Genomic DNA, 126,330 nt, shown 5'->3' with positions numbered 1-126,330 from the left:
CAGGAAACACTTGTGAGACTCCTCCTGCTCATCTAGCCCTGTGCTGCTTTAATATATCCAATTATAGCCACCGCTTTTGTCATTCATTCATTTAATAAAAGTATATTGAGCCCTGGCTGGCGTAGCTCAGTGGATTGAGCGCGGGCTGCAAACCAAAGTGTCGCAGGTTCGATTCCCAGTCAGGGTACATGCCTGGGTTGCAGGCCATGACCCCCAGCAACTGCACATTGATGTTTCTCTCTCTCTCTTTCTCCCTCCCTTCCCTCTCTAAAAATAAATAAATAAAATCTTTAAAAAAAGTATATTGAGGTTCAATATCCATTAATGTGTTAGAAATCTAGCTTATTGTTATCCAGATACACAGTAGCAAAATAGCAACATATTTCACTCCTGAAAATTACCATGAAAGCAAACTCAGGTGGAACTTAGGGCAAAAGAGCTAGGGGTGATTGCTGGGTTTCAAATAAACTAATGTCCCCAATCCATCTCCCAATTCTGTCTCACATATTTCTTCTTTCCTTGGGATAACTTCCCTTTAAGGACAACAAACTCTATAACTCAGTTCTTACAGCTTCACTCTCAACTTATGAGGTTATTTTTTGAAAATACTATTTCTTCCCCACAGTATTTCCTTTCCTACTCAAGACTGGCCTTGGTCCCATTCTCTGCTAATGGAAAGGACATAAAAAGACATGTAGTGCAGATGAAAGACATGGAAGGATGCTTTGTTAATACAAACAGGACATTCCCACCCTCTCAGAGTTAAAAGGAAGCTTTAACAGCAATGTGTGGCTCTGGCCAGATGGCTCAGTTGGTTGGAGTGTGGACCGTACACCAAAAAGACTGAAGGTTTGATTCCCGGTCAGGGCACACAGCTGGGATGCAGCTTTGATCCCTGGTCAGGGTGCAAGTAGGAGGGAACTGATCGATAATTCTTTCTCTCTCTCCCTTCCTCTCTCTCTCCATTCCTCTCTCTAAAATCAATAAACATATCCTCCAGTGAGGATTGAAAAAAATAATAATAAAAAAAAAAGCAATAAATGTGGACCCGTTCCTCACTTGCTCCCTGGGATCACCAAGACAGTTAATGGGATCCAAAACCCTATAGTCCTATTTCTTGGCTAGAGACCCGAGGAAACAACAATACGGAAGAAAGCAGGTCTTGGGAGGAGGACAGCAACTCCTGTGAGGACAAGAGTGGAAAAGAAGCTGTCAGAGAAAGCCTCCACCTGACAAGCCATGTGGCGAGGAATGAGAAAGCCTCCATAGCATGCTGCCCAGGATGACCACCAAGGACAGGACAGAAACATAAAACTTTCAGGGGATTCTCACGAGGACAGGTGATAGAGAAATCAGATGAGGCCCTCCCAGTGCCATGGGCTATTAAGCTCAGGCAGAAGTCTAAGGGTAAAAGATGAGAATCCTGAATTGGTTGCAATTAAATTTCTCCCACCTGTGTGGATGGGGACCCAAAACCGTAGGTGTGGTTACATAAAAATAAAGATATCATCATGCACATCTGTTTTAGTGAGCTGAGATGTGTAACAGAGACACCTGGCTATATTCTGTGCCTTGGGACAGGCAGCTCACGCTCAGTTAGGAAACAGGAGGCAACAGTTCCTAGGACTGCTGGAATCTGTTCTCAACCCTGATTACAGCCCACAGACCCAACCTCACCAGGAATCTCACCAGCAGTCATTGAGGCGTGGCTGAAATCCAACTCCAAAACTGTGTTTTCACTACAATTAGTGGATATCTTTTACATTTCCTTCTTTCCAGGGTTGTCAGTGAAGCTCCTTAATGCAGAAGTTGCACTTGGCTGGTCTAACATACCCTCAGCTCCCCTCACTGGCATTCTGCCCCCAGGGAACCTTTCCAAGCCTCATCAGGACCCGTGGAGTCTGATTTCAGGAAACCGCCTCTGCCTCCAGTTGCTGGTCCTCCTCTGGTCTTCATTTCTCCCAGGTAATATCAGGAAGAGGAAACCCGTGCTTGAGATTCTAGAACTTTTGGATTGTTCTGAGAGGCCCTGAAACCATCAGGAAAGCATATTTCTTTTGATTCTCAAAATCCCTATGGGACATGAGTACATTCTAGACCTGAGGGTAGTAGATCGTGGGTGTGAAATACTTTTTAATGGTAAATAGTACAGAGATTGCAACAAAAGTTCCAAAAGACTCCATCTGATTCTCCCCGCAAAAAGTCTTAGTTAGTTCACGAGTTTCCTGATACTAGTTTTTTAGGAAATTTTACAAACACTTATATTGGGGAGGTACATATATTTGAATTTAAATTAAATTAGATGGATCTAGAAAAAATGGGAAAAATGGAGTGTGGGGACTAAAGAAACCTGCAGGGAGCTGTAAGAACACAACGCCGATAGGGGCCCAGACAATTCAAGAACAGAGAAGCTTATAAGGCGTCTGCATCCCCTGGGATTAAGCAGGCTAAATCACATTCTTCACACAGATGTTCTAAGCTCTCCCTGGAATTACCATCTCTTACCCCATTTTTCAAAATTTTAGTATCTTACTTTATTGTCAGTGTTATCCAGAAAAGCAGAACCAATGAGACGTGTGTGCACATAGATGAATTTATTTTCAAGAATTGGCGTATGCAACTTTGGAAGCTGGCAAGTCCAAAGGTGGGCAGGCAGGCTGAAGACCCAGAGGAAAGCTGATGTTGCAGCATGGGTCCCAAGGTGGTCCTCTTCTAGGGATCTCTGTCTTTTGTCTCCTAAGTCCTTCAACTGATTAGATGAGACCCACCCACATTCCAGAGGATAATCTGCTTTACTCAAAATCTACTGATTTAAATATGAATGTCATCTAAAAAGAAACCTTTATGGTGAAATTTAGACTTGCATTTAACCAAATATCTGGATGCCATGACCTGACGAAGTTGACACATAAAATAACCCAAACAGTTACATTTTTGCTTCCCTTTTTTTAAAGACTCTTCAAGTTCATCAATTTATGGGATAGCTACTGGTCACACTGGAGGTGGCTATTGTTGCCACTTAATTCAATTGGCTTGACTGTCAGCCACACTCCCGGCTTAAAGAAAAGATGCTATATATTATATAGTTCGTGATGCACATGAATGACAAAATACAAAAGGGTGAGGAGTAACCCTTCAAATTTCAAGAAGCTAGTTGGCTGAGGCAATGAGGAACAATTCTATTCCTCCACAGGATAATCCTACTCCAAATTCCTGGACTGGTTTTATACAAGGAGCTGTTATTCTGAGAGCTAGCCCACAAAGGAACGGGGGAAATTGCTGCAGCGCGATGAGACAGAGCGCTTCCTCCCACCACCACAGAAGGGCCAGCAGGTGGCTTGTTTGACACCCCTAGTCTAGCTCGGCTGGCTTGGTGCCATTAAGAATTCACTCCAGGCTAGAACAGGTCTAGAGGTGACAGCCATTGATTCTGAGGTGGAAATAGTAACATCTGAGGTTGCTCTTAAGCTGATACCTGTATATTTACTTCATGGGATTGTTCAAGAGTTTTAACTCCCTCAAACTCAAGTCCAGCTTACTGCCCCCGTAGCTCGGGCCTGCAAACACCTGGAAGAAGGGATTAATCAGGCCTTCTGTGCTTCGGTTGCACTCATGTGCACCTCCCACTACCTAGGATTATAGTCACAGGCATACCTGGGAGACACCGCAGGTTTGGTTGCAGACCACCACAGTAAACACGTCGTTATCCTTTGGCTCGTGGAGGGTCTTGCCTTAAATTTGTAGAAATATACATCTGTGAAACACACTACAGTGAAGCACAAGAAAATGAGGTATGTCTGCATTTTATAAATCTGCCTCTCCCAAGTAAAGAACTAGAAACCTGTCTCTGCAACATGTAGCTCTAGCAGTTGGCACTTTTTAGGTATTTGGTAAATGTTTGTTGAAAGAAATGGGAGTGAACTATTGAAAATCATCCTCTACTTATGAATTGCTTTCATAGCCTATTTCATCTCTGCTAGGCACACAAAAAAATTTTTATTGGCACAGAGGCCAATGAAATCACATGTTTTTGTCCTAGATTTGTTTGGAGAGTGCAAATTTATTTTTCATTTTATTTTTCAATTACAGTTTACATTCAATACTATTTTGTATTAGTTTCAGTTGTACAGCATGGTGGTTAGACAATTGCAACTTTTACAAAGTGAGCACTCCAATATTTCAAGTGTCCACCAAGTACCACACATAGTTCATCCAATATTGTTGACTATGTTCCTGTCTTACATCGTTTTTTTCTGCAAGGTCTAATACTTCCCACTGTGAAGTAATGTATGGCTTTGTTGTGATACATTAGTACACACATATCACTGCTTCACGATTGGTTGGACAAATCAGACTTACACGCAAAGTACTTCTGGAGTGGGGGCTTATATATGCCCCACACTAACATGGTTTAAAAGCCTTTACCAATATAAATGTATTCAGTGTAGTCTTGCTCCATTCATTTTCAAGAAAATTTCTGCCAAATGCCTACTGACTATGGTTTGTCTGTCAGTTGTTCTTTAAATAGGTATGGTGTTCCATGGGGGAAAAAAAAAAGCAGCCACACACAGTTAGTTCAGCTCACATCTTAAGCAATCTAAAAGTGCTTTTCCGAGTATCAGTGGACATTTGAGTCAGCTGAGGTGACGCCCCTTGTACAGCAGTCCCCCCTCACTCACTTCCAGGTTTCAGTTACTTGCAGTCAACCACAGTCCAAAAATGTGAAATGGAAAATTCCAAAAATAAGCAATTCCTAAGTTTCTAATTGTGTGCCATTCTAGAGGCGTGATGAAACCGCGCACCCTCCCACTCCATCCCATGTAGACGGAATCATCCCTTTGTCCAGAGTACCTACCTGTGTAACCTAGCTACCTGTACATCACGCGTTAGCTGTCTTGCTATCAGCTGTAGTGGTATCGCACTGCTTGTTCCAGTCTTATTTTACTTAATAATAGCCCCAAATTCAAGAGTGGTAATGCTGGTGATTCAGATATGCCAAAGAGAAGGGGTTAAGCACTCCCTTTAAGTGAAAATATATGTATACATAAGGAAAGTAACACAGTATACATTGGGTTTGGTACCATCCACAAGTTCAGGCATCCACTGAGTCTTGGAACATATCTGTTGTGGATAAGAGGGGGCAGGGGAGAGATCACCGAAGTTAATTAATCTGGTTTAACAACTAGCAAGCGGTACCTTCTATGTGTCCAATACTATGGCATCTAGCTTGTTTTCCATTGCACTGGCTTTTTGCTTTCTGTTTCTGACAGTGTGTCTTCTGAGGAAAGTCACCCAGATGTGTGCTAAAATGACAGATACTTTCCAAACAACATGTAAATGACACTACCTGCAGTGCAACCGAAGCAAGAGAGCAGAAGGAAAACAGGGTCGCACACACAGCACAAGACCGGGCTGGTGCCTTGCGGGTGAACTCAGCTCTGTTGCACTATATTCCTAAAGTGCATGAAGGTCAGCGGCATTATTTAAGCGTTTGCTGTGTCTAGCGGGAGAAGTTTTGCTAGACAGCAGCAAAGGAAATTTGAGAGAGAGTCTCCTTTCTTCTTTCCGTTTTCTGGGCTCCCGCTTTTAATTCACAATAACGTTCAGCCTGGGTCACTTTAACCACAAAAATTGTTGAGGAAGAAAAGGTAGACTGTATGATTCATTTCACTGTTGTCTGCTGCAAACTGGAAAAATCTCCTAAGCACTCTGCCGGACGAGTCCGGTTTCTGCTCCTTCCTGTCACATGCGCACGTCTCCACAGCAGCCCCAAATATTTTTGTCTTGAGACCGTTTCATTCTGAAAAATCATTGAAGATGCCGGAGAAATTTTATTATTTTGAGTTTTCTATCAATGTTCACCTGACTAGAAATTGGAACTGAGAACAATTTTTGTTTATTAACTCATTATAAAATACCAATTTGAGCCCTGGCCAGTGACCCAGTTGGTTGGAGCATCGTCCTGTACTCCAGAAAGGTTGTGGGGCTGTGGGTTCAGTTCCCAGTCTGGGCACATACCTAGGTTGCAGATTCAATCCCTGGTCAGCATACCTACAGAAGGCAACCGATGGATGCTTCTCTCTCTCTTTCTCTCTCTCTCTCTCCCTCCCTTCCCCTCCCTCCCTCCCTGCCTCTCCCTCTTCCTGCCCTGCTCTCTCTCCCTTCCTCTCTCTCTAAAAATCAATAAATATATTCCCAAGTGAGGATTTTTAAAATACCAATTTGAAAACAATGATATGTTAACATAAATAATATATTAATAAAAATAAGTACGTATTCAAAAGCAAATACAGTGAGAAGAGTGGCATCGTTTCACATCTTGGAAAATCTCTTGCTGTCTGGTTTCACAGAAGAGAGCTGGGTTCTCAGGTCTGCTTCTGCATTCAGCCCGATGCAGTGTGTTGTCACAATTGACATAAATGAAGACAATTCAGTCTCAAACAAAAATGTAATTGAAAAGAAATGGGGATGTAATAGCCATTTTAGACCACTGTAGCTGTTCTTCTTAAATACTATACCCTAACTCAACAAGCTGTAGTTTCTTCAACCACATCGTGGACTCATCTTGTCTGTTACATTAAAATCCATTGGTCAATCTTGCATTTTGAATACATCCTTTATTTATGCATGATTTTAACATCATTCATTTGCATTTTAGGAAATTTAGATCCTTTAATATAGCTTCTTAGAGAAGTCCCTTTGTTAGTATCATCAACAATCACATGAGAAAAGTTTACAAGTATTTGGGAAACTGTTAAATTCACTGTGACAGACACAAGTTTTCCAAAATTCTAACTTTCTCTTGAAAGCTCAGTTTTTATCATTGGCAATAAATAGTGTCAGTTGGTTTTGGCTTTCTGTTTCTTTGGGGTTTTTTTTTTTCCATTTTAGGCTCACTCCATTAATTTTCAAGAAGATTTCTGCCAAATACTGAAATATCCACAGTTTGTTCTTTAACAGTTGTTCTTTAAGTGAATATGAAAGGGACTCAAAACAGGAAATTTATTTGTAAAAAAAAAGTGTGTATTTATTCTTACATGTTTAATCTTCAGTCACCTTCAAAGTACTCTCTATCTGCTGCAATACACTTTTTGAGACGTTTTTTCCACTGCTCAAAACAGTTTTTGAACCTGTCGATTTTGATGCGTTTTACTGCTTCTGCCAGTTTTTTGTTTAATCTCTTCAACATTGGAAATATTTCCCGTTGAGGACTTTTTTCATCCAGAAAAACAAAAAAGAAGTTGCTTGGGGTGAGATTGAGTGAATAGTGAGGGTGGGGCACAGGGGTCATGCCTTTTCTTGTTCAAAAACTGCTGACCACTCAGCGAGGTGTGGACAGGTGTGCTTGTAAATCACCCATCAAGAAATGGGCAAACACGTGCCAAACGTCTTCAAAAAAAATCGTTGAAGCCAAACACAGCCTCTCACAACAGTGCCAGCTAGGACACCAATACAGATGGGTTTTTAGAACACATACCTAGTGGGGGGAAGCCTGTACTACGAGGGGCCCACCCTCCAGAAGATGACTCTGGGGTTTGGAGGGGGCTTCCCCTCGTATAGTCTTCCATAAGAAAAGGAGCTCACATCAACTATCACACAGCTGATTTCCTCAAGACGAAGTTATTTTGGCACTCAGCAGAAGTGCTTAATGGGTACTTCCCATTTTATCACACAGAATGTTAAAATGATGGACACTTGAGGGTCCAAATTTAATAAAAATTGACTTTTATAGCTTCACCAAACATTTTAAAGTGAGACTGTCATGCTATTGTTTTTTGCAAGTACATGGCGATGAGGTATGCTATGGCCACAGCTTCTGCATCGAGGTGCATTGTCAACACAATTTTGTAAAAAGCCAAAATTTCAGTATTATTATGAAAATAGTTTTGACCTGTAGACTCGAAAGGGTCTCCAAGACACTCAGGGACCTACGGTCCACACTTTGGGAACTGTTGCCTTACAGTGAGGGGAAAGGTAGAAGTAGCCTCAAAAAGACTGGGGTATGAACACTTAGCTAAGAAGTCCAGCCATTTATTAGCTAACTGGGCGTAGGAAAGTTACACATTCTGAGCCTCAATTTCCTTTTTTTTATCTTTTTTTTGTTATTTTTTAGCTTAAGCATCCTCCAATTCTTTTTTTTTAAGATTTTATTTATTTATTTTTAGAGAGGGAAGGGAGGGGGGAAAGGGGAAGAGAGAGAGAGAGAGAAACATCAATGTGTGGTTGCTGGGGGCGTGGCCTGCAACCCAGGTATGTGCCCTGACTGGGAATCAAACCTGCGATGCCTGGTTTGCAGCCCGCATTCAATCCACTGAGCTACGCCAGCCAGGTGAGCCTCAACTTTCTTACATATGAAAGAGAAATAAATTAAATGGACATGATTAGCATATTAAAAATTATATATACTCATACATATACTTAGTGCCTATAATATAGACCCAACTAGAGCATGGATCAGAGATGTATACATAAGAGAGTTCATGAACAAAAGAAGTAGTTGAAGAGAGCTAGAATATTCTTTAATTAATACATTTATGCATTTATTCCAAAATATTTATAGGGAGTCATGGCCATGATGGAGATACAGAAACAAATTGCATGATCTCTGCCTTTAAGTAGCTTACAGGGACATTTAAATCAATTATAAGAGCTCAGTCTGATCAGTGTTATAAAAAATAAGGCACATGCCAAGTGCCAAGGTCAAGCAGTGATATGCTTGCTTATAGTCTACATCTGGATTTGGGAAGCCAATTAAAAAGAGTAGATGGACTCTTGGGCCAGTCCTAGTGGAAAAGTCTACAGAGAGCCTGGTTTTGACAAGGCTCAGTGGTCACCAAAGGGCCTGAGGAGCTAAGAGGGAAGGAGGAAGGCCTATCATTCCAAACTACAACCTACGCCCTTGGATGGAAAAGAGAGTCACGGCGAGAGTGTCAAGCACATCAGATTTTCAGGGCCCCACTGTGGTCCTAGAAAAAGCAGCAGGCTATTCCTCACATGTACACACAGCGTGAGAACCCCTGGACTTCTGCTTTGACAGGTGCTGCTGTGAGTTCCGGGTCCTGCAGGTACTGACTTTGCCCTGAGTGACCAAAAGAGCAAGGTGTGCGTGGAGTAGGTGTGATGGGATTCATTGCCGGGGGGGAGGGGGGGGGCGGGGAGATAAAAGGGAATTATTGCTCCAAGTGGCATAATTCAAGTGTCATATGAGAGAGGAGAAAGGGAAAAAAGAGATAATGACCAATCGTGGAGACGAGTGTCATCTGACATGTGCACTGGGGAGTTTGAGTTCCAGGCATTAGACACTTCAGCTCTGAGGCCAGGAGCTAAGAATAGCCTGCCTGTCTCACAAACCGGCCCTCAAATCAGTCCTGCGTAATGAAACGACATGATTTGCTTTAATTATTCTAGAAACATCTGAGGATAGCTCTATCATAGATGATCCTTTGCGCTAACATCAATATTTTCCAGTATGAGGTTATGAACAAGGGAGATAAGTTACACATTCATACCTTTACAGCATAGTATCATTATGAAATGTATGGTTAAGTGTTTGGATGGATGGATGGATGGACGGACAGATGGATGGATAAGAAGATGAGCTATGGTGGTTTGGGGTGAATGTGAACTGTAGAGCTAAAGATAAAATAAATTTCAGGAAAAAAATTAAAAGCTTTTAAGATAGGGTACTTCAAGAGACCTGTCTGGAGGTCATTTGCCCAGAGAATTGAGAGTACAGTGTAAAGTTGTAGCTCTGGCATTGGACTGGAGATTGGGAACATCTCAAATATTCAAGGGCACTTACTTTCTAACTGATACTACATCAGGAGAAGAGGGGGCAGTGGTCTGGGGCTCAGAGGGCCAGAGTCTCAGCCTCAGAATCTCTCAGGCTGAGCATCATTCGGTGCCTGTAACCCTCCCACATAATTCATGATGGTAGGACACCTTTGCCGTCCATTGACCTTAACCTGAGGTCCACAGGCATGGATAGAATTCAGGGGTTCTGTGAACTCAGTGGTGAAAATAACCATATCTTAATTTCATTAACCTATAATTAAAATGTAGCATTTCTCTCCATTGCAAAAATAGGCAACAAACCCTAATAGTAGTATCAGTACCTCTGACCGTCACTGATAGCAATAACAAACACTTTCATATCAGATCACAGTAAGTGTTGATCTCTCAAAATATAGTTTATACTCACTGCGGCTTTGAGTTATGGTAGTTATTTGACTTGTAGCTAGATCTTGTCATTTAATGCATTAATAAACATGTATTACTATTCACAATTTTATTCTTTTTGCTAACCGTATTTCAACATAATTGGCTTCCTTTGTAAACCTGCAGGCCATGTTTTGGGCATTTAAAACTCCAGTCTGAGAAAGGATCCATGAGCTTCACTGAACTAACAAAGGGGCCTATGGCCCAAAAATGATAAGGGTGAGAGCTGTCTCTTTCCATTGTACCTCATCTTCCCTGGATGGACCTCCCACTGAATTCTGAAGGAATAGGCAGGTTTTTAGGACAGTTCCAGGAAGCAGCTCAAACCTTCAGACCAGAGGACTGTGAGCTGTTTTATCCATTAGACACCATAGAAACAGGGCCTAGGGCCAGTGAGCCTGAACGATGCTGTCTGCACAAATGCTAGAGACAGACCTAGCAGCAGGAAAGAGGGGGGAGGTGGGCTCTAAACTAAAAATAAAGCTACAGATGGACAAGTAATAAACGTCTAATTAAATCTTGTACCAAAGCATACATGTCCAAGTCATCTATCATTACATTGTATATTCATCAATATGTTTGCATCTGAAAAATATTTACAGATCAGGACCTGGCTGGTAGGGCTCAGTGGACTGAGTGCCAACCTGCAAACCAAATGGTCGATGATTTGGTTCCCAGTCAGGGCACATGCCTGGGTTGCAGGCTGAGTCCCCAGTGAGGGGCACGGGAGAGGCAACCACACTGTGATGTTTCTCTCCCTCTCTTTCACCCTCCCCTCCCCTCTCTCTAAAAATAAATAAATAAAATACTAAAAAATATTTACAGATCAGATGTTCTCACTTTGAAAGAAATCTCAAGTAAACATGATTATGAAAAAAGGCAATAAAAAATTAAAAGTAAGAGTGAAGTATTTTCAAAAGCAGAATTATAGAAATACATTGAATACTTGGTGTGTTTGAAAGGATATGGGGCCAGAGTTGCAAATAAGAAGGCGAACCCAGACCTTCAAAAGCCTCAAAACCACGCTAGCCCGAAGTTATAATTTGTCCTCTCAACTTCCACAAAGAACACAGCTTCAGAGTTCAGTTCCTGAGATTTCCCAACCAGGGCATCTCTTCCCTCCACGCGCATGAGCTTCTCCATCCTCCCACCAGCCCCCTGCAGCCCTCACTCCCTGCCAGGGCATTTTGCCTTCTGAGAAAGGTAAGAGTCCCAGTCTTAAAGTTCCTACAGGCTTTTGGACTTGGCCATTTCAGGCTTCTGGGAGGTTAGCAGGGGTTTCCTCCCCCAGACCTCTGAGCCTCTGATGGAGGGCCCTTGGTCCTGTGCCAAGTCGAGATTCTCCCAGGCTCTTCCTCCCTCCACCAGAAATGCCGCTGTGTGTCCACTTTCCTGGAAGAGTGTCAGAGAAGCCCACCTTTGTCCACTTGAGTAGTGACAAGTTGCACCAAGGGGAGAAATTGTCCTGCCTGTTCTCCCATCTGGATCTCAGGGAGCATTTTTAAGTATACTTTATTGATTATGCTACTACAACTGTCCCAATTTTTTCTCCCATTTATCTCCCCTTCACCCTGTACCCCCACCCTCAAGCACCCCCCGCAACTTTAGTTTAGTTCATGTCCATGGGTTGTACATATAAGTTCTGTGGCTTCTCTATTTCCTATACCATTCTTAACCTACCCCTGTCTATTTTATGCTTACCAATTATGCTTCTTATTCCCTGTACCTCCCCTATTCTTCCCCTTCCCCTCCCCATTGATAACCCTCTGTGTGATCTTCATTTCTGTGATTCTGTTCCTGTTCTTGTTGTTTGTTTAGTTTTTTATTTTGTTTTTTAGGTTCAGTTGTTGATAGTTATGAGTTTGCTTTCATATTACTCTATCCAGCAAGGCTATCATTTAGACTAGAAGGGCAGATAAAGTGCTTTCCAAATAAAGTCAAGTTAAAGGAGTTCATCATCACCAAGCCCTTATTATATGAAATGTTAAATGACTTAGAAATAGAGATAAAAAATTATAAACAATAAAATGACAACAAACGCATAACTATCAACAACTGGATCTCTGTGAGCATTTACCTGGCTGTTGTAGGAGGGGGCAATCCACAGAGTTGAAAAGAAGAAAGATATAGGTTTCAGACAGGTCTACTTTCGGGCTCCCAGCACAAGCAAAAAATGCACATGAAACTGTCAGTAAGAGTCAAGTCAAGTCTGAGGAAGGAACCAAAGCGCAGAAGCAAGAAAGCTCATTTTGGTTTGTTTAATTGCGGAACTTTTAGATAGTTGGAGTAAGTATTTGCTTGGGGACCTAAAAGACAAGAACAGATATTTGAAAAGCGTTTGAAATGTGATATATTTATTTGAAAGCACCAAAGCAGTCAAGGAAAAACAGAACTTTTATGTACTTTCTTGTGCTTACACTAAATTGTAAGATCAGTGTAAACAAAAATGGTCCTGAACCTGAACTTGGAAAGAACAGCCTCCTGAGAAGAAATCGGCATGCCTGATAAAATGCATAAGCCATTTGCTGATGTGGTTTAATGGGACTAAGATTTGTTCGAGGAATCTAGTTTTACACCAGCCCTCTGGAGCATCAGCTGTCTTTTCACCAAACTTACTCTACGTATGTATTTGATCTCACAGTGATTATGAAAATGTTCTTTTTCTATAAAATATAAATCTTTGAATTAGCCTCCTAAAGGCCCTTTCTTTGCATGAGAGACAGTCACAAAACTTTCTTTAACATTAATAGTTTTTATATAAAGGAAGGGACTGAACATCACAGTATTTCTAGGGTTTAAAGTCGACTTCTGCACAGTTGAGTTACTTTATAAGCATATTACTTGTCTAGATTAATTCCATTAAAGATTATAGGCAAATGAATTCTGCTTTAACCATGTTTCACTCATAGTCTGTTAAGGCACAATTAAAATGATGGCTGTCATACACCTACAAATGTATACATGTTAAAGATTTTATGTAATTAATCTATAAAGAACCAGTAAGATGTAAGAACCATTTCAAGAAGAATTTGAAGAACAGTCATACACAGACACACATACAAATAGCAGACAGAAATGCTGAACCAAGCTCAGGGATACAAAGAGAAATAAGCAAAAGAAATGAAGAAGGAGTGACCAGAGAGGCAAGAGAAGAACCAAGAAAGTGTGTTAGATCCAAAGTGAGCAGAGGAAAGAAAGAGGGGTGATCAACTGAGTCAGAAGCCAGACGGGTCAGACAAAATGAGAACTGAAAGCTGACTGTTATGTTGAGAAAAATGCAGGTCTTCAGCCACCTGGTCAGGAAAAATCTTGGCAGACTGGAAGCGATAAAAACCATCCTGGAGTGAGTCGAACAAGAATGGAATGGGGAATTGGAGACAGTGAGTACAGACAACTCTTTGGGACACGAGCTAGAAGGAAAAATGGGGTCAAGAGAGTTTTGGTTTGGATTTAGTTGGAACCAGGAAAGATCAGACTATAGGCTGATGAGAATGATCCAGTAGGGAGGAAATTTTTTATGATGGACAGAGAAAGGACGACTGCTGAAGCAATGGCCTTTAGTAGGTGATCAAAGCTGAGATCTAGTACACGAGTGCTGAGATTGCACTTCCAAAAAAACGTAACGTGCATTCACAGTAGACCAAGTACATGAGACGGGTAGGTAGATGGAGTTTAGGAGATTGTGGAATTTCTCTTATTTCTAATGTCATTTCTATACAAAGGAGTTAAAAGTATTAACTGAATGGATTCTGGGGGAGGATTACCTACATTAATACATATAAACACGAAGGAGGTATGTAATAAAAGTTAATACCTACTAAATATTATAATATTATACAGTATTATATTGTGTCTAATCTCTTCTCATGGTTTCAATGACACCCTACCCTTAAGCTTCAGACTCAAAATCCAACTCCTGCTAAACATCTCTCAAAATCAATGGACACAATCTAGAACAACTCAATTTTTTCCTCTTAGATGCTAGACAGCTTCTATCTCCTGCAAGCTTATTACAATTAACATCTCCTCCTTCTACTTGGGAATAAAACTAGAATACCAGTTTTCTGCATCTCCTCAACTCCCTCATACTCACATCTGAGCCATATCAAGTTTGGCTCACCCTTCCTCCTCAAAATTTTGGGAGCCCCTTCTCTCCTCCCCACCCATGATCCTACCACTTTCAGCTTTCAGAGTCTCTCTCAAGCATCTCCTTCTCCTGGACTTTGGTCTACTAATTGGCACCTTCTGTCAACATGGTCCCGTTGGAGGACTTCCAGCAAGATGGAGGCATAGGTGGACGCACCGTACCTCCATACACAACCAAGATTAGAACAACAACAATTTAGAGGCAGAATAACACCCAGAACTGATAGAGAATTTATCTGAATGGAAGTCGGACAGCCAAGAAGTTGAAGTAGACCCGTTCATCCAGACCAGTAGGAAGGGCAGAGAGGAGGAGCTGGGCGCGGGGCGCGGCGCGAGTGGAGAGCAGGGAGAACGGGGCACCTAAGGCAACTGGGAGAGTGTTAGCCATCCGGGGCACGCAAGATCGCAGCGGGTGGACCCTGAGTAGGCAAGCGGCGGCTGGCAGACCCAGTGAGGCAGTGATTGTGGACCAGGGCAGAGCTCACAACCCAGGATCCTAGGAGGGGTACTGAGGTGCCAGGAGAGCGGAGATACTGCCATTGTTCCCTCCCGCCCCCACATACAACGTCACAATCTAGTGACTGGGGTGCCCAGCCCCGGTGAACACCTAAGGTTCCGACCCTCACTGTGACAGGAGCGACCAGACCAAAAAAAAAAAAAAAAAAGAGAGACAGAGAGAGACATGTCTCAAATAGAAAAACAGAGTGATGCCCCAGGGCTCATTCTTTTGAGCGACCAAGAGATAGCCAATCTATCAGATGCACAGTTCAAAACACTGGCAATCAGGAAGCTCACAGAATTGGCTGATTTTGGGTGCAAATTAGATGAAAAAATTCAGGTTACCATAAAAGAGATGAAGATATATGAAGAACCAATAGTGATGGGAAGGAAACTGGGACTCAAAACAATAGAGTGGATCAAAAGGAAGAAAAAAACAACCAAACAGAAAAGAATGGAGAAATAAGAATTCAAAAAAAAGAGGAGAAGCTTAGGAACCTCCAGGACATCTTTAAACGTTCCAACATCCAAGTTATAGGGGTACCAGAGGGAGAAGAAGAAGAGCAACAAGTGGGAAAGTTATTTGAACAAATAATAAAGGAGAACTTCCCCAATCTGGCAAAGGAAATAGACTTCCAGGAAATCCAGGAAGCTCGGAGAGCCCCAAAGAAGTTGGACCCAAGAAGAAACACACCAAGGCACATCATAATTACATTAGCCAAGGTAAAAATGAAGGAGAGGATCCTAGAAGCAGCAAGAGATGAGGGGACAGTAACCTACAAAGGAGTTCCCATCAGACTGTCAACTGATTTCTCAAAAGAGACTTTACAGGCAAGAAGGGGCTGGAAAGAAATATTCCAAGTCATGAAAGACAAGGACCTAGATCCCAGATTACTCTATCCAGCAAAGCTATCATTTAGAATGGAAGGGCAGATAAAGTGCTTCTCAGATAAGGTCAAGTTCAAGGAGTTCATCATCACCAAGCCCTTATTTTATGAAATGTTAAAGGGACTTATCTAAGGAAAGAAGATAAAGAAAAAACATGTATAGTAAAAGGACAGCAAACTCACAATTATTAACAACCATACCTAAAGCAAAACCAAAAGAAACTAAGCAAACAACTGGAACAGGAACAGAACCACAGAAATGGAGATCACATGGAGGGTTAGCAACAGGGGAGTGGGAGGAGGAGAGAGGGGGAAAAGGTACAGAGAATAAGTAGCGTAGATTGTAGGTTGAAAATAGATAGGGGAGGGTAAGAAAAGTACGGGAAATGTAGAAGCTAAAGAACTTATAAGTATGACACATGGACATGACTAAAGGGGGGGATATGGGTGGGAGAGGGTGTACAGGGTGGAGGGGAGTGAAAGGGGGAAAACGGGACAACTGTAATAGCATACTCAATAAAATATATTAAAAAAAAAAAACATGGTCCCTTTGAATTTCTCTTCCCCCTGTACAGAGAGATCTGTCCAAAACACAAGCAGTACGTCACCTTCTTGGGTAAATCACTCAGTGGTACCCTAGAAGCTACAACATAAAGCCCAGTCTATGCAGTGTGGTACTCAAGGCCTTCCATGCTATGTTTACATCTTTAGCCAGATCTCTTACTCTTCCCCAGTCTGGTACTTTTTACACCAATTATACCAAGCACGATGGCTTCCTTGCACAACCTTCCCCAAAACTAAGTCATGTGCACTGTTGAATACCTCATGCTAAATACCTGGTTACCATTCACTTTGACTTAGCACCTTCTCCTCCTCAGAACTCTCTCTAATCCAGCTTGAGCCAACTGCCGTTCCTCGGGGCTCTGACAACATCATATCCAAATACCAGTCACGTGATAAGTGCTCAACAAATTCATTGACATCATATTAGATGAACCACATCTAATTGACTAAACTGCATTAGATAACATCTTGAAGTCCTTTCGAGTACTATGCTGCTGCAGCATGTAGTTTTCTTTTGGTAACAGTCTTATTGAAATAGAATTCACATGCCATACAACACACCCTTTTGAAGTGTGGAATTCAGTGACTGTCAGGACATTCAGAGTGGTGTGACCACACCACGATCAACTTTAGAATACTTGATCACTCCCCGCCAAACCCTGTACCTTTTAGTTGTCACTCTCCATTTCTTCACAATGTCCCCAACCCTTGGCAGCCTTATTTTCCTTCTGTCTCTAAGGATTTGACTAGTCTGGACTTTTCATATAAATGGAATCATACAATATGTGATCTTTTGCATCTGGCTTCTTTCAATTACCATGACATTTTCAAAGTTTACCCATTCTGTAACATGTATCATGACTTCATTTCTTTTTATTGGCAAATAATATTTTATTATATGAATGTGCTGCATTTTATTTATGCACATTCATCAGTTAATGGATATGTGGTAAATCTATTGGCTATAATATGTTTGAACATTTATATATGTATCGTAACTACAGATTGTATTTTATGATTTTTTTGTTTTAAAAATAAAACACGATTTAATGCTCTCATCATACCCAAGTCAACACACACTTTGAAATATTAGAAGTATATATTGTGAAAGTGCATGATCTTTCAAAAGTTCAGCCTCCACCAGGCCACTACCCTCTTCAATGATCTTCAGTGTCTCTGAGGGAAAGAACAGGCCTTTGAACTTAGCTCCCTGGAGCCCTTGGGCTCTGCTACCTCTGAGTGTCAGCCGTGTGTCCTGCCACGCCCTCCTGAACGTCTGTTCTGTCCACACTGCTCCCTCACGTTCCGCTGAGTCAGTTTCCTGGCCAGCGCCTCTGAGAATATTTCCCCTCCTAGAGTTATCTGGAGATGACTCACCTTCCAAAGTTCAAGTCAAAGTCTGCCTTCTCTGCAGAAGTCTCCTAGACGCCACCAGTGACCTCTCCCTCCTCTGAGATTCTCCAGAGTCCATGTTTGCTATACATTGTTGAATATGTCTTTATGGACATGTGATATTTTGTTCCTCAGTTTAAGGGAGCTCAGTTTAAGTCCCTTGAAGGCAGGATGTCACAATAGCTGTTGCCCTATATCCAGAGCTTTTTCAGCTTCATGTGTCTCTGAGGAAAGGTGATTTTGCTAAAATGTAATTTTGATTTGTTGGATACTTAACAAAAGCTCAGTTTTATGTGGTACATAACTGGTTTACCATAAATAACATTTCCTTTTAATTACTTCAGTAATTCCCTACATTCACATGGTTCTGTGATCACCTTTTGGACTTCTTTTTTGGCAGGCTGGATTTGTAATCAGTCTGTACAAAGTGCCTGCTCTGTACACGGTGCTGGAACCGTGAGAGCTCTACCAGCATGTTTGTCTCAGTAATTTTGCCTTCTAATAGCAGTCACTTTCACGACACCCTTCTTCCCCCGATGTTTCACCGTCATGAGTGAAGACCTGGAGAGGGACACGTGGAGGTGGTAACAGTTTGGGTCGTAACTGGGAAGGGGACCCTGAGCTTCACAGACCTTTGGACACAGCAGTTTTGCTCGGAGAAGAGGAAGAGAAATGGACATTCTCTCTCTCCGGTGTTGCGTTTTGCTCCCTGCACTTTGGTGAGTAGCGTTTGACCCTCCACACTGTGCTGAATTTCTGTTCTGCTAATAAATCTGTCCCTTCCTTTCCTTTATCTGTTTCCAAACATACATGGAGCACCCACTATATTCAAGGCATGATGGAAAGCACTGGTTCCCTGACTTATCAGTCCGTGTTATATGGCCTTACACATGTTATAAATAACATATATAAATTTATATATTATATTTTTATGAGCAGAGTCAAGTTGCATTTATCAATAGTAAGAGGGTTATGTTCAAAAGTAAATACATCAAATGAAAACCAAATAAAAGTGAAATTACCCTCAGGAAGTGCTTAAATAGTCTCTCAAGACACACCGTGAGAGCTACAAAGGAAATGAGGCCCACCTGAGGTACCTGCCAACTCATGCTTGAAACATCTCATTCTCACCTTGGGGGTCCCTGGGAGTGACGCAAGTTAAGCTGCATTTCATGAAGCTTTGCTTGTATGAGTGTGTATGCGTGTGTCTTCCCTTTTTTCTACAGGAATCAAAATTATAAAGATGTGGGCAGCAGGTACTACAAACCACGGTCTTCTTCCCCTCCCTGTTGGAATTGCCACGTTGTTACCTGTTCTCCACTCTGGCCAGGCAGTTTGGTCTTGGGATGGTGTTCTAGCTCTAATGTCATAGTTCTACACTGCCACCTTGTGGTTGTTATATGTATGTGTTTTAAGTAGCCCTTTTTTTTCTTTCCTTGGTTTTTTTTTTTTGTTCAGTTACAGTTGTCCACATTTCCCCCCATTACTCTTCCTTGCTCTACCCACCTCCCACCTCCCATGTTCAATCCTCCCCCTCCATTGTCCTCGTCCATGGGTCCTTTATATATGTTCCTTGATTGACCCTTCCCCTTCTTTTCCCCCATTATCCTTCTCCCCCTCCTCTCTGGTCACTGTCAGATTGTTCTTTATTTCAATGTCTCTGTTTATATTTTGCTTGATCATTTGTTTTGTTGATTAGGTTCCCCTTGTAGGTGAGATCATATGGTGTTTGTCTTTCACCATCTGGCTTATTCCATTTAGCATAATGTTCTCCAGTTCCATCCACGCTGTCACAAAGGGTAGGAGCTTCTTTCTCTCTGCTGTGTAGTATTCCATTATGTAAATGTACCATAGTTTTTGATCCACTCACTTACTTATGGGTACTTAGGCTGTTTCCAGCTCTTGCTCACCAGCCTTTTTAATGCATTGCCTGCCTAGCTACATTCATAATTTGATGCCATTCCTCATTCCTTCTACATGTTCATCAGTACCACTAACTCATCCTGGCATTTAGGAATAACATGTTGCTTATGTGACTTATAAACCATAGAAGCATATGCTTCCCTCTCCCACAGCTGCCAATTTTCCTGTCATAGACTCATGAAAATGGACTACAATACAACAAGTGTCTCCCTCCAGCTTAAAATTGTGGCAGGGTTGACATAGATACAGTTTTTTCCCAAACTGCTGAGTAATCTTTATTTTAAAACCTCAGTGTTTCATAAGCAATAACATATTCCTTTCACAGCATTTACTGAGTACCTTTTAGCCACTGCCTCTCGAGGAGACACGTGGGACCACAGGATGACTGCTGCCACGCAATCTGCTTACCTTGGGGATCTTCCTACATACTCTGGGCGCCTGGGAAGGAGCACTCCAGTATCTCTGAAGGGGCCAGTGATGTCTTCACAGAAGAGTCTAGGCGGACATTTAAGCCAAAAGATCAAGGGACTGAGGCTAGGAGGAGATGAGACAGCCCAGGAACAGGAAGAGCGGCACTGTTTTTGTGGGGAAGCGCACACTCCACTAGTCTGGGACTTTATTTCCCAGAGGATCTTGCTTTTAACAGACTTATTTAAACTTTCTTAAGAGAACCTTTTTTTTTTTTCAAACAAAATCTTACACTGAACCATAGGGTATCCCTGAGATATAGTCTGACCAACCACTGCATTAGCCAGTGTTTCTTCTCCCCTTAATATAATTCTCCACTTCAAGGTTACTTACTCTGAAGCAACACTACATTTTTTCACGGCCCATCCATCCCTTGAAACTGGACTGGAAACTGACTGAGACTGATCTCTCCAAGAAATCGCTGCAAAAATACACTTTTGGTGCCTAGTAGGGGAGAGAAAAACGGAGGAGAGGGAAAGTCCTTCTTTCTCTTCTCCCAACAGTAGACAGCCACAAATTAACTCAGAGCTGGCACCAAACCCTAAGGAGGCTGAGACAGTATAAGGAGTTGTCTGTATCATCAATAAACAATATCCCATGAAAATAAGATATATGGTTCAATTGTATACAATTGTCAAGTGAATAGTAAATTATAAATACATTTAGAGTGGTTAATGAATTAATAGCACTGTATATTTTCTCAATGGTAAAACCCAGTGACTCTTCCTGTGGGGAGGTCTGAGAAACTGCCTGAACTTCAAAGGAGTTTGCAGTGCTGGGAAAAACTGGAAGAACTGGTTTACTTCTTTCCCCTCTTTTTGTCTAGTTAATGCCTGCTTTTCCTTCAGATCAGGTTTCAGCTGAGATCATCTCTGTGGCCTCTCTGACAGAATCAAATCCTGCTATTTCATACTCTCATAGCATCATGTTCCTCTCCTGTGTACAACTTATCACAGCTGCAATTTTAGATTTGTGTGTGCATGCATGCACGCACGTCCACGCATGTATGAATATTTAATGTTTGTCTCTAGCCCACTACTGTCAAACAGCACATGGGTGGGAACGGTGTCTTCCTGCTCAATAATGTCTGTCCCGAGTGCAGTACAGTTCCTGGCATCACTAACCACTCATTAAATATAAATCATTCATTAAGTAAGTTTAATAAGCTAAATTCTCTGAGTCTCAGTCCTGTGAGATAAATACGGGGAGGACATGTCAGAGGCACCACCTAGGGCCTGGGTGGCTAATAGATAAGTCCACAGACCTGGATCGAGAAGGAGGCCTCCTAGGAGGCAAGACACAGACACAGAGAGAAGGGGAATATGGAGTTCATGCATGTCTCTGCCTGACAGCCAAACTCACAGGCAATTATACCTTTTATGGACAGTCAGTGTGTTGGAAAGGGTATTGGATTAAAAATTAGGGACTAAGTTCCAATCCCAGTTCTAGCTGCTATTAAGCTGGTCTGTAACCTTGGGCCAGTCACCCAACCTTATATACTTCAGCTCAGACTCCTCACCTGTAAAATGGGAATGATATTTGTCCTTTCTACATCATCATTGTGAGAATCAATCAAAACAATGAGCCCAAAGTATGTTAAAATTATATTTAATAAATAGAAGGGTGGTATTTTTTAACTACCTGAAAAGATGCTCACCATCACTAATTGTCAGAGAAATGCAAATTAAAACCACAATGAGATATCACCTCACACCCAGCAAAATGACTATCATCAATAAATCCACAAATGACAAATGTTGGCAAGGTTATGGAGAAAAGGGAACCCTCATGCATGTTGGTGGGAATCAGACTGGTGCAGCCACGATGGGAAACAATATGGAGTGTCCTCAAAAAGTAAAACTGGAACTGCCTTATGACCTAGCAATTTCACTTCTGGGAATATATCTGAAGAAACTCAAAATACTAATTCAAAAGAATACGGGCACCCCTGTGTTCATTACAGCATTATTTACAATAGCCAAGATATGGAAGCAACACTAATGCTCACTGATAGACAAGTGGATAAAAAAAAACTATAGTATATTTATACAATGGAATATTACTTGGGCATAAAAAATGAAATCTTACCATTTATGACAAAGTAGATGAATCTAGAGGGTATTATGCTTAGTGAAATAAGTCAGAGAAAGACAAATACCATATGATATTTCACTTATATGTGGAATCTGAAAAACAAAATAAACAAACAAACAAAATTAAAACAGACTTATAGACATAGTGAGTGAACTGGTGGTTGCCAGAGGGGAGGGGTTGAGGGGGACTGGGAAAAAGAGATGAAGGGATTAAGAAGCACAAATTGGTAGTTGCAAAATAGACACAGGTATATGAAGTACAGCACTGGGAATATAATCAATAATACTATAATAACTATGTTTGGTGCCAGTTGGGGTACTAGAAATATCAAGGGGAGCACTATGTAAACTATATGATTGTCTAACCACTAAGGTGAAACCAATGCAAAATCAAATTCAAAGAACAGGAAACAAGCTACTAGCTTACAGATTGTAGGGTGAAAACTAATGGAAAAACTGCATTGATTTCCATGCTAAAGAATTTGTTCACTAGTGTGCAAAAACTGGTAATTATAAAAAAACAATACATTACACAATTTGTAGTTTTCAAAAACAGCATTCAAGTTCTAAGGTTATCAAATATTTCTCTTTATGGATCTGCATTTCCACAGTGGACGAAAGCTGCTGCTGCTGCTCTTCGGGTCAAAACTCCACCAAAAGTTTGACCAAAAACGTTCAACTGGCCGGAGCCTGGCTTTCGTTACAGCAGCACAAGATACAGAGACTCAGGGGTTCGATATTGGAAGGTGGTGATAATATATAACATTGTTGGGAGTAAGTATCTCCTAAAATAAAGCAGATTATCAAATTATTAAGGTACAACTGACAATAGTTGTTGAAGGTCTTAGTGGATTAGAAAAAAAATTCTTTATAAAGAAGTTTCTCTTTGGAGGAAGCCTCAAGAATTAGTGGAGAGAAAGCACATTTCAACAAGTTCAGAAGCGTCTCTGGGTCAGACACTTTAAAAATGTTACTGGAAAGGATATTCTAACCATATTATCATAACTGATCCCAGTGGGGAAAAAAAGGGAGGAAAATGTTTAATGAAATCAAAGTAACTGCATGTTCAAATGACATCATATTTTTAAAAATGGGATTGATTATTCTTGTAAATGGGACATATACACACACAGGGATAAACAGCAGTGATGGCCTAAAACTCTGAAGAATACTTTCAAGAAATGTAGTGCCCAGAATATATAAGACTCTTGAAAAATTCTAAAGATTTTATTTTTTAACTTTTGGGGTTTTTAAAAATTTTTTATTAGTTTATTTTTAGAGAGAGGGCAAGGGAGAGAGAAAGAGAGGGAGAGAAACATCAGTGTGTGGTTGCCTCTCACGCACCCCCACCAGGGACCTGGCCTGCAACCCAGGCATGTGTCCTGACTGGGAATCAAACTGGTGACCCTTTGGTTCACAAGCCAGCACTCAATCCACTGAGCAACAGCAGCCAGGGCTATTTTTACTTTTTTAGAGATATATTTGAACAAGAGGAATAAAACAGAGATAGGCTTTCTGTTTGGGAAGAAGGGATGATTTACTCCAGTGGTTCTTAAACTTTGATATACACAAGAATCAGCCTGAGGCCTTGTGAAAACACTAATTGCTGATCCCACCCGCACAGGTTTCTGTATCAGAGGTCTGGAGCAGGGCTTCAGAATCTTCTTGTCTAACAGATTTCCCAGTAATGCTGATTTTGCTAGTCTGAGCACCACACTGTGAGACACACTCTGAGATTTGCTGTATGTCTTGGTTCGGGTTCCACAGGAAGGAGAGCCTGAGACAAGGATTCAGGTGTAAGTAGTTTATACAGGAGGCACAGAAAACACCAGCAGAGGACGCAGGCCGGGGTGCTCTGGAAGCACACAGCAAGGCCTCAGCAGTACAAGGTCAGCAGGGCTGCCTTGAGCAAACCAGGTGAGAAATGAGCTTTCAGGTGAGTAGATCGTACATAACAAGATGGGGACGAGCATGCGAGTGGGGGTATCCTATGCTGACGACACAGCATGTGTGATGAGACTCTCTGTGTATGGCAATTTTGAAGAGATGGAATCTGTGGCTATAATGCCCAGTCGCTAGTAAGGACAGTGGTGATAGATGAGGCTGGGAAGGTTAAATTAAGCAAGAAGCAAACCATGTAGGTTTATAGGCCAACTTAAGAGCTTTTGTTTCTTTTTCCTCAAGAGAACAAAAACAGTGATTGAATGATTTTAATCAGAAAATGATGAGAAATTTGAAGATACCTACCAAGGGGAGCAAAAGCAGGTTCAGGAAGACTAGTAACAGCCCGCAAACAGGGATGGTATCTTTAGGTAGTAGGATGAATGAATAGGAACAAAAGCAAAAAGTTTTAAGAGATACTTAAGAGATAAAATAAACAGAATTTGATCATGAATTGGATATGTGGAGTAAGGAAAAGAGAAGCACCAAGGATGACTTCCAGGCTTTTTTGGCTTAAGCAAGTGCTGAAAGGTACTTTGATTCAGAGTTTTGGAACATGGAAAACTAGGTGTGAGAATAAGATAAATTTGGTCTAAACTCTGGTGAGTTTGAGATGCCTGCAAGACAATAAGATGCTGAGCAACTATTTGGATATACAGGTCTAGTGCTCAGAGGAGAGGTGCAGATGAAATTTGAAAATGGTTGACATAATGATGGTACAAAACCTGAATGAGTGTGATCACTGACATACCATGAAGGATGAGAATCCTTGATGGGGAGAAAGTGTGCCGTGAGCAAAGAGGAGGGGTAGGACTGAGCCCTGGAGAACTCCAGTATTTGAATGCCTGTTTGAAGAAAGTGAACCAGCAAAGAAAGAGCGGAGAGAAGTCTAAGGAGAACCATAAAAAATGGAGTACCAGATATGCCAAAAGAAAACGTATTTCAACACAATAAAATAAAACAAGTACTAAGTAGCTGTGAGACCTCCATCTAGGAAATAAGGAACATTTTAGCATCCATGTTCTCGGGATACAAACTATAACTTCCATTTTTTTCTACTCAGGAAAATAATACCTCACTAGAAGGAGTGGCATAAACATAGTTAATACAGAATTGAAGCTCAAGATACATGAATAAAAGTTAATAACTGCTTCAGATGAATTCATATCTCTAGGTTCAGATAAGGATGAGTGACAACCCCATGATGACAATGAAGCTGTTTGCCGAGAGCCTCACGTTCAATCTACAGGCAGCCTGGAAAGAATGAAAGGGAGGGGTTCCAAGGACCTACTGCTGCTGAGTTTTGCCTGCACCCACACCACAGCGTACTCTCCTCCGACGCTGTGTCTATTTGTGTTGGCCAGCATCTCCATCCCCCAGCCAGTCCACTGCAGTTTATCTCTTCCCTCGGGTCTCAGAGCTTTTGAACTGGTCACACATTAACTGGACTCTGGCTTCTTAAAGTTAAAAACTTTAGGTCTATAAAAAACGCTAAGAAGGAAAGAAAAGCTACAGACTGGGAGAAAATATCTGCAAACCATATATTTGACAAAAGATTTGGATCCAGACAAAGAATTCTCTAAACTCAACAGTAGAGGAAGAATAATTCAATTAGAAAATTGTCAAAATATGTGAACAGATATTTCACTAAAGAGGCTATAAAGATGGCAGATAAGCACATCAAAAGAGAAGAAAAATAAAATAAATAAATAAAAATTAAAAGATGTTCAACAATATTAGCTATTAGGGAAATACAAATTAAAACCACAATGAGATATCATTAGACACCTATTTGAATGGCTAAAATAGATATATTCAAAATTCCAAATGCTGTTAAAGAGAGAAACTGGATTCTTTATACATTGTTGGTAAAGTGGCATAAATGGTTTGGCAACTTCTTAAAAAATTATACATATATACCCATGATACAACTACCAAATTCAGAAAATTTTACAATGTTGTGTGTAATACTATTATCTAATATACAGGCAGTATTCAAATTTCACCAGTTGTCCCAATTAGTGTCCGTTTTAATGTAATTCTCCCCACTGTGGATCCACATGTTCTTAACCACTTAGAAACAAGTGTTTCTTATCAGTACTCAAGGTACATCTTAAGCTGTGTTTCGTTTTGTTTTTAGATATATTTATAACAATAGCACAAAAATAAATAATAGATAAGGTATTTACAAAAGCTGAGTAGTGAAACTAGCCTTTTTTTTCAGGGGAAAACGGTAAAAGTAGATTTTTAAAATGGCTGAAATGGAGTGCTACTTATTGGGTATTGTCTTAATCATTGTAATGATTCTATGAGGTAGGGCACTGCTACCTTCATGTATAGATAAGGAAATAGATTATATTATACAGATTAAATAATCTACCCAAATTGACAGTTAATAAATGACTAGACCTGATGTCAAAACCAAGGTTGACTGACTTAGAGCTTAAGATCCATCACTCTGCCATCAAAAATTCCATGAGCTTAAATTTATACTACTTTTGGAGAAGTCCACATCCCTTCAGTCAGAGCTTACTTATTATTTACACAATTCTACCAAGTTTGGTTGTTTGGTTTCCAGGTAGAAAAGGGGAAGATTAAATATAATATCATCACAGACATATGAAGATCTGTCCAGAAAAAGTCCAGCCATTGTTAATATAACAAGAACAGTTTACACACCAATTTAACCTGGCAGCCAAGGAGAGTGGACTGGAAAATGCTGGTGTGAACAGTGACAACTCACTGTACTAGTCATTGAGGGTGGTAAGATGCTGTTGAGTGAGCATGTGTACTGTGTGGCCATTGCACTCAAAATGACTGAGTGAATAGAGCAATGAATCTGTGTCAAATTTTGTGTTAAGATTGGATATTCCTCCAAGGAAACTATTCAGATGATTCAGAAGGCTTTTGGGGTATGATGCAATGAGTGCAGCACGAATAAAAGTGTGGCACAAACACTTCAAAGATGGTTGAGAATCTGTTGAGTGATCCACATTCTGGAAGGCCTGAAACAAGCAGAACACCTGAGAATGCTGAACATGTACAGGCTGCAATCAACAACGATCAGCAACTGACCAGAAAATGTGAGAACTAGAAGCTGATTCAGGGATTCCAAAAACTACTGTGTCTGAGATCTTAATGCAGGATCTTGGCATGAAATGTGTTGTGGCAATATTCATTCCAGTGGCTTCTGTTACCAGAGCAGAAGGAACATCGTGCTTACAGTTGCTACTGACTTGATTCAAACCACTACCAATGAACCAGATTTCCTCAAGAAGTCCATAATTTTGAAGGGGGCTGAGGCATCATTATCCTATGTACAATGTTTCTTGAATCTTGTATCTTCTTTAATAAATGTCTCTATTTTTCATATTATGTGGCTGGATACTTTATGGACAAAAAATAGAAGAAATCTGAATGTGCAAAATTGGAGGCTAATTGTACATCTTTACATTAGAATGTATGAAACTATTAAAATATAGAATCTTTGACACTGAAAAATGTCTGACAATTAAACAAAAACTCGGACTTTAAAATATACCCATCTTGATAAAAATTACATAGTTTTATACATATAAAGCATTCCATCATACACCAAAATTTTAATAGTAATTACATTAGGTGGCTGGTTTATACGTGCATTCCATTTTAGATGCTTTTCACTGTTTTTCAGATTTCTTCAATGGGCAGTTATAACTTCTATATCTGAGAACACCCCCTTCTTTTCAAACCTCTTAAAAACAATTTTATGAATACCAGTATTCTATGTATGCCTGGAATTTTGTATACCTCAAATTCAGACAGCACATGAAGAGGCAATTAGCAAAAGAATATAGAGAGTTAGTAGATTTTGAAAGGAAATTCATAGTTTTACAATTGAACAACATAGAATTGTCATAGGATCAGAAGTAAATTACTGTGTTTTCTGCTTCTGCTACTCACTGGCTACTGTGACCAAGAGCAATTCATCCAAATTCTGTTTGAGCCTCTCAAAAAACAAAAAACAAAAACAAAAAAAACGCCTATGAATTACATTGGTCAATGACTATTACACCACCTTTAAATGTCTTCTCAATTTGACAAAATTCTTTTCTGGGCACACAGGTGCTCTCAGGAGGACATTAGAAATATATAATTCAATCTCTATCAAAAAAGTTTAGGCTTTTGGGTCATTTCATTCACTATTGGGCTAGCTTTCCCCATTTGAAAGCACTAAGGGGATCATGAGAAAGATTTTCTAAAGTACACCTCATGTTCTAAAGGTAAATCCTTTAGAGGAAAATGGTAGATCCCTGTGAAGTTCATTGGGTTATAAGCCAAGGCAAGGTCATTCATTGAGGAGAAAACAAAGCTAGAAGAGATAAAATAAGTTGATATTAAGTTTTCCTTTAAACTAAGTTGTTATTAATTTCTTTAATATTTGGGAGAAGCAAGGGGTGAATATCTTGTCCTTTAGAGGGAATACTAAAAAAGTTAAATGAATGAGTAAATAATTAGCCTAAAGTTGATCTAAATGGACTAGATCTATAAGATACATCCATCCTTTAAAAATAAGTACAAATGAATCAATTATAGGAAATAAGAAAATTGAAACTGATGCTAATATTAAAAATAAAGTTTACACATACTGAAAATAAAATTTTAAAAAATGAAGAATGAGGTAAGAAAACAGAATTGATTAAAAATGCAATATTCAAAACTTTAAGGGTGTATATCATACCACAAGATTGGTGGGAGGGCAGGTTTATTAAGATGCCCATGTAAACAAGCGAATACCTTCATTCAAACAGTAAAATCTGTTTTAAAACTTAACCTGTAAGCACAAGTCTTTTTAATATCCTATGTAATGAAATAGCAAATATACACAAAGGACTTTCTTGCACTGATTGTCTCAAAGAAATATACTTGTTGTGCAGGTATTTGGAGTTTGGAGGTTTTCCATGGCACCACTATTCTTGCTGGATAGAGCAACTGACAAACATGTTTATTCAGACTTAGATATTTGTAGGAAAAGAGCCTATCACTTCTAGGAAACAAACCCCTTGTTGCAATGATACATTTTAAGGTTTTAAGCAAAAATTAGATTTTTTGTTTTCTAAAACATTTTTATTGATTTTTTTACTTTTTAATATATTTTACTGATTATATTATTACAGTTGACCCATTCCCCCTCCCCACTGTATTCCCCTCCGCCCTGCACTCCACTTCCCTCCAGCACTCTCCCACCGTAGTTCATGTTCATGGGTCGTACATATAAATCTTTGGTTTTTCCACTTCCCACACTATTCTTAACTTCCCCGTATTTTGTACCTACCAATTATGCTTCTTATTCCCTGTACCTTTTCCCCATTCTCCCACCAACCCATCCCTGCTGGTAACCCTCCATGTGATCTCCATTTCTGTGATTCTGTTTCTGTTTCAGTTGTTCGCTTAGTTTGTTTTTGTTTTTTAGGTTCAGTTGTTGAGAGTTGTGAGTTTGTTGTCATTTTATTGTTCATAGTTTTGATCATCTTTTTCTTAGGTAAGTCCCTTTAACATTTCATATAATAAGGGCCTGGTAATAATGAACTCCCTTTTTACCTTATCTGGGAAGCACTTTATCTGCCCTTCCATTCAAAATGACAACTTTGCTGAATAGAGTAATCTTGGATATAGGTCCTTGCCTTTCATGACTTCAAATACTTCTTTCCAGCCCCTTCTTGCCTGTAAGGTTTCTTTTGAGAAATCAGCTGACAGTCTTATGGGAACTCCTTTGTAGGCAACTGTCTCCTTTTCTCTTGCTGCATTTAAGATTCTCTCCTTATCTTTAATCTTGGGTAATGTAATTATGATGTGCCTTGGTGTGTACCTCCTTGGGTCCAACTTCTTTGGGACTCACTGAGTTTCCTGGACTTCCTGGAAGATGATTTCCTTTGCCAGATTGGGGAAGTTCTCCTTCATTATATTTTCAAGTCAGTTTTCAATTTCTTGCTCTTCCTCTTCTCCTTCTGGCACCCCTATTATTTCGGATGTTGGAATGTTTAAAGTTGTTCCAGAGGTTCCTAAGCCTCTTCATTCTGTTCTGGTTGAGTTTCCTTCTTCCTTCTGCTCCAAATCATTTTGAGTCCCAGTTTCTTCCTGTCAGTTTGTTCTCTGTATATTTTCTTTTATTTCATCTTTCATGGGCTTCACTTTTTCCTCTATTTTGCAACCATACTCAACCATTTCTGTGAGCGTCATGATTACCAGTGTTTTGAACTCTACATCTGATAGGTTGGCTATCTCTTTGTCACTTAGTTCTATTTTTGGAGCTTTGATTTGTTCTTTCATTTGGGCCATATTTGTCTTGGCACACCAGTTACATAGCTAAGCGGCAGAGGCAATCCACGTTGCTCGGTTGTGACGTTGTATGTGGGGAAGGGGTCATAGAGTGAACAGTGGCGCTTGCTCCGCTGTCAGCTTTCAGTCACTTCTCCTACTGCCCACAATCAAATCTGGCCCTTCTGGTGCTGATATCCAGGTGGGTGGGTTTGTGTACATTCTAGGACCCTGTGACTCTCTCCAACAAACACTCCTGTGAGGCTGGAGTATTCGACCACTGCCAACTCCCACAGATTTTTTTGTCACAGGTTTTGGGGATTTATTTCCCTGTGCTGGGACCCTGGGTTGTGCAGTCTATCTTGCTCCCCAGTTGTTTCTCCCAGTTTAGCCACACGCAAACGTGGGAACACCAGTCCACCAGCCGCCACTCTACCTTGCAGTCTCTCCATCCCGGCTGCCCATCTCCACCTCTCCTACCAGTCTGGATCAGTGTTTCTCCTTTAACTCCTTGGTTGTCAGCTTTCTATACCATTTGACTTAGGGCAGTTCTGGTTGTTTTCTTTTTAAATTTGTTGTCCTTCTTTTGGTTGTGTGCAGAGGCAAAGTATATCTACCCACACCTCCATCTTGACTGTAAGTCCATTTTCTATTGATTTTAGATTGAGCAAAGGGGGTAGGGGAGAGATAGAGACAGACAGACATCATTTTGTTGTTCCACTTATTTGTGCATTCATTGGTTGCTTCTTGTATGTGCCCTGACTGCAGATGTAACCCTCAACCTTGGTGTATCGGGGCAATGCTCTAACCAACTGAGTACCCAGCCAGAGCTAAAAATTAGAATTTTGATCAAGATCTTCTCAGCTTCCCATTTTTAAAACAGTGGTAATAATAATAAATATGATTTGGTATAAATATTTTTAAGTGTCAACAATGTAATATCTACATATCTCATACTACCATCTTCCAATTGACCATTACAAAATATTACAAAATCATGCATGGGTACAAGATCCAGTCAAAGTGGAAGGCAGGCTGTTGGGTTTTACTATTACCAGTGTACAAAAAGTTTGCCATCGTTTCAATTAGCAACTTTTAAGAAATGATCATTTTTTGAGTTTTAGCATTTTATCAAAGAACATCGTTATCTAAAAAGGTTATTAAAACATTCGTTTTTCCAACTATATTATCTGTGAGACTACACTGCCTTCATATCCTTTAACCAGAACCTACACAACAGACTCATGAAGATGTAGACATAAGAATCCAGCTGTCTTTCATTAAGCCACTTATTAGATCTATAAAAATGCCAAACAATGCCACTATTCTCCTTACATTTTTGAAGCTATTTCCCATTTAAACTATTGTTAATGTAATGAGTTTACTGTACCTAGAAATAGAAAAATAAAGTTTGTGTAAAGTAATATACTCAACACCCGTGAACCTTTCAAAATGGTCATAACTATTTTAACTCTAAAAGTTCTTAAACAGATGACTGATCTAATCATATATAAGCTATTCAGATCATTTGCTAATATTGAAAATATGGTGAGTTTTCTTTTAAACAGTATTTTCTTCATGTTACTTATTAGCTAGGAAATAAGCATTTAAAATAAAAGTACATGTTGACTATCATTCACACCATTGTATGGTATATTTCAGTCGTTAAGAGAATAGATCCTAACAGTTCTCATCAAAGGGAAAGTTTTTCCTTTGCTTTTTTTTTTTTTTTGCATCAATGAGACAATGGATGCTAACTAAACTTACTGTGGCAATCATCTCACAATCTGTGTAAGTCAAATCATTATGCTATACACTTGAACCATCTAGTGCCGTATGTCCATTATATATCAATGAAACTAAAAATAAAAGTGGATGTTAACTTCTCACTATAAATCCTGCCATACTAACAAGTATGGTAACCAGCTGATTGCACTTTATATGGATTTTTCTAAAAGATATATATTTTTTATTTAGAATTTCTCATTGTCTGGAGCATTCATTTCTCTTGGAGAAAAAGACAATGTCTCAGATCTTCCTACAAAAGTTGAGGCTAGCAAAGACTAATAATCCTTTAGGTTCTATATTCCAAAAGGGAAAAAGATCCAAATTATTTCAGACTTCCTGGCAGGATTTATGAAGAGACTAGAGATCTACCAGATACAAACATAATTGGTAGATTTGTGCTATATACACAGTAATGGTAAAGATAACAAGCATTTCCTGTATTCATTCAATTCTCATAATCCATAGATGAGAAGCTACATAATTTGTCTAGAACTCAGTATCAATCTACAGAATCATCAAAAACAGGTCATTTGGCCAAAGAAATTAGGCTTAGTTGTTTCAAATGCTTTCTGTATCTCAGCAAAGGAAACCTCTTCTTATCTACTGCAGCCAGCCCCTTTATTTCTATCGGGAGCATCAGACTCTATTCCCAGAAAATATAGCCCTTACCTATTAAAATCCTGTGCCGACAAAATGCCCCCAAAAGAGGAGCTTATGAGTTCAGGTGAGAGCAGTGGAAGGCCATTGGGGTATACTCTTCACTTGTCTTCTCTTAGTTGTTATGAGCAGAATGCCAGCTATTTTTCCATTTTTACTGAGATTTGGCATCCACACCCCCACCAGGTGTCAACATACACAACCACCTGAAATACATCCAACATAACTTCCAAAAATATTAAAAAGTAGCTTTAGAAGCTACTTTCTAGCTTTTCTGTAGGACAAGTTTCTGTAGGTAAACTATTGACTAAATTAAAAACTGACAAAAATTTCAAAACAACATTGAGCAAAAGTAGCCAGAAGTAACTTTTATTGGGTGCTTTCATTTGTATAAAGTATAAAAGCAGGCAAACAATCTGTGGTATCAGAGGTTAGTAATGGTGGTTATGACTAAAAGTAGGAACAAGGGGACTCAAGGGATTCTAGTAATGGATTTCCCTGATCTGAGCTCAGAGTAAAAAGCTATTACTATTGTTCACTTGGTGCACTCTCAGTATCATGTACCATTATTTTGTCCATCCAAATGTGAAATCTCCTCCCTCACATCTTGAGTATTTTCTTCTTCATAACCTCCGTAGAATGGTTCTAATTCTTCTGATTTCTCTTCTGGAGAAATTTGCCCCCTCCCCTGATCATCTTGGATTCTGCAACAGTATCTTTCATCATTATACGCTTCTAAAAATTCCTATTGTTATACATATGAAATTGCATGATATAGTTTAATCCAAGTTTTTCAATCAAGTACACAATGGGATACACATTAATCTTCCTCATTCAGGAAAGCAGTGCAGCAACTGTCATCTTTCTTGGCCCCAGGATTGGACAATTGCATTTGGGGGGAGGGGGGTTTCATGCTGTAACATCCATTTTCTTGAGGTTCTTGTACTTTTAACCTCTTAATGACATTCACTCCCATTCTTCATCCTTTTTCAAATTGTATTGCACAATAAGAAAATTACATTGCACTCTAAATTGTATCACGGAATGAGCATTTCATACTCTTGAGTTTTATACTACACGTATTTACATGTTTTCTGGGTCACAACTGCTCTACAAAGGCTAAAATGTCACCACCTCCACAAAGGGTATTTCCTTTGAGTACCAGCCCTAAAGGGTTTCTATAAAAGTGATGATTCACCAAGATCATACCTATTGAGTAGCCCAACAGGTATGAGACACTGTATTTGGCAATATATTCCTTCAGTCCTAATATCTTACTTAAAGGTAAATTCTCCATAAAAAGTATTTATTAACCAGTTAACTTATCTCTCTGTCTGGTTGATTGTTATCAACTACATAGGGCTTATCTGGGCTTAAAAATCTTGCTGCATGAATACTTGATAAAACAACTTTATACGTTGATTAATATTTGAAATAAAGATAAAATAGGTTTATAAAGTTAAGTCCAACATACAGCATCAGCATGTGGTGGCTTTCTTTTGTGCAAAATAATAGGTTATCTCATACATATCTTCCAGAGTAAGTTATGGAAATTAAATGTTATCATGTTTGCCTATAGGCAAAATTTTAGACACACAAGTAGAGAAAAACATTTTTAACTGAAAAAATAAAACATCTCAAATAAGACTGTTTAATAACAAACTGTAGTCTGTTGAGGAAAATCGTTTTTCCTAAGTGGTATTGTGAAATTTAAAAGAGTATCAATAGTTTCCCTCTTTTATCCTGACTCAGCTGTAAGAACTTTTTCATGAATTTAAACTATAAATCTGTAAATTCCTATTTCTAAGCCACTGGCCAAGAGGAGGGGAGACTTTAAACAAACATTTCCATACTGAGGAGGTCCCAGATAACAGCAAATAAAAGCCAATATTTTCTTTATGAAAAAGTTTATATGAAAGACACACAACTATTAATGATATTGAACTAATCCACAAAATTTCAAAACACAATTTCATCAAGATGATTTCTATTACAATTTTCCTTTGAAGAAGTTCTCACATCCCAAAATGGTTTTACTTGACATACTGGAAAGTATTAAACTTTGAAAGAAAGTACTAAAGTTATTGCTTTAAACTGGAAAAACCTATGGTCAAAGTCTCTTTTTAAAAAGTTAAACAGCTATTCTTACAATTACACTCATGTAACTGCAGAGGAAATGTTCAAGCACATAGTAAACATCACTCTTTCGAATGACAGAACAAAGGCATTAGTTCATTAAGATGTATGGCTTTTTGGTGACTGTTATTTCTACCCATAAAGTCATTACTGTTTGACTGAAAAAGGTTTTTACAAAACTCCACTTGCAAAATTAACATTTTTATTAAACCAAGTTAAAAAAAGGTTCACTGTAGAAAAGTCAACAAGGGTTTTAACAAAACCAAAATATACCTTTTTATACAATATACGTATATATTAGCAGCAAACTACTTCTGAGATTTTATGTTCTTTTAGTTATTTATTTTAAAGAAAGCATAAACAATTTATATTAGTATGGAATGTGCACTAGTTCACTCTTCATCTTTTATTCTGTGATTTGGATCCTCTAATACAAGTTATGATTCTCATTAAGGAATACTAAGAACAAACCCAGTCTGACTAAGAAGCAGTGAAACAGAGTGGCTGGTAAAATGTGTCTCACTACTTCAAAGTCATGCATTATCTTTTGAGAACAAATGAGCACCATAAAAACAGGTGTGTGTGTGTGTGTGTGTGTGTGTGTGTGTGTGAACTCAATTTCAAGGTATGATGGCAGCCAACTAGACCATTTAGCATTTGACTGTTACTTTTCAAAAATTTGGTGATATACAAAATGTTAATCAAATCAGATGAACACTTCAATCCCATATTGCTATTTTTAAATCTTAATTCTGTATATGACCTGATAAACTGCATGCATGTGTGTCTATATTATACATACACATCTTTAGATTTGCTTGAATTTCTCAAATGAGGTGAAACCAAACTCTTCACTTAAATATATATGTAGAACATACAACTGAATCACCAACTGAAAGTTTCCAATTAAAGGTTCAGCTTAGCTCATCAGAAATACTGGCTATTGAAAATTCTGGAGCCAAAAAGGTGTAATTCAGTCAATATACTTTAAGTTTATAAATTAGTCAGCCAAACAAACAGGATCTGAAATTACTAATTGCTTGCCAAATAAATTTTCTCTTGATATTTCCTTCTAATAGCAACAAAAATGAAATATCTTTACAATGAGCTTTCACTTTTTGAACAGTTAAAATTATTAAAGAAATCTCACTAGTCTTCAAAAATACTACGTTATATAAATACTGCCTTCTTATAGTTGAATTCTTCAGCTAGAATCTGTATTAAAAATTTTTTTCCTTTGGATTGTTTAACTTAGCACTTCAAGTCTCCATTCTGCAACTCAGATAACTGGCTCAGATTTGTTAGGTTCCTATCAATCACATCTTTCAGCATTTGCTACTGCGTTTTACCTGTGTACAATAACATCAATGTGAGAAACTGCACCGAATTTCAAAAGCCACATAAGGAAAAATTCAAGAATATCTAATATAAAAAAGATAAAGTACAACAAAGATTCCCTTTTCACCATTACATTAATGAAATATAATCATTTTAACGCTTTTAAAGATAATGTCCTAATGTTCATTTTTTAACTTATCAAAAGAATAAAATTTTTAGATGGCCCATGTTTAGTTTTCAATTAAAAACTAAAACAATAGACTGAATTACTTTTATTAATATACACATCAAGTTATTGAAATGGTGACTTCATGTAGCTTTCTCCTTAAAGATGGCACTTGCAGGTACAAAGATGCACAGATGTCTACAGCCTTCAGATGTTTACTTGAAAAGATTCTTCAACAGCAGTTTGATACTGGGTTTCCTCATCTAGCTGAAGATTCTAAAAACAATAATGTTAATATGTCAATAGGAAAAACACAGTATACTATTCAATACTTTGCCCCTATATATTACACATCTTGACATATATACTACACATCTTGACATATACACTACACACTTGAAACAGTTTATGTTACAACATATATCCTTTAGTTATTTATTTTTTAGCCTTACCCAAGGACCTTTTTTCACTGCTTTTAGACAGACGGAGAGAGAAATATTGATTGGTTGCCTTCTCATGCACCCCAAGAGGGGATCAAACTGGCAACCTGGGCATGTGCCCCAACAGGGAATCAAACTCAACACCCTTCAGCCTACAGGACAAGGCTCCAGACAACTAAGCTACACCACCCAAGGCCAACATATATCCTTTAAAATATAGGATTTATATACATAAAATTCAATAAAAATTAAATTTAATTGTAATAACTTAGGAATAATTGATAAACAACAGAGAGGAGCAGCAGAGAATGAAAATTGAAAGTAAAAAATATCTTATGGTAAGTCATTAATTCAAAGTATAGTTAAAGGTAACCCACAATCATAAACTTTGTGTGATCTCTAAAAAAGAATGACAATGTGTGAAGGTAAATTCATTTTAAAGAAAATAAGTGTTTATTGAATCAAGAGTTGAATAATAGCTTCTTAACCATGAAGCTAAAAACTATAGCTCATTCAATCTGAGTTATACTACTACTCCTAAGTTAAATTACATTTGCTATCAATTACATCCTATGGGTTTGCTTTAGAATAGGCTCCCACTTGACAATCTTGAATAATTAAAATTACATATTTTTCTGAGGCAAAGTAAAACAATCTGCCAAATATACCAAAAGGGGCTCAACAAATATGTTTTTGCTTTTCCAAATACAGTCCTCCATACACAGTAACTTTCTTACTTATAATGAGAGTTTTAGAATAATCTACAATTCATAAAAATATTAATATTATAGGAGTACACCTGAATTTTACATATATTTGAATTGTTACTTTTAAATAGTATGATTAGCCCTGGCTGGTATGGTTCAGTAGATTGAGTGCCAGGTCTGCAAATCAAAGGTTCTCCCTTTCCATTTCCCAGTCATGGCACATGCCTGGGTTTCGGGCCGGGTCCCCAGTGGGGAAGCGCATGAGAGGCAACCACACATTGATGTTTCTCAAGTCCCTCTTCTTATCCCTCTCTTCCCCTCTGTCTAAAAATAAATAAATAAAATCTTTAAAAAATAGTATGATTAAAGATGCAAATTCCACAAAATATTTATCAAGAATGATGTAATTTCAACACTGGAAGGTAGAGAAAAATGTAAATTCTATCCATGCCATTGTCAGAGTTGCATATACCTGTACTTACTACCTAAACTTGAAAACAAGTATCAACTATTCTTTGTCAAAATTAATTTTAAATTAGGTAAAGTTTAAATTCACTAAAGTAAATGAAATGTAATTTCACAATAAGTAAAACAAAAGCCACATGTATTTTTTTTTTATTATAACACATTTGGAAGGCAGAAATTAACTGCATGTTTTCTTTGGGGATCCATTTTTTGCATTGTGTAACTTTCCTCACTGTGAAAACAGTCAACTAAGGCCAAAATCTACCATTCAACCCAGCTTTACTTGATAATTAAGCTCCCTCATTTTTTAAAATGTGTCTCACATGCTACATATATGTATTATAATAGGTTTAGAAAGCAACTTCACGAAAAATACATCCTCCTTAACCCGTTGTACCAATTTTACTTCTCTAGCAATTAGTTTTCCCTTTTACAGTTTTCATATAAATCATTTTGTTAATCTGAGGGTTTGTTTTTCCCCTTATTATTTATCTCTCTGCTACAGGTAGATATTATATTGAACTTCTTAACTCTTTCACAAACCAAAATTCACCTATATTATTATAGAAACAATAGAATTTGCTCTGTAACCATTCAATATGATACAACAGCTTGCCTCAAAACTCACGTCTAGATTGAAAAAGTTAATATAACTTGAATACTTAAACAGTATTTTCTTAATCTTGAAGAATTCACTTACCACAAATTCTCCATAATCAAACTGATGTCTTTGATTCAGATGGCTAACAAAATTTCTAGTAATCTGGCTAGGATCTCCCCAAGGAAGAGACACACAAATAGGACACGTCTATAAGAAACAATGTTTTATATTAAAAAAATGAAAATAAAATGTTATAATTACTGAAAGTATTAAACACAGACTTATAAAACTGAAAACACCTACATGAAAAGCATTCTACAACCAAATTCCATGACTATATCATTTGTCAACCAAATTACCCTAGATAAATTATGCCATTCTAATACAGCACAATAAAAAGGAAATCTTATACATTCTATTACTTAAACCTCCAACTACACAACAATTTCGACAGAAACAACACATCCAGCCTTTAACGCTATTTGTAATGGTAGTTATCATTAACCAGTATGTAATCTCATTCGAGCCACATAATAACTGTAATTATTATAAGCTTTATTTCATTTATAAGTAAAATTAAAGTGTAGTAAACAAATTGTATTCTTAAGGTTGTAAATGAAGTACATCTTTAAAAATGAATGAATGACATTCTGAAATGAAGAACTTTAGTTACTGGACTCTAGCCAAAAGTCTACGCTTGATTGAACAAAACATAGAAACAAAAATTTGCTAAAAGTGCAATATAAAACAAATAAAATCTCTTAAATATTGTGTTTTTTTTTCCTAGAGATATCTTTGGCACTGTATTTGTTTATTTAACAGTAACTGATCCTTTCCTAAGGAGCAAAGTCTGTGGTATGTCTCCCTTAGTGCTAGAAGACAAGTTTAAGGGTATCCTCAATAATTACTGAGGCATATTCTTTCAGAATTTTTCTCTAGTATATCCACTAAAACTGCTTAGAAATATCTACAATCCTTATTTTATTTGTAATATTTCCTTCTATTCTTATTTCTGAAGAAAATGTTTATGTATCAAAATGTACAGCTGAAAGGGCAGTATCTCTCCTAGCTCAGTTTGTCCTGTTTCACCCACAATTGAAATCACTTACCTGTGAAACTCATGTTCCAAATGAGGAGTTGTAGGATCATTAACACAATGTTGGAATCCTGCACTCTGCACTATCTCCTTCATTCATCAAAAAGGTCTCACCACTTTCTTACACACTCTCAAAATGGTATCAAAAAGATATATATGCATCAAAAAGTAAGTATGATTTCTTTCCTTCCTTGCTGTATGAATTCATATACTAGATTCTGCAAGGATACAAATTAAAAATACCTAGTGACTTTATTTTTACTTATAGTTTTCACCTACAACAGATCACCTGACCAGATCAAGCTGACTACATCCTATAAACCAAGTAACTGAGCAATGCCAGAGCTAGGTAATGAATCCCCAGTTCACCTTTCACTACTTCACTCTTCTCTAGATTATTCTTCTACATTACTGTCACAATAAGAATCTCCCTTTCATAAGTAAATTACTGAAATCTCATAATACTTCAAATCTTTCATCTTTTGCTGACAGAAATCTACCTTACTGATAATGCCCCTTCCAAATTTAAATCAACTACCTTCCCTGCTATACGCATGATGTGAAATAAATGGAACAGCATACTTAAGCTGAAGACTATTAGAAACATATGTACTTACCACAGGAACTATCTGAAAGAGGTGATTACTGTTACAGTGATCCAATAAACGCTGTCTAGTAAAATTTGATTCTTGACACAAGGGACACTTAAACGTGGGATGCCCAGAAGAACTATAAAACAATTTAAAATGAAGTATACTTAATTTGAAATTACATATCACAACAAAGAAGTCATGCTCTCCTATTTTTTAACCAGTTACTACAAGGTTCCTTTTTTAAGTTACAATTATTAGACTACTCAAAGATTCTCTAATTTTGAAGGAGAAAAAAAACCCTATGTTTTCAATAAATAATCTACAATCAATGTTTCCAGTCTCATTTTAATGTCTCAGTAAACTTTTTCATGATGCCTCTAGACTAGACCAAAACAAAACCAAACCTTACTGTTCCATGTGTTAAGTAGTTAGATCCAAACAATTTAATGTGGTCATCCATGTGAGGACAACAGATGCCACTGCATGCACCTTGAAATTTTTAAATGTCCTGTGACGTCCCTGTTTGGAAACCCTCTATCCCCCTATCTAGGAACTTAATTTTGAAAAGACTTCCAATATCTTTCACCTATCCCAGTCTCTGGAACTCTAATATACAAAATCCCTAGGAAAAAGTGAAAAATAAAAAAGCACTGATAATCAAACTGATCAGTGTTTCAAAACATTTTGAGGATCATGCATCACTGGGTTTCAATACCTCTGAATTTCAGCAAGGGACAGTTCAATATTGACAACTCTACCTAAATTATGCATGAAAGAAACCTAACCATAGTGAAAGAGGATAGCTAAAAACTCTTCCAATTTAATGTGATCCATAAAAGGAGCAACTGTAGCATTTGTTTCTAAACTACCAAGTTCTAGCATTGCATCTGGTAATTTAATTGAATAAAAAGTTTTTAACTCAAAAGTCTATTACTATAAAATAATAAATTGGTATTATTTACTAAAGTAGCAGGATTTTCAAAAGCTTACCTTGTATTCTCTTGGTAAGTTTCTACGTTATCAGATGTGGATGTTTCACTCCTATTACTTAAGAAGCATACGGGGGATAAAAGTTAATACCTCAAGTAATAAAGCACATTATAGATTCATCAACTTGAACTGCTGATGAAGAAGACTAGTCCAAATTTGTTTTAAAAGCCCAAACTTCAAATTGTTCTGAACAACGAAACACATGGCATTAATTACTTTTCAAATAAATTCTGATTAAGACTGTTTACTACGTCCTTATCATGTCCTTCAAAATTAATAGATGCCGTTACAAAAGTATAAGAATGTAGAATTTTGCAGAATTACCTTAAATCTACAGCATGATAACATTTCTCCAGGTCCTTCAGACCTTAAAATTAAGAATACCTCTACCTCTATCCAAGCTAGTATGTATCTGAATGCTGGGGTAGGCTCAAGAATGCATGAACTTTTTGGTTTGCAAGTAGGATATGTTTTAAGGTTGTGGTCTTCAAAGTAGAATAGGTTTAAGAAAATATTTGATAGTTCATTTTCCAAAAAGAAACTAAGCTCTCCAACATTTAATATATATAGAACAACTTGACATCCTCATTCAGACCCCATGCCTGAATCATGAGTCATATGCATTATTAGAGGAATCCTGAGGGAAGAGTGAGTATTCCATACAGGGACATTACAGAATTTCATCAATGTGGTCAATTATATAAAAACACCTTTCAATAGCAGAAATGTTAAAAACAGAAATGAGATAGCTAGTGAACAAAAAATATAAAAGGTATATATACCAAATAGATTTAAAAGGGTTGTTAAACTTAAAACTTGGTTATTCATTTTTCTTTTACAAAAAGACGAGCAGCATAGCTGGTACTCCACATCCAAGGATTTTGCATCTGCAGAATCAACCAACTGTGGACTGAAAACACACAGGAAAAAAAAAATCTCAAGAAGTTCCAAAAAGCAAACCTTGAATTTGCCACACACGGAACACTATGCTAAATCCATGTGAATGACATGATGCATAGGCAAAGCCTGCTGTAGCCTATTTGCAAATATTGGTTATAGGCAAACGCTATGCTTTTTTATATAAGGGATCTGAGCATCCTCAGACTGTGGTATCTGAGAAGGGTCCTGGGACCAATCTCCCTAACATGCTCTTTCCTTTTTAAATTTTCTTTTCTCGGTTTATTTTTTCATAATAAGCTACATATAACAAGGTGTATTTGGTGCAAAGATACCCTTCCAATAACAGTTCCCTTCTGTGAAGATAACAATGTGATCTCTCCACACATATTCTATGCTAGGCAAAAGAAGCAAACTCCCATTTAATACTCAAATAAGAGACTATTAAACCACAATTTTGCGCCTTTCTGGCAGATTAATATCTGCTAGGTATAGGTAAAGATGGCATTTTAATAATATGGAGACTAACAACTGCTTTTTAAAACAAACTCAACCTGTTAAAAAGATGTTATAATTTTGTTACCCAAACAGTATGTCACCTATTTCTTAAAGTCTCACATCTATATATTTAAGCTTGGTGACAGATTTTTCTATTCAGTTTTTAAATTATCTATAATCATTGAGTTTTAACATGTCCTTTAAAAATATAACAACTTCTGATTGGTTTGTAGAAACACCTGTAACATTAGCAGGAAAGATGAGATTGAAAATCTTATTAATCTCAACCTATGACATAATTCTTCCATTTGGATCAACATTTTACTGTGTGGTAGCTGTCTTGTTTTCAGGTATCACAGTCATCAAAACCAGCGTCAAAGTAAAGTGAACTTAGATCCAAATCTCTAATTACTATATCACAGTGTTACACTAAGATTTTTAAAAATTTAAGAAAGCATAGTCAGCAATATTATTTTCAGTGAAGTATTAAAAAAACTTTCAAAATAAAAAAATTTATGCCATTAAATAAAGCATAATTTATTCTTAAAATAACTTTTTCATCTTTACTTCAATTTTACATTTTATAATGTACATAAAATACCAGTACCATAAAATACATACATAGTTTTTATATAAACACATATTCTAGGCATACTTGCTCATATTTTTCATTAATGAGGTATGCAATCACAAAATCCTGATTTAAAAAATTTTAATATCAAAATTAACATCCTTTTAAAATACTTTTGTCCATCTCCTATTATAATTCCCTATTTTTCATTATTACTATCATTGTATCAACCTAGTCTTTCCTAATCATCCTATATCATGCCTTGGCTATTACTGGTAGCCTACTCATTTATTTTAGAAATGCATGAATGGGTTCAACAACAACAAAAAATCTATTACTGACACCATATTTTCAACTAAAAATAAACATGTGAGACTACCTCAAACTAAAAAGCTACTATACAGCAAAGAAAACAATTTAAAAAAACAAAAAGGCAAAAATACAGAATAGGAGAAACTATTTGCAAACCATGTATCTAATGTAGGATTAATTACAAAATACATAAGGAACTCCTACAACTCAATAGCAAAAAGCTAATTGCAAAAAGTGCTAAAAACTTGAATAGACATTTCTCCAACGATGAAATACAAATAGCCAAGTGGTATATGAAAAGATTCTCAATGTCACTAATCATCAGAGGACTGTAAACCAAAACCACAATAAGATGGTATCTCACATCTGTTATGACAGCTATTATTTTTTTAAAAAGTGTTTGTGAGGATGTGAAGAAATTGGCACCCCTGTATACTGTTGGTAGGAATGCAAAATAGTGCAGCTGCTATAGAAAATAGAACTACCATATGATCTAGCAATCCCCCTTATGGGTATTCATCCAGAAGGACTGAAATCAAGACTGAAGAATTGCAGATCTATTCACAATAGCCAAGACATGGAAAGAACTTTGTGAACAGATAAAGAAAATATGGTATATAAATACAATGAAATATTATTCATCCTTAAAAAGAAAAAAAAGAAAGAAAGAAACCCTGCAAATGTGACAGCATGAATGAACCTTGGGGACATTATACTAAGTTAAAGATAGTCACAAGGCAAATACTGCATGATTCTACTTATATGAGGTATCTAAAATAGTCAAACTCTTAGAAGCAAAGAATAGAATGATGGTTGCCAAGGGCTAGGGGAAAGAGGAAGAGGAAATGAGTTGGTAATCAACACATATAAAATTTCAGTTATGCAAAATAGGGTCTAGAGAGCTGTTGTACAACATGGTGCCTACAGATAATATTGTACACTTAAAAATCTGTTAAGTATTCTTACTACAATAAAAAATAAAACTATGTATGACTGTCGCTTTATGCTAAATTGTGATATTCCCTAAGTTTTCAAAATACTAAAGTATTTTATTTCTAGTCTTTTTAGAATATAAAGAAAAATCTCAAGTTCTATATTTACATTTTACAAAACAGCAAAAAAATTTCAATTTTGAGTACAAAAATATACTTGCAATACATGTAATAAAGGATTATTATCTAGAATACATAAAGAATGCCTATAAAATAGAAAAGGGCATTTTATTTAATGCTTGTAACAGATTGTATTTAGCCACTTAAAATGTTCAATACTTTTGGCCCTGGCTGGTGTTGCTCAGAGGATTGAGCACCAGCCTGGGAAATGAAAGGTCACTGGGTCAATTCCCAGTCAGGGCCCATGCCTGGGTTGCCTATGAGGCAACTGACTGATGTACCTCTCACATACTGATGTTTCTCTCCCTCTCTTTCTCCCTCCCTTCCCCTCTCTCTGAAAGTAAGTAAATAAAATCTTTTTTTAAAAAAGATACAAATTTAAAACATAAAGTTCAACACCTTGGAGAGAAATCTATTAAGAACAATGGAAGAACTGTATTTGGACTAAACGGTCTGAGCTTACTGATACTGAGTTTACAAAGAGTCAAGATTAGTAGGAAAAGCCTGCAAACAGACCAAAATAATTTCCAAAGAAGATAAATAGAATGTGTTTCGGTTTATCTTAATGATTACATGTATTCTCCTTTTCTCCTCCTCCTCACTTCTAGGGGCTAATGAAAACAGAAAGATACAGTCTTATATGTTAAAAGCAGAATTTTATTGTTATGAGTTAGAAATGGCCATAGTAAAACAAATAGCACTGTTATATAATTATTATCAGAAACTCCCCATGCCAATGTAATAATTTGTTAAACATCCTCCAAGTTTTACTAGTTTATAGTTCTACCCTGAATGATCTGACTGATATCAGTGCTAGCTGATTCTGAATCACTCAACTGAAAGTTATACTACTCATATATATGGAAAAGAGGATTATGTCTATGTAACCCATCCTTGTATAATCAATAACATGTAGAATGTCCCCAGTAGTTCAGAAAGTACAATAAATATATGTTGAATAATGAAATGTTCCCTGGGCAGATAGCTCAGTTAGTTAGAGCATCATCCCAGTATGCTAAGTTGCAGGTTTGATCCCTGGTCAGGGCACATATAAGAAGCAACCAATGAATGCATAAATAAATGGAACAATAAGCTAATGATTCTCCCTCTCTTTCTCTAAAATCAATAAGTAAAAATCTTAAAAAACAGAATAGTGAAATGATCTGTGGATTTTCAAAAAATTTTGACTTTAAAGACCACTTTAAAAATTTCTATAACCAGAGTCCAGAGTCTTAATCACCCATCTGTACTTATGAGAAAATATTGGAAACTGTATTCTAAGAAAGCACCGGCTCTATTCTGAGGTGGTCCCTTGGATTTTCTACAGAAAGGTTTTGGGTTTTGTTAATTTTTTTAAGATTTTATTTATTTATTTGTAGAGAGGGAAGGGAGGGAGAAAGTGAGACAGAGAGAAACATCAATGTGCAGTTGCTGGGGGTCATGGCCTGCAACCCAGGCATGTACCCTGACTGGGAATCAAACCTGCGACACTTTGGTTCGCAGCCTGTGCTCAATCCACTGAGCTACGCCAGCCAGGGCGGTTTTGTTTATTTTTTAATCCTCATCCAAGGATATGTTTATTGATTTCAAAGAGACAGAGGAAGGGAGAGACAAACATCAATGTAAGAGAAACATCAATCAGTTGCCTCCCATACCACCCCAACTAGGGATGGAATCTGCAACCTAGGTATAAACCCTGACCAGGGATCGAACCCACAACCTTTTTGTGTACAGGATGATACTCCAACCAACTGAGCCACCCAGCCAGGGCCAGAGAGGTCCTTATTAAAATAATGAATCTTCGTAAGATGTCACCAAACCCTGCTAAACTAATAACTACAGCATGGACCTGTTCTAAATCAACAATATAAAATATATCTGCTCTCCAATTACTTGACAAAGAGTAGAAACTTTAAATTCTCCAAAATAAAGTTTATAAAAAGCATGGCTGCTAGCCCTGGCCAGGTGGCTGTGTTGGCTCCATACACAAAAAGGTTGTGAGTTCAATCCTTGGTCAGGGCACATACCTAGGTTGCAGGTTCAATCCCAGGTCAGGGTGCATACAGTAGGCAACTAATCAATGATTCTCTCACATTGATGCTTTTCTCTTTCCCTTCCTCTCTCTCTAAAATCAATAAAAACATATCCTCGGGTAAGGATTTTTAAAAAGTGTAGCTGCTAGAAATAATCTCCATGGAGAACTATCTGAATGTATGTATCTTGTCCATTCTATCACCAAACCTAGCCAGAATATCACAGAAAAGCCCCTAAAAGAAAAGCTTTAATAAATTGCAATAGTGCATGTGACAGCCTGCACTGAAGGTCTTTAAAATACAGCCCTAAGTCATTACCCAGACTCCTCTCCAGCAAAATTGCCTTGACTGACTACATTCCTCTCCAACTGCCCTCTCTACACAGCTTCCTTTCTCCAAGTTCTAGTATCAGCTTTCTCCCCTTCCGTTTTCATTACACCCAGCATCACTATTCTTGATGATTTTCTATAACCTTCTCACATACTGTACCTGATACCCTACTCTTACTACCTAATTTGAACATATTATCTGGTTCTTCCCAAGATCTTCACTATATTCTGGCTTTATATCTTTTATTTCCTAACACCTATTTTTTTTTAAACTTTTCCTTTCTTCACCAATTTCCTTACAAAAAATTGAAATACAAACTCAATTTTTCTATTGCAATTAGAATTTTGCATAAAATATAAATATGAATGTGGTATTCTGGATAAAAGGATATACATAAATCTATAAAATAAATTTAAGTATAAATAAATATAAAGTATTACACCATCTAGTTCTAAGTCTTCAGAGAAAAGAAAAAGTCCACCAGCTGGCAAAGTGTAGGTTGAGGTGGTGAGGAAAGGGGGCACTTCTGGTAAAAGTATGGAGGTAAGAGAGGGATTACAATGATAATGACAAGGATTAAAAACTAACATTTACCAAAGAAAGTACTATTCAGTATGCTTTACCTGTATTAATCTATTTATTGACTCCTAATCCACTGAGGTGCTAACAGTATCTTCACAATCAACTTTTTTAAACAGATGAGAAAACTGAGGTACAATTTCTTACCAAAATCATACAATCAGCAAGTCACAGAGTCTGGGACCTAGACAGTCTGGTTTGAAGCCTTCATTTTTAACTTCTATGTTATATTGCTTCTCAAGGACAACAAGGGTATAACACAAATAATTCAACATAACTAAAGCATATGATAAAATGATAGGAAGTCAAACATAAAGGTTAAAAAGAAAGGCAAGTGCCAGATCAAAAAGGGCTTTAGAATAAGAAATTTTGTCTTGTAAGCCATTTGTTGGATTTTAGATCAAGAAACCCCTTAAGAATCTTCATCTCTCCAGAAAAAAAAATGTACATAAACAAAAATTTAGCAGTTTAGGTGGTTTAGAGCCCTTAGTGACCCATGGAACCTTGGATGAGAAACACTGTTATGGGGCTATGAGACGTCATTAACAAGGTATAGGGAGAAAGGTACAAGGACAGGGAGAAAGAGATCAGAATTGCACTTCTGAAATATCACTTTAGCTAGAGTATATAGGACAGATTAAAGAAAAACCACTACCTAAAGTCCTACTGCAATAAACAGTTCAAGTGAGAGATGGTGAGGGCTTGAGCTAGGGAAGTGACAACAGAGACAGAAAAGAAGAGCACAAATGAGGGATACTATTAGAAATCACGACTAAAGAAAACATCAGTGAAAAGGGAACCAACTGTATGGGAAAATATATTTGCCAACAATACCTTTTACAAGGGTTTGAGCTCCAAAATATATAAAGAACTCACATGACTCCACTCCAGGAAGACAAACAATCGAATTAAAAAATGAGCACAGGCCCCTGGCTAGTGTAGCTCCGTCTGGCTGAGTGCCAGACTGCGAACCAAAGGGTTGCTAGTTCAATTCCTGGTCAAGGTGCACGCCTGGGTTGTGGGCCAAGTGCCCAGCGGCAAGGGGAGGGGGGGGTCGCGGTGTGTGTAAGGGGCATGTGCAAGAGAAGCAACCACACACTGATGTTTCTCTCCATCTATTTCTACCCCCTTCCCTTCCCTCTAAAAATTAAATAAATAAATAAGTAAGCAAGTAAGTAAATAAATAAATATTTTTTAAAAAGGGGCAAAGGACCTGAACAGACACTTCTTCAAGGAGCATATTCAGAGGGCCCAGAGACATGAAAGGATGCTCAGCATCACTGGCCATCAGACAGATGCAAATTAAAACCACAATGAGATACCACTTCACACCAGTCAGAATGGCCATCATTAACAAATCAACAAACAACAAGTGCTGGCAAGGGACAGGACTTGTAGAGACAAGGGAACCCTAGCACACTATCGGTGGGAATGCAGACTGGTGCAGCCAGTGTGAAAAACAGTACGGAATTTCCTCAGAAAACTAAAAATGGAACTGCCTTTGGATCTGGGATTATACCCTAAGAATCCTGAAACACCAATTCAAAAGAACCTATGCACCCCAATGTTCACAGCAGCACAATTTACTATAGCCAAGGGTTGGAAGCAACCCAAGTGGACATCAGTATATGAACAGATCAAAATGGGATACTACACAGCAGGAAGAAAGAAGGAACTACTACCCTTCGTGACAGCATGGATGGAACTGGAAAGCATGAATGCTAAATGAAATAAGCCAGGCAGACAAAGACAAAGGCAGTCATATGATCTCACCTGTAAGTGGAACCTAATCAACAAAACAAACGAGCAAACAAAATATAACCAGAGGCATTGAAATAAAAAACAAACTGACAATGACTAGGGGGGAGGGGGATTGAGGGGGAATATAGGGGAAGGGTTATCAAGGAACATATAATAAAGGACCCATGGACAAAGCCAACGGGGGGCGGGGGGGATTGAGTGTGGGAGGTGGGGGTGGGAAGAATGGTGGAGGGTGGTGGGGGAAACTGGGGACAACTGTAGTTGAACAACAATAAAAATAAATAAAATTTTAAAAAATAAAATAAAATAAAAAAGAAATCCATAGTATCTATAACCAATTAGATCTGAGGAGGAAGAAGGCATATTTCCTAAGAAAATTTAGTCATTTCACACTCAGTGATTGCACAAATCATACATATTAGGAACTTTCTTAAGAGCTGAAGATACAATGTTCAACAAGACAAATACCATCCCTGCCCCTAAGAATAATCTATTGAGTTATTAACAAATTGTTGAATAATTTCAATACAGAAGTACAATAATAAAGAAATAATAGATGAAGGAACCAAAGGGAATTTTAAAAAATTGTCATCCAATGACATTAAGTAAAATGAGAACATGAAAGCATTCTGCAGAATAGGCAATCAAGAAATTACTAAAGACAGAACAGTTTTAACTGAGAAGTACGTAAAAAGCATACCAAAGTATGAGTGATTACATTACCAAAAATTAGCAACATGCGAAATGAATTGCTACCAAAATAAAATCACAAGAGTCTCTGCTTAACATACTTTCTCATGGGCCTTTCTATAATACTGCCAATACTGCCTTTTTTTTTTTAGACAATTGTGTGTGTGTGCTTGCTATTCAGTTTTTAAAAGTTAAACACTTCATTGTTAGAATACATGCAGGGGTGATAATACTATTTAAAAAAAAAAAGGGAATGACCCAAAAAAGAGGATAGTGGTTACCTCTGGGCATATGGAGTTCAGATGATCATGGGCTCAAAAGGAGATTCTAAGGTCCTAGAAAGTGTTCTATTTCTTGACCTGGGTTAGCAGATAATTAGGTATTTATCACTATTTTTAAATAGTGATTTACTAAAAACATGTATTTTTAAATATGCATTTTGGCCTCTCTTCTACATGAAATACATTTAATAAAGTGTCTAATATACAGAAATCTGAGACACTAAGATATAAATTAAGCCAAAATCTAGTTTAAAAAAAAAAATGAGACTAACCTAGAACTAAGAATTTAACAGTACAAGGTCTCACTTTTAAATGATATCTCATTATCAGAGTAAAAATCTCAAACAACTCTATTTCTTAGGTAGTAAAATTTTTTTCTACTTTTTAAATAATCTCACAAAAGAAAACAGCCTTCAACTCTCAAGTCTATTTTTTATTCAAAAAACTGTAGATTTTCCTAAAATGATTTTATTTTAAAGATTTTATTTATTTCTTTTAAGAGAGAGAGGAAGGAAGGGAGGAAGAGAGAGAGAGAAACATTGATGTGCAAGAAGGTACATCAGTCAGTTGCTTCTTGCATGCCTCTTACTGGGAACCTGGCCCACAATCCAGGCATGTGCCCTGACTGGGAATCAAAACAGCAACCTTTTGGTTCACAGACCGGCACTCAATCTGCTAAGCCATACCAGCCAGTGCTCCTAAAATGATTTTTAAATCACATGAACTTAAAGTTAATCTCGTACATGTAATCTTACATATATCAAACTTCTGAATACACAAATAATATAGTTCTCATATCATGTCACTTTACAAACCCAAACACATAAAACAAAACACACTTATCATATAGTTCCCAAAACAATTTCCATTTCAACTATAAAAATTATCTTTTTAAGAATAAATATTGCTTACCTGCTCCCTACTGAATCTTGAGAGATCTGAAAGTTTGGAATGATAGCAGAAACACCATATTCATCTTGATACTTCTTACAAGACTTGTAATGATGTCTCATGCGATAGAATTTAATCTGTAAATTATTAAAATGTAACATGACTTTTTTTAAAAAAACAATTTTATTTATATAGCTAAAGGAATAAAAAAGGCACAGAGAACACTCTGGATGGTGCTGTTTTAAATCACTAGGCACAGAAAGATCTATCCACACCTTCAGGACTGAGGGCAGCCCTCCAGTAGCCCAAAACATACACACAGTAAGTGAAAAAAGCACTGAACAGTCCAACTGTCGACAGCAAGAACAGTACCAGGTATTAGGCCAATGCAGTCAGACCAGACCTTTATTCAGCAACCTCAGTACTTGAATTCTAGCTAAGAAAGAATTCAGAGTCAAGACTCGAACTATAAAAGAAAGTTTATTTAGAAAGTCACAGAGGTAGAATATGTGAACTGTAAAAGAAATGGGCTTAGGGAACAAGTTACAGAGGCAAAAGAAGGGCTCTTGGAGCTTAGGAGAGAGAGGCAAGAAAAACGTGGCTAAGAGGAACAGGGTAGGGAAAGGAGCAGGTGTGCTCCCTAGAGAGAGCCACTGTATTGTGACTTTTATTTTTATATAAAATTCACAAAATTTGACATACTGCCAAAATGGGGGGGGGGGGATAAAAAAATTGATAAACTAAATATTCCATTGAAACGAGATTTTTTTAAATAAGTGATTTAATTCTTAATGTGTCTCTGTACATTAGGTGAACTGACAATGGAAAAGAGTCCATCTGTCTGTAAACTCACTGCAAAAAATATTAACAAATAATTTAACACTTGAAACAATACTAACAATATACAAAAAATGAAAGTACTACAAAGATGCCTCATGGTATTGGGTATTTATTCTTTAACTACTGCAACTTGGCAGAATTAGAAAGCACTTTAAAAAACTACATTCCTTGGTTAACACTTGGAACATTTTTCAGTTTCTCACTGAAGAATAGAGCCAAAAATCTCTCAAGTGTAGCTTCCAGCTTCACTTCATTGCCCTGTCAGTTAAGACCTCCCTCAAAGAGATGGAAACACAGATCTGACTTGTGTAAATGCATGAAATAGCAACTGGGTTTACTCACTGACTGTATTAGCTATTTGAAAAAGTGGCTGCAATAAATCCACAAACACGTGGATATACTCAAGGCCTAACCACACTTCATCATTGCACTCCTTCTCCAAATGAGAGAACAATAAAATCCAGATTGGAGAATTAATGCCAGTTACTTGTCAATAGCTAATTTTCCCACTTGCTCCTTAAAACTTCAGCGAAGTCTTCAGTTGATATTTTGTGATTTCTTAGATGAAACAGATAAACAAGTGGGCAGCTAATGATTCCTTGACTACAAAAATTCATTTGGTTATTTCTATTTGCAAAATTGCAATGATGATACTACCATCAGAAAAACTATTTAATGGTTGAATTTGTATCAGAATGGGGTTTAAATGAATAGAACACCAGTTTGCTCATTTTCAGTTAGTTCATATTATCTATGTTTAGTAGATAATAAATGAGAAATTACTTTGAGAAAAAAAGAATATGGTAAAAATTATGGTAAATTCAGAGACTGTGTCTTTCAGTCTCTGTTTTCAGGAAAGCTTATAATCTATAGCCATAGATTTTTTCTTTTTTCTTTTACTTTTTGGCATTTTCAGCCCAATTATCAATCTAAATAACTTCTTTCTCTTCAAAACAGCACCCACAAAGAATATTCAGACAGGAATTTCAGAGTAAAACTTGACTTTCAAGGGCTATGTCACATTTACTGTACCTGTTTTGCACAGCATCTGCAGCTACCAGACAACTTCCTCATGACATTTTCAAGGTCTAAAGCCCGTTCAGGACACGCTCTTTCTCTTCTAGTCACAGTTCCACGACAGAGGGGACAATGTATTCCGCTTTCTCTCATCGCAGTCAGGAAACATTTTCTACAGAAACTAAACCAAACATGTATGACATGTTAACTACAAAAAATAGTAGTCTTTTAGTTGCCATGATTAAAAACGAACAAGCACTTATGAATATGTACTCAGATAAAAGTAAGTTAGGCTATTCACATGTACATAAATCCTGAAAGAGGTGGGATATACTGCTTGGAGAAGGAAATGACAGGAGCTTCTAGAGTGTTGAATAAACAGGTGTGCTTGGTTTGGGAAAAACTCATTAAGCTGGACATTTATGATGGGACACTTTTCTATTATTTATATTATACATAAATGAAAAAATTTAATTAGGAGTGAAAAACAAGGATATTATTAAAATTATTATAAATAATAGTTAAACTAAGATTATCCTTCCCCTGGCTGGCGTAGCTCAGTGGATTGAGCACAGGCTGCGAACCAAAGTGTCGCAGGTTCGATTCCCAGTCAGGGTACATGCCTGAGTTGCAGGCCACAGCCCCCAGCAACCGCACATTGATGTTTCTCTCTCTCTCTCTCTCTTTCTCCCTCCCTTCCCTCTAAAAAATAAAATAAAAAAATAAAATCTTAAAAAAAAAGATTATCCTGTAACTAATGTAAAAGAATATTGAATATAAACCGTAATTTAAAATTTTGAAATTATCATCTAATCAGGCTTAAAATAAAAAAAATTTTTTAGAATCCAGAGCAAAAATATAGCTGCACTAGAGAAAACTGAATGACCAGTATAATGATTTTTAAAAGAACCACATCCACATAAATAACTGAAAATTTTTAATTAAACATTTTTAAGTAAATTTTATTCATTATGCTATTACAGTTATCCCATTGTTTTCTCCCCTTTATCGATTTCAGCTCTCCACCACCCCAACAGCATTCCCCCTTCTTAGTTCATGTCCATGGGTCATACATATAAGTTCTTTGGATTTTCCATTTCCTATTCCTTGTACCATTCCCCCCATTCCCATGCCTCCCCCGCCCCACTGATAACCCTCCATGTGATCTCCATTTCTGTGATTCTGTTCCTGTTTCAGTTGTTCGCTTAGTTTGTTTTTGTTTTTTAGGTTCAGTTGTTGAGAGTTGTGAGTTTGTTGTCATTTTATTGTTCATAGTTTTGATCATCTTTTTCTTAGGTATGTCCCTGTAACATTTCATGTAATAAGAGGCCTGGTAATAATGAACTCCCTTTTTACCTTATCTGGGAAGCACTTTATCTGCCCTTCCATTCAAAATGACAACTTTGCTGAATCGAGTAATCTTGGATGTAGATCCTTGCTTTTCATGACTTCAAATACTTCTTTCCAGCCCCTTCTTGCCTGTAAGGTTTCTTCTGAGAAATCAGCTGACAGTCTTATGGGAACTCCTTTGTTAGTAACTGTCTCCTTTTCTCTTGCTGCATTTAAGATTCTCTCTTGCCCTGGCTCGCGTAGCTCAGTGGATTGAGCACGGGCTGGGAACCAAAGTGTCCCAGGTTCGATTCCCAGCCAGGGTACATTCCTGGGTTGCAGGCCATAACCCCCAGCAACCGCACATTGATGTTTCTCTCCCTCTCCCTCTCTCCCCCTCCCTCCCTTTCCTCTCTAAAAATAAATAAATAAAATCTTTAAAAAAAAAAAAAAGATTCCTTATCTTTAATCTTGGGTAATGTAATTATTATGTGCCTTGGTGTGTACACTTCCTTGGGTCCAACTTCTTTGGGATCTCTGAATTTCCTGGACTTCCTAGAAGACTATTTCTTTTGCCAGACTGGGGAAGTTCTCCTTCATCATATTTTCAAGTCAGTTTTCAATTTCTTGCTCTTCCTCTTCTCCTTTTGGCACCCCTATTATTCGGATGTTAGAATGTTTAAAGTTGTCTCAGAGGTTTTTAAGCCTCTCTTCAGTTTTTTGAATGCTTGTTTCTTCATTCTCTTCTGGTTGAATGTTTATTTCTTCCTTTTTTCCAAATCACTGATTTGAGTCCCAGTTTCCTTCACTTCACTCTTGGTTCCCTGTACATTTTTCTTTATTTTACTTTGCATAGACTTGACTTCTTCCTTTATTTTGCAACCTTACTCAGTCATTTCTGTGAGCATCCTGATTACCAGTGTTTTGAACTCTGCATCTGATAGACTGGCTATTTCCTCATTGCTCAGCTCTTTTTCTGGAGTTTTGATCTGTTCTTTCATTTGGGCCATATTTCTTTGTCTAGGCATGCCTGTAACTTTGTAAGGGCTGGACCCTTAGGTATTCGCCAGGGCAGTGCAACCCACAAGGCTGCACTGTGGTACTGTATGTGCAGGCGGGGAGAGAGAAGGAACAATGCCACTTAAGCAGCTCTCACCCTGCTTTCAGTCACTTCCCCCACTACCCGCAAGCGAATTGGGTCCTTCTGATGCTGATTCCTGGGTGAGTGGGTGTGTTTACATTCTAGGACCCTGTGGGGCCCTCCAACAGACTCTGCTCTGAGACTGGGAGTTCCTCCTGTAGCCACAACCCCCACAGATTTTTACACCCAGAGGTTTTGAGACTTCATTTCCCTGCACTGGAACCCTAGGTTTCGCAGTCTGTCTTGCTCCCCAAGTTGTTCCTCCCAGTTTATACACACGTGAATGTGGAACCACCTGATCCACCAACTTCCGCCTTGCCTGGTATCTTCTCCTTCCTGGCTGCCCATTTCTGCCCCTCCTACCAGTCTGGATAAATGTTTCTTCTTTAACTCCTTGGTTATCAGAGTTCCATACAGTTCAATTTTCTGGCAGCTCCTGTTGTTTTTGTTTTTAAATTGGTTGTTGTCCTCCTTTGGTTGTAGGAGGAAGCAAAGCATATATACCCAGGGCTCCATCTTGGCCAGAAGTCCAAATTAATGATTTTTTTCTACTTGTAATATTTTCCAGAGGGGCAATAAGAAAAATAGCTGACTTGCTAAGAAAAATCAGATTAGCATCAAAATCATCAGCAATAACAAAGAGGTGACAAAACAATTAGAATGATGTGTCAAAGTTCTGAGGGAAAATGATTACAACCTACAATTTCATCATCTTGATACTAAATCATCTGCTTCATATATGTTTGGCATTTCTGATACAATGCAATTTATGCAATACAGAAAATCTTTGCATTCTGCAAAACCGAGGGCTTGTGAGGAAAAACCAACTAAAACTTACAGGGCTTGTGAGGAAAAAATAGTTGGGGTAGATTACCTGTGCAACCCTATCACCAGAGCACTTACAATAACCCAAACAATTCTAATAAAAATATTAACACATTTAAAAAGACACTCAAGTTTCTAATAAACACATGACTCTAAAATTTTAGAAAGGGGTCAGAGGGTAATAAGGAATGGCTGAAGTTAGTAATTTTTGTTCTTTTTATAAATTTCATTTATTTTTAGGCGGGGGAGAGAGGAGGAAGGAGAGGGGGAGAAACAATCGTCAGTTGCCTCTTCCATGCCTGGCCTACAACCCAGGCATGTGTCCTGACCTGGAATCAAACCAGTGACCTTTTGGTTCACAGGCCAAAACTCAGTCCACTGAGCCACACCAGGCAGGGATGAAGCTTGTAAATTTTCAACAGCTTCTCCAAGAGAAAACTCATGGTCAAAATAAACAAAAAAATGCAGGTTGGTGTTTTGTATAATAGTATATGATTCTGTGGCTTGTTATTCAGCTGAGTGTTAGTATATTTTGCTTCAGCTGCCATTCGCTAATAGCCCAAAAAATCAACGTGCAGGGTGGAAATCACATATATACCAATCTGTTGCAAAACAACAGAGTGTTTTCATTGTTCAGTCTTCACTTGTCTTTAACCCTGTTTGTGATCATTTGCTATGGAAAATTCCAACTTTTAATGTAATCTAAATTCATCACTTTCCCCTAAAATTACAGCTTGCACTTTTGTAGTCTTAAGCCTTTTCCCTCTCAAATCCAGAGATATTCCCCTTGCATGCACTAGAAATAGTTTTATCTTTAATAAATATGATGGCACAAATCAATGGGGGAACATGGCTTGTTCAGTAAAACAGTATTTGGTTCATGGCTTTTCATGGAGTATCTATCTACTGTATACTATACATAAAAAAGTTTCCAGGTAGATTAAAACCTTAAATATGATAAGCCAAACTTCTAACAGAAATGCAACTGATAACATGTTCTATTAATCATTTATCTACTGCCAAATTAATATTATACCATGTTAATAACCATAGCTTCATAATGTCATGATACCCAGTACAGTTGGTTCTATGTTCTACTTTTTCTAAATATTCTTAGTTATTTGTGGCTATTAACTCATTATTGAAAATTTTTTTTAAAGATTTTATTTATTTTTTTAGAGAGGGAAGGGAGAGAGACAGATAGAGAGAGACATCAATGTGCGGTTGCTGGGGGTCATGGCCTGCAACCCAGGCATGTACCCTGACTGGGAATCGAAACTGCGACACTTTGGTTCGCAGCCTGTGCTCAATCCACTGAGCTATGCCAGCCAGGGCTCTCATTATTGAAATTTTTTAATCAGTTTTTCAAAGTCTACCAAAAGAATCATGTAGAGATTTTACTGTAATTGTATTAGCATTTTAAAAATTATCTGAGGAAGAACTGGCATCTTAATTTTAACTGGCATCTGAATCTCTCCATACACGTGTCATGTCTTACCACTCATTCAGATTTCTTACACTTTTCAATGAAGTTTTTAAATTTTCCCTATGAAAGCCTCACAATTTTTATTATATTTATTCTAATAAACACTCTAAATATTCTAAATACATATACATTATTCTTTTATTGCTATCATAAATAGGGTTTTTCTTCTATTAATATCATTGGTATAAAACGTTAATGATTTTTATCTGTTGTTCTTGTATCCAGAAATCTCTCCGTACTATCCTATTGGTTCTAAGATTCTTGAAATGAAAAAATTACAGAACTAGAGAATATTAAGGCTTGCCAAGGGTTAAGGAGGAGTGGGGTAGGATCAAGAGGAAAGTGGGTGTGCTTATAAAAGGACTATGTGAGGAATCTTTGTGGAAATGGAATGTTCTCTATCTTTACCAATGTAGATATCCTGGTTATAGTTATACAATGTTACCATCGGGGGAAACTGGTTCAGGGTACACAGGATTTTATTATTTTTTACAACTACGTGTAAAACTACAATGATCTCAAAATAAAAAGTTTAACTTAAAGGAAAGTTATTTTAAAAAGAGCAAAAATAATAAACCTACCAGATTTTTTTAAAGTACATGCCTACATATTATAATGCATACTCACTTCATAAATATGTATTAAGTACTTACTACATAACAGACACTAGGTATACTGCAGGTAACAAAAGAAACAAAAATCCCTACCCTGCCTGACCCTGATGGGATTTACAGAATTGTGTGCATGCAGGAACTTGTGGCACTGTGTGTATATGCTATATCCACACTCCACAAAATTTAACAAATCATAGTACTGTGCTAAAACTGCAAAGTAATGAATGAAAGTGAAGAATCCCCCAAAAGTCTAATTATTTAAAGAATTCAAATATACTAAAAGATTTTTAAAATAATGCAAAAAGAATACCTGCTAAACTGATTAAGAATGTCAAAATAAGATTCAAAGGCACACATCACGTATCTCAGCAAATCCCAGACAGGTCCAAAAGATGAACTATTTTTTAAAAAGATTTAACAAATTAAAAAAATGAATAGCATTATAACTTTAGATAACCAAATATCTCAAATCTGAACATATAAGATAAAAATACACAAAGGAAAAGTAACTAAATAGAAAAATAATATAAAATAAGTATAAATTATAATAGATTATAATTAAGGCCCAGATTAGGTAACTCAGTTGTTTAGAGCATCGTCCCAATATGTCATGGTTGCCCATTCGATCCCCAGTCAGGGCACATACAAGAATCAACCAATGAATGCATAAGTAAGTATAACAACAAATCGATGTGTGTCTCTCTCTCAATCTATAAAAAAATGAAATTAGACTAGCATTAAAAATAGCCATAAAAATTATTACAAATGTACTATAATTTTACCTATAGTAAAATTATAAATTAGTATATAAAAATTTAAAGTGGAAAAATGCACATCACCTTGTTAGCAACCACAGAAATAGATTTTAAAGTAATTCTAACTACCATCGGGAGCTGTATTAAACTAGCAAAAAATTGTTTTAAAAAAGTTGGCAAAGATGATGGAATACAGATACACTTTTTAAAAAATTGTATTTATTCATTTTCAGAGAAGGTTATGGAGGGACAGAGGGAGAGAAACATCAAGGTGTGGTTGCCTCTCATGTGGCCCCCACTGGGAACCTGGACAGCAACCCAAGACTGTGCCCTGACCAGGAATTGAACCAGGGACCCTTTGGTTCTCAGCCCACACTCAATTCACTGAGCTACACCAGCCAGGGCCAAATACACTTTTATAGTATTAATGGTATTTTGTAAGTTAGCCCAATTTTGTGGAAAGCAACATGACATTTATAAAAAAGAGCAGTGACTATTTATTGAATACTTAATATGTGCTAGACAATGTTTCAGAAAACTTATATTCATTACCTTCAATTCTTAAAAATAAGTGTTTTAAAAGACACTAAGTTTCCTCATTTGTAAAATAAAGATGAGGAAACTAAAGCTCACAAAACAGCTTCTTTAAAATTAAGAGACTAAAGGCTAAAAGATGTTCCTTCACTGAAATACAAGGCCCAGAATGTTCCCTCTACCCCAGAACATTCTGTACACAAACACAGCCCTCTAAGCCCTGGCCAGGTACCTCAGTTGATTAGACCATTGTCCCAATACGCCAGGGTTGCAAGTTCAATCCCTCACTAGGGTACATACAAGAATCAATCAGTGAAGGCATAAATGAGTAGAGCAACAAATCAATGTTTCTCTCTCTCTCCACACTTCCTCTCTCTCTAAAAAAAAAAATCAATAAATAAAATAAATTCTTTAAAAAACAACCACAGCCCTCTATAAATGAATACCTACATACCACTTAAATCTCAGCAACAGTATCTCTTCAAGAAAAGGTCTTTGACAACCTACTCATCCTCCCCCAACTCACCCAAGATCTGATCCCCTTCTTATACGTTCTCAGAACCTAAGTTTGTAACTACACATGTATCTGAATATTTATGTGAATGAAAATACATCTCAGCCCCAGCTGGTGTGGCTCAGTGGATTAAGTGCTAGCCTGTAAACCCAAAGGTCGCCAGTTTGATTCCCAATCAGGGCACATGCCTGGGTCCCTAACAAGGGGCTCATGAGAGGCAACCACACATTAATGTTTCTCTCCCTCTCTTTCTCCCTCCCTTACCCTCTCTAAAATAAACAAACAAAATCTTTAAAAATAAAAAAAATTACAAAAAGAAAATACATCTCAATAACACAAGCTCCAAGAGAGCAGGGATCATCATATCTAACTCTTGAACATTGTATGCCCAGCACAGAGTTAGGCAACTAATAGGGATTCATTAAATTTGTTAAAACAATGAATGCCAATTTACCTTCATCCAATCCAAAAACTATTAAATCTCTTAACCCAAAGATATAATCCATAGTCCTCAAATCAAAACCATGGGCACTTCCCACATACAAAACACTTTACTAAAGCTGTAATCATCCCTGTATGATACATCTGACAAATTCCCCTGTATTCTACCCACTGACCCAGCATTTCAACCTGTGAAAATTTATCTTACAGGGAAAACTCTTACATGTGAAATAGTATTTATATAAGTTTAATCATTGAGGTATATTCATAACAACAAATAATTAGGAACAGCCTAAATGCTCATCAATATTGGGACTGAATAAATAATGATACATCAAACGATGGAATACTAATAGAATACTAAATTATATTCTATGAGGTCAGGAATTTTTATCTACAATAGTATTAGTATATAATGATTAGCAGATAATCATTATATTGTCCTCAAGTAGTCCTAAAACATCCATAGAGACATTTAGTTCACACCAAAAGATCCTTGAAATACAGTACTATCAATAATGTCCATGGGCACATTTGGCCCATGCCAAATGCTCCTTGATATTTGGTGCTGCCGAAAAAGTCCATCGGTTCAAACAGCCGTGTTTATTTTTACTTCTGATTTACAAAATTAATACATAAAAATACTGTCATGTTTTCTTTGTCATATAATTGTGTTGTATCTGTATTGCCAACAATAACCCTGCCTACTTCTATAGCCTAGTAGGTAATGGCACATGGGGCTAAGTAGATGGGCTGGCATGGACATCCCCATGGATGCTTTGGACAGGACCAAATGTCCTGCAAGGTACATAATGCATAGGCAACATTGGTTGAATGAATGAAAACTCAACAACCAAAAAAGAAGGTCATCTATGTACTAACACAGAATGATCACTGAGATAGTAACATGAAAATAACAAGGTACAAAGGAGTGTATACCATATACTGTTCTTTATGTGAAAAACAAGAAAATAATATTTACAACCTTGTTTATACACATATCACCAGAAAAATATATAACAGTGTAGGATACAGTCATATTATTCCCTTTATGCCTTTATAATTATGAATTACAATATTCTCCATTCACCACATATCCTTTGGTATTAACTACCTGGACCAAAAGAACTTGAAATAGATGCCTTTCTATTTACAATAATAATCTAGCTTTTTGTGTATATGCTCCTTGCCCATTAATCACTTAGTAATAACCATCTTAGTGACCAAATCAGCTGTCCCAGTATAGCAGTGGTTGTGTTCAAGTAGCCCGTATTTTACTTACTAATGGCCCCAAAGTCATTCCTGTACTTTTATTACAGTATATTAATTATTGTTGTTAATCTCTTACAGTGCCTAACTTAGAAATTAAACTTTATCATAGATATGTATAAGAAAAAACACTGTATATATAGGGTTTCAATACTATCTACAATTATAAGAATCCACTGGGAGTCTTGGAATTTATCCCCCACTGATAAAGGGAGACAACTATACTGAAACTGCCAGACACCACAGAATAACATTTACAGAGTTGTAAGTTAGGAAAAGGCTGTGTGACGTCACTTTGTGTGCTAATTTGAATTTTGTTCAGCAAGAATTCACTCCCCACCCCTCCCATCATAAGAGCAACTAACATACTTCCCCTCACCATTGCTATTGGGCATGGCCACATGACTTGTTTCAATCAATGAATATGAGCAGAGGCTAGAAATAAGCCTGCCCACTTGGTCTTGCTTCTTGCACTTCTGACTCCAAAAGAATTACAGACATGTGGAACAGGCCTGAAAGCAACCTGTAACCTGGAGCCAAGACCAGATAAGCCAACCTACATCAGTCAAACCACAGCTGATCTGTAGACTTACGAGCAATAAACACATGCCAATGTTGTATGTCAAAATTTTTTTAAATCTACCTTTTTCTGTGAAGTGTTGTAGTTATTAAACTAATGACATAATTTTATATTATGTATTTTGAAAACTGTTAGACATATATATATTATGCACAAACATTACCTCACTTGTTCCTTGCAACAACCCTGTGAAATAGGTAACACATTTTTACCCATTTTATGGCCAAAACAGGGTAAAAGGAATTAAATGACTTAACAAAGTGATACAGCTATTACCTGTGCCCTCGCAACACAAACCCATTGATCTCTTTATCTAATATTGAATGCATACTCATTCAGGTAAGTGAAAGTAGTCCTGGGGCACTGCCTTTATAGAGGTTATAGTTTAGCAGAAGTCAAATCATCTGATTCCAAAAATGTTGGTTATAAGCTGTGACAAGAAGTACAAAGGAAAGTTATTCAGGTCTTCTATCTCCAATTGGACTTGTTCCTTCTTCTGTATAACCAAACATGAGTCTATAAAATTGCTTATTCCTCATCTCCCTTTGGCCAGACTATTTGAATCTGCTAAACAGAGCTTATTAGAAAACAAAGTATAGAACAAGGAGGAAAAAAGATACAAATCAAGATTACTAAAACAATTCTTTCCACATATCAAAAGAGCCTGTGTCTTTTAGCATAGTACATTACTCTGAAACACAACTTCAAAATGTTATCTTTAAGTTTCTTTCAACTTTAAACTAGGATATGCTAGATGAATTTCTGTCCTTACCCATTCTCCTCTCCTAACAAAAGGTTGATCAACACTGAGAGAATAAAACAATTTTCCCATCCGTCACACTCCCAATTTTAGTAAAATCTGTCACCTTTTATCCTCCTAGTCTTTTTAAACAAGATTTTATTTATTTGTTTTTAGAGAGAGGGGAAAGGAGGGAAAAAGAGAGGGAGAGAAACATCAATGTGTGGTTGCTTCTCATGCACCCGCTACTGGGGACCTGGCCCATAACCCAAGCATGTACCCTAGACTGGGAATGGAACCAGCACTCAATCCACTAAGTCACACCAGCCAGGGCTATCCTCCTAGTCTTATAATCAAAATCATTCCCCAAAATAACTTTAAAAAAATTATACTTTTTAAGTTGGTCTTCAGGACTGAAAAGTAAGTCAATTTTCTGTTACATAATTAAATAGCATAGCTTTTAAAAATTATGTCATAGTCTTAAAAACCTTAAGGAAAAAGATGGTCTAGAGCAGCCATTTATTAAACTGGCAAGAACCCATATAAGCCTGGTTTTCAGAATTATAACAAATCTGTAGAAATAAGAATTTTTTAAATTATATATGCTCAAATAACAAGATACCAATAAAGTTATTAAAATTACAAGAACTATAAACTGAAAATTCAAGGACTAGATAACCCAAGGCAAGTTAATAGAGAATCATATAAATCTGTGCTTAATACGAAGTGGAAGCTGATTTACATTAGCTTACTTTAAGATTTTATTTATTTATTTTTAGAGAGAAAGGGAGGGGGAGAAACATCAATGTGTGGTTGCCTCTCGAGCACGCCTAACTGGGGATCTGGCCCACAACCCAGGCATGTTCCCTGACTGGGAATAAAACCAGCAACCCTTTGGTTGGTTCACAAATCAGCACTCAGTCCACTGAGCCACACCAAGGAGGGCTACATTAGCTTATTTTAAAAGGTGCTTCCTTACAAAGATGCCTAAAAGCAAACAGATTAGATTTCCATATTTAAGAATCTGGCAAGGCATCACTTTGTTATTATCTGTGATTTTCATTGTAATGGAGCTTACTCCTAACAATGCACAAGAGTTACTTATTTCCTTGACCATTCACAAAAGGAAAGAAAGATTACAAAGAACCACACCAAAGGAGATAAATATGTTACTACTATGTCAGTCTGTACCTTCTTCTGAAAACTGACTTCTGAAAACTGATCAACTTTAATATTCTTAATTCGACTTTACATGCTTTTCAAAATAGTAATCTGATACTCCTGATGATTGGTTTCCTTACAATTTTTCTGTTTCCACTGTGACATTCCATCCTGGGTTTCCTTCCTATCCTGCCCATTCCTTATCAGGCTGCACTTTTCTTTACTCCACATTTTAAACTGTATTCAGAGCACTTTGTTCTGTCTAGGCTCTCTGCTACCTTTCAATTTATATACCTCTTCATATGTCTATGTCCTTACTCAGTTTTAGATCCATGTATTCCAGACCTACATACACAAACCTAAAAAATGAGCGTATCAAATCTCACATGATATCCTTAAAATGTCAGAAATCTCTCCAGTTCCAGTATCATTTCCTTTGTTCAGGTTCCAATCATTTCTCTCCCTGACACAGCAATGGGTGACCTCTTCAATAGCCTTACCACTAACAAGCTAGACCCCACTACTAAAGTGAACTTTCTAAAACTGAAATGTGACCATGCTACTCCTCTGCCAAAAACTGAATTGGTATCTATGGCTTTCAGGAAAAAGTTTTGGCTTACACAGTAAATTCCTGCTAGTATCTCTAAACTCTATCTCTACTACATTCATCCTTTAGCTTCAGGAAAACTTTGTAGACTGGAAACAGTCATTCTCTGTAATCTCTGCTTGCCTCTGCATATGCTATGAACCTAATCCAGGTATTACCCAACAAACTCTGAATACCAATTCTGACCTAAAGTATTACTTCATCAAAAAAATCTCCCCTATAGTCAAAGGCTGATTTAGATACCTACTCTCAATGCTCACATAAAATTTTATACCTAAATCTCTTTCATATTAACCACATTCATATATAGGTCTTCTCCATTAGACTATTAACAGTCTCTAGTGATAAAACACTTTGTTATTCCATGTACCTGACATACAGAAAATATTCAACGATTGCTGTTTGAAGGAATGAATGGGGATTAAGTGAGAATTTATATTTTGGTGGAGTTACTCTAACAAAAATGAACTTGCTCCTGTGACTAGAATAATAATAGGCAAATGCTGTGCTGCCATTGAAATGGTAATGAAAACTTTACTTTTCTGCCCTGATTGGTGTGGTTCAGTGGATCAGGAGTCTGCCTACAAACCAAAGGGTTGTCGTCTGATTCCAGGTCAGGGCACGTGAGGCAATTGATAGATGTCTTTCTCACACATGGATATTTCTCTCGCTCTCTTTCTCCCTTACCCCACTCTAAAAATAAATAAAATCGTTTTTTTTTAAAAGCAAACTTTATTTTCTAACAGACCCATTGTGCCACAGTGACCCAAAGCATTATCACCTCATCTCTCACTACTCATCAATCAAAAACTGACTTTGTAGCTAAATATAAATTTGTTTAAAGGCACAGGTTTATCCTTTGTGAAAAGAGCAAAAGACATTGAAAACTTAGATTATTTAAAACAGAATTCTATTTTCCCACCACACTCTTCCAGTCAATGAGGCCCTGTTCCACTATTCCCATCCCTTCCAAAACTCCACCCCCTCCCCCACCCACCCACCCCTTCTTTAATTACTTGTTCAGCCAGAACCCAGAGCAACTGTGTGTATTGGAGGTTTGAGGGAGGGGGCAAAAGACAGGAGATGGAGGAGGATGTTAGAGTAGTGTTCATTCCTCTTAACAAAATCTGCTGTGTTTCATTTCATTTCATTTCCATATCTAGTCTGATCACAGCCAAGCCCAATGAGTTGATCTCAGAAAGGTCCTCAACGATCATCTCCACTCTTTTACGTAACCTTAAGGTCAAGCCAAATTTCAGTCTGATTTTAAATGATCCATAAGGGAAATAGACTTGAGCAAACTGCTTGGAATTTTGAGGGGAACTAGAGATTACAATGAGTTCTATAGGGTCAGTGACCCAGAGGGTCACTGAAATGTTTCTGTCCAGAAAAATTTACTTCCTTTCACTCTGCCCTTCATTCCTTTCTTCCACCCACTGCTAGCACAAGCACAGGAAAGGCATCAATTTATGATCATGAATACTGACAGATTAAATGCTACAAAATATACTTTGTGCCCTAGACATTTCAAAATAGTTCAAAATATTTTTCTAAAAGTCAACATTTGTTGTTCCAAATAATAAAGTAATTTCACACTGTCACTTACCTCCCTTAAACAACAAACACATAAATGGCATAATGAAAAGTCATAATGGCATGACTCTATCATGAAAGGCCACATACTCTTGGCTCACATCACCACAGAACAGAAATAAGGTAGGCAGTAGAGTTAAGATTGAAGATCACAGTTAGAACAGTGGATATCAAAAAACAATTGCAATAAAATTTCTGACTGACCCAAAATTCAATCCATTCTTTACAAAACTATAGAACCTCCCTCTCAAAAAAAAATAAGGGTGGGAGGGGGGCGAGGAATGTATTTAGGAACTTGTTTGATTCTTCTCAGCTACTTTCAAGCACAAAGAACTTTTAAGCTTGAGTGTGTTCTTCTGAAATAAAGATTTCCAGACCTCACCTGCCAGAAATTATTTTGTAGGTATGGAATGGAGCCTGGGAATTGATATGTTTACTTAAAAAGTTGCCCAGGGGCTCTGATCAGCAGCCAGGTTTGTCAGAAGTGCCTTTTCAAGAAGGGCTCCTTCCAACCCTTACTGACATTCCAGCAGTCTATGAAATTATAGAAGCTCTTCCTATAAAAATATGCCAAATCAAACACCATGACACCTCACCTAATCCCTCTGTGTTCTCCCTCACCCGTCGGGTTACTGCCTTATTTTCAGTTAATTCCCTGTAACAGCAGTCTTCCTTTCTTATCTCCACCCTTGTAATAACCAAGTAATAAGCAAAAGGGTAAAACAAAGGGAAACGATCACGTCAATACCCGGAAATCCTGTCACTTCCAACATATGAGAAGAAAACCCCCTCTAGATCATTCTAACATGTACTAAATTTAAACGAAACAAAACACTTTCAGAGGAGGTCTGGGAAGCAGGGTTGGAGGGTAAGGTAAGAGCTCTTAGAGTTGGAAAGGATGGACGAAGATACTAAAGGAAGAGAAGGTGCAACTTTAAAGCCGGGCAGCTCAGAGTAGGTCGAGCGGGCCCGTGCCGGCACCTCCTCGGAGGGCTTTGACACTCGACACCCAGCCTTCACTCAGGTTGCTAGGAAACAAAAAGGCTCCACGTTCCCTGCCATTCCTCCCTGGACGGGAGGAGAGGCGACGGGCCTCCGGGGCCTGAAGGCGCCACGGAGAAGGGGCTGGGCACTGCCCCCGAGGCGCAAAAACCAGGTAGAGCCGGAGACCTGGAGCTCGGGCTGAGGGGCCGGGCGCCTCCAGAGGGCCCGGAGCCGGGAGGGAGGGCGAACCGGGCTCTCAGGCATCGGAAATGGGCCCTCCGCGCAGAGCGGCGCTAGGGTAGGCCACGACGAGCCCCGCTCCTGTCAGGGGGCCGCCGAGGGTCCGGGGCCGGATGCTGGGCCTAAACGACCACCCGGCACCGCGCAGAAGAGGGGGCGTCTACTCACACGTGCTGACAGGCAGCGGTCCGCACCGGCGTTTTGAGCACCTCCTGACAAACAGGGCAGTAGAAATCATCTTCGGTGTAAGAAGTGGGCGCGGAGAGGTCCTCGGCCATGGCGAGGGTGGTGAATCAAAGCAGCGGCAGCGGCCGAGGTGGCAGAGACGGCCCGGGCCCGACTCCCTGCGTGAACTCTGAGGAGGAGGGGACGTGTGAAGAGGTGGCTCGCGCCAGGAAAGGGGCGGGGCGGGCGAGGGCGGGGCGAGGGCGGGGCGGAGCCTGACGCTAAGATACTACTGCCGCGGGCGAGCTCCAGGCTGCTGCCGCCGCCCCGGCGGGACCCGGAAGCGGTGCCTGGCGGGAGGCTATGATGGAAAAACACCGGCGATTGGTTTCTCTTTCACTTCTACCCTAAGCTGTAAGAACAAGAAGCCGCACCCCTCTTTTGGGAGGGGCTCCCGCGGCCACTCCGGTACTGGTACTCTGGCGCGCGGCCTCAGCTCCACCCTTAGCCTCTACTTCGCTGCCGGCCTCCTTTCCCCGCGGTTTTAGGCTCCGTTTCCTCGCTCCGAGTGTCTATCCCGCAGGCCACGTCTCCCCGCTGCAACCCACTCTTTCCCGCTACTCCGCGCCCCGCCCCTCCCGTCCTCTCTCGTAGACACTCACTTGGAACTCCGCAGTGGCGTGGCTGATGGAGCTTTCTCCCCCCACGTGGTGAAAGAGGTGGCCCTGCGCCGGCCTCGGACTCCTCTCGCCGCTGCTCCCTTCCTTGCGGAGGCCGGGAGGGGAGTGGCGGGCAATTTGCTCCGTGCTCATCGGCCCAAAACGGGGCCGGGCCCGGTGCTCAGGATGCACCGGAATCCCACCGCCCCCTCCAGCAGCTCTCTGGTGGCATTGCGCTGCTTGTGGACTGCCGGGCAGGTCACGGAACCCGAGGGGAAGATGAGCGCTGGCGAAGGAATGGGAAGAGGGCAGGCTCCTTAGCAACGGCGCGCGGCGCCTTCAGCAGGTTGTGACGTAAACAGCTGGGTGCCCACCTGTATCGCCTCCACCCCACCTCCCTACAGCGGGGACCTCATTTCTTTCACAACTGTCGATTATATTGGGTTTCTCAGGAACTTTTAATCAGAAAATGCCACCCCTAATGTTAAAGATTTGAAAGATGTGGCCCTTACTACTTGTCTTTGTCATAATGTTCTGATGGTGTCAAGTTGTATTATGAAGCAATAATATCCGTTTGGGGATTTTAATGCCGGGCGGGGGTGGGGGGTACGGCGGGCGGAAATCTCTTGAGGTTTCCTTTTTGCCTTCAATGTGACTGATCACAGTTGCAGGTGCAGTCTTACACCCACACCTTTGTTTTGTTTCGGTTTTTGATAGCTTTGAAGAAAAACAAAGTAGAAGCATGGATCAAGACATTTAACCAACGTTACTTACTAAATATTATTTTTCACTTTTAATTTTTGATTTTAGAAAGAGGGTAAAGGAGGAAGGAAGAGAGAGAGAAACGTAAATGTGAGAGAGAATGATTGGTTGCCTTCCCCCACCGTGATTCCCGCCTGTGCCCTGTACCAGAATCGAACTGGCGACCGTTTGGTTTGCAAGAGGACGCACAACCGAGCCACAGCAGCCAGGGCTGTTTTAATGAACCCTTAATTTGTTGATATATCCACATAATTGATAAATCTCTAAAATGGAATCACAGTCATAACCATGAAAAGAGGAAGGAGAATCTGGAACATCATAAAGCATCTTCAGTTAACTTCGGGAGTTGGGGGTAAGGAGAGGTTTCATTAACATGCTGTGTTAACACTCTCCACCAGGGTCTAATTAAATCATGAATAGAAGCCATTGAAGGGAGTAGTTAATTCAATTCTGTTGTGTATTGTCTAACATTGTCCTTGGCGCTATGTTAGATGCTTTGCAGATCTTACGAACTTTGCTCCAAGCTAGTTTACACTCTTGAATGTCTATAAAAATAAAAAGACGGAAATACGGTATTTGCAAAAGCATTAAATTTTTCATTAACAGTTCTATATTGAGGGTAGGAAGCCGATTGGATTTGTGTGGCTTAGAGAAAACAATGGAGGTGGGTCTTAATGTGCATCTTAAAATTCCTGGAATAATACTGAATTCCTTCCAACAAACTACATACTGTATTTTTGTTCCTCCCTAACAAAAACAATGGAATTGAAGAAGGATAGTTAATTTTAGCTTCAGATTTCCTGGGAGGAGGAAAAGCACCTGATAGGAGGAACAGCTGATAGCAGCAGTCCAGGTGCTTTTCACGTATCGAGTGGTTCTTGGAGTCCAAATTTCACCTTATTGATAATATACTTCCAATCATTTCACTCATTTAGGAAGTATAGTTTCTACATGGTAAGAGTGTTTACTCCTGGATTCCCCAGGAGTAAAGGGATAACCAGAATATTCCTTTTGTAGCTTTATTTGCTTTATTCCTTCTGTGTAATGCAGCCTTACTAGTGCCCTAATTGGAACATGTTTGTGTTGCTTTCTCATATATTCTGAGAAGTCATTTGGTATACCTGTAAGCATAACCATAAAAAAAATGTGGATATCAGGAAAATTTGGTTACCTTCTAAGAGTTAAACTTAGAAAAATAAACTATAATTGCCAGACAACACAATCTTCTGTCCTGGCAGCAATTCATATGAAAAACTACTTGACATTTTTATAGCAATATCACAGATGTACTCAAAATACATTCAGCCATGTAACTAAAATGTCCTCAGCTTCTGGATAGCAGGAGAAAACTCCTAAGATTAGACCAATATGATGAACTTAGTTGCAACCATTTAAATAGTTCCTTTAAGTTTAGGTAAAACACCCAATCACTTAATAATCCATCTCTCTCAGTCTGCTCCCATCCAAATGACATCCTGGGGGATACGTGGGAGGACTAGGAGTAGCGAACATAAACTTGAGGCACTACTGGGGAATCTGGGTCCTGAGAACTGCACAGTCTCCTTTGAATTCTTGCTAGACTTTTCTGCAGTGGGGCTAATTTTGGTTGTGACCTGAGGTACAATGAAACTTGGCCATCCTACAGTTATCTATTAATGAAGATGACTCTGGCCCATCTCAGCTGACTCAAGGCTTTATGGTGTCCCTGGTTGATTTAGCCTCACCAACACTTTAGAACCCTCTGAATGTCTATGGCAATCATCTTCTAGTTCCTTGACCCTTGACATGGCAAGTGCCTTAGTACAGCCTTATACTCACTGTCAACACAGCATTGCCCATGGCATTCTTTCCAGTCCTTGCCTCTGCCACTCTGGGAGGGAGACTTATTCTGCACAAACATCCTATGTCACTAGATTTCCTTGAATTGTTGACCCTTGTGTTGGTTCTGAACAGCCTGTAAGGCCACATGCTTCCAGCTCCCTATCCCTCAACACTACCCTCAACCTAGCTAACAGACCTTCCCGCCACTGTCTCTTTTTCAACCGCATTCGTTCCAAATGGAAAGAATGGACTAAATCCTCCCCACTTACTGATGATTGGGACCTCCCATATGCAAAACTATCTAATCAAATCCACTAGGCCAGGTAGTTAGCACCCTAAAAGGATAAATGACTAGATTTAGAAAGTTAGTTTCTTCCTTGACAAAGCCTGGCTTTGTCTTACTACAGAGCATGAAAAGCCTGTTTTTCTGGTAAAAGTGGTTGCCTTTGAAGAAGTGAACTGGAGAGCTGAGGAATGGAACAGGAGGGAGTCATGTTTCACAGGTTACCAGTTACCATTTGGTGTCTCTTCAGATTGGTACCATGTGCAGTGGTAACATTCAGCTGGTTTGCACAAGCATGGCGCTGCTAGTCCTTTTTCAGCCTGTCTTTTCTGATTGGCCAATAGTCTGTCCTGCATGGCCAGTTGTTAATTTAATTCCAGTTGTTAAATATTTCAAACATTATGACTATGTACAGAAATAAACCTATGCAGTGAAGGCCAATCATTTAATTATTCAAGCTTGTGTTAGGAATGTTCTTGAAAAAAAAAATGAGCAACGTTCTTTTCATTTCTGTTGAGTTAATCCTAATTTCTTCTTTTTCCTACCTCACCCCACCCAACACAAAACAGATGGATGCCTCAGGCCAAGTAGTAAGGAAGTCAAGTGAATAACAATGTGAAAGGGAAACTATAACAGGTACCATGTTCTATCAAACATTCATAAACCCCTTTTCCATCCCCCACTCTAACAAATCGTGATCATTATTCAGGTATCTTCTCTCCTTCTCCCAACTATGTGCCTTAGGAGGCAACATTCATTCCCAGCTCAAGGGGAGAAACCATAAGTGAGTTGGGCCAGTCTGGATGGGCCATTTCCATTTCTTGCCAGTGATTTAGGCTTGGCCATGTATTAATAACTCAGTTATGACTAAGGAGTTTGTGAGGGGAATTCTTCTGAGGGGCTTCAGCAAGCATTTCACTGAAGGAAAAACCAGGCAAATAGGAATAAACAATTCCGTGCTATGTCCGAATGTTTTCCTTTCTGTGCTGCCCGAAACTCTGCAACTATCATGAAACCATGCACACAGTATGTCAATGTACTGAAGATGGCAGAGCTGAAAGATGGAAAGAATGTCTTTCCTTGATGTAGTTGAGCCATTTAGTTAGGCCCTTCTAGTTTAAGCCATTCTCAGTTGGCTCTTGTATCATTTGTACCTCAAAGGGTCTAAGCTGGATGTTTGCTTCTTGATTCTCAAGATCCATTTCCCCAGTAGTTGCCTGTTCTGCTGTATTGCTGGAGCTCACCCTTACAAACTGTTTCCTGTTTTTCCTTGCTAACTGACTTCTTGATATATTCAGTCAATGGGAGGCACTGATGAGAGAGACTGGAAGGAAGAAGTCAAGGTATTTCTCCCTCTCTGATATTGTGATTTATAATAAATATATATTGAGTCTTTGGCCCCATTTCTGGCACAGAGCTCCTAAAACCTTTGGAATTTCCTAAGTGACGAAAATGGTAAGGGTATCTTTTGTTATGTTAATGAGGTGAATTTTGGAAGGCCCCTAGATTGCCTGAGGATGAGCACTGATCACCACAAGAAACAACCATGTGATTAAAGGGTTGGAATTTTAAGATACCTAGACCTGCAGGGAAGAGGAGCTAGAGATTAAGTTCAATTAAAATGACCAATGACGTAATCATTGATGCCTTGGTAATGAAGCATCCACAAAAACTTAAAAGCACAGGCTATGTAGAGCTTCCAAGTTAGAGATTGAAGAGATACTAGGCTACTCAGAGAGCAAGGAAGCTCTGCACCCTTGTGTCCATACCTTGCCCTGCTCATCTCTTTATCTTGCTGTTCCAGAGTAATATCATTTTGTAGTAAACTGGTAATCTAGTGAGTAAACTGGTTTTCTGAGTTTTGTAAGCCGCCTTAGCAAATGAATCAAACCTAAGGAATGGGTAGTAGGAACTTCTGATCCATAGCCAATCAGTCAGAAGCTCAGGTGACAACCTGAACTTCCAATTAGCATCTTTGGGGGTGGGGGGGGCAGTCTTGTAGGGCTGCTCCCTAAACCTGTGGGATCTGACACTTTCCAGGTAGATAGATAGTCTTGGAATTGAGTTGAATTATAGGATACCTAGCTGATATTCAGAATTGCTTGGTGTGGGGGATACACCTTTCCACCCACACAATGGAGTTGAGTGACAGAATATTACCTTTTCTCTGCTTCTGTCAGTGGCTTCACTTCTTTCATGGTTTCAGCTTCTGTGAGTCTGCCCTTTCCTCTAGGGTCCCAGGTCCTCTGGGCAGTCCCTGTCTTTTCTCAGTTGCTTCTGTGTTTGCCACACTGTCATCCTTGGTCTTTCAGCAATTCCAACATCTTCGTAGTTAGTTTTTCATATTAAATGTCCTCTTTTGAATTACTGAGAGTTCTACTTTTCTGATTGGACCCTGACCCATTTTCCTAACTGAATCAACACTTTAGGAGAGGGGAAGGCAATTGTGAAACACTTCAAAAGTATTTCTTTTTCCAAAAGAGAAGGAACTTAATTACTTTCCATTACAGGTTTTAATTTCCTCTTCACAACTCAGCAAATTAGCACAAATGGAAACTTAAAAGTAAAATTAAGTATAGAAAATAAAGGAATTTATCCTTTTTTAGTGTACCTCAGTTTGGGACAGTTAAAATTCAACTTTATAAATGTCATTATGAATATGCATTTTCATGCTGTTGACATTTAATTTCATGTCAACTGTATTTTATGTACTATTATAGAGCTGTCATTTTAAATAATATTCCTATTAGTAATCCAGTGGCCCTATGTATCTTGTGCAATCCAGTGTCTATGTTACAATTGATTAGAATAGAGATGTATATAGTCCAAATTTATGCTAGTCACAGTTTCCCAAGAATGTAGAATTCAGATCCCTACATTCGGAAGTTGTGTTAACACAGGCCGAGGGGCAGCTGTTTTCTCCCTTGGCCAAGCAGAGAAAGTCAATCAGTAGAGAGAGAACAAGCTAACAATGAAACAGACATTGTGACTGCAGCTAAAGTTGTTTCACTGAATAAGGTATGCGGCTGTTGGAGCAGGCAGAGCCATAGACTGACCAGAAATGACAACAGATTTCAGCAAATCAGCTCACGTTCCAACTTTTCTTCGATTTTTTTTATTAATCTTTAAGAGAAAGAAATTTAAAGATAAAATATCCCTTGCCTCTACCACTCTTTTTCTCTCCAACTTTCTCCCTTCCTCCCTCCTCGTTATTTTTTTCTTTTTTCCTTTTTTTCTTTTCTGTACACATTTATTGATATCTTCTGGTTATTTTCCTATCCTGAGCTCATAGCCAGGATAAAGGCAGCTATAACAAGATTAGCCTAGTGTAAGAGTGGAGGCAAAATCCTAACACCCGTTTTAAAAAACAAACAAAGCCTAATTTGGGGGAAAATAGAACATTCCAGCACATATACAGCCTTCTTTCTATACATAAAGTTCAGTTATTCGTGCTCACTTTGGCAGCACATATACTAAAATTGGAACAATACAGAGAAGATTAGCATGGCCCCTGCGCAAGGATGACACGCAAATTCGTGAAGCGTTCCATATTTTTAAGGACACATGGTCATAAACTAAGGGGAGGGTGGTAATGGGAGGGAAGTGGGGAGGGGTGGGAGGGGGGCTGGATTGGGAGTAAAAAGGAGAAAACTGTATTTGAACAATGATTAAAATAAAATTTTTTAAAAAAAGGAAAAAAAATAAACTTCAGTTATTCCAGCCATTCCCCCTTCAGTACATATGCATTAACTACTTCCTCAAAAGGAGACAATCCAATTCCCTACCAGCTATGCTTCCAGAAGCAATGTCATGAGGTCACTATTCCAGTCCAATGTCTCTTACTTTTACTATTAATTGAGTCTTAATCTGGTCCAGTTTTAACATTTCATGATCCTGCAGCCTTAGACTAAATCACAAATGTGAGTCCTATCAACAATCACCTCTATGTACTGCAATGCAGAGCAAATTACAACTACAATGAAAACTTCCATAGAACATGGAGAAAGGAGAAGAAACCATAGGATATGTACCATCTGCTGCTGGACAGAGTTAATGAAGTAAAGCACAGAACCACTGAGTCTCATGGGCATTATTTGTTTGACCTGGCAGTGATGAGAATTCTATTGTCAACCAATGGGGCCCTCTGATATTGCTTACTGGGATCATTTCTATTGACAGGGAAATACCTAAAAGGACATTAGAGTATCTGACCCTCTTTGGGGAGAGAGAAGTGGTATATCTCATTTGAAACTCGCTTTTTGTTGAAGGTACTGTGGTACAAAAATGGCCTGAGGCTTTCTAAGGAATTAAGACATTCTGACCTGTGGACTTTAATAAATTACAGGGTTTTTACTGGGCCTACAAGTCTAATAAATTCTAATAGTCACCTTCTATCCGTTTCATCGTAGGAGAAGTTCCTAAAAGTAAATACTAAAAGCTTTGTTATGTCAGCAGGGCTGTTAAATTGAAAATCCAAAACAGGGCTATACTCACTAGATTTTCTGTTTGTCAGCAGAAACTCTGGGGGCAACACATACCCAGTTTACTCTGTTTGACAAACTCTGTCTCAGGACAGGGTGAATGAAGAAATTTGGCTAGGCTGGCAGAGAGCCCTTCTCTGTCTTCTAAAATATCACTCCCCACCAACCTGAATTCCAGTTCGGTGTGTATTGCAATGGTAGTGCCATTCTGTTCTCAGGATGGGAGCCAGGGTACTGCAAATCCTCCATTAACTCACATTTTGAATTAATCCTCCAGGATCTCACATTTTCTGTCAGCATTTCAATTTTATACACAGAAAGGGAAGTGAATCAGAGAATGAGACTTCTGCCCCTTAGGCCAGCAAACTATTACTTATTTGATTTGGACCTCAGCATTCTCAATTCCCAACTCTTCTTTTTCTCTACCGACATCCAGGAAGATCTTGATGGGAGCATGCAAAATTTTTGTTGGCATTCAGGAAAAATCAACACTTGATTTACAAGTCTGGGTCAAATCAGGAAAGAAAAATTTGAACATACACAGTAATTCAAACAGAAGATTTCATATAATGTTAACTCTAATACACTGGTATAAGAAATAGAGAAATCTACAGAATATAGGTATCAGTGCTCCTTTTCTATACTGAAACGAACACTGGATAGAACATCAGTATGGTTCCTATGCAAGGATGACACGCAAATTCATGAAGTGTCTTTTTGGAATATAGAGTTGAAATAAAGTATCCAAAGAAGGGCTCTACCACTACCATCACCACTAGGGCTAAGATTCTGACCTTGCTGGAGAGGTCCCAGCTGTGGCTCACTGGATGGTAGAGATGTCCCTGTGGTACCATGCTGTCAGAACTTGCTGGAAATCTGTCCTCTAGGGTCCAAGGGAAAACTATTTGTTCACAAAGAAGTATCTCATGGGAAGTATTCTGCTATAGTACACTCCAGAGAAATGTTGGAGGAAGCCTCTATATGCAGGGGGCTGCTGGCCACAGGGCACTGCCCAAGCTGGGGCTGGCCCTGTGAGTTACAGGAAACAAAACCCTTTTCCTCCAGCAATTTCTCTCTAGTGCTCTCTATTGGAAAATCTTAACTATTGTGCCACCTGGCAAAAGAAAAATATTTAAAGGGCCCATTTCATTTTAATAGAGCAGGCAAAAAAGAGTAAATTTAGACTTGAGAATGAATAGGTGAAAACTGACATATTGATACTGACCCATTGTTGACATTGTGCTCCTAAGTCCTCTAAAGCCTCCGTGACCATATGCCTTGAGCCTTCTACATACAAAATCTGAAGTTCTTACCCCACAATGCAGGAATCTTCACTGCCACGCACCCTCAACCTAGCCACAGCTCAGCTACTTCTCCATTTTCTCTTATGATCTAAAGTAATGATCCCACTTCTGGTATTGATTTTTATATCACTTAAGACTCTTAGGTATAAATTACAGAGCCAAACTTGAACTAGATAAGGAGGTAAATGAATTTTAAGGAATCAGAGATACAGCATGGAATCCACATTAGTCAAATTTTGGGGGGGTTGCAAGTGATAGAAATACAATAAATAGGTTTCTCCAGCTCACATCATTCCAGCAGTAAGGCTAAGATAATGCATGTTTGAAACCAGAGGCTCAAAATATATCAGGATTTAGTTTCTCACTTTCTCTTGGCTCTGTTTTGCTTGGGTTGACATTAGTCTCAGGAAAACTCTTCTTCCCTGGTGGTCCCCGAATGCTAACTTTTTTGAGATCAAGATATTCAGTGTGAAAAACAACAGCAACAACAGTAAGAACTGCCTTCTCTTCCTAGGGAGTTTCTTCCGAAACCCCTTTAATTAAGTGATACTAACCCAGATTGGTGACTAAAGTAATTGTAATAATGTACAACTACTGCATCTGGGGAAAAAGCAGCAAATAAAGTTGTGTGCCTTAAACCTCAACAGAAGTCTTGAGAGAGACCAGTGGGCAGAAAAAATAGCAATAGGGAGCAGAGTTCTTCAGTCTCTATATTTAAATAATTTGTTTTTGAAACCTTAACGGTTTGCCAGTGAGATAATACTTCTTTGCTAAATGTCACCAACAATTAAAAGTTTCCAAACTAAGTGGCATAGAAATATATATATACACCATGCTATCTGGTTTACATGCATACCAATTTTGTTTATTGTGATAAAAAATACATAAGTTACCATTTTAACTATTTTTAAGAGTATACCACAGTAGTGTTAACTATGGTCCTTGTTATGCAACATGCCTCCAGAGCTCTGTCGTTTTCTGAAACTCTATGGAAAACCTAACTCTCCTTTTCCCCCTCCCACTGGCCCCTGGCAACCACCATTCTATTTTCTAAGAGTTTGACTACTTTATTTTTTTTTTAGGTAGACTATTGTTTTTCTTTTTAAGGTAATTTTAAAATCAGAATGCCTCAAGGGTGAAACTTCTGTAGAACACACCCTTGAAATACTGGCGAAAGACAGTATGGTTTTATATGTGTCTTGACCTTCTTGCAGACATTATTATATGTGGAAAGGACAAAGTGAAATACACTTAGAAGGTATCAAAATAGAGTGGAAATAAGAACTAAACATTTTCTTCATTTTATCTGTTTACTGGGGTTAAACAAGTTTATTTGGCTACCTAGGTTAACTATGTAGCAAGTTACTACACTGTATAATCTGGAGCAAATTAAACTCAGCAACTATTATATATATAAAGTGCAGTTGTGCTTCAGAATTAACACCATACCTCTAATATTACTGAATGAAGGCAAATGAGTGCTGCTTTTCCTTTAAAGGTTATACCACTGGACTGAATCTTTGCTTTAGAACTCTAAGGAAAAAAGTTGTTTGGTAATTTGGTTCACTTGGCAGGTATATCTCTAAAGAGAAAAGATGCATCTCTGGGTTGAAGACCTTATGCATTAAGAACATCTTGTCTATGCTTCTCAAACTACAACTTATTCACTAATTATTCATCAGGTATTTATTGAGTGCCTGTAGGTGCACAGCACTGTGTGCTAAATTCTGGGGAAACAATAATGAGCAAATTCAGTCATAGTGCTGCTCTCTTCAATTTTGTTCCCCATATAGACTTTGCTAGTGAGAAAAGAACATACAGAGGATCTAACATGAGTAGTCTGATCCATTAGTCAGCCATTCATTTTTCTATTCAACTAACATGTTATTCTGAAGTGAATGTTTGTGTCCCTCCAAAGTTCCTGTGTTGAAACCCTAATCCCCAATAGGAGTGTATCTGGAGATGAGGCCTGTGTTACCTGTGTACCAACCACTTCTCCATCCTGTCACGATGAGAAGCACATGGTGACATATAAATGCCATGAGATCAAAGTAATCTGTAATTCTGAGGTTAGACAACAGCTGCCTGGAGTATACCCAGGTTCCACAGTATACCTGAGTGCTGGGATACGGGGTTTTGATAACCACAGCATGACCTGATCTGTCTTGACCAATTGCTCCTTGGGTTCACCTTCACTGAGCCTTATATGGTTGCTTTGTGGGCAATGATTTGCCTTAATCAAGACCCACATGTGGCTTTCTCTGAAAGTTGCAGGATTAAAATACCAGGTTATTTTGTAGTAATAAGGTAAAAATAGGTATTTCTTAGCCTGAAGGATCTCAGATATAGGTGACCCTCTTTAATGTCGTTTACTTCAATAAAGATAGTCTAGATAACAATGGTAAGCCTTCCCAACTCGTCCTGGTACCCTCTCTCAGGATGTCACTCATCATAGGTCAGGTCAATAGTACTTGTGTTCTGGTCTGTATCTCTTGTGAAAAATCTAAAGGGCTTTCATATGTTTGAGCATATTCTGAACTGTGGTACAAATGACAGTTACAGCCACCTAAAAGTTAGTATGTATCACTATTTAGCAGAGGATAAGAGTTCATCTACATTTTACCTAAATTTCAATGAAGCCCCTTGGAAGCAGAACCAGTAACTCCATGGTGATCAGCATTACTTTGACCTAAATCAGGGTTACTAAACCTCAACACTGTTAACATTTGGGCCACGGCAATTCTGTCTTGAAGGGGCTGTCCTGTACATTGTAGAATGTTAAGCAGTATCCTTGACCTCTATCCACATCCCTGGCCAACAGCAACCCCAGTTATGACTACAAAAAATATCTCTAGACACTGCCAAATGTCCCCTGAGAGGCCTATATGAAAGTGTATTTTTGTGATAAATATTACTGAATGATGACAATTTTAAAAGCTTATTTGGTTTGTGTAAAAAATTATCAAGATGAATATTTAAGAATAGACACAATAGACCTTTTAATGAAAGTAATGGTCCTGCCATTCTTTATTTCTCACAATACATATTTACAGAAGAAAAAAAGAACTGTACATTTTAAATTCTGATCATTATACAGATTTCTTTTTGCAGTTGCATAAGAAAAGAATCGATCTCAATGACTTTTTAAAATAACTTCAATGCTTAAAGGTACAAATTATATAATAAACATTCAGTAACTGCAGTAAGCTCACTTAAAAATGAAAGACACTTAGCACCCAGTAAAAGTAATGAAGCAACATTGTTGGAGCCACAGTATCTTAGGAGTTCTGACCTAGAGCTATCTTTACCATAGATTCACAGGTTCACAATCCAGCTTTCAATCTACATTATAAAAACCTGGATAAAATAATACATGAAAGTAAAATCTCCACAGGTTTTTGTAGGGCTAGAAGAATTTAGCTTTTGAAGAATAACATGTGAATCAGATTTCCTCTCTAAAGCCTTGAAAAAGTTGCATCTTGAGGCACTATTAACAAAGTGAAATTTTCATTAATAGTCAACTTCATATATTGGTTTTAATTTTTTAAAACAATAAATTTTAAGTTCCTTTTTTATCAGAAGTTAAAGGCACAGTAAAACAATGAATATTTGCACTTGACCATTTTAGAACTCAAAATAATTCCAAAGGCAAAATAATTCAGGCGTCCAGCACCTAATTTTTCCTGTAAGGTGGCAAAATTATCAAGCGAGGAATCCAGGCAGGATGCAGAATTGCTGCATTGAGGTCAACAGTGGTAGGTGACTTAAAGCTTTACTTAAAATATGGTATTTAAAATTTTAAAGTTTTTTCAAGTTTCACAGATTTAAAGATGACTTTTGTATTGCTCTAATAAAGATTTATTTTCTGGATAGTTAGTACTAATGCTCAGAAGTATATTTCTTTTACTTTTCAGGGACTAGATTTTCAGTCTGATGATTACTTCTGAAAAGTTCCTCTCCTTTTGCACTTGTCCAACGGGTTTGAGTTTATTGGATAATCCAACCAAATTGGAGGAAGAGAGGTTGTGAAACTAAAAATCTGTTGTTACTTGTTCACAGATGCGAAGTCAGTATCTAACTAGAAGGAAATAAAGCCCTCTAAACTTCATCAGCTTTATGCTTTTCTAATTCCCTTGTAGTGGAAGGCCAAATTGTAAGTTAAGACTTTTAAGCAGTAATGGATAGTTTATTATAGATATTTTGGGCACCATGACTGTATGTAAAAAAGAAGTTTATAAGTAATTATAATTTAAAAGCTAACTGCAGCCAAATAACATTTTAAATAGTTTAATGGCTTGATTTCCAGATGGAAACATTATTCTTTTTTCTGGATTCATCATTACAGAGTCAGATATGAAAAACAGAGCTATCAAATAAGGACTGGTGGCAAGCACTGAACATAGTTACTTAAAAAACTAAGACTAAATGGTGGATACAGAAAGAGAGTATAGTATGTTATTACCATACCAGTATGTTCTGAAAATGTTAATATACTACAACTTTAAAAAACAGAGAATGGGGAGAGCAAATAAAAAATGTTTAATTGTTTTAAATATTTGAGGTGCTTGTATTAGTGCTATTATTCTGAGACTGTAGCATGTGTAAGATAGATAAAGAAATGAGTATCTGTAGGATATTCTAATTCTGTTGTGGCCCGTGTCTTGAAAACCAGGATTCTCAGTATAGAAAAATGAAGACAGTTGAAACAGAAAGGATAGGTAAAAACCATGTAGTACTCAATTTGATTTGGAAGTATCAAAATAAACTCATGAAGCAATTTATCTTTAAAAGACAAATATTCCTAGCTTTCTCCCAGAAACAATGGCAAATCTAGTGGCAATGAGCATAACAGCCCCAATTATAGTTTTGAAATACCATTTCTCACTGAAAATGTCCAGGCTTCTTTGCAAAATGGCCAATTCCAGGTCTGGGGGGAGAAACATACAAATTGAGCCTGGAATATTTTGTCATATGAAACAGCAAGGGAGCTATTAAAGATTGCTAGAGTAGTGTCAAAAGGACTCAGAAACAACTTGATGAGGCACCCAATGGACAGAGATGGGACAATTTGAGCTTTAATAAGGTAATATTGAAAATGGATTAAACTCTATGAAATATGTTTGAATCCATGAGTTAGTTCACAATACTTAAAAAAAGGGCTCACTAGAAGATGATAAGATGCAATTTTATTATCTTGAAAATTGGTAAATAAAGGGAAAAATTCAAATCTTTGTTTTCCCCTTTCTATATGAATATTACCACTGGATAACGAAATCATAAATGTGGGGAAACATCTCTTTACAAAAACATTCCGAGTAATAAACAGAAGAGATGACAGAATATTCTCCAACCCACAGTACATCAATGGACCTAAATAAGCACTATCAGTTTTTGCTGACATCAAAAAAGAGAGAAACAGACATTTACATGTCCTCTGATGAAAGGACACATCATGACCTACAGTCTTGCCAAAATCTTTTCAAACCTCTGGATCCCTGTGTCAATATGCAGAGGACAGAGGAACATGCTAAGTTGTGTCCTGAGTCTGCAATCAGTAATACTAATAGAGACTGTGGGAAACTCTGGAAGTCGTAAGACCAGGTTCTTCAACAAGTAAATTTCAAGAAAAAGAAAGAAGAAGGAACATATTGATTATAAAGGAATGTAAAAAGGAATGTTATTATATCTATTAACAATTTTAAGAGGATAAGATAAAAAATTAGTGTGTAAAGATACACACTTGCATAACAGAATACTAAAGAAATGCAAAGAAGTGATTAACTGGTGAAATCAATGTAGTGGTTACTTTCATGGGGCTGGTGAAGAGGTTGTGAACTGTCATAGCACACACAGAGGACATCCAGGGTGGCTGGCAGAGTTCTAAAAGAGTGTTTCCCCATCACAATGTAATGATCTATTCATTGTTTGGTTTTCAATATTTATCTTTTATAATTTTTCTAAAGGGTAAAAGAAAAATAACATCAAAGCCCTTTGGGTTTTCCACTAAAAATTATGGAAGTGAATACTTCTACTGTAAATATGAGCTGATGATTCTTAAGAAATTACCTACATTATAGAAATATTTCTAAATAATAAGCTACAAATATTTGAAAAATATAATACTAAATTCTTAAATGTGCAGTTATAAAAAGTAAAAGAACTAAGCATTCATTCCTAACACAAAATTAATTTTGTTACATTATGTTATACAATTGGGTTAAATGGACTTCATTGATGTCCAAAAATTTCCTTTCCTACCATACAAGGTTATTCATGTTATTATATTAGTGATTAGAACATGAACAATTGAAATAGATTTCATATTTCCTTGGATGTCCACAATTTGTTTCACTTTCTATCTTTTCACATAGAACAAAGATTAGTTATCTTGCCCAACCATGGTGGCATTTATTAATACATGGGATTATACACTGTGTTATCCAACTGGCCAATAAAGAGCCTTCACCCACAAATTCCAGCCTTATGTTCTCTTTCATATATTAATGGCTGATGGAGATTGTTTGTTGTTGTTAAGTATCTAAGAAACTCAGGGATGTGAAACAGACTTAAACCATCAAAATGAAAGCAGTTTTAAAATGCAAATAACAACAAACGTGGACAAACATAACTGTCGTACATTTTTTCCCATCAAACATTGACAATTTCCCTCCAACCGTTCAAGCAGCATCTTAACAAGTGGTACGATTGTATGATTTGCTTCCTTTTCCTTTCAATAACATTATGTGGTGTTCGAGTGATTCACATATTCCAGAAGTGACCGGTCTAATACCCTTCGAATAAGAGCTTCCTCAATTATATTAAAATCCTACAAGTAAGAAAAATAATTAGAAACATACAATCAGAGATAGTTTTCACAAACTGAAAAAGGAGGGTCGTTGTAATTCCTCATTTTGCAGGAAACTAAAGCCCTAGGTTTAGTGACCTATCTGGACTTCCACAAAAATGTCAAAGTGTTGTCAAAGAACCTAGGACTTTTGCTTTGGGTCCAGTGCATTTTCTACTTCATTTTACTGCCTATAAATTAACCAGTTATTGTCATCATAAAATAATCTTGATTTGGAATTTAAAGCTTTTTAAGTCTGATCTAATGAGTAGTTTTTGGTCAACATTACAAATACTGGTCAGAGAGCTAGGTTCCACATAAACAAGTAATGTGGAGTATAGTTAAGACATTTCCACATGATTCACCAGTGGCACTACTGGATTATCTAGCTGAAAACAAAACTCTCTTTCTTTTGCCTTCCTATGGTCAAAATGGCATTCAAAACTTTGTCAGCACATTCTGTAAACAAAAAACAAAAACTATTAAGAGCTCTATCCTTTGCAACCCATCTCCTCTTTAAAAAAATACAAAAAAAAACTCCTAAAAGCTAAAAGAAAGAAAGAGGGAGGGAGGGAGGAAAAAGAAAGACAAAAAGTAAAAGTCTCTATTTGAAGTCCATTCTGAAACATAAAACTATAAGGACAAATAAAATTCAAAGGAGAGCCACAAAGAATGGAAGAACATAAGATCTGGGGCTTGATACTGGTTGTTTCTTAGGCAATTTATTAACATTTGAATTTCAGATATTTCATACCTAAGTGAGGTATAATAACACAGTACTCCCTTGACGGAAGTTGTTGCAAGGAATAAAATAATACACATAAAGTGCCTAGCATAGTACTTGATAGCTGAGGAAACAAAAAATCAAAACAAAGAATGCTGTTTTATCCTCACTTCCATATCAAGAATATGGTTTTGAGTGGGTGGAAAGTATTCTCATCAAAGTGGCTTCATCCTAACTAGCCCTGAATTTGTAGTTTGAAAGATGTTACAAATGGACTGAATGTACATAGGCAGAACAGGTAATGAAATCAAGCTGGCATTTATTCTTTTTAAGAATTTTTCATTGTTACTCTATTATAGTTTTCCCAATTTTTCCCCTTTTGCCCTTTCCAGCCCATCCCACACCTCCCGCACTTCCAAGTCAATTCCCACACTGTTGTCCATGTCCGTGGGTCATTCATGCATGTTCTTTGATTAGTCCCTTCCCCTTCTTTCTACCATTATCCCCCTCAGTGTGGCTTTTAGAATATCTTATGGAGCTAAAAGAAAGAGAAAGTCCCACGTGCTGTGAAAAATGAGAACACATAGATCAGAACTATGCTCTGTCATTGAGGTCTTGTGTACTTAGGGACTAGATGACATCATTTGAGAGAAGGAGCAGAGGTTATGCAGCCACAGTGGTATAGCTTGTTCAATCCTTTGAGTATTCCTTATATCCCATCTGTTCTGTCCCCATTGCAAATTTGCCTAACATTCATGCCCACACTGTGTGTATCACTTTACATGCATTATCTCAATCTCAAAAGCTTTGGGGAGTAGGTTTTTCACTCCCTTCATTTAACAAATCAACGAAGAGAGGCTCAAAGGTTAAGTGGCCTGCCCAAGGTCACACAGTTGTGACAGAGCTGTTACTTAAATCCAGGTCAAAGCCTACGTTGTTCCTTTTATTGAATCTGGATAATTATAGCATGTGGATCAGAAAGCAAGGAGAGAATTTTCAAGTGACAGTCTTTAACAATGATTAAATTCTATCTTGAAATAGCATTTAAAAGGTCAGGAGAAATGATATGCAAATTAGAATTAGCTGTTAACACTTCATGTATTTACATAAAAGTTAACAATAAAATATTCTATTTCAGGACATGGCTTTGGTGATTCCCCCCAATAATAAGGCTAAAAGGGACTCAGAGGACAATACATTACCCTCTCGTGGCAACACATGGACCAAAGTACAACAAAGGCTACATTAACTTTTTGCTTATTATTCTCATTTCTGATCATGGGAAATACGCGTAAGTATTTGGGCTATTCATACAATACCATACTTTTCTTGCATTTCATAAAAAATAATGTAATGAGATTGGCCATACATTGTTAATTACTGATGGGTAGGTGATGGGTATATGGGGGTTTATTATACTATGCTTTCTGTCTACTTTTCCATAAGTTTAATATTTTTCATGATGAACTTTTTAAGTTTAAAAAGTTCAATAAGTGAGTTTTGTGTTTTATAAAATTTAAATTAAAAATAATGCCTGAATGTTCTACACTGATAATATCATATGTTAACAGCCATTCAATGTTCTATAAAAGCAACGGGAAGCAGAGCAAATTCATTTCACTACTGATTTGATTTCATCTCAGCTATATAAGTTTTCAAGTTCATAAAAATTATAACTACATATGGAGTAGAGACTAAAATAATCTGAAGGTGAATCTGGCTGCTTATACAATGGATAATTATATAGATTAAAAAGAAAATAACTTTGTCTAAGGCAGATAATCACTTTAATATTAATACCCAAATTTATAAAACACTGTATTTTTATGATTTCTTATTTAATGCTAATACTTAACACTTTGGCTATATCCACATTTCTTCCTAATTTTCTCCACCAGGATTACAAAGGTAAGCTTAACACAGACAGCATAAAGACAATGTAAAAGGAAAAATATATACTTACTATGAAATCATCATAAAACAGAGTGTGACTGACTTGCAAATGTCTTATTAAACTGCCATTGAAGCTGTTTGAATTCTCGTTAGGCATTAAACGGCAAAGTGGGCAGAACTGGAAATATACAAGACCAAGAGTTCAAGAAAGAATTTAAAACAATCATTAATGTCAATTAAATACTACCATTTGTGACAACATAGATTGGCCCTGAGAATGTTATGCAAAGCAAAATAAGTCAGAGAAAGGGAAGAACCATATGATTTCACTCATGTGGGACAAAAAACTGAAACTCATAGACACAGAAAACTATGGTGGTTGGTTACCAGATGAGGTGGGGAGAGCAGTAGTAAAGAACAAAGGGGACCAAATAGACGGTGACAGAAGATAATTCGACTTTGGATGGTGGGCACACAATACAATAAACAAATCATGTATCATAGAAATCTATACTTGAAATCTATATAATCTTATTAACCAATGTCACTTCAGTAAATTTAATGAAAAAATTAACCATTCAATAAAGTGAATTTTAGCTTGATGAACCTATTGACCATACCTCAGTATTATGTTTTAGAATTGTATAAACATTAAAGCAATACTGAACAAATAAAACTGCAATTTACTCTTATATGCATTTATTGCATATAATTTTGTATAGCTATTATTTTCATATTTATCCATTGATTAAACAATATTACAGTTAGTAGATGCACTGTAATGTACTTATTACATTAATAATTATACTTCTTACATTCGTTGCCTACCTCTTGAAATAAGTTTTTTGCACGTGGATATTTTATTATTACAAATGACATTATCTATAGTGTCTATCTTGGGGGGGGAATTACCTTCTTAGGATAAATGACCAGAAATGGAGATTTGTAGTCAAAGATTATGAACACTTACAGTTCATAATATCTACTGCTTTAAAGTTTTTAATTGCTACCAGCAATATAGATAACACACCAGCATCAGTTACTAGTATTTATATGTATTTTCCCAATTTAATAACCATTAATAACTCTTCAACAAAACCTTTCATTCTGAAATATTTATAAACTTCCAGGAAATTGTGAGTTTTCCCAAATGGTAACATCTTACATAACTGTAGCACCTCATCAAAATCAGGAAATGGGCAATTAACTAAACTACAGACCTCCCTTAGGTTTCACCAGTTTTTGCATGAATTCATTTTGGTGTCATGCGTGCGTGCATACGTGCATGTGTGTGGTTCCATGAAATTTTATCAAACAGAGTCATATAACCATTCACACAATCAAGTTACAGAAGTGTGCTGTCACTACAAAGGAACTCCCTAATGCTCCCCCTGGACCTCTTCTCTCTGTAACCCTGGTGTCCACTGATGTTTTCTTCATCTTAATTTCATGATTTTAGAATGTTATATAAATCAGATTATACAACATTAATCTTGTGAGATTGGCTTTTTTTCACTGAGCATAATGACCTTCAGATTCATCCCAGCTACTGTGTGTATCAACAGTTCCTTACTTTTTATTGTTAGTGGTCAACAGTCCATGGTATGGATGTACCACAGTTTATTCATTTACTTTCTGAAGGATGTTTGTTGTTTCCAGTTTTGGGATGTTACAAATAAAGCTGCAATGAATATTTGTATACAGACATCTGCATAAACATGCTTTTGTTTCTCTAGGATAAATTTCCAGGAGTCTGACTGTTGGTCATATGGCAGTGTTATAGTTAACTTGGTAAAAATCTGCCAAACTTATTTTCCAGAGTAGCTATACCATTTTATATTCTACCAGCAACGTGGGAATTAACCAGTTTTTCCTCATTTTTGCCAGCATTTGGTACTGTCAATATTTTTTTTATTTTAGTCATTTTGATAAATGTGTAGTGGTATTTCATCATGGTTTTAATTTGCATTTCCCCAATGGCTAATCCAAATGACTCTTTTAACATAGGCTTCTTTATTACATTTTAACCTAGGCTTGTGTTTTTTATTTTTTTTTAATATTTTATTTATTTACTTTTTAGAGAGAGGGGAAGGGGGAAGGGAGAGAGGAAGAGAGAGAAAGAAACATCAGTGTGTGGTTGCCTCTCACGTGCCCCTCACTGGGGAGCCGGCCTGCAACTCAGGCATGTGCCCTGACTGAGAATTGAATCAGCGACCCCTTCATTCACAGGCTGACACTCAATCCACTCAGCCACACCAGTCAGGGTGGCTGTGGTTTTTTTTTTTATTCCATTTCTTCATGTATTCACTTATTAAAACATGAAATGCAGAATCATTACTGACTGCCAAGTATGTGTTAGCATTAAATTAGGTGTTATTCTCAACTGATCCTCATAACCATTGTTAACTGTTACCCTTATTCTGTTGAGGAACCCAATTTCATGGAGGAAGAAAACAGCTTAAATTTATACCACTGTAAGTATCAGAAGTGAACACTGGGCCTCCAAAAGACAATCCAATGTTCTTTTAATATTATAACAATGTCTACTTTATCAGTTTAGATAATGTCTTTCTTTGAATTTAAATGAGGTCCTCATGTAATTCTTTTCTTTTTTAAAATTTATCAAATTTAGAGAGAGAGAGGAAGGGGGAGGGAGAGAGAGAGAGAGAGAGATTTGTTTTGCCACTTATTTATGCATTCATTGGCTGATTCTTTTTCCACTTATTTATGCATTCATTGGCTGATTCTTTTATGTGCCCTGACTGGGAATCGAACCTGCAACCCTGGTATATTGGGCCGATGCTCTAACCAAATGAGCTACACAACCAGGGTTCTTTTCTTTCTTATTGTTTTATGGGGCAGGGCATGGGGGGAGGTGTGTATGTGTCCTAGTTTTAATATGTTCAATTGTTTTAAATAAAGTCCATTCTTGAATTTTGCTCTACTCCATTATTCCTTAAGTCTTAATTTTAATAAAATTACTATTTCTTTATAATCATTTATGATTTTCTGATGCACTAGCTATCTTGGTTAAATGGCAATACTGGCTATCCAAGATAGCACTTAATCTACCCTAGGACCCCTATGTAGTAATGTGAAAAGGGCTGAGAACAAGAAATATTTCAACAGAAAAGTTAACAAATTTTTGTGGTGTTGAAACACCCACTAGTTATAGAAATGTATTCATTCAACACTTCTACTGTGCCTCTACTATGTGCTAGGCACATGGAATATGAAAATCCAGTAAGATAGGGTTGTTTTGCATGGGCTTTGAAGTCAAAGAGCCTAGAGTTCAAAGCCTAACATCAGCTGTGTGACCTTCAGCATTCAAGTTCCCTCTTCTGTGCAACAAAGATTCCACCATCTATCTAGTAGAGCAGTTATGATATTTAGAGGTACTATCCTTAATGGGATGGGTACATTGTTAGTATTTAATAAATGCTATGTAGTTGCTACCACTTGATCCCTGTCCTTAAATAGCTAGAGTTCCCTGAGGAAAGGAACTATATGTGTCCCAGTCATTCTCATAGTCTCAGTACCTGGAAAATAGTTTCCAATTTCATTCCAGCCTCTCATTGACTTAACCATGGCAAGTAATTAATCTTAACCTATAAAAACAAGAATTATCTCTATTTTTGCAGGGTTCTTGGTAGATTTAAAGTAGTACATTATGTAACATTATGAAGCTCAGTAATTATATTAGCTCAGTCCATGGCACAAATAATAAATGGTTACTATTATTCTTACTTATGCAGATACTTTCAGTACAGCACAGCAAGTGCTAAATTCAAGATACGAACTGTTCAAGACCTGAAAAGGGAATCATTAATTTTGCCTAGGAAATCAGGAAATGATTCATCTGATGGAGTCTTGAGGAATGAGTCAGTCATGCTACAGGAGGGTCATTACAGGCAGAGGAATCTGTGGGAAAAGCAAGGAAGTCCTAAAAGAAAAGAAAAAGCCTTCTACTTCACACCTGTTCCTGTAACAGAGTAACTGGGTCAGTTAAGGATGGGGGAAGAAGAGGTCATGCGAAGGTGATACGCAGAGTCAGATGAGAGTCCTTTTTCAACTATATACCTCTGCTTCCATTCAATGCTGATACAATCACCTTCTCTCTCCAGGGGATTTCTTGGCCACCCTCAGGAATCACTGTTACCAAATTTAGAATGATTTAGTTCAGCATCATATCCTTTAGATGTGGAGGGACAGAAAAGGTTGAGAACTGCCAATGCAAGGGCTTCTGAGAATCCATAAAATGTACAAAAATCTAATAGGAACATACAGCCTTGGATTATCAGTGTACTAGATGTTAGCATCTAATGTGGGTACAGCAGGACACGTTTTCCAAAACCCCTCACACCAAAGATACAAAATGGATCTGATGCTGCTCCATGGATACACGGAGCCAAGCCATCCAGTCCCAGGCCCTCTGAACTGGTCCTTATCAGGTTTCTCAAAATGACATCCCTCCCTGATCCCCTTAAAGGATAAGAGTAATAACACAGAGAACATGACTGATAGGGACAGTCAACCTTCCAATTCATCAAACCTTGCTTTCCCCCCATTTTTGTACTATTACAGGGGATCCCATAAAGAATATCTTTCTCAACAGAGGTCCTTGAAACTCTGCATTGTGATTGAAGTATATTGTTTATTGTAAAAGTTGAAATCTCTTTCTAAAGTGTGTACATGACTGATTTGATAAAGAACAGAAAAATTGGATGGGAGAATTTATTTTTTTCTGGTACCCTCTTTCTTCTCAGGTTCTAAAAGGATAGATGCCATGCAACATCATATTTCACTGTTGAGGGATTTCAGATCTGAGGATGAATTCTCAGAGTGCAAGGATAGCAGTGCACTCATGATACAAACATCTCAAGATGCAAAGGATCCAATCCTCTGGCACATCTATGACAAGGACCCTCAGCTCTATCTGTGGTTTAGATTAACTTCCACAGCAACTCAGCCAATTACAGAACACAATCCCTATGATGGCAAATGCCATTTGGGGAAGGAAATTAAAGATGACTGAATCCAACAACAAAAGAAAAGAGATATGCACTGAAATAATCACAGGTAAATAAATAACCAGAATCAAGGTAGGAGCTTAAAAGCAAATGAAAAACTTTCTCACTTGCAAAACACCTCTGCACATAGACCCTCTCTGCCCAGATAAGTCACAAATACTACCTATAGAAATAAACTGCTGTAGAGATGAATAGTTCAGGGCCCTGCCCAGGTAGCTCAGTTGGTTAGAGTGTTATCCCGATACACCAAGGTTGTGGGGTCAATCCCATCAGGGCACAAACAAGAACCAACCAAAGAATGCATAAATAAGTCAAACAACAATGGATGTTTCTCCCACGCTCTTTCTCTCTCTCTCCCTAAAACCATTAAGTAAAAAAAAATGTTTTATTAACACAATTATTCAAACAAACAAACAAACAAACAAAGAGGTGGGTATCCTAAGGAAGATTTACACTGAGCTCTAAAAGATACGTAAGAGCCAAGTAGTGACAGAAAGAGCACTATTGCAGAGAGAACAGTTAGAAAGAATGATTCTTGCTAAAATATCTTCTCTTTACCAGATAAAATACCAAATTTCTCTCAAGTGGTTTCACAATTCAATCTGAAGCATGTTGTTTGTCATTTGCCCCCTTTGAGTCTAAATTCCACTGATATGCCCTGGCTAGTGTGGCTCAGTGGATTGAGCGCCGGCCTGTGAACCAAAGGGTCACAAGTTCAGTTCCCAGTCAGGGCTCAAGCCTGGGTTGCGGGCAGATCCTCAGTAAGGGATGTGCAAGAGGCAACCACACATTAGTGTTTCTCTCTCTCTCTCCTCTCTCCCTTCCCCTCTGTCTAAAAATAAATAATAAAATATTTTAAGAAATAAAGACAGATTTTCAAAAAATTAAACATGGCAGAATATATAATTACTAAACGACAAGAACTGTTGGCTTTTATGGCTACATATCAGAAAAGTCAAAGTTCCCTAATGTTCCTAACCTACCACTCCAGTTTTGAGCAACTCAGAAAGAGATTAGTTTCTTATGGTTTGATCTCTGAATTAATTATCTGATTATTTCTGGAAGGCAGAATCACTTGTCCAAGTTTCTAACTGCCATGAAACTTCTTACACCGGGTTAGTCAGTGATGTCACTGATTCTACCTGCAGCCAAAACCAGCAATCCAGTCATCCAAAGCAGGAATTCCTTGCTAACTTCTACACAGACCCAGAATGAGCTTCAGACTCAGCCCTCCTTGCCCAGCACTTCTGCAAGTGTGTTTCAACCACATGTCCCCATTGGAGATCCCTAACCACATGAACTTCAGCCATGCTACAGTATCTACCTCAAGCCTTTTTATAGCCTCAGCATACATCTTATTCCTACTGGCTCTAGATCCTTCAGAGTGACATGAGTCTCAAGCTTTTACTCAAGAATAAAATACTAAATAGGAACTGTAAAGGTCTTCTGTTCCAGGAACCATGTCCAGATGGCCCCAGTGTATTACAGAACCACAAACCTAAATAATCTGTTCCTGCCTCAAGACCATAATAATACCCAGATCTTGTGGTAAAATTTTACCACTGACCTCCTCAGCTCCTCTCTTGGGTTCACCAACTATGAGAATACAAGGATTCCTCTAAGAAATCTCCTCTATCTATTATCCCCTCCACTCTCTTTTATTTATGAGATAAACACCATGTAAAAAAAGAGGGCTTAGTTTATATGCCTGACTCCTTTATAACTACCCTGTGAAAAAGCCATCATTACATTATCATCACCATTTTGCAAATGATGAAACAAAGACAGAGAGATTAATGGGATTTGCTGGACTTTGCACCAAAGCTTTTCTCCTCCAAAGCCTAAGTTTTTAACTACTAAATTCCATGGGCGATCTGATCCTATCATCCCTGTTTATGTCTGTCCCTAGGTTAGCTCTCTTCAACAATTTAATCATGGAAGACCCAGCTTCCATGGACCTCCTTCAGTGGCCAAATTTAGGAGCATGCGGACTGGATTTCTGCTGGAGCTGGTACATAGTACAAATGGACGTACCAGTATGTGGCCTGCCGCAGACTGCTGCTATGATGAAGTGCAAGGTCCAGCATGCCTGGTGTTCCTCCAGCCTGAGCAGCGCCCTGGGCACTATTAGTCAGGGCTCAGGCTAAGTCAAGAATGCCTTTTTTTTTTAATCCTCCCCTGAGGACATTGCTTTTAGAGAGGAAGGGAGAAAGAGAAACATCAGATGCGAGGGGATAGTCCATGCCACCTGACCTAATGTTTTTTTCTAACTTCCTCCTGCTCCCCAAGGACCTATTATAAAACTTCAGCCCAGCTCCTCCCACAGAGCAACCTGAGCAGGAAAAGCCCAGGATAAATCTCCCCTGCTCCCCCTACACGTATCAAGCCCCTAGTAAACCATTTCAAGAACTAAATGCCCAGGCCATTAGGATTCATAATAAATACCTTTGACTGTGTTGTGTGGCTTTCTCATGAACTTGCTAGTAGAGCACAGGGGTTCACCATGTAGGCCCTGGAGCCAGACGGTGTTTAAACTGTGGCTCTCCTACTTACCAGCTGTGTGACCTTACAAGTCTTAACCTCTCTGGGCCTTAGGTTACTATTTGTCAGGTGGGGATAATAATCACATCTATCTCACAGGACTGTTTTGATGACTATCTGTATCTATCTATCTATCTATCTATCTAATATACTTATGTTTCAATCTCATCCACTTCCCAAAAGGACTTTATGGGGGGAAAAAAACAACACCTAAAATCCAAATTTAAAAACTCATATATACATATATAAATGGCACATATATTTATGTATGTGTATATATGTATATATTTTATGTATATATATGCACATATACACATAAACATACATATGAAATATAAAATGACTAAAATTCAAAATAATCTTCAAGATATAATTTTGTATCTGTTAAGTGTAATTTTAAATAAATGTATACAATTTTGGACAGGTTAAGGAAAAATTAATTTACTTATAAACTGCTGATATAAGTATAAACTAATTCAAACTTTTTATATTTTGAGTTATTAAAAAGTTTGCACTCTTGGCCCTGGCTAGTGTGGCTCAGTGGATTGAGTGCCAGCCTGAGAACCAAAGGATCACTGGGGAATTCCCAGTCAGGGCACATGCCTGGGTTGCAGGCCAGGTCCCCAGTAGGTGGCGCTTGAGAGACAACCATACACTGATGTTTCTTTCCCTCTGTCCCCCTCCCCTCCCCTCTCTAAAAATAAATAAGATTTAAAAAAAAAAAAAGTTTGCACTCTTAGTCTCAGGAATATCAATCTAAGAAATTTCCTTCTAGGAAAAACATCCAATAAAAGGAGAACTTTAAATGTATAAAAATATGAATTAAAATCCTAAAAATTGGTAATAATTCAGGTGTTCAAAAATAGTAAAATGGCTAAATAAATGATGATGTACCCATTACCACTCTGCTTCATCTCACAACTATACAGAAATAAAAATTATAGAAGCTACACTGCAAAGTAGAACTAAAATGCCCAGTTGAAAAAAGGCAGCATTCACTATGAATCCAGAAAATGAAGAGCAGCATGTATATTTTATGTCCAAGACTATGAAATAAAGTAATAAACTGATTAATGAAGATAAATGACTTTCTACTGTTCATTTCTAGTGTATCTTCATGACAACTCTATTTTTGCATTATTAAAAAATGTTCTTGCCCTGTCTGGTATGGCTCAGTGGATTAAGCATCGGACTGCGAAGCAAAGGGTCACTAGTTTGATTCCCAGGGCACATGCCTGGGTTGCAGGCCAGGTCCCTGGTGGGGGGCATGTGAGAGGCAACCACACATTGATGTTTCTCTCCCTCTCTTTCTCCTTCCCTTCCCCTTTCTCTAAAAATAAATAAATAAAATCTCTAAAAAAAAAAAGAAGATAGCTTTAAAAAAAATATTCTTAACCTAAGACTTGATCATGGTTAATATACTAAAGTTAGATCTTAACTGTGCACTTTAGATCTTCTTAGTTGATCATATCCATGATTATCTGTAAGACATAATGTTGTCTAATTTCATAAATGAATGATTGCACATTAGTGATTCTTATCAGTTTCAATTCAACACTTTCACATATATTTAATGTCACAGAATTACCATAACCTTGACATAAATTATCTTTTATATCTATAAATAGAAGCCTGTCAAATGAATTTTCTAATGTGTAGACATTGCAATTTCTGCAATTAGACATTGCAGAAATATATAAAATCCTTACCACTGGTCTCCTTTCTGATCTGTGATGAGCAATACAATGATCCAGCAAGCTATGTTCATCCAATTCCTTCTGACAAAATGGGCACACACACCTGGAAATTGCACAGAATACAAATATTACTAAAATCGTTGGCAATTAAATAGTCACTTAACTAGAGGTAAAAAGTAGAATGTAGGCAGGTCTAGTTTCTAGTTATCGTTCTTTCTGATGTGATATTTTTTCCTATCCTGATAATGGTTTTGGTGCCTCAGTTTTTCTCATGAGAGATGTAAATGTGTATCCCAATTGGGACAAGCTAGAGAAACAATTCTAGTACACTTGAAGCAGCCATTCACTGAGAAACTGAGCATCAGTCCCTGTCCCTGGGTTGCTTTTTCTGTCACTTTTACATCCTCCCTTTCCCAATTTTGATTTGGGTGTTATTTGTCCTCCAACTCTGCTAGTATGTACAAGGCGGGGCAAAAGTAGGTTTACAGTTGTTTGGAAGGAAAATAATACTACAATTAATACATAATAATACAAAAACAAATTCTGTGTTTTGCGTACTCACAACTGTAAACCTACCCTGTATAACAAGTGTCAACTCACATAATTAGTATCCAGGGAAGGATGAAAAATGACCTATGACTACCCTGTTAAGTCCTCATACCTGGGAGTATTTGCCCCTTATACCTGTGCAGTCCAAAACAGTAGCCATTAGCCATATGTGTCTGTTGGGCACTTGAAATATCACTAGTCCAAACTGAGAAATGCTGAAGCATATAACACACACTGAATTTCAAAGGCTTAATATTAAAAAATGTAAAATATCTTAATTTTTATATTGATCACATGTTGAAATGATACTATTCTGGCTCTATTTGGGTTAAATAAAATGTATCAAAAATTGATTTTACTTGTTGCTTTTTATTCTGTTGGTTTGGTTATTAACATGGAAGCTTAGAATTTTTTGCTCACTTTCCATTATACAAATAACTTCCTACACCCCAAGAGTTGTACTCTAGACAAGCTCCCAGCATAAAATTTTTTAAAAATTTGAATCATGTAGTAACTTCTATAAAGCAAAGATTTCTACCTTCAATGCAAATATTAATCTATCTTGTAAGACTGATTAGTCACCAAACCTTATTTTCTGTTATTTTAATTCTTTATTATTTATAACTAGAAGAAGAAATTGGGCTTTAAATTAGCTTTCATATATTTTTAATTTTTTATAAAGCCTATCAACCTTGCAATCAAATACACATACTTTCTCAACCCACATTACCCTTCATTCCTGTTGTTCCTTGTGACCAATCTAACAGAACTCATACTCCTTAGAGCTAAAATACTCATTTAAAATTTGTAATGTCATGGTATAAAACTTATCCTATAAAACAGGTATATCTGCAAAGCAATCTCTAATAAAGCAAAAGGAATGGAGCAATGATTTAGACATCCAGGTTAAAAAGTATAAGCTCTATTCTGAGTGTATTTTTTTAAAAGATTTTATTTATTTATCTTCTAGAGAGGGGAAGGGAGGGAGAGAGAGAGGGAGAGAAACATCAGTGTGTGGTTGCCTCTCATGTGCCCCCTACTGGGGACCTGACCTACAATCCACGCATGTGCCCTGACTGGGAATTGAACCAGCAACCCTTTGGTTTGCAGGCCAGCACTCAATCCACTGAGCCACACAAGCCAGGGCTGAGTGTATTTTCTTAAAACAAGGAGAACTAACATTTTCCTTCAGGAATAAGAAAGAAATCACACTCCTACTGAATACCACTATTGGATAACTGAGTTCATAAGCAGATTTAATGGTTTCAAAGCCATTAACCTATGTGGGAGAACATATTTCTTTAAATCATTTTCTTTAGTAGAGAGGAATTCCAAATTTGTAAATATTCTGGCTATCAGGAAAATAATGACCCAGAGTTCTTTTCTTTTTCTAAAGGAAAAAAAGTTAATGATCAGTATCCTCCATTTCACCTGCTAGCCACCTCCACCCATCTTCCAGACCCCAAAACTACAGAATTCAGGATGCCTGCTAGAGGCCTATACTTCCTAGTTAGAATATATACAGAGATGTCCCTTCCTCCTTTCTAAGAAGAAACTAGCAAATGAGCTAGGGAATGAGCTGGGGAACTGAGAAGCAGTAATGGAAAAGTAAAGACAAAACCCCTCTTAATCATGACCTACTTCAGGAGTCTATTAGAAAGGGAAAAGAGCCTAACAGAAATGAACAGTTATGCATTGTGTTTTTGAATCTTCCTTAATACAAACTTCACTAAGGAAGTTTCCCTAATTTCTCCAGTGTTTGGTTGGCTCCTCCATGCGAAGTTTTTGAAGTAGAGAGAGCAAAATTCTTTCATAATTATTGCTACTAACAAATGATTATCAATAATAGGTATTGTGGTTAAGAGCTTACACATAAGTATATGCATATTTTCACAATAAAAATGTTAAATTTTCCAGCTCATTAAATTATTTTTTTGCTTTTCAGTGTCATAACATTTAAAAGGTTTTTTTCAATTACAGTTTACATTCAGCATTATTTTGTATTAGTTTCTGCATTAAATTCTTTATAGACATATCAAATTGAGCACTTAACTGTACTCTGTTAAAACAAACCTTGTTGCTGTCTCCCCAAGTTCTTGTAGTGGTCCATATTTATCTATGTACTTCTGACAAGTTCTTATATGTGCCCTCATTTCGCTGAGGCAAACCTATGTAAAAGCAAATAAAAAATAAACTCACTGTTGAAAAGGGCCTCAATGAAGCCTTATGTGACTAGCTTTATTCCTTTCATTATTTCCAAAAAGGTCATAGTGTGGGTCAGCTGATTTTAAAAGGATGCATTCATGATGACGGTACAATGAAGTTAAGGCATTATCAAGAATAACACTAGTTTTAATTTTCTCTAATACTTTAAAGGCTGAAACGTTGAGTTATTAAATTTGGTCCTTCTTTCTAGAAAGCATATGTCCTTTAAAGTGGAAAGGTGGAAAGGCATAGATTAACTCAAATTTACATTTTTGCAATGACATTGTGTAAAATGATGATGGAAAAAAGGAAGTGGGGAAAGAAAAAGGGGAGAGGAAAAAGAAATAGAGGGAGGAAAGGGGAAAAAAAGAGAGAGAAAGGAAAACAAAGAGAGATAAGAAGAATAAATGGATGGATTTTAGACATGTCCATAGTAAGTAAAAAGAAACTCTGTGCCTCAGGGAAAGATATAAATACCATGGTTTTATAATATATCTAGTAGCATCACATGAATTCACAATACACAGTATACTTAATGGCCCCATTAAGAACACACATGAAAGACAGCTCTTGCAGTCCATTTTTATCAAGGCTGAATAAAGAGTCCTTGTTCCTCCAGATATACATTCAGAGACCCCTAACCATGAGGGATCTGTTGCTAAATAACACATATTCTACTCAATGTTTCATTAGAAACTCTGATAAGATCTTGTGCTAAAGGAAGCTTTGACAGCTGTGGTAAGGTGGCCAACGCACACTGCTTCATTCTGCCCAAGCTACGGAAGTTAAACCTCAAACTTGAAATCTACCACGTCAAGGAAACGGTTATAATTGCTTAACAAAAGACCAAAAATAAAAGCAAACCCTTGCTTTACAAGTATCCACCTAAAAGCTGTAAAAACTAGAACTTATCTAGGTAACTGTCTTGAAACCGAATGTTATACAATCTTTAACATACAACTTGGCCCATTAATACTCTCTCATTCCTTCACTACTTGTGTTAAGTTTCTTCCTCTTTGTATTGCTTTATCAACACAGCAAAGCATTCCTTACATAAATTAGCAACTTGGGGACTATATACTGACAAACGAGCTGATAAATTCATACAGTGGCTACTCTAGAGACAAAATTACCTAAGGCACTGTAAGAGATGACAGAAGAAACATAGCCACTGTTTGCTGTAAAGGTGCTTCTAATCAAATGGGAAGGAAAAAAAGATATGAAGACAAGTGGAGAGGAAGCTGTTTGGTACCAGGGACTGGAATACAAAAGCCTCATGGAATGCCGCTCTGGCCTGGATTCTCCAGAGCAAATAGAGTCTAAAATGGCTCTAGAAACAACAGCAGTATTCCTGGCAAGACAAATAACATAAAACAGAAGAGATGGATACAAGAACTACCTCAAAGGAAAATGCAAAAACACTTGGGAAGAATCAGAAATGAGGGGGCAGGGGTTGAAAAAGGAAGGGGATTTCCACCCAGGATAACTGAGAGCGCCCAGGTCTTGTTTGTGACAGACATCAAAGGCAGGATAAAGAACCAGATGGTAAAATAATACCCCAAGTTTGATTTGTGCATGTTAAATTTTATATGATGACAAAAATATCAAAGTAAAAATAAGCAATAGTCTATTACGATGGATATAAATATCCATTGATTTTGAGCATTTCCTATGTTTCAAACTGTGCTAAGAGCCATAAGTTTTATCATTTACCTTTAAAACCATCCTGTGACACAAACACTACCCTTTTCCTTCTTTTCCAGAGATAAACAAAAACTTAGATCAATAACTTGCCCAAAATCACAAAGAATATGTGAGAGAATTGGAGTTTGGTCCCAGGATATATGACCCCAAAGACCATGCATGAATTCTGTCTGTAGTCAGAAAGCCATGAATAGGTCACTGAGTCTCACATAAATATACAGAAAAAAGCAAAACTGCATTAAGCACTTACTATATGCAAGTCACTTTTCAAAGTGCTGAGTACACAGTTGCCAATAAAACAGACACAGTCCTTACGTTCATGGTACTTAAACCTGGTGGGGGTAACTGGCACAAATTAAAGGACCATGAAAACATAATTACAAGTGGTGATCAGTGTCATAAAGGGAATACAGAGGGCTAAGACAAAGTATAACAGGCTATAATGCAGGTTAACCATCAAGAAACAGTCTCTAAAGCAATTTAGATCTTTAGTACATAATCTTTCTTTTGGGCTCTAGACTGGTACATCTAAATATCCTCTACTTAGCAGTTCAAATCTTAACATATCTAAACTCTGTGGCTTCTTCTCCGAACCTGATCCCCACCCATTTCAGCATCTTCACCTACTCAGAAACCCTGCATTTTTGGCACTTCACTCTCACTCACCCCCACATGCAGTCAATTACCAATTTCCTTTTATTCTCTCTCCGAAATACACCTTGAAAAAACCAAACCTCGTACTTCATACCTGACACTAGCACTCTAATCCTGCTTCCTTACCTGATCCATCCTGACAGCCGCCTCGTTGGCTTCACCAATCTTGCTTTGTCCGCCCCCCTCAAACCACTGTCCACGCACATGCTAGAGCAATACCCTCAAAATATAAACCCCATCAAAAGCTTACACTTTTTCTGTGACTCACTATTGCATTTGAGATAAAATCTAGACAGAACCTTTTGTGTGGCCTCCAAGACCTCACATGATCTAACCATGTATCAAAGGATTAAAACTGCAACCAGGAAGACATATCAAAAGAGATAAACACTGCAAAACCCAGAAGGCCACAGGTGCAATTATGCCACTGGATTTGATAATAAAGTTATTCATTGATGGGCTGCAACAAAGTAGCAGGAATGGAGGTCCCACAATAGGGGATCATAAAAATCATGGGAAGAGAGAAAATGGAGGTGGCCAATGAAAGCATCTGTTTGAAAAATTAGGTGATGGTAGAAGTCAGGTGACCATTTTCCTGCAGCATACACATATGAAATTGGAGAGAGGCTCAGACAATAAGCTTTAGGAAGTTAGGGCAAGATGAGGTCAAAGGCATAGGCAAAATGACTAGCTGCATAACAATTTTCTCAGTGGTCTAAGCTGGTAACCAGGAGTACAGACAGGGTCCCTTACCAGGGTGTCACACTCGGTACAATTCTGGTACTCTGACTTCATTCTTTTGGCCACATCCGTGGCTGGAACTCCTTCTGAAGGAAGGTATGCCCGGCAGTAGGGACAGGTCCACTTGTTGCTCTTCAGACTGGTAGCAATACAGGAACGGCAGAATCTGCCCAACACAAAACACAAATACACAACTTTCCTCATAACAAAGCCACCGTTACATGTTCATTTGTGTAAACTGTATTTTAATAACACCTTGTATATTATGAACTGTACTACCATTTGCACCCTGCACTGGTCAGAATCTCCTACCTCCCCCCAGTAAGACTTCTCTGGGATCACATGTTCTCACCACTTGCACTGCACACATTTAAACAAAAGAACCCAGGCCACGTAGTGAAATAGTATTCCTGTACTTGGAGTTAAAATGATAACCCAAAGGATATCTGCTATATTCTTTCTTTCCTTTAATCCTACTTTACCTAAAATTTTTTTTTGGAAGATAAATTCTCTGGTTTATTTAAAAATGGTCCTAACAAAATTTTAACAGAATCAACAGAATTGACAGAATATCTGGCCCATTTATGGGAGCTGTTGAAGGTTAAGTGCACACACGGAAGGCAAAATGAGCACTTAGGTAGGTGATACACATTAGCACAGTCTGATGGCTCTTAAAGCACTCAGCACGTAACAGCTCTGTGGGAGTACTAATACCTGGGAAAAGTTATTAAGCTTTTAAAAATTTAAGTATACTATACTTGCTGAAAGGTTCACATATAGTAAGTACACAGTTCAATGAAATTTCACAAACCGAACACTCAATTATACCAGCCGTTACTGATTCCTAAAAATACTCTTTTCTGCATTTATTATTTAAGAAAAAAATCTTATTCGCACACAAAGGATGCTGACGTTTGCAAAGTGCTTGAGGCATTTGCTTGCTGTTTATGCCTACCCATGTCCGTTTCCCCTTTTTCTTGAAATAGCATCCTTGTTTTGTTCTGCTGGGGCTATACCTCTTACATACAATCCGGCAGGATCTCAATCAAGGTGTCCACCAGCCCTGGCCAGGTAGCTCAGTTGGTTAGAGGACTGTCCCCATATGCTAAGGTTGCAGGTTCACTCCTTGGTCAGGGCACATACATGAATCAACAAATGAATGCATAAATAAATGGAACAACAAATCAATGTTTCTCTCTTTCTCTCTCTCTCTTAAATCAATCAATAAAAAATTTTTAAAATAGGTGCCCACCACCCTCTGCTGAAGGCAAGAACACCTGAAGTAGGCCAGACTAGGTGAACTCTCTCTCTGGAAGATGAGTGGTAAACAGAGTGACATAAAGATGGATTCAGGAACAACTTGATGGGACTGTCCTCTTTACTCAGAACCCCAGATCTGCCTAGGTTTCTACCCTTTTCTTCCTAGGTGTTTGTTATGATTGCCATTTGGTAACTTTATTTTGATATAATTTCAAACTCAATACACTGGTTTTTTAATAAAAATTTTTCAAACACTTTTAAAAATACCTTACTTCAAGGCTTTCTTCCTCTTAGAAATATGCTGACGCCTTTCCCTTCTTTCCCTCCTTCCCCCCAGGGGAGTTACCTTTGCCTTTCTCTCTCCTCCATTTCAAGGGCCCTTCTTTTGCATCTGTAACTGGTTTCTGGAGCCCAAACAGCTCAGCTGACTCACTTCTACCACCTCTAACTTAAAAACTTTCACTTATACTTTGAAACAAACAAACAAACAAAACTAAGACAAAATAAAATACCTTAATTAACAAGCCCCTAAAGAAAGATGATTATTTCCATGTACAGATGAGGAAACAAAAGTCTGCAAGACTACATCTACAGAAAGTTTAAGCTGGGGTTTTCTGACCCAGATTGCGGTGACCTTTCTCTCTGCCACCACAGCTGGCCCAGTCAGAAAGAGCAGTATCCTTGCTGGAGTCAGGATACCTAAATCCTCTGTTCCATTGTATTTTTCTCTGCCTCACGATTAATTTTAAGTTCTAAAGCACAATCTGCCCTTGCATTTCTTTAAGTCCTTAAGAGTTGATTCTCAAAATGTATGCTTTAAAGAGTATTTATTAAGATGGTCCAAATGTTCAACTCGTAATTAACATTTCTAATACAATACTATGGTTCTGACATGATTTGTTTACATAATTTAGGAACAAGCAGATAACCCTTTGTTTTGTTTTGTTTTTAGCTAAAAGTCTTCCCCCTTTTCTCACAATGTATTTGAGTTTTATGCCAGCACAAGCAGCAAACTAACGCTGGTGGCAAGCCCTGTGGTGGGCACTGACAAACACGGCCTCATTTAGCCCTCACAGTAACCCTAAAATGTTGCTCTGCATTCTCTTCTCTTGATTGATAGCAAGCTGAGGTTCAGAGAGGTGTAACAACTTGCTAAGGTCACACAGCCAGAAGACAGTTGTACTTTTCTCCTAAGTTTCAAGAGAAGCGTAAAGTTTGTAGTCTTTTTAAAGACACTATTTCCTCCCAGTGATAAGCAGAAGTGGCACAATTATATATCATTGATGTACCTGTATAAACCAGTGGGCTTCACATACAGTACATTTCCGCTGTCATTCTGTAAATGTTTTGCACAAGTTTTTGTAACCACAACAATGGAAATGCCTGGTAGATAATTGTGAAAAGTAGCACACTTAAACCATTATTTAATCAAGTCACCTCACTATAAGCCCCCTACATCTCTCTGTACAGTGCTGTTACATGGGGTATGAAACTCTCCAATGAGCAGTATATAGATGTTACTACTGTGTTACAGGAGATAGTAGTTGCAAATCTGGTAAATTAGTCAATTAGCTGTACTCATTTTAATAAAAATGGTTATTAAATGGAGAAAACACAAGGCCAAGGTGTTTTGGAACAGATTGAATTTATAGATTATGAATGTGTAAAAACCACAACTTTTGAAAGGAATTGGATGCTACTGCAGCTCAGGTCTTACTTTCTGGGGTGCAAAAACAAGATTGCAGACCTCCTAAATTAAAAAAACCTGACATTAAAATTCTCTCATTAAAGGTATAGTTATTAAATTCAAGTAATGAGAGCTAGAGAAGTTAACATCCCCGCCTTAATACATTAGCATAAAAAGTACACAAGTGATCGAACATTTCATGAATTATCTAATTAGAATCCACACAGGGCTATCCAAGTTTAGGTGATATATATTATAAAACAAGGCCCATAGATAAGATGACTCAAAACTAAAATCTCTTAGAAGGCAAAGTATAGACGTGTATGCAGAGCTACTTTTAGGTCTGCAGATATATACAAACATCTAAGATAAAGAAAATAAACATTTACCCACCTGTTGGAGAAGTGGGAAACTGGAAAGAAGGGGCATAAAGTAGTAAGAGGGCATGTTCATTGCCAAATTTTAAGTTTGAACCATACGACCACACTACCTGTGCAACGAACAATTCTTTAAAAAAATATATACAGGTGCTGCCTTGGCCTTGCAATACTAAGCCCCTGTATTTACCCAAGAGAAATAAAAACTACGTTCAGTTGTACACGAATATTCATAAGGAATATTTCATAATAGCCCCAAATGATAAATAACCCAGGTATCCATCTACAAGAAAATGGGTAAACAAACCACAGCATATGCCTACAATGGGATACTATACAGAAATAAAAAGAACAAACTACTGATACAAGCTTCAACATAGATGAATCTCGAAGACATACTGAATAAAAATACGCCAAACATAGCAGAGTGCATCCTGTAAAATTCCATTTATACAAAGCATTTGAATAGGTGAAACTGGTCTATGGCAGAAAAAAAATCACAACAGTAGTGACCTATGGGGGTACATGGACAGGGATTGGCTGGGAAGGAGCATGAGGAAACTATCTCTTGAAAATACTGTAGCCCTTGATAAGGGTTTAGATTCAATATTTGTTAAAATTCAGCAAATGTTATACCTAGGATGTATGCATTTCAGTTATGTATAATTTACCTTAAAAAACAAACAAACAAATATTGAATTCTGGTTAATATTATGCATACTAATATGAGAAAGAATCAGAGTGTGCTAATGTTTATAACCTACCCTGAAATACATCAAAAAATAAGATGAAGCCTGGCTGGCGTAGCTCAGTGGATTGAGCGCAGGCTGGGAACCAAAGTGTCCCAGGTTCGATTCCCAGCCAGGGTACATTCCTGGGTTGCAGGCCATAACCCCCAGCAACCGCACATTGATGTTTCTCTTTCTATCTATCTCCCTCCCTTCCCTCTCTAAAAAATAAATAAATAAATAAAAATAAGATGGATTAATGGATGGATATGTATGCCATAAAGTGAGAGAAAAAAGCAAATGTAGCAAAATTAACAATGGTAGAACCTAGGTAGTGAATATATGGGTGTTCACTGTACAATTATATCAACTTAACTGTACATTTGAAAATTTTTACAATAAAATGCTAGGGAAATGAACCACCTTACTATGACTTACATTTTCATTACTCCTGAGAAAAATTTAGTTTGGATATTAGAAAAGGAAATGTTTGAAGAATGAGAGACTTGAAATTTACAATAGAATGTGACTTGAAGACAAAAACATTTTTAAGAATATTTTTACGGGCATTCAAATCCAGTGTGAGGAAAAAGTTACATTGCATTTATGATTATTTAAGTAAAAGTGCACTGAACAGCCCTGGCTGCTGTGGCTCAGTGTACTGAGCGCTGGCCTGTGAACCAAAAGGTCACTGGTTCGTTCCCAGTGAGGGTGCATGCCTAGGTTGCAGGCCAGGCCATCAGCTGTGGACAAGTGAGAGGTGACTTATTGATGTATCTCTCATATACTGATGTTTCCCTCCCTCTTTTTCTCCCTCCCTTTCACTCTCTCTGAAGAGACAGTAAATAAATGTTTTTTTTAAAAACAAGTGCACTGAACAATTTGAAATCTAATAAAAGACTGAAGAGACAAAACACAAAACTCTTTAGAAATGAACCTGTGTGGCTTTTAGTGAGAACAATTATCCCAGGGTCATAATGAAGACTTTATGAGAGAATGCATAAATCCGCACACATCTCCCAATACCCAACTGTGTAAGCATACATTCAGCAGCAAAATTTTTAGTGATAGCTTACTATTGCCAGGCCGTGTTTGACAGGCCAGAGATGAAACCAGTGCAGTGCATCAGGTTCCTGTTCTCAGGGTTCCAGAATGGGGAGGGGAGTAGGCAGGCAAATGACAAATGCTTTGAGAAGACTAAAACAGTTGACAATAAAAATGGAGTGGGTGGGGCAGAGGGAGCAGTTAGATGATATTTGAAGGCATCGATCTTGGGAAGAGCTGGGAATGGTTTTCCAAGCTGCAAACAAAAGGTACAAAAGATAGGGACCAGCTTACTGGGGTACTGAAAGCCAAAGTAATCAGAGATTAATTACTGTGAGAGAGTAAGTAGGTAGGAGACAAACCATAAAGCCATAGCTAAGACTGATGGGGAGGCACTGGAGGGTTTTCAACATGACTTGATTTACGTTACACAGATCACTGGTTCCTGTGTCAAGAATGGATTCCAGAGGTACAAGAGCCACAGCGAGGGGCCCAGGTTTAAGTCAGTTGTAATAGTTTAAGACAGGAAGGTGGCTTAGACCAGCAATGTAACGTTAGACAGTCCAAGGCGACACATAGATTTAGAATTTCTTTTGGAAGAGGAAAAAGGACTTGCAACATACCAAATGACAACAAATACATGCCCCCATTATGCTAAGTGAAAGAAGTTGAACACAAAAGACTACTTACAGTATGATTCCAAACTTATTGACAAGCAGATGAGGTTGCCTGGGACCAAGGGTCTGGGAAGGGGATCGACTGCAAAGATTCTGAGGGAACATTTTAGGGAAATGAAACTGTTGGTTCTTGTGTGTGAGGACAGTTACAGGATTTACATATAATTACCCAAATTCATCCACCTGTACCTTTTGTGTGAACTGTACTATAACACTTCAATAAAGCTAAAGAACAATAAACAAAATAAAAATGCCCCAGACAACAGGTCAGTGACAAGAGCACTGCATGGACAAGATCATAGAAATACACGTACAGCACAGAGCCATTCCGAAGCTGGCAGGCCCCCCTCCTACTCAGCTCCAGGCATACAGTAGCTACTCAGTAAACTGAAATCACTAAATTAGTTATGAGGAATTTCCCAAGGGGAACCTTCTGGGCAGGGCCCAATGTTCCCATGAATAAATAAGAGTCCTATGTCCTTCTGGAAGTACCCAAGGGACAGAAATAAACACAAACCTAAGGAAATAAGGGATTCCTATTTGTCTACCCTCTCTCCCACTCCATAATGTAGTTCAGAATGATGAATTATAAAAGGCATAATCAGAATGAGTATTTTTCAGTGAAAGACAGGAGCTGAAGATGAAAGCCCTCAACTGCATGTTTTTTTAAGTTGTATCTTCTATTTGTTTTACTTTAAAGATATTATTTATTAATATTTTAGAGAGGGGGAGGGAGAGAAAAAGAGAGGGAGAGAAACATCAATATGTGGTTGCCTCTCGCACACCCCCTACTGGGGACCTGGGCCACAACCTAGGCAAAGGCCCTAGACCAGGTATCGAACCGGTGATCCTTTGATTCACAGGCCGGTGCTCAGTCCACTGAACCACACCAGCCAGAGCAATTTATTTTTACTTACTGAATTTATTGGAGTGACACTAGTTAATAAAATTATATAGTTTTCAGATGTATAATCCTACAACATATCATCTGTATATTGTATTGTGTGTTTACCACCCAGAGTCAAGTCTCCTTCCATTTAAATGCATGGTTTTTAAGACCAGTTCAATGTTTTCAAAAATTCTGAATGAGGTGCACTGCTTTAAAATCAGATTCCACACACAAAGGCAAATTTCTGGCTTCTCTTGAAAAGCTAACCAACCTCCTGCAACCCTGGACTCAATTTCCAAATGGCCATATGGGTTGGTGGCCCCTCCCGTGGAGTAGTCACCCTCCACAATCATTTGTACCACTTGCAGCTCAGCTCTGTTGAGTTTACTGGTCCTAAAGAAACCAATTAAGAACTAGATAATGACTCCAAGACCTCTGCAACCAGCTGGAAACATAACTACCCCACTCCCGTTGGTTATCCTATTAACCCCTTTCTGTTTCCCCAAATTAAGGGATTGGTGAAGAGGTCAACGATGTATAGGAGGGAAACAGGAAGAGTTGTTGAAGCCACTGGGTAAAATTATGTACCCAATCTGAAGAGGTAAAGTGAACCTAAGTATAGATTTAAAGAGGAAAGAGATGCATTAAAGACTTTATGAGCCACGGAGTAGATAGGCAAAATGACTTCCCAGAGGTGCTCCCCAAATGTGGTTCTGGAAGAAGCCACTGGTAACACATGGCCAGTCTAAACATTTGATTTTTGTTCTCAGCACCAGGCTGCCTCAACTGTGGGCATACCAATATGGAGCAGATGAAAGTCTTGAGCTGGCTTGGTGAGCTTGAAAATGTGAATAGAGTAAGGGGATATGCTATTGTTATTCAAAGTGACTGACGATAAAAAGTCTCAGGCTAAAATATTCCAATATAGGGCAATAAAGACACAGTCACACACATCACTCCCTCTAATAATGGATCAGTCTGGACAGGTCCAAAGGCAGCTATTAAAGCACAGGCTCCTCCAGCCAGGAACTGCCCCACACGAATCCCTTTGATATGCTTGTGTATTCAATTAGGTTACACTCCCAGGGAGTCATTCAGAAAATGACTGTGCATTTCTCTACACTCCATTATGTGTTGATTTTAAATTTAACCCTAAGGCAAATTTTATTTCCTTTTACTTGACATCTTAGAGGGATGTCTTTCTATATCCCTCAAACACTGTCCTCAACTTACTGTATCTCACTGTCATTTAAAAAGGGTTATCTAAGGCTGTGCTTCTCAAACTTTAAAGTGGATACTAATCACCAGCGCATCTTGTTAAAATGCAGATTCTGATTCATGAGATCTGAAGTGGAGCCCCAAGTACTGCAATACTGCTGGTGCAAGGACCAAGGTTCTAACGAGAATCTGGGCATAAAACTCAATCTGCTACAGTGTTTAGATGCTGTTTGTTAGAGAATACATAGTTTAATAAATCCCTAATGCTTAATTTGCCTATGACAACACTAACGTTGCTAAGTAAACACAGAGCCATCCAACCACCAAATGAGGCAAATTTCAGGCCAGCTTAATCACATCTTTCTGCAATTCTCAATAATACAAGCACAGAAGAGTAACCCTATAAAAGGAATAAATAGGGTTCAAGAACTATCATGGGATTCCTGTGTCTATTATTCAAACTACATATCATTAGCTGGCTGGCACTATGGAGTGGTTGTACCCACTTGAGGGATGTTCACCAAAGTATCCAAACTGCATTTTGTTTTAGAGTTGTTCATTAATTCAACTAACATCCAACACCCATTAAGTGCCAGACCTTAAAGGAATGGCAACATGGAAAGTAGCACTCCTTTATCAGAGCAATGGTTCTCAAGAGTTTTCTGAACAGTGATGATATAAAAAACTCCACTCATCCCATTTCAACCGACACTTACCCAAGTACCTTGGGAGAAGGAGGCATCCTATATGCATTTGTTTTTAGCATCAAGAGACTGGATGGTTCATATTTAAACTGTAAAGTTTCATCTGAAGTCAAATAACAGGTCAAACTTTACATTGATGATAATTTGTAATCACAGGGGAACTTCCACACAGACCCACTACCTCAATTCAACTACCTGCATCTATGAATGAAAGCACTGATGTGTATTTCCAGGTCAATTTAAAACTCATCAGTTGATTTTTGAACTCTATTCAGAGAATCACTAATTCTATGTAGGCCGTATTGCTTATACTTGACCACAAATGGAACGTTTCAATCCATTTACTTAAAAGCATTTCAGAATGATCTTGAACCATTGCATTAAAAAAAAATGGACAAATTGTGTGACACAGAGCAATTTAGGTAATCCAATCAGTTCAAAGAAGATGTGGCTCTTTGTATTCTCCAGCTAGTACTCAGCTCTGTCGGTCAGTTCTCCACCTTAGTCCTTTTTAGATAACTCCCTTACCTCCAGTTCTGATCTCTTTCCCCAAACCCAGTGTCCCAGTGCCTCTGGGGTATTTCTACTTGTATATCACCCCATGGGCCTACTGTACTGTCAACAAGCCCAATCTCAAATTCATTAACTTCCTCTTGAGCTAAACTCTGCCCCCTTTATCTCAGTCACTTGTTTGGGAGCTGTCTTGGACTTCTTTCCTTGTATCATTCACATCCAGTTGGATAACAAATGTCTTTGAATATTTCTGAGTATTTCTTTTAAATGTAAATCAGATTCCCTTTAAGTTTCATTTACACAGCTTTACTTATCTATTCTCTTTCCTGTTTCAATAACAGACGATAAGGCAAAGATAAAGAAGCCTCCTACCTTCAAGCATTATTTTTACAATTGATACAGTGATATAAATAAAGTCATTTTGAGATGCTGAAACTTTAAAATGGAACTTCTTAAACTGCACCTTTTCTGGACCAGTTTATTCCAGAAGAAATATAGAGATAAGAAATAATAACCCTTCAGGGGTTTTTGCTTTGTGAAATGACTTTGAAGGAAATACAGACTATGTTCTGAGCCTATATAATAAATATGGGCTACTTGTACATTTTAAATACTCATAAAATTCCATTACTCATCCTATTTTACAAATGAAACAGATTCAAAGAGCTCACATAGCTGATCAGTAGCAGAGATAAATTTCAAATCCTGCTTCCCTATCAAGCCCTCTGTTTTTACTACATCACAATTAAACTTATAAAGTGCTATACACATATTCACTCAAGATAATATTGTTGCCATCATTGTACTTGATTGGCTTGAAAAGGTTTATAAATATAAATTAGCATAAATGACCTATTTCAACAAGTTTGAAAATTAGCTTCAGTATAGGATAATATAGAGAGGTTTCATCTCCACTTCTTCATCTTCCAATTAAGTTCAATGGAAGAGAGTAATTGATCTAGGAAGTACAAAATAGTATCAATAATACTCACCATCACCAGTGCAGAAGGAACTCTAATTAACATTTACAAAGTGGAAGGGGCCCAAGTAAATTTGCCAAAAAGAGGAATATGGAAATTCTGCCCACAGCCAGAACAATGGACATAGATTTGTCAAAACAAAGAACAGTGAAGTGAGGGAAAGCCATTCATCCAGCCCTTGTTGTTACACTTCATGACTGCTTTTCCAGTGGCTGGTTTCCTATTCACTCTAACAAGGAAAAAGATTATACAAGACTTAACATTTTGCAAATGTATACTATCCTTTAGCAGAAGCAAAAGCACTGAATACAGTAAGTTACAGCATTCAAAATCCAAAGCAGGAAAAACAATCTCCAATCAGGTAACAATCTCCAGTATCCAACAGCAAAGCTGCTCATTTCAGGTCTACAATAGAAATCTTCAAGACTTGATAACCACTGTACATTTCTGGTGCAACTATAAAGTTTTAATGCTAAATTTAAACAAAGCTGTTACTACCCTGAACAAATCAATGTGTTTTATTCTGTTAGGCAACATCACCTTGGTTTCCATATTGGCCTTAGGACAGTAAATCAATGAACTACATCTGGACAGCTGGGAAACATCAGTTATCAGACAGGAGGTGAATCTGTCTAGAGTTTAAAGTACAAAGCTGAAACAACAGGCCCTGAATACAGCCACGGAATATTATGACCAAGACACTCCTTATTTCAACATTTTGTAGGCTAAAGATTTTCATCACCATGGCTCACTGCTGTGCTTTTCAGTGGTGAAACCACTTCTCACATACTAGGCTACAGGTGTCAAGGACCACGGGAATCGTTTAGAAAATATGTTGGGCCCTTAGAATTTGGTACTCCTTTTTTACGGGGAAGGCAAAAGCACTTACTAGTCTCTGCAGTTATTGCTGGGGAGCTTCATCTAACTATAGTTCGTGGGCGGTCCAAAAAACACATTAAGTGGGCTTCCGCTCTTGCTCTATGCAATCCCCGCTCCCACACACAGTCACCTACCTCTGCACCCCTGAAAATAAAGCTTCTAAGTAAACAAACACAACTTCACAGGCGCAACTCCCACTGCTAGTTACTTAAGCACGCATTTAAGAACGTGCCAATTTTTATAGATATTTTGTTTTTATTTAAACTCTTCTTAGAAACTACCACAGCTGACCTCCAACACCGAGTTGTAGTTACACAGCACATGATTTTTAAGACAGTTATTTTTACCCACACTTTCTACCGATGTGCGGAAGCGGTGTGTACTGCAGGTAGTCACAGTCTCCTGGGTTTTAAATGCCTACATCTACCAACCGGCTTTGTGCTAACGTTCAAGCTCCAGATCCTACCCGGACAGGTTGGTAAACTCTTAAAACTACAGTTAACCACTTGGACGTTCCGGTTTCACTAGACGATCTCGAAAGGGTGTAGGTGTCAGTATTGGGAAAGGGACATGGGGGTTGGAGTGGAAGGACAATTTGCACAGGTCCTTGTTTGCTCAAGAGAGTCAAGCCTCAGCAGCGTTCTGGAACACGTGCACACCGCCAAAAAACAAAACTGACCAGGGTGGGGGAGGGGAGGGAAACACAGCCGGATTAACGGAGTTCAGCGGGATAACTGTGCTCTGAGGGGAGCTTACTGCCTTGTGCCAAGGCGGGTGCTGGTTCTCCTGCCAAGATCATCCTCCCCTGCCAGCTGGCGAATCCTGGCTCTTGGCGGGTCCCGCGCCTCCCGGGATTCCCATCCTTGAGGCTCCGCACCTGGGCTTCGGGAAGAAGCATTTCTAAGAAGACTGCAAGGGCCCGCTTTTTTGTTGTTTTTGCCTACTGAAATCCTGTGTCACCTTCCGATTGGGCATTTTTTTCCTGTGGCCCGCACTTGACAGGTCCAGGTTTCTTTCTGCAGGCTTATTAATATCCCCTCCCCATACTCTCGGCTCCCTCAACATCGCCCACCCCACGGGGGTGGGCGAGAAAAGCGCGCTCCCCTGGCACTTACACGTGGCCACAGCGGGTCCGGACAGGCTGGTGCAACACCTCGAGGCACACGGAGCAGTCGAAGGACGTGAGGGGCAGCTCTGGGGCTCCTCTGCGCTCCAGGGCCCGTGGGGTGGCAGAGGCGGGCGGGGATTTACCGCTATCGCTGCTCAGCACGGAGCCCATCGCTGCGCGTCTCACCCGGACAGCTGCCAAGAGCTCAGTGCCTACTGCCGGGTTGTTTTGTTGTCCTGCGGTGGAGGAAGGAAGTCCCGGCCCAGCTGCGATCGCCGCCTCCCAGCGCGTCCAGCAATCGCAGCCTACAAGCAGTCTCAGTCGCAGCGCCCAGCCTCGGTCTCGGGCAGTCGAAGTGCGCGGCTGGAGTCTGACATTGCCTTTGAGTGCTGCCTTGCTTGGTTGAGGAGCGGGGGCGGAGGCGGCAGCCGCGCTGTGCAAGCTGCAACTTCTCGTGGTCCTGCGAGGATTGAAACCTGAAACCGCAACTGCAGAGCAGACGACCCGGTTCAGCAGTGAAGCTTCCAAGCGGTTGTGCACATCCACCTTCCCCAGGGTCGAAAGTTAAGGAAAAAGCAGGCCTAGTCATGCTTTATGGGAATCAGAGAACACCCACTTGCAAGGTGGTGGTCTCATTAATCCTGCACTGTTGTAATCATAATAGGCTACAAAGACGATCGCTGACTGAACATCTCCTAAGACAGGTCTAATCACTAGCTTAGTCATCTAATCAATACTCCATTAATGGAGCAATAGCATGGAGTAGTGGAGCGAGTTCTGAAGACCCCCGTTCGAATATCAACACATCGAATGCCAATGCAAGACAGGAATTCTCTAGCTAACTTCTTCGATCCCCCTTTCTTCGACTCAGGATCTATTGCTATTGCTTGTATGCTCTGTCCCGTCCTCTTTTAAACAGAACCAAATATGTCATTTATTAATTCATGCATTTAATAAGACTTATTAAGTGCCCACTGCATGCCAGACTCCACTCTGGTAATGGGACCCACTTTCCAACAAGCAAAATCCAGCTCTCTACAGAACTGGAAACAAACAAAAAACAAACCCCAAAACCCCAGCCCTGGTGGGGATGCTCCGTTGGAACTTCCAGTTCTCCAAGGATGCAGTTAGATGCCTAGTCAGGACACATGAAGGCATCAACCAATGACTGCATAAATGGGTGGAGCAACAAATCAATGTTTCTCTCTCTCTGTCTCTGTCTCTCTGACTCTCTCTCTCTCAAAAAAAAAATCAATAAAAATTTAAAAAATTATTTTGAGATAGTTTCATATGCTTACTAAGAAGTAATACCTACAATACTACATAATAATATATATAATACAAAATAATCCCATAAATTTCACCCAGTTTCCCCAGACTTGAATTTTAATGAAAAGATATGAGTAATCAACAAATAAATAAATGAACAAAATCATTTCAGAAAATAAGAGCTATGAAGAAGATAAAACAGAGGTGGTGGGTGGATAAGAAGGTCAGAGAAGACTTTTTGGATGAGGTGACATTTGAGCAGAGTCATGAATAATAAAAAGGAGTCAGCCATTCAGAGATTTAGGAAAAGAAGCTTGCGAAGCACTGGGTACAGTGAGTGAGGTGACAACAAAAAACAGAAAAAAGCAGTGCAGAGCTGGAACTTGTAGGACCAGGGGTGCAGATGGGATGAGACAGACCTGCTCATACCCAATCTTACAGGCCTGGACCAAGAGTTTGGATTTTATTCTGGGTGCCATGATTTGATTTAGTCTGACTGCTGGGTGGTTTCAAAAAGACGGGAACAAAATATGAAAGTCAAATTAAGAGGCCACTGAATTAGTCCAAGTGAGAATGATAAAGGCTGGAACCAGGGAGTTGACTGGGTAAAAGGTGAGAGAAATGGACAGGTCTGAGATATATTTAGGGAAAAGACCTAAGGTGCTTGCTCATGATTTGGATATCTTTAAAACAAAAACTGTTTCTTGATGCCACATGTCCTTCTGATCCTACGCTATGTCCTCTTTAAGGCTCAATTTGTTGACCTGATTCTCTACCTTTTATGTCTTTATTTCTTAATTATCCTTTCTTTATCCAGTCCAACCTGGGTTTGAACCAACCACTGTACCTCCATCTATCTAAAAACTACTTCATCACCAAGGTCATTGGTAGGTGGCCTGAATGTGGCTAAATCCAATAGACTCTTTTTAGTCCTTTTCTTGCTTGACCTGTCAGTTATATTTATCAGTGTTGATCACTCCCTCCTTGTAGAAACACTCTAAGGCTGTTTTTTTCTGGCTGTTGTTCCTCAGTCTCCTTCACCGGCCTCTCTTTCTCCAAGGAAAAGCTATGTGCTGGAGATCTAAAGACTCTGTCTTCCCTTCTCCTTCCTTCCCTAAGAATCTGAAAAACCACATAGATTTTTTTAACCATCTATGCTCCAGAGACTGTCTCTAGGCCACTCAAATGCCCAGCTGCTTACTTGACATAACCATCTAGTTGCTCTAGGCACCTTTAACTCAACACGTCCGATAATAAACTCATTACACTAACCTCCCACTTCCAGTTATTTACCTCTCTCTTAGTAAATGGCACTACAATCTACCTGGTAGCTCAGGCCAGACACCTAGGAGCCATCCTGGATTTCTTCCTCTTTCTCATTCACATAGAATCAGCCACAGTCACAGTCAGAATTCTGCTTCCAATATACATCTCAATAGTTCTTGAATTGTTTCGTTTTTCTCTACTCCCGTGGCCAACTAGCACTTACTTTAAATCATTGCATTCTCCTGTGACCTGTTGCAACAGTTCCTGTTCATTCCACCCATGTCCACTGTTGCCACTGTCCAAGCTATTATCCACATTGCAACTAAAGTGACCTTTTGAAAAGCAAATATCTTATGTCACCCCATGCTCAAAAACCAGTTAATGGTTCTCCATAACCCTTAGGATTAAATCCCGAATCTTTAACACGATTTACAAAGCCCTGCAGACTTTACTCTTTAATAACTTTAATCAGTTAGGACACCTTTGACAGCGGGGAGTAAAAACTCAACTGAAAGTGCCTTCGTTGATAAGGATATTTATTATCAAATATAGTAAATTAGTCTGGAGGCAAGCGGTTCCAGAGGTAGCGCAGCAGCTCATGATGCCCTCCAGGCCCCAGCCCCTTGCCATCCCCAGAGTGCATCCCACAGTAATGTCTTCCTCCAGGCAGAAAGATGGCAGGAACTACTGCAATAATCACATTTCCACACAAAAATATCCAAAAGCAGAAAGGAAATATAAGGTTTCCTCTCCCTAGCTCTCTCTCCCTTTAAGTAAAGTGAAAATGTTTCCTAGGGGCCTCCTTCTGCCAACTTTCCCTCACATTTCGTTAGTCGAAATTGGGCTCCATGACCATTCTTAAACAGTAATTAGCTAAAGACAGGGAGGGTGCTCTGACTGGCGTAAACTCATAATTTATCCCATAGGTCTTGGCCCTTTGGTTATCTGAACAATATAATTTGGGGTTCTTTTACCAAGAAAGAAGAGGATAAGGCAATTTGATAGGTGAACAATAGGGTCTCCCCAAATAACCATTTTGGGTTCCATCTGCTATCACTGTCCCCCTTACCTTGCATGGTTCCAAATTTCTCCGCTACTTTCAGTTCTTTGAGTATACTGAGTCCTTGCTATTTTCAGGATCTTTATACTTGTTTTGTTTCATTTTGCTTTGCTTTGCCTGAATACTTCTATCAACATCCACCACTCTCAACTTCCTTCAGATCTTAGTTGGTGACATTCATCTCATACTATCTCCTTGATTCTTTCAGAGTCTGCTCTATTTGCCCTTCAATTAATCCTGCTTGTGGCTACTCCAAAAGTTAGAGATAATGCAAGTAAAGTACCTGGCATGTAGGAGGTGATATATATATTTATGTATGTAACTCAATACTAATCTTATAAGGTAGACATTGTTCTCGTTTCATAGTCTCAGTAAATTCAACTTAGGAAAAGGTCACATAGCCAATAAATGGCAAAATTGTGTTTTAATTCTAGATCTTTTATTTTGAAATCCTTGTGCTTTTCACAAAGACACCTGTAAAAAGCTAAGAAGTACTAAGAATCTTAGAAAAAATAAAACAAAATTAAATAAAATAATGCAGGAAAATGGGACTTGGGGGAGTAGATAACAATTAAGCATCTGATATTATTTATAGGGCTCTTCATAAACTTATAAAGGTGGCAATAATGAAGAAGATGATGATTGTGGTGTCAGCCAGAGAATACATTTACAATCCAGACTGTGGGTCCAGAAGGACATCAGAAATAAAGATTAACCCTGACCAGCAAGGCTTAGTGGGTTGGGCATCATCCCGTAAAGAGAAAGGTCACTGGTTCAATTCCCGGTCAGGGCACATATCTGGGTTGCATCAGAATGGCCTAATTTTAAAGTATTTGAATTATGTGAGCCAGGAGTGAGCTATGGAGGCTGAATTTTTAACAGTCCCCTAGCTTGTTCTGATGCAGGCAGGGGTCAATGGACAATTCTTTGAGGAATATGGTTCCACATGGTAGGCCAACAGCAGATCCTCCAGGTTCCTTTGACAACAGCAGAGACGTCAGGTGCCAGGAGAGTTACTTAACATTCATTTCTAATGTAATCTGTCCTCAACCTTGAGCATGCTTTCTCTTAAAAAAATTACTTATTTATTTTTACAGAGAGGGGAAGGAAGGGAGAAAGAGAGGGAGAGAAACATCAATGTGAGAGAGAAACATGGATCAGTTGCCTCTCATACAAGTCGTGACCGGACTGAACCTGCAACCCAGGCATGTAACCTGACCACGAATTGAACCTACAACCTTTCACTTTGTGTGATGACTCTAAGTGATTGAGCCACACTGGTCAGGGCTATGCCTTCTCATACTGCATGACACTACACTGGCGAATGCCCTAGTAGCAAAGCATAAATATTTCTGAATTTACAAAGACAATTTTAAAAATACTCATCTATAAACCTCTTGAGAGTAATATTCATAGTATTCTACAGAAACATAAACCTCCTAGGTGTGATCTTGAATAGTCTTTAGCACTCCTCCACAATCTCAACTGTTATTTGATGAAAAAAATGAGGCACTATTCTCTTCTTAAAGGGAGAAGGACACCATCACAAATGAGGGCCTTCATCACTGTTCTGCTGAAAGCGAAACTTAGGAGTGAGTTCATCTGGGTCAGCCAGTCAAGGACCTGGATCTTCTGCTCTGGTTTCAGCATAACTGGGTTTTCAAACTTGAGTAGTGTCCTCAGTTTTCCTGCTAGCCAGTCTCACTGCTGTTTGTTGCTAGATTCCCAGATAGCATGTCAGGGGCAGCTATCCCCATGCCATTGCGATCATTGCAGTTTACTGCAACTATGGACAGTCACATTATAGCATGTCCTCAAAGCATGCTGTCTCGCTCGAGGATAACTCAGTGGGCAGCACAGCTGGGTAGTCTTTGAACCAAATCCACATTTGAGATGTTCTATTTCAGTTAACATGAAACCTTGGCATGCCCAGAATGGGAAAGGATCACAGAGGCATCTGACCCAGTTCTCTCATTTTGCAGACAAATAAACTGCTTCCCAATGAGTTGAGAGCATTCATATTGCCTCCCTCAAAATTTCAAATGGACACATTTGGAAGAAAAATTAAGTCATTTAGTACTTGGAAAGCACTGGTCTATCTATAAGAGATATCTATTTGAGGAGGTAAGATCATAAATGATGAAAAGGTAAGTAACAATAAATGATTTATATAGTAGTTTAAAACAAAATTAGAGCAATATAACAAAGTAATCCAAGATTAACAACATACAAATATAAGATCTTTTTGTAATTTTGCACAACAATTATATATTTTTCCATTGGACATTATTTTATGACCTACACAACTGAATTTTTTTTAATTACAGAAGAATGTTAGTGCTTTAGGCTTTAATTACAAGAATGTAATTGTTTTCTGTGCTACTTTATAAGCAAATAATATAGATAATATTATAAATAATAATATATCCTTGGATTAAAGCAGATGTAAACTTCATTATTTCCATTTTACAAATGGGAAACTCAAGCATAAAAATAAGCCTCACACACCATTAATTTCTAGCCTATGCCCTCACAGTTTGAAATGTAGGTCAGTTGAAAAATAGACATAAAGAAATTATGGTAGAGGTTAAATTCCAGTGATCTGGAGTGCCAACAACTAGTATATGGATTCTATGCCTAAATTTCTGGGAAGATCAGTGCTGAGCGTTATTCTTCTGTGCCTCAGACTAAGAGAGCAATTTCTCCTAAAAAATAGCATAGCAGTAAGGGTTGCGGGTATCATTTTTTGAAAGCATATCAAAATCCATATCAGCAGAACCAGGTGAAAGAGCTGCGGTGATTTCAGATGGTGAAATCAGCAGCTGTCTTTAAGAAAGTGCTAGAGAACAAACATCTTGTGTGTTGTTTTTGTTCCTCTTCCTTGCCCCCACTCTCCTCCCTATTTATATTTGCTCTTTTCGTCCTTTGTGTAAACAAACAAGAAAAGTAGGACAGTGCATGGAGTCATGGTCCAGGTAGGAATTAGGAGCCACCAACAGAAGAAGGTACACACTCGTGGGCCAGAGGGGATGATGACACGCTGTGCGACCGCTCGGCAGATGCCGTGCTAGGTGTACAAAGCCCCCTCACAACTGCTGCCCGGCCAGGTTAGGTGGTGTGATGGCTGGATGGGGTCACTCTCTGATCCTTTGTAATTGGCAACAGATGTTAAAGGGAGAGATGTTATGGATCAACGGACACTGGAATTAAGTTTATTAATTTTAAGACTTCAACTGGGATTATTAAAAGTATAGCATTTCTCCAACTTTAGTGTAGTATACCAAAACAATATGTCATCACTGGCGATAAAAATGTATTAAAAGCACACCATTCAATATATATAAAAGTCATAAAAAGAGAATTAATTTCAATCCACAAATCCTTCTTCAAGGCACTGGGCAATTTTCTCTAGCCTGTTAAGAACATGTCACAATGCGGGGTCAGGGGTGGGGGTTGTCCCATAAGATTTTATTTATTTATTTTTAGAAAGAGAGGAAGGGAGGGAGAAAGAGGCATATCAATGTGAGAGAATCATTGAGTGTGACTGGAGTACTGAACCCAGGCATATACCCTGTCTGGGAATTGAACTGGTGGCCCTTTGCTTTGTGGAACAACACCTAACCAACTGAGCCACACACTGGTCAGGGCACCACAGTTGTTTTTTAGTGTATGTATATAGCACTAATAACTTGTATTGGCCTATTTTCTTTTTCTTTTGATTCCAATATAAAACTAACTTTCCTTCCAATATGTTAAACTGGTTCTATTTAAATGCCAAATGTGGGTGAGGTGAACAACTCCATGATCAGATACACATAAATATAGTCTGTCAAATTTGAAGGTATAAATTTTTTTAAACATGAGCTTAATCAAAGATGTTTGTACTTGAAAACTAAGCAGCTCTAAATTTACTTAGATTTAACCATTGTTTATGTTTATAATTGCTATTTTTATTTCCTTATATTTGTAATTAAATATTGAATTATATTTATTAATACTTGTAAGTGTTCTTTGTATTTATAATTATAACTATTTATATTTATAATTGCTAGGCATGATATATAAACTAACAAACTCAAAAAGATTTAACGACAACACTACTTTATTAAATTTGTTTCAGGGAATTGCCAAATGAGAATGAATACTCAGAAGACTGGTCAAAGAATGAAATTATTAATAATGACTTGTAGATAGCAGGAATACAAAGGACAAGCAGTCTTTAAATCAAACAATTTTTATGTTACAGTAAAACAAAATTAACATTAACTGTGGGTTAACTCTACTCCAAACATAAAACTTGCAGGAATAAAAACTGAACAAAAATTTTAAACCAAATCACAGTGCTCCTGGCACGTACAAGGCCTAACACAGAAGTGATGACTTTTCTATGGCATAGTGGTGCCCTCTTTCTAGCTTGTCTCTGTGTTCAAGTGAATATAGAAAAATCAGGTGAATCTAAGTCAGCAGTTGCAAAGGTAAAGAGAAGAATTGTTTCTTGCACTTTCAGGCTCCTGAGAGTTCTCCTTCAGGAAACAGTGGAAAAATCAATGCCAGATGGCTCTCCAAGAGATGCTGCTAATGGTTCTGCTATTGTCAAATCCCCTGTAGAAAAAAATTTCTTCACAGTTAATCAATACTGCGATGCAAGGGCTGTAGAGCCTTTATAGCTCATGAACCATTGACCTCCATGGTTGGAGGAAGCCGCCTAGCTCAGTCTCACCCACAGGCCCGGCAACGAGCATTTCTCACGGTACCAATGATTTATGACTTGATTTACACAAAGCAGTGGACATTTTCCCTCCTGTTCCACTTGTTATTTGTGTTGAAATGGTATTTTTGCCAGTTTAAGAAAATTCATAAATAACATTAGCTTCTACTGACAAGGCACTTACTAGGTGCCAATAAAGTGTGAAGTGCATTACATGTTATCAACTCATATTCGTCCTAAACTCTGGGACTGGCATTATCATCCCACTTTGAAGTTAAACAATTGGCACTAGGCCGTGCAGCATCTAGGTGGTGGAGCTGTATGACACCAGTTTCAGTTTCTACCGGCTGCACCCTGTATTCTGTTCTAAAATTACAAAATTGAAAAGAAAATCTTTACAAATAGCCACCTAACCCTGGTAAAACTGCTTTTATTTTTGTGTATTCCCCTTCATTGTTGTTGTTCATAGCAATATTGCTGGAAAGTTCTTTTCTGTTTATTGTTCTCCCCACCCACTCTGTCTTTTCAGTTCAGCAAGAGTAACCACTCTCCTGGAAGTGACTTTTTACCGAGCACACCTCCCCCACCTACCAGCCACTGTTTATTTGTTCAAGGGTGGCTACCTGACCCAAGCTGGGCTGGGATTTTGGAAATCCAGACAGAGAGTTTTCAAAAGATAGAGGAGAGAAAGGGAGGGAGGAAGAGAAAATGAATCAGTTTCTCTCGACATTAGCTGTAGCATGCAAAATTCAGAACCTGTCTGTAGTTGTGTTCTTTATAGTGCACTGCTGAGTAGAGACAGCCTTTTGGCAGTGAGAAAAAGGAAGAAGCACCAGAGTGATGCGGAGAACGAGGGCCCTTGGGTTCTCTACAGTGCTTCAGCCTCTGGTTTATCCCCGAGCCCTAGCTGGGACTTTGTCCTTGGATTCTGTGAAAAGTCCCAATTTTCTAAAGAGTTCTCTCTCTTTTGCATAAGATAGCTAAAGTTGGCTCTTGTCACTTGTAACCAGAAGAATCTGAACTAATAATTTATTAAAAATTTATAAATGCTGTAAGCATTTTTTTTCAACTGTCTCACAAGAACATTGACAGGTTTAGAGGGGAGGTGGAATGACTCAAGACTGGAGATGCCTCTGCCGTCAGCTGCTCCCAGACAATCACACTGTTTAACCTAACTGTCAGGAGAATCACTGGCTCACACAGCTACAATTCCAGAGGAAGTGCAGGCTTCTGGGCTGACTTCATCCAGGGGCGCCCGCAGCATTTCCCACTATCTTGCTTTCTCCATGGCCACCGCCTTCTTAGGGAAGAGGTAAGATAACTGCCACCTATGAGTTCAAGGTAACTTTCTTAGTATCCCCAATGCATTTTCGTAATCCTTAATTCTTGCAACAATTCCTGTGGCCAGGACCATGTCAGGTATTGAGGTGAGGCCTGAGTTCTTGAACTAATATCTAGAAATCAGTATGGAGATTCATCAGGGTCACATTCCTGAAGAACAGAACTGCTTACTCAGGGTGAGGGTGGGGCAGCTCCTGGAACCTGCTCTTGTCCTTCCCTTTGGGCTTGCTAGCATCTTTACACATGCCGCCTCCTCCTCCCTGCTGAGAAGCAGTGGCTACAGGATGAACAGTGCTGCTGTGGAGCCAGACTGCCTGAGATTTTTCAGATTCTTGGTTTTCCTGTGAGTCTTCTTGTCCTCAGCAGCAGCTACCCCTGTCACATGCTTTGTTTAAAGAAGGCACTGGAGTCTTTGTCTGCACCTCAATACTGATGACTGCCCCTTCTGAGACAGCCAGGAAGGCCAGGAATAAGCCACAGAGTTCTTGCAGTAGGTGATCCTCTTAGCCATAGGCAGCTGAGCCAAATGTTATCTGGGATGCATCTGCTTCTGTAGCAACTTGATATTTTTCTTGGCCTTTTATTTCTCAGCAGTGGCACTGAATTTGAAGATGGTTGGTACATAGTAAGTACTATGCAAGTGGCCAAGAGGCAGCACAGTTAAGAACATAGAACTCTGGAAAGAGAATGCCTAGGCTCAGATCCCAGCTTTGGCACTCACCAGCTGTGTGAATCTGCATAGCTTCCTTAACCTCTCTGTGCTTCATTTGCTTCATCTGTAAAACAGAGTTAGTAATGGATCTACCGCATAGTGTTTGGGGGAATTAAATAAGTTAATGTATGTGAAGCACTTTGGAGAATGGCTTGAACATAATAAGCCCTCTCTAAGCATTTCCTGACATTATTATTATTATCATTTATTATCCTAGGTTGAATTCCTAGGAAATAGACTCTGAGATAGGAATATAGGTACAGGAAAGTTATTGGGTAAAATTTCACAGCCCTGATGCAGGCTTTTCCTGAGGACAAGTGTAATCCAGAGGTAGGACAATTTCTAGTGGCCCCGAACCACTAGCAGACATCACTCCTGGCAGCTGGCAGGAGTGAGTGCCTTGGCCATGGGCGGTAGAGCTGAGTGGTACACTGCAGCTTCCACTACATATATCTTCATGCATGACCCCTCTAGTATGAAATACATTTACCCAGGTCAGCCCAAAGACATCCAATTCTGGTATCAGTGCCAAGTTCAGCAATCTGCACATTATGTTATCTTTATTAATTCTAGCTGTAGTTCTTTAGGAGACCTATGACTGAATGATAAAGCACTCTCAACACCCTGATATACAAAGAACTGATTAAAACGTTGGGAAATGGGAGGCAGGGCAACAATATACAGTTCAAAACACATCATATCCTGTTGGACAGGAACAGCAAGAGCTCTCTGCTATGCAGAGAGACTTGGTTAACTAATCAGGGGCTATACCTCTGAGAGGACTGCTTTTTTTGTTGCTTTAATTGAGCCCTACTACTACCCTCTGGGGTGATTTTATCTCCTGTATCCAAAGTCCTCTTCGGTCATACCAGGGGTGAGCATTAGTGCAAAATCCTCTACTAAGGGCTCCATCTATCCAGCAACCTATTTCTTGATGGTAGGCTTTCTAGGTCACGGGATTACTTGGGGATTGAATGGTTGTGAGATGTTGAAAGTGAGGACACTGCCAAAAATCCTCAACAAACTTCCCTTATTTGCCTGAGCTAAGTCATATCCATTTTCAAAACAAAAATGGTCTAAACAATTTAGGTCTGGGATCCCGAAGTAATAATTGGGGCAGGAGATGGGTTTATCAGGTTGGGGCATACCCCTATAGCTGTCATCAGTTTCTCAACGGTCTGGCTGCTCTACAATGAGGAAGCAAGTACTTGGTGTTGGGCAGTGATCCAAACACTGCCCTTTCAGTAATTCAACTGGATGAACTGGTTGAACAAGCAAGATAAGTAAAGCACTAGTGAATTTTGAAAATTTTGCAGGCTGATTTTTCCCCAATTACACTCAAGAATCCCGAAATGTACTTTCAGCCCTAAGAATTGCTTGAAGAAGATGATCTGTTTTAGAAAACAGTTGAGGTAAAGGCTTAACAGGGGATTATGTTCACAGCAGAGAACAGTGAGCAAATTAATTTGTTTGCCCTTACTTGGCTTATTGTTCATTTTAAGTTGGATGATCTGGTTTTAGAATTATTAATGTCAAGGGTTAACTAAAAATATAGTCATTGATGGTCTTGTCTGCCTCCCCAGTTAGGGGCCTGATCTCATCCAACCTTATAGACGTGACATCTGGCATATGGTCTTAAACATGGTAGAAACATGATAAGAGTTTATGGAATGGCAAGTGGAAGTTCCTTGTAACTAGCCACTCAAAGTTACTTCACATTTCCTCATAATTTTAAAATGACTTCTGCTTGGAAAGAAACTTTTACTTCTCTCATCTAGCTACATAACTAACATAAAATGAGGAAATATAGACTGTTCTTGGGAAA

General features: G+C 38.3%; 2 protein-coding genes and 1 non-coding gene across 3 annotated transcripts; 1 reads left to right on the top strand and 2 right to left on the bottom strand.

Moving 5' to 3' along the window:
* Window positions 1-33,225: 33,225 nt before the first annotated feature.
* On the bottom strand, window positions 33,226-69,144 carry RNF138 (ring finger protein 138). The gene is made up of 8 exons (XM_045850278.1): window positions 68,856-69,144; window positions 68,197-68,383; window positions 53,232-53,397; window positions 51,381-51,496; window positions 41,405-41,461; window positions 40,439-40,550; window positions 38,825-38,932; window positions 33,226-36,788 (listed from the first exon to the last, which is right to left on the bottom strand). Exons 2-8 carry the CDS (start codon window positions 68,304-68,306, stop codon window positions 36,720-36,722), a joined length of 738 nt encoding a protein of 245 aa, XP_045706234.1. The 5' UTR covers window positions 68,307-68,383; window positions 68,856-69,144; the 3' UTR covers window positions 33,226-36,719.
* A 6,023-nt stretch (window positions 69,145-75,167) lies between these two features.
* LOC123826501 lies at window positions 75,168-75,274 on the top strand. The gene has a single exon (XR_006787066.1). It is a non-coding gene; the product is annotated as a U6 spliceosomal RNA (small nuclear RNA).
* A 5,226-nt stretch (window positions 75,275-80,500) lies between these two features.
* RNF125 (ring finger protein 125) lies at window positions 80,501-114,617 on the bottom strand. The gene is made up of 6 exons (XM_045850213.1): window positions 114,157-114,617; window positions 102,098-102,251; window positions 98,855-98,949; window positions 96,245-96,335; window positions 87,035-87,142; window positions 80,501-84,329 (listed from the first exon to the last, which is right to left on the bottom strand). The coding sequence occupies exons 1-6, from the start codon at window positions 114,318-114,320 to the stop codon at window positions 84,243-84,245; spliced, it is 699 nt and encodes a 232-aa protein (XP_045706169.1). The 5' UTR covers window positions 114,321-114,617; the 3' UTR covers window positions 80,501-84,242.
* Window positions 114,618-126,330: the final 11,713 nt, after the last annotated feature.

This window comes from Phyllostomus hastatus, unplaced genomic scaffold (assembly GCF_019186645.2).
Source record: "Phyllostomus hastatus isolate PE091 unplaced genomic scaffold, TTU_PhHast_1.1 phas_contig_80, whole genome shotgun sequence".
Classification (NCBI taxonomy): Eukaryota; Metazoa; Chordata; class Mammalia; order Chiroptera; family Phyllostomidae; genus Phyllostomus; species Phyllostomus hastatus.
This window is presented reverse-complemented; position numbering and strand designations above follow the sequence as displayed.

Bases quoted from the DNA above. Each gene is read 5' to 3' on its own strand.
- RNF138 (XM_045850278.1), bottom strand. From the start codon at position 68,306: ATGGCCGAGGACCTCTCCGCGCCCACTTCTTACACCGAAGATGATTTC. The intron at 51,497-53,231 runs GTACAGTAAATG...AATAATTTACAG, and splicing joins GCAGATGCTGTGCAAAACAG to ATTAAATTCTATCGCATGAG. The intron at 41,462-51,380 runs GTAAGCAATATT...ATGCTTCTTAAG, and splicing joins CAAGATTCAGTAGGGAGCAG to TAATAGGAGTGAAACATCCA.
- RNF125 (XM_045850213.1), bottom strand. From the start codon at position 114,320: ATGGGCTCCGTGCTGAGCAGCGATAGCGGTAAATCCCCGCCCGCCTCT. The intron at 98,950-102,097 runs GTAAGGGACCCT...GCTTTTACATAG, and splicing joins GTACCGAGTGTGACACCCTG to GTTTGCCTCAGCGAAATGAG. The intron at 84,330-87,034 runs GTAAGTATATAT...TCTTACTTGTAG, and splicing joins TGTTTTATGATGATTTCATA to GATTTTAATATAATTGAGGA.